Source organism: Vombatus ursinus, unplaced genomic scaffold (assembly GCF_900497805.2).
Source record: "Vombatus ursinus unplaced genomic scaffold, bare-nosed wombat genome assembly UNPS02009062.1, whole genome shotgun sequence".
Classification (NCBI taxonomy): Eukaryota; Metazoa; Chordata; class Mammalia; order Diprotodontia; family Vombatidae; genus Vombatus; species Vombatus ursinus.
In genome coordinates this window covers 14,246,308-14,373,585 of record NW_020948840.1, presented here as the reverse complement: position 1 = coordinate 14,373,585, position 127,278 = coordinate 14,246,308, and the positions used below count along the sequence as shown (strand labels likewise).

At 40.7% G+C, this 127,278-nt stretch overlaps 1 protein-coding gene across 1 annotated transcript; it reads left to right on the top strand.

Moving 5' to 3' along the window:
• The first annotated feature begins 12,325 nt into the window (after positions 1-12,325).
• On the top strand, positions 12,326-66,019 carry EHD3 (EH domain containing 3). The gene is made up of 6 exons (XM_027850401.1): positions 12,326-13,342; positions 30,474-30,650; positions 44,174-44,271; positions 61,487-61,899; positions 62,404-62,568; positions 64,297-66,019. Exons 1-6 carry the CDS (start codon positions 13,116-13,118, stop codon positions 64,822-64,824), a joined length of 1,608 nt encoding a protein of 535 aa, XP_027706202.1. The 5' UTR covers positions 12,326-13,115; the 3' UTR covers positions 64,825-66,019.
• Positions 66,020-127,278: the final 61,259 nt, after the last annotated feature.

The following is a 127,278-nucleotide window of genomic DNA, read 5'->3' as shown; positions in this document are numbered from 1 at the left end:
GAGAGAGAGAGAGAGAGAGAGAGAGAGAGAGAGAGAGAGAGAGAGAGGACCCATATGAACAAAAACATCTATAGCAGCTTTTTTTGTGGTGTCAAACAATTGGAAACTAGGGGAGGGGTGCCTATCAGTCAGGAAATGGTTGGACATCTTATGCTATAGGAATGTAATGGAATAATATTGTTATGTAAGAAACAATGAAGGAGATGGTTTCATAGAAACCTGGGAAGAATTGCATGAACTGATAAAGCATGAAGCAAGAAGATCCAAAAGAAGAATTTATATAATAATAAGAATATTGTAAAGACAAACAACTTTGAAAGACTTAGGAACTCTGATCAAAGCAATTAGAGAGGTCTTAAGTTAAAACATACTGCTAACTTCTGGGTAGAGAGGTGATGGACTCAGAGTACAGGTTGAGCCATATTTTTTGAACACGACCAATGTGGGAATTTGTTTTACTTGATTATATGGGTTTACTTGATTATATGTAACAAAGGTTTTGTTTTTCTCACTTTTTCTGTGGAGAAAAAGGGAGGGAGGTGAGAAAGAAGGAAAATGGACTTTTGTTAATTGATTTAAAAAAATACCTCTGCCTCTTTCAGTGAATAATGTACCCTTGCTATTTCCTTTTCTATATCTTAATCCAGAGAAGTTACCATTTTGAGATCCCCACAAAAACACAATCCCCTCTCAAATGCTATTGAGGACCTGACTCTCTAGTTTGTGAATTTTCCTGGCCGTTTGGTTCTTTTGTTTTCCTAGTGCTTATTAGTATGTCTCCCAGAGGAAGGGGGAGAGGTGGTGGTGATAGAATGAATTTGAGGTTACATATAGAACTATTGATCCAGCTGGGAAATGAACTAAGAATCCCTTGTGAGGAAGAAAAAAAAACCTCTCTCTATACCTCAGTTTCCTCATCTGAAAATTAGATAATAATGCCTTCCCTACCACCCTCACAGTAGAAGACTAAATTCAATCCATTTCATTTCAATTTAACTCATATTTGTTAAGCAATCTACTATGCATGAGACACTGTACTAAGGGCTAGGGTTACAAAGACAAAAACAAAAAAAGTCCCTGTTCTCAAGGAATCTACACACTACTAGGGGGAAATCATATGTATTCAGATAAGAAAATACAAAATATATAAAAGGTGATTTGGAAGTGGGTGAGAAGAGATCAATAACAACTGGTGAGATGGAGAAAGGCCTCAGGTAGGAGGTAGCACAAGTCTTAAAGCAAAGAAAGGATTGTAAGAGGTAGAGATAAAGAAGAGTAATCCAGGGGCAGCTAGGTGGCACAGTGGATAGAAGACCGACCCTGAAGTCAGGAGGACCTGAGTTCAAATCACCTCAGACCAAACACTTGACATGTACTAGCAGTGTGATCCTGAGCAAGTCACTTACCCCCAATTGCCTAAAAAAAAAAGAAGAAGAAGAAGAAGGAGAGTAATCCAGGCTTGGGAGACAACAGTCTTTACAAAGGAATAAATGTCCAAGATGGTATATTGTGTACTCCTGTAGCATGTAGGTCAGCATATTTAACTAGCATATAAAGTAAATGAGGGAGGGAGGAAGGAAGGAAAGAAAGAGGGAAGGAAGGAAGGAAAGAAAGAAGGCATTTATTAAATACTTACTATGTGTCAGACACTGTGATAAGCTCTGGGGATGTAAATACGAGCATAAAGAAAGACAATCCCTGACTTTGAGGAGCTTGTATTCCAATGCAAAGACAATACACATAAATAGAGAGCTGAGAGACTAGATGGGGGGAGGGAAGGGGAATAGGGAAATGAAGGTATTCAATGTGGGGACATGATTTAAGTCTAGAAGCCAGAAAAGCTCCAGAATTAGAATGAAGGTTAACCTGGGCACCTCCCCAAACAGAGGCTTCAGGAGGAACTCACCAGTGGGAGAAGGGAGCAAGCCTTAGAGAAGGATATTCTAGGTTGAGAAGGCCACAGAGAAGATGGATATTCCAAGGTGAGGTGACCCCACTTACTAAGAAAAATTTCAGGATGATACAGGGCATGGTTTTGAAGTCTAGAAGCAAGGAACAGAGCCAGGAAGAAGGGAATAAGGCCAACCTGGGCATATGAGGAATAAAAATATGAAATCATCCTGGAAAAATAGGTTGGAGCCAGATTTAGAGTGGCTTTCAGTGCTACACAGATTCAGTACATTATCCTAGCAGCAATAGGAAGCCACTGGACTCTGGCTGTATGACTAAAAGTTTTTGTTCTGATCCTTATTAAAATTCAGAATTTAATGAACCTGATGGTTTGGGGGGTTGGAACTGGCTACAGTTTCATAGCATCTCAGTTTTATGGCAGCAACATAGACAAAAAACTGGAGAAGCAAGGACAATTCAAAACTGGAAGGTCAGCCCCAGATGAGTCAGCCCACTTATTATGTGACCTTGGGCAGGTCATAATCTCTTTGAGCCTTGGTTTCTTCATCTATGACATGGTGATGATCATACTTACACTACCTACCATAGGCTTATCAGGATGCTCTGATGAGATAATGTGTGGATCACCCCTGTCTGAAGTGTTATATAAGTCATAGGGTTAGCACATTCAAGCTGAAAGGGACCTTAGAGGCCATCTAGTTCAGCCCCTTCACTTTACAAAGGGGAACAGAGGTTAAATGGCTTGCCAAAAATCCTACAAATAGAAAGTGGAGCATTGTAGATTGGAAGGTTAGGCCTCTGACTACAAATACATCAATGGTATGGATAAGCTGTTATAATTCATCACAAAGAATTGTAAAAACCCTGTAGACTAGAGTTTGTTTTGAGATTCTCTTCTAAAGGGACTTGTGTGTAAACAATATGCTTTTGAATTCACTGGTATCAACACCCCTTTAAGTCTCTAACCAAGCCTCTTATTTCAAAAGAACCCTTCCCATCCCCAATCCTGTTGTTATTGTTGTTTGTCTTTCATTCTAAAAGGAAAGTGATGCCATGACTTGCAAGTGAATTGGATTTAAGTGAGAGAGGCCTGTGCAAAGTCATCAGCCTCACTTTCTCCTCTGAAGCCATCTGGGTCCAATAGCAAGATACAGATCAGGATGACTATAGATGGCCCTGGATGCAGTGGGAGACCATGGCCTTTTTAAGCTAAGGTCTTTCCTAGGTCTCAGTTTGACTGAGGCAACACCCATTCATTGATTAAGGCTAAGTAAGAAATGAGGTAAAGAATGGCCTCTTCTTCTCCCAGACCCTAGAGCAAAGGGAAGAACCTCATTAAAGGAAAGTGGTTGGTCTTAGAATCAGATACTTCATTCCAAGCTTTGGAAACCTTTGTCTCAAAGTCTTAATTTTTTCATTTCTTTGATCCCTTAATTGACCTGAGAGATCAAGTTGGTCCCTCTAGGAATATGTATAGATCAAATGGTGAACCAGAATACTAACAGGAAACAGATGTAAAGCCAAAACATTCTCAAAATACTCAGTTCAGATACTTGGATACCTTCATGAAAAAGCTAGTGGTACAATGGATTAGAAGCTGGGCCTGCAGTCATGAAGACCTAAATTCAAATCAGACTTCAGATATATACTAGCCATGTGACCTTGGGTGAGACACTTTACTTCTGTTTGCCTCAGTTTCCTTAAAAATGAGGACATAATAGCACCTATTTTGCAGGGTTGCTGAGAGGATCGAAGAAGATAATATTTGTTTAAAAAAAAAAGCTCTTAGTATAGTGCCTGACACATGACAGGTGCTAAATAAATGCTTATTCCCTACCCTCCCTTCCTCCTATCCATGGTTTCCTCCACAGTATGTTCACTCTACTGGTGTAGCTCCTAAGTCCTCCATGCTTTCTTATCTTATGACATTCTTGCCCATGTCATTACACAGATTCTCCACAAATCCACCCAATGGTCCCAGATGACCGTCTGGTTCCCTTCAATATCTTTGGATAACAATGTAGCCCTTGAACTTTCTACTTGTTTCTCATTCTCCCTATATGACTCACTCACCTCCTTTTCCAGTTTTATGTATTCTTCTTTGTCATTGTTGTTTTAAATTTAATTCTTAGTTTAACAAAGCATCAAATATTATGGTATTCCATGTATATAGTAAAAAAAAAAAGAGTGTACATGTAACTGCAAATCTCTATTATGTATAGCTTGCTTTTCTTTTAAAAATATGTGGCAAATTCAACATGCAATTTTCAAAGCTTCCCTGCTTGTCTGTGATTCTTTCTGACCTCCCTTCTGTTCTCTTATGTGTTTTAAAAAATGTTTCAATGACCCTGTTTTCTTTTTCTTAAATTTTTGTCTACCCTACCTCTAACCCACCTCCTTCCCTTCCATAGCCCTGAAATTAAGAGAAAGAGAGAAGAAAGAAGAAGAGAGGAGAGGAATTGAGGAGGGGAGAAAGGGAAGGGAGGGGAGAAGAAACAAATGTAACAAATTTACATAATCAACAAAACCAATTCCTCCATTGAGCTGTGTCCAAAACGGTATGCCTTATTCTTCATTTTTTTGTCCATCACCTCTCTTTTAGGGGATGAGTAGTATGCTTCATTACTGGTCCTCTGGAACTATGATTAGTCATTGCATTCATTAGAGTTCTCAAGTTTTTCCAAATTGTTTTTCTTTACAATATTGTTGCTATTAAAAAAATATTTTAAAAAATTGTTTTCCTTGTTCTTGATCACTTTATTCTGCATCAATTCATAGGAATCTTCCCAAAGTTCCTATGAAATTGTCCCTTTCATAATTTTCTATGACTCAGTAATCTGCCATGCATATTCTCAATGATTTCTTTTTTGCCTCAGTACTATAGTACTATCAATTCAGAACCAGAAGGCATTCTAGAGGTCATCTAGCTCAGCGCTTCTTAAAGTGTGGGTCGTGACCCTATACGGAGCAGTGAAAAATTTGGCAACAGGAAAAGGTTTCTGAATACACAACAACAAAAATAATTAAAAATCAAATGTGTAATGAATCTGAGGTTTCTAGCAGTGCTTGCTCAGGTTGAATCACACAACTTCACTGCAGCCTTGGTTCTGAACACAAAGCATGTTCACTTTGCACTGTGCAAGCCCTCAGGCCATGCAACACCAAGGAGGAAGGGGTTGTGAGTGGAAAAAGTTTAAGAAGCACTGATCTAGCTCAATGATTATTAAAATGTGATCCACAGACCCTTTCAAGTGGGCTTGCAAAGTCACAACTATTTTCATAATAATACTAAGAAATTATTTGCCTTTTAAAAACACTCATTCTTTCACAGTGTTCAGAAGAGTTTTCCTGGGGCTACATGACCTAAGAATTAAATATTTAACTATAAACAGGAAGATCAAGCTACTAGGTCCTCCGCAAAATTGTCCATTTGCCTTACAAATGGATGAAATCTATGAGCCTCATTGTTTTGCTTGTATTCATTCAGTATCAGAACCAACTAATTATTGAAGAGAGCTTCTTTCATATGAATGCTTGGCAACAAACACAAGTGGTGCTGAAATATTCAAAATGTTGAATAAAATTTTTGAGTCTTGTGGTTTATCCTGGAACTACTGTGTTGACATTTGTCACAATGGTAGCAAAAACAAAAAAAATGGTGGGTAAAACTGCTGGTGCCTTAGCATAAGTCCAGGCAATGGCACCAAACTGTATTAATAGTCATTATATTCTTCACTGCCATGTACTCACAATTTAAAAACAAAAAAAGCTGGTTTCACTTAAGGTCCTTGATGAAACAACCAAAATTATTAATCTGATTAAAGCTCTTGAGCACACATCTTTTTAATATTCTGTGTGGTGAAATAGGAAGAACAAATAAAGCACTTCTGCTGTATACCAAAGTACAATGGTTTTCTCAGGCATTTGTATAATTGTGTTGCAAGCTAAACTAGCCTTTGCTTTTTGTCTGTTTTGTTTTGTTTTTATGGAACATCATTTTTTAACTTGAAAGATTTGTTGATAAACAAACTAATGCAATCCTAGACTATGTCTAGGAGGGGCATAACTTCCAGGAATAGGGAGTTTATAATTCTATTGCACCCCACCCTAATCAGTTAGTCAATTAATCAACACACATTTATTAAGTGCCTACAAGGAAAGATAAAAAGACAGTTCCTGCACTTGAGGAGTTCACAATCTCATGGAGGGGACAAGATGCAAACAGCTATGTACAAATAGGCTATTTATAGGATAAACTGGAAATAAATAAAAGAGAGAAGGAATTAGAACTAAGAGGATTGGGAAAAGCTTCATGTAAAATGTGGGATTTTAGTTGGGACTTAAAGAAAGCCAGGAAGATAGTAAGCAGCCATGAGGAGGGGGAGTATTACAGGCACAGAGGATGGCCAGTGAAAATATCTATCCAGAGCTAAGAGATGGAGTGTCTGGTTCAAGGAACAAGAAGAAGTCACTGTGTTGAGGTCTAGAGGTTTAGGAGTCCTGGGACCCTAATGAATTCAACCTAAGCCTTCTTTTAGCCAAAGACAAAGTTTATTAAAGATCCTCCATTTTGGCTGGACTCTTGAGGAATCTGAACATTTGTGAGCTATTGGCTAGACTCTTAAAGAATCTGAGCACCTTAATGGAGACAAGATGGACCTTATATACAGAAAGACTGTGGGAAGGATCTAGGGAGGATCTTGATGGGAGTGGCCAGTAGGCTGGGGTGAACAGAATGGGGACCTGGACCAGTAGAATGGAGTCTAGATAGGATGGTGGGAATAAGATAGGGAATAGATAGGATAAGGGTGGGAAGTGGCCTGGGGCCATAGGGAGGTAAGACAATTAAGAGCTAGGCTAGGTTAAGGGTAACAGAGAATTGGGAGATTGGGTGTAGGCAATAATGAAAAGCCAATTGATAGGATTAGAGCCTTAAGCAAACGCCAGAGACTTCCTTGATCAAGTGGGACAATTCAAGGAGAGTCTTTAGACGAATGGGACCCAAATTCCTTTTGGGGTGAGGGGCAAAGGTCTGGCCTTGGGCCTGTCTCCTGTCAACTAGATCAAAGGGATGGCAGGGATGGTAAAAAATTGGAGAGGTAGGGAGGGAAGGATAGGTTATGAAGAGCTTTGAATGCCAAACAAGATTTTACATTTAATTCTGGAGGCAATAGGGAGCAACTGGACTTTATAGTGTAGGTGGGTGTCATGGTTGGACCTGCCCTTTAGGAAAATTGCTTTGGCATCTAAATGGGAGATGGATTAAAGTGGGGAGAGACTGGAAGAGGGCAGTCCCACCAGCAGGATATTGCAATATATCCTGATATATTGAGACCTGCACCAGGGTAGTGGCAGCGTCAGAGGAGAGAAGGGGATATATTCGAGATGTTACAAAGGTACAATTGATAGGCCTCTGCAGCAGATTAGATGTAGAGGGTGAGAGCAAGTGAGGAGTAGAGGATGAACAGGTTGAGAGCAGGAGGGACTGGAAGGATGGTGGTGGTCTTAACAGTAATTGGAAAGTTTGAAAGAGGGGAGGGTTTAAGGGGGAAGATAATTACAGATTTGAACACGTTGGGTTTAAGATGTCTATAGGACATCTAGTTGGAGATCTCGAATAGGCAGTAGGAGATCTGAGGCTGGAGATCAGCAGAGAGGTTAGGGTTGGATAAATTTATCTGAGAACCATCAGCATAGAGATGATAATTGAACACATAGGAGCTGATGAGATGACCAAGTGGAGTCGTATAGAAGGAATAGTATAGAAGAAAGAAGAGAGATTGACGGTAAATGAGGGAGTAGGGATTATAGAAGGGGCAATCTGCTGGAAGAGATGGGATGGAATAGGATCACTTCTGCAGATGGAAGGGGTCTGCCATAACAAGAAAAGCTACCTCTTTATGTGAGACGGGGTGAAGGAGGAGATAGTGGCCTGGCTCATCTGAAGTGTCACAATTTACGAAAAATATTAATAAATTCCAAAGTGTCTGGAGGAAGCTAACTAAGGTGGGGAAGAACCCTGAATTTATGTCATAGGGTACAAAGAGGAGTCTTAGGAAGGGAGCATTATTGAAAGGGAGGGCATGAAGAAGTATTTGTTAAGCACCAGCTATGTGCCAAACATTGAGCTAAGAACTTTACAAATATTCTTATTTGATCTTCATAATAGCCCTGTGAGGTAGGTGCTATTATAAACTCAGTTTTTGGAGATGAGGAAACTAAGGGAAATAGAGCTTAAGTGACATGCCTAGGATAAGGTAACTAGTAAATAAACACCTGAGGCCTACTGTGAATTCTGGTCCTCCTGAATACAAGCCCAATGCTCTATTCATTGTATCACCCAGCATCATGTAGGAGAAAATAGATTTGTTTGCCCCAGAAGGCTATCAGCAATGAATGAAAGTAGTGATGAGGTCAATTTATTCTAGATGTCCAAAAATGGAGTATGGGAATGGGGGTGGGGGGGTGGAAGGGCTGTCACTTCCTTAGGGGTATGGAAGACTGCTTGTTGGGGATGTTTTAATAGAGATTCCTTTCATGTATGGGAATAGATGGCCATTCAGTCCCTTCTAACTCTCAGATTCTGTCTGTTTCTAGCTCCAAATTTTTTACATTGAGCCATTTTTCAGCCATGTCCCACTCTTCATGACCCCATTTGAGGTTTTCCTGGCAAAGGTACTAGTACTAGAGTGATTGCCATTTCCTTCTCCATCCCATTTTACAGATGAGGAACTGAAGCAAACAGGATTAAATGACTTGCCCAGGGTCACACAGCCAGTAAGTATCTCAGGCCAGATTTGAACTCACAAAGAGGAGTCTTCCTTGCTCCAGGCCAGGCACTCCATTTACCTCATCACCTAGATGACTCAAATCTTTTTATCTCATGATCCTAATAATCCCCTCCAACTTTAATGATGGCTAGCATTTGTAAAATATTTTAAAGGTTTACAAAGTGCTTTACAAATATTTCATCTTATTCTTACAACCCTAGAAAGTAGGTAGATGCTGTTATTATCCCCATTTTTACAGAAAAAGAAACTGAGGAGGACAGAGATTGAGTGACTTGCCCAGGGTCACACAGTAAGTTGGATTCTGAGGTCAAATCTGAACAGAAGTCTTCCTGACCCCAAGTCCAGTGCTCTTTCCATTCAGTCATAGAATTACTATTTGAGAAATTTTGAGAGAAGTTTCAACTTCATTCAGGAGGCAATGGAGGACCAACGAAGGCTTCTGAATAAAAGAATAACATAATTATAGAGGTATATTAAGAAGATTACTCTAGCAGTGGTGTGGAGAGTGGGGTGGAACGCTAATAGTCTGGAGGCAAGAAGACTTTCATGGCAATGTGGATAAGAAGAGATGAAGATATTGTGGATGGAGAGACAGGGCTAGATTCAAGAGAAAATGTGAAAGGAGAAATGACCCTACTTGAGAACCAATCAGTATGAGACATAAGACTGGAAAGACTCAAAGTATGAGGCTGGGTGTCTTTGAGGATGGTGGTGCCATTGACAGAGCTTAGAGAAGTTAGGGGGATGAGTGGATTTAAGCAAGAAGATGGTGAATGTGTTTGCAGACTGAATGTTTGTGATGCTAGCTGCTAATTCTTTCACCTTTCAGAGGACCTTTCATACTTTTTGTCTACAGAGATACAGAGATAGATGTGGTTAGTTAGGTAGACATAGGTATATAGATGATATCGATGTAGATATTTCTTGTATGTACTTCCTTATTTACATGTCTCTCTCATTGGAATATATGTTCACTGAAGGCAGGAGCTGGTTTTTTATTTGTTTGGTTTTGTCTTTGCCTTTGCAAATTTTTTTTTTTTTTTATCTTAGTACTTAGCACAGAGCCTGACACACATTAAGAGTTCAATAAATGGTTGTTGACTGACTGACTGCTAACAGGCCAGCCAGGTGGCACTATCCAGTAAATAATTGGAAATATGTACCTAGAGCTTTTGGGTTGGAGATTTGAGAGTCATTTACTTAAATGTGTAATTGAAGCCAGAGGATGAGATCACCAAAGGGAAGAGTATAGAGCAAAGAACAGAACAAATGCTCTGTAAAACTTGGAGTCAGTCAAAGGGCCGCACTTGAGGACCTAGAGGGCCACGTGTGGCCTTGAGGTGGTAGGTTCCCCATCCCTGGTATAGAGAAAGAAGAAAAGCAGGCCTAAGAGAAAAGTAGATAAATTGAGCAATATCAGGATAATATTAATAACTTTATTAAATTAAATATGTTAATAAATAAATAAAATATAATGACAGATATTAATTAAAATGTAGGCCTTTGGAGCAACAAGTAGTATGAAATCTTTGAAAAGAACATATGAATTTAAATGCAATCTGTCTCAGTCTCATCTTTCTACTCTACTCTGCCTCCTACTCACTGTCCATCTGCAGTGGGCTACCCAAAGCCAGAGAGTAATGCATTTTTTATCTACTTTGTTTTTCTAAGTCAAATGCTTTTTAGAAATCAATAAATAATAAACACTGCAGAATCTTCACATCTCTCAGTTATGTGACTATAAAGATGTGATCCAGTGTAGTCAATTGGATTCAATTAAAAATGAATTTATTATGAACCTACTATGTTCCAGGCACTATGCTAAAAGCTGGGAAGACAGAGGCAAAAAACAAAAGCGTCGAAAATTATGGGTAAAACTCTATTTCTTTCTCATGTTTTCACCAAAGATACTTTTTAATGGATGCAAAGACCATTTTCATAAAGATTTCCTACATATGAGAAAGCAGATAGGCATGTGGGTCAGTAATGATTGCTGTCATCTTGGTTGCCTTTTTTTTTTAAAGTAATCGTTTCATCTGTGATCTTTCCCATTCTTTTGGAATCTTCCCTCTCTGAAATATATTAGAAATTGTTCCCTGAGTGCATCAGTCATTGCTTTTACCTTTAAAACCATAGATTTCTTCTGTATGGATTTGGTCAGGTCTGGTTGTTCTTCCTGACCTAAGAGAATAGATTGAAGCCTTGAAGGACCTCTTCAGACAAGGAGTGTTTTTTGCCTTTCTTCATATCTCAGGGCTTTGATCCCCACAACAACCCTGAGGGGCAGATGCTATTATTATCCTCATTTTACAATTGAGGAAACTGAGGATGACAGTGGATAAATGATTTGCCTAGGTCACATAGCTAGTAAGTGTTTTCCTGATTCCAGGCCCAATGCTCTCTCCACTTTGTCACCTTGCTGCTACTACATCTACTCTTTGCCAGACTCTGTGCTAGGCACTGAGACATAATTTGTAGCTATAAAGACATAATAAAATAGTCCTTGCCCTCAAGATATTTACATTGTATATTGGGGGAGACAATACCTACATATCTAAGCATAAACACCACAAATTATAAGGTATTTTTTTTTTCTCATAAGGCTGCTCTCATAACAGAAAGCCAAAGTTACAGGTATTTTCCTTCTCTCTTGACAGCAGTAGGGTAATGGAGAATGACTGCATGAGAAAATCAAATTAGGCTTTGGTGACATTAGAGAAAATAAAATTATTTCTATTCAATAGCCTAAACTCCTAGCAACTTGAGATGGAAATTGAGCTGGCCTTGGAGTCAGGGGACATGTTTAAATCCAGGCTATAACACACAGTAACCAGCTGACCCTGGGCAAGTCACTTAACCTCTTAGTTCCTCCAGGACAACTCTCAAAGACTGTAAGTCCCAGATCCGCACAGGTAGAAGTCAGTTTCCTCACTGGGAGTTCTCTACAGAAATGAAATCACAGGCCTGGACCCTTTCCTACCCACCCCACCATTGCCATCTTTTCCCTTCCCGACTAGGTTCTTAAGGTACCCTGGTATTAAAGACAGCTGACAGTAAAGGAAGAAACAGCTCCTTTCACCCTGGGCCGGAGATTGATTTAGTCCAGCTGTAGCTCTAACCCCGGTAAATACCACCCCCTGGAATCTGGGGGTGGGCAGGGAAAGGATCTTCCCAAGTTCACAAGAGACTATTTTCAGAGCAGTTTAAACTCAGCCCTCCATGGTGGGGCCGCTGCAAAGGAGAATTGGTCAGTTCCGGTCATCCGTGCGTCCCTGTCCCCAGGAGGGCGCTGTGCAGCCACACCTGCGCTGCAGCAGCAGCAGCAGCAGCAGCAGCATTCCCAGGCCAGCGCAGCAGATGCTGCTGATGCTGCCGCTGATACTGCTGGACACGCCAGGAGCGCTCCCCACCACCCCGCCTGGCCCTGCCCACAAGCATGGCGGCTGCCCGCGCTGCTTCACCTCGCCCGAGACTGCGCGAGTCGCTTGCCAGTAGTCGGCACTTCCTATGCTCCGCGGTTTCCTGCAGGGCTGGCATTTAAACGGAGCCGCACAGGCTGGGGCGAGCCGCACAGGCTGGGGCATGCCTCCGCGCTTGCTGCTGCCGCCGCCGCCGCCGCCGAACGGTCCGCAGGCGCTGAGCTGAGCTGAGCTGAGCCTGAGCCGGCTGCACCGGGGGCTTCTCCTGTTGCGACCTGGACTGAGCCGTCTCCTGGGCACAGCAGGGCACCCGCCACTCCCCGGGCGTCTGCCAGGCGCGCTGAGAACCACGGCGGGGGTGAATTTTAACTCAGCTCTTCATTGCAGCTTCAGCCCAAGCCCCCTGAACGGGCTGCGGCTGGGGGAGGTGAAAGCGGAAGGAGCTTCTTTGACATTTTAATTGCAGATGTGACTTTTATGGCTAAGACTAAATAGCACTTAGGTCCTTCAGGTCACAGTTTCTCCACCTTCCTCCCCACGCAGTTTCTCTAGCTGAATGAAGAAGGCACTGGCATTGCTCTCAGGAGAAAGGGGAGAGCGTGTTCCCGATTGCCCCTCCTTGCATGGTAAAGGAGCAGATAGGTCAGTTTACTCTCTGTAGCCTGTATCTTCTTCTGCCTGTGCAGGATAATGGTGAGCCACAACGCACAGTGAGATAAAGGGCGTCTGTGTGCGTGTGTGTAGGAACCCAGGGGTGTTCCTGCCTGTGAGGTGGATGTGTGGGTTGTTGTTTTTTTTCTTCTCACCATCATAATTTTAAAATAAATTGGACCAACTTTTGCTAGCAGTCTCCTCTTTTACAAAAAGCAGATCTGAGAGAGTTGGGGGCTGGGCAGGTGCTCTCTTTCTGTCTGTATCTAAGACCAGGAGAGAGAACAGGCACCTGGGAGAGGCCGTAGAATAGCTTTAGACTGCTGGGACGCCCTCAGCCGAGATGTTCAGTTGGCTTGGTCATGACGACCGAAGAAGGAAGGACCCGGAGGTGTTCCAGACTGTGAGCGAGGGGCTCAAGAAACTCTACAAGACCAAGCTGCTGCCTTTGGAAGAGCATTACAGGTTTCACGAGTTTCACTCTCCTGCCCTGGAAGATGCCGACTTCGACAATAAGCCCATGGTCCTCCTCGTGGGGCAGTATTCCACCGGGAAAACCACCTTCATCAGGTGAGAGAGCTCAGGGTCTATTTCCATTACCCTGTAGATAGGTCTGGCTATGTCAAAATCTCGAACCAGTCTATCTTCCAGATCCCCACCTCCACCTCCCTAGAATCACCACACATACTCAAAGCCTGGGAACGTCTTATGATATTTTTAGACAGCTTGGGGCTCAGAAGAAATCAGGATCATAGGTTTAGAGTTGGATGGAACCTTAGAGCTTGTGTAGGCCAACCTCCATCATTTTATGTTCACATAGTTGGGTGATTAATCAATGCTTGCTTATTTTTTTAAGACGAGGAAACTGAGCCCCAGAGAGGTTGTGGCTTGTTTAAGGTCACACAAATAGTGTCAGAGTTGATATTTGAACCCAGGTACTCTGACTGACTCCAATGCTCTTTCTACTGTACTATGGAACTTAAAAGTTCCTCTGTCCATTACCTCATTCCACTTTTCTGTATTTAACAATGGATGTCTATTGAATTAACTACTCTTTTGCATGACCCCTTTGTGAGGGGGTTGGGGGTGGGGGGAGTAGTTGACCATATTACTCTCCTTACAGATGATGGAACTAAAACCCAGAGAATATGACAGATATGAACGAGATGACAGAGGAAAGTTGTGGTTAGGTTTCCATAGCTCTGAAATTTCCAGGATATTTCTGAGTCCACTGAGGCACACATGGCTTTCCTCTTCTCCTTCCTTGTTCTGGGTTAACAGGGTAGAACCCTGGTTTAACTACCATCCCAGGCCGGCCATCAAAGGCTTGATATCCTGTCATTGCCATCTGTGAACTCAGCCGGGGCTCAAGAGAAGCCTTTGGAGAGCTACACTCCTTCATATGTGTGAATTATACAAGTGAAGTTAAGCTTGCTGGGGCCAGGGTAGGTTAGGGAGGGACAGCAGTTGCAAGTGTGGTTTGTGGAAGGGTTATTAGATAGTTGCATTTGGGTTGGGAAAAGAGCCTCTTTTGCCTTTTGGCATTTCTGGGGAAAGCATCTTTATGTATCATTTTAACCCAGAAAGCTTTGGAGATGACTTTCAGGACCATCTCCCATGTAGTTGTGTGGTTATGTGAGTTGTGGGGAGGCTTTGTACCCTGTTGCCTCTGGGTGGGTGGAGATGGTGGGGACTTCCATGTAGGTCCTCTTTTTGGAAGCACTGATGACCTCAAAAATATTCTAGGCACCTTCCCAAGTCAAAAATTCTACTCCCTCCGAAAACAAAATACTGGAGAAAATTGTGTGTACTTTCATTTTTTGGTTTGTAGAGGCCCTAATACCAAAAGTGATCAGAAAGAAGTAGGCAAACATGGATAAATCATCACATGACTTCTTGCAGGGTACAGGGCCTGGTGATTGGGCCTTCAAAACCTAACTAGTGTACTAAGAGGATGATGGCAAAGTATAGTCATAGAGAAAGAACATGGAAGATAAGACAGTTAATTTTGGTGGCCCAGTGGATAGAGCACTGGGCCTGGAGTCAGGAAGACCTAAATTCAAATCCAGTTTCAGACACTTACAAGCTGTGTGATCCTGGGCAAGTCACTTAATATCCATTTGTCTCAGTTTCCTCACCTGTAAAATAGGCATAATAATAACACCTACCCCCAGGGTGGTTGTGAGGATCAAATGAGATAATAATTGTAAAATGCTAAGCACAGTACATAACAAATGCTATATAAGTGTAGGCTATTATTATTATAGAGAGAACTCTAAAGTTTGCAAAGCATGTCACATACATAATCTCATTTGATGCTCCCAATAGTCCTGATACTCCTAACTGTAGATTACTGCACGTGATATTAGTGCCATTTTACCGATGAAGAAACAAAGGCTCAGATGGTCAACTGACTTGCCGGTGATTACCCTGCTAGAAAGTATCAGAGACTGGATTTAAACCCAGTTCTTACTGACTCTTTTGTTCAGCCTTGTACCCTCCCATTTGCCCTTCTGTTGATGCAAAGAAAATTTTAAGTACTGCTTGTCAATCCAGGTTTCTGTGGTCTCCTTTGCATCCCAAAATGTTAGCCTTTGGTCTAACATGGGGGAAATGGCAGATTTTCCTCTCCCTTTCCTTGAACTTGGTTTTTGTTGAATCATAGGTTTATGAGTGCTGAGAGAGACATTAGTCATCATCCCAGTTCCTTTGTTTTATAGATGAGGAAATAAAAATCCTGGGGGAGAAATAACTATCTTAAGGTAACTAAATGGCTGTCTTAAGGACTCTCTAATCTTGGTCAAACCATGATCAGAACTCTGAGCTCCTGATTCTTGGTCTGATGTGGGTGTATTAGGAGATGCTTATCACCTTGAGAAGATTATCCGTTCCTTACAATAATGGAATGCTTGGGCTAGAGGGGACTTCATAGGGTCAACTTATCTATCACCTTGCCTGTAGGGTTGATCCCAGAAGGGTATTTAGGAGATTTTATGAACTACGACCTCCTCCATACCCCATTCCAGTCATAAGATATGGGATAGCAGAAATAGCTGTGGCCTTAGGTGGTGATCTGGCACCCATCAGCTACAGTAACTGAGAGTCTCTGTTACAGTTTGCTCGTCCATAAAATGGTGACAATAATGTTTCTGTCACCTCCCTCATGGGGTCATTGTTATAAAACACCTACCTCACCCTTTTCCCCTCCCAAGAATGTAAGCTGCCATTGAGAGCTTACATTGAGGTTAGGAATTCAATGTAAGTTGAGGGTAGTTATATTCTAAAATCTTTGTGTTCCCAGTAGTAGGCACTTTGTCAATTTTTCTATTGAATTATTTGGTAATCCTTGCATTCAGATTATTTTTTATTTATTGTATCCTAGTGTAAATGGTGATAGTAAAAGGTTTGAGCTTCCTTGCTCTGGCTGCAGGGTTTTAGGTTGGTGCCTTGCCATAGTTCAAGGGATACTATTTCCTGACCCTAGAAATTTCGCATTACTCTGCAGTGGACTGACTAGATCTTGTATAGTGCATTCCAGTGTGGGTGCCACTCTGTAAAGAGGATATCAGTCAACTCAGTTTTGTCAAAGAAGTGGGGAGTACAGGCAGCTACCAGGAAAGTTATAGGCTTGGAGAGATTTAGTCTGAAAAAGGAAATTCCAAGAGATAGCAATAGATATCTCCAAATATTTTAAGAGCTGTGTTATTGGCTCAAAAAGGCTGTTAATATTTATTCTGTATCTATAAGAAGAGTACCTTGCCACTATGTGCAATTCCTGCAGTTAATGTTTTTCTTCTCTAGTATAGCTCTATCATTTTTTTTTGTGAAATGGTTGTCTGTTTATTTATTACAATACTGAATCACATGTAATTTTCAGGAACAGAATCTTTCTTTTAAAAAAAAAAGCTGACTTATGGAAAAAGAAGTTGACTTTTTCTGTATAACTCTATGGGGGTAGAAGTGGGACCAATGAGTAGAACTAACAAGGAGGGAAATTTTGGTTTCATTCATGAAGAATTTTCTAACCAGAGCTGGTAAATATGAGATAGTGAACCTTTCACTGGGGATATCCAGAGAGAGACTGGGCAAACCATCTCTTTAGGGTGGCTATGGAAAAGACCTCAGCTTTGCATTAGAGTCTTATAGATTTTGTGTGTGTATGTGTGTTTTGTGTGTGTGTGTTGTGTGTGTTGCTGTTTGTATGTGACCATGAGAAAGGTACTTAACTTCTGCCTCAGTTTCTTCTACTGTAAAATGGGGGTGATAATAGCACCAATCTCAAAGAATTAGTGTGAGGATCAATTGAGATAATATTTGTAAAGGGTTTAGCACCTACCTTGAAGGATTGTTGTGAGGCTCAAATAAGATTTTTTTTTGTAAAGGGCTTAACACAGTGTTTGGTACATAGTAGGTACCATATAAATGCTTATTCTCTGATTTTTTTTTTTTTTTTTTGTAAAGGGCTTAACACAGTGTTTGGTACATAGTAGGTACCATATAAATGCTTATTCTCTTCCCTCCCTCAAATGGGATAATATTTGGAAAGTGCTTAGAACAGTGCCTGGTACATAGTAGTTGCTCAATAAATAATTGTTCTTGATTCCTTCCCCTCCACTAGTCCAATAATCTCTATGACTGGGTTTCCTAGTTTTAAGCCAAGGAGCTACTGAGTAGCTACATTTATGGGTTAAGGATAGGAACGTTAGCTGGATGTGATACTCTTTGTTCCCCAGTCGTCTCTGAAGATATCATAACTCCTAGCTTTTGGGACAAGTCATGCTCAGAATTAGAGATACCGGATCACGTGGGAATTAAAAAAAAATGCTGGTGATTCTTTGTGATTGCAGCCTATTGGAATTGTGGTAAGCATCAACTTGGAGCTTTCTGATAGCAAATCCAGTATCTGAAGCCCTTAGTCACTATGTGGCCATGGGAAAGTCACTTTCATAGTAACTATAGCTCACATTTCTAAGCATTTTAAGGTTTAAATAACACTGTAGGTGTTGTATCATATGAACCTTTCAAAAGCCATGTGAAGTTGGTGCTATTATTATTATTTCCATTTTACAGGTGAAGAAACTGAGGCCCCACAGCTAGTATATGTCTGAAGCTGGATTCTTATTTTCAAGTCCAGCACTCCATCCACTATACCTTTCTAATCCATTTCATTTCTTTCTGTAAAGTGGGGATAATAATACTTTTAGCACTTATCTCATAGGGTTATTGGCTCCAATGAGATAATGCATATAAAGAGTTCTGTAAATCTTAAAATATTATATAAATGAATTATTATTATTATTATTATTATTATTATTATTATTAATTACTGTTGCCAGTATTAGGCTCACAGGAGTATGACTGGTCTAGAAGAAGTATGGCACAAAGGGTACTTGGGTAATAGGAACAGATCAGCTCTTGCCTTTGGAGGTTTGTGGAATCCAGCATTGGTTTTCCCCAAACAGTATTTCAGAGCAGCCTGAGTCCATGCCCAAGGGGAAGGCACAGGAAGACAGCTGGGTTCCTGGTCCATCCAGTAACTTCGCTCTGACCCTTCCCCCTAAGATCGGGCTTAAACCCTCATTTAAAGTGCCAGTTCATGAGAGATGTCCAGAGGGGTAAGAAGCCAACTTGAGGGCAGCATTTGAGATAGGTTAAGGGAACCAGAGAGAAGTGGTCCGAGTTAAGTGCTTTTGTACTATGAAAAATTTCCACATTAAATAACCCCCTTGCTAGCTGTGTGAGTCATCTCTGGCTATGCCACTGTGTCTGGAGGAGATGGCCATCACAAATTCTTCTTGGTCCAAGGCGAGAGAAGAACAAAATAGAGACCCTCCTCTTCCCCCCTTTCAAAGTTAATCTGAATCCCCTTGTTTTTTAACACTAGTGGGATTAAAAACACTCAATACAGCAGTTATTAGCCTGTGGAGTCTGTGAAGCTGGTTTTGTTTTTTTTTTTTTAATTTAGTAACTATTGCAATATAATTAGTTTTCTTTGTAATCTTATGTATTTTATTTTATACATTTAAAAACATTATTCTGAGAAGAGAGTTCCATAGGCTTCACCCAACCTGCCAGTGGAAATCCTTTTTTCGAAAGTGGTTCAAGATCCCTGCTCTTATACAGGTGCTGGCCTTCCGTGGCAGATTGCTGCGGTGCACATCAGGAGATGCTGCCAGCCCAGTGGTATCTGTGGCCTAGGGAGGCAGTACAAGACTTCACTGAGTCATTGTTCAGAGCTTCTCGCCCCTGCCAAAACTCTTCCTTCTCCTGGGGAAGCTAGTGGCCTAGGAACCCAGCCATCTTCCCCTATCTCAGCCTCTCCTATTACACAGGATTTCTCTCAGTCAGGTCCTTAGCCTGGTAACAGAATGCCTCTTCCCTTATTGCCTTGGCCAGTGGCTTGCTCTCTAAGTGTCTGCCTGTAATTACATGCTCTTTCCACTAGGTCTCTTGCCTGCCTAAGAAAGTACATGCAGATAAGAACATTCTTCTAATAATTAATTAACAATCTATGGTCTCTGCCTGAAATAACTTCCCTGGCCCAAGGCCCAGCCACCCAAGTAATAAAATAAACAACAAATTGGCCCAGGCTCTGTTCTCTGCTAGTGCAGCCTGCCACTAGTATACTAGTTCAGAATCACTCATACACCAAGCAGCCTTTCTTTTCCAGATACCCAGCCTTGAGTCCTTATCTCTCAGGTAATCTGCTTGCCTACAGATTTCCCTGCATTGTTGTCTCCTTGGGGCCTGTTTGCCATAGAGGTGGATTTTGCTGCGGGCTGTTTCTTAGGATATGAGCATATGTTTGCAGTACCCATGTAGACACCCACAGGGAGGCATTGCTGGACTTGAGGGCACTTGAGAGGTTGGGTATGGGGGACCAGATTGGCAAGTGCTTGATGCCACAAGTTAGGCTGCCAGTGCTGCCCAGGTTGAGATCAGTTCCAAATCCCTTATGTCATATGTTCCATCTGTACCCTTATCCTTGCCATTGGGCAATGAGAAGCTGATGGAGTTTATTTATTTTTAAATAATATACCCACATAGCTGGTAGAGAAAAACAGCTATGCAGGCTTCTCTCCATCTTACTGTATTAATTCTTCGTGATATTCTTTATATCATTCTCAGTGATGACTCATCATTGGAGTATGATAAGACAATTTTCTACTACTATGCCCACTTCCTTCCCCCTTTCCCTCCACATTATTTTACCAGAAGAGCTGTTTCTCTGATGAACTGTAGGAATGGAGAAAGATGGACACAATTTGGGTTGGACCCAAGAACATCCTTACAGATCCCTTCTGAGCTGTCATTCTTCCCTTAGGCTTTTGGATCCCATGTACCTCCCTCTGCCTCGGTGTGACTTCTTTTCTAGGTCCCAGGTCTGCCAAAGCTGCAGAGTGGGACCTGGATGCTAGTCATGGACAGTCAGCCTGTAATTCCTCCTCAATCTCTTGGAGGTCCTGAGTAGGATATAAGGAAGCACAAGTCCTTGGAACAGGGGCATTAATAATGATGGCTTCTTCTTGGTTACTGGTTCAGATTCAGCATGAGAATTCTGTCCTGAGGACCAGAGGGCTCTCAGGAAATGGAAGTATGAAAAGCATTAAATCCAATGATGGTAGAGTAAGGTTGAGTTACTTGGTTCTTTGCCACGTAGCTGGACTATTTTGTATTGTTGTGACTCCCCTGGGAAAAGCCCTGCTTCAGGCTTATGTCAATGTGGGAGAATTTATTTCATCCATAATACAGCTGAGAAATAGCATGCTATAGTGGAATAAGCCTTGGACCTACAGTCAGGAAAGACCTGGGTTCTAATCCTGTTTCTACATTTCATTGTCAGTGACTGAAGATAAATTTCATTGTTCCAACCTTCAATTTCTTTGTGTGTGTGTGCTTGTATATTTGTGCGTATATATGCAAACATTCACCTTAAATATTTGTCTATTATGTATATAGCTTAAATATGTGTATATATAGCTTAAATGTATATGTATGTGTATGTATACATACCTTAAATTTCTGAGTATGTGTGTATGTTTTGCAAAGCTTCTATTATTATGGCTATTAATACTTTTCCCCTTACCAAGGCCCTGTCCCCTAAGAATGATAAAGGGAAAATTATGGTTCTGGGAAAATGGTATTGAGTCCTGCAGAATTAGAAGAGGGGAAGCGGATTGAGGACTGTCCTGTATTTGAAAAGCACAGTAGTCACCTGCTTGCCAGACGTGGCCCAGGCCCCTTCAAACACGTCTCATTTCATCGCATTCTACACCTCCAAGGGGGATAGGGTATTATTCCCATTTAATAAATGGGAGAAAATAAGTGATTTTTCCAGGGTCTTGCAAGAAGGGAATGATGGAGCCAGGCCTCTTAGCAAATGTACTGTCTTGATTAGGTCAGCTTCCTACCCACTGAATTTTAGTGGCAGTGTGGTATAATGTGGGAAGATTACTGGTTCTGGAGTCAGGAGACTTGAGTACAAATCCCGCCTTTGATGATTACTATCTGTGGGACCTTGGACAAATGACTTTGCCACCCTAGGCCTCATTTTCCTCATGTCTAAAATGAGGAGGCTGAGCTTGGTGGTGCTTACTTGTAATCTGCTACTGGGGAAGCCAAGGTTTATGGATCTCCTGAGCTTGGGAGTTCTGGGCTGTAGGAGGGCTAAAGTGAATTGGACGTCCATCCTAAGTCTGACACCAGTATGGTGAACTCCTCGTAATGGAGGACCACCAGGTTGCCTAAGGAAGGGTGAACCAATCCAGGTCGGAAACAGGGTTCCAGCCTGGGAGAGATGGGGAGACCCAAAAAACTAAAATAAAAGTCAGGGATTGCATGAGATGGCCTGTGAGCTCCCTTCCAGCCCTGAATCTATTGTCTTCTGACCACTGGTTGCCTGCTCTACTTCCTGGGCCTCGAAGCCCTGGGAATCACACTGACTCCAAGGATTGGCCGGTTGGGAGGATGATTCCCTTTCCTTGCTCCTGCTTTTCCAGTTCTGGGGATAGACGGAGATGGCCGTCTTCTGCTTGGATAGACCTACCCGACTACAAATCCACTCTTTTTTTTGCGTGTCTGTGGGAACGTTTTTGTCTCCCAACAGAGGCGATTTTTATCTTTTCCCATAAAGATGCAGTGTGTGAGGCTTCTCAGTAGATTTTCCTTTTGTGTGTTTGGCCCTAGGCACAGTAGGACCCTTTGTTCTAGGCTTGCAACGTCTACCCAGATGCCCTGTGCCTTTCCCCAGCCTGGCCTTGTCTGCTCTGCTCCAGCGTGGCGCTCCCAAGACCTCTGAACAGGGACTCCATTGGGGTCTTCAATTTCCTGGACTCCTGAGCTCCCAGGGATTTATTTTTCATTTGTGCCCAGCAGGGTGGGCTGACAAAGAATACGAGGTGACCCTTCAGTCTTGTCCTCCAGTGTGCCTGGGTGTTTGGTCTGTCTAGTTAGAAAACTGGGAAAATACATTATTTGCTAATCAGCTGAACACATGATCTATCCAGAGCCGGAATTTGAGAAGTTAGTGTAAAGACAGAAACTTTTTGTTTGTTTGTTTGTTTGTTTTTTGGTGAGGCAATTGGGGTTCAGTGACTTGCCCAGAGTCACACAGCTAGTGAGTGTTATGTGTCTGAGGCTGTATTTGAACTCAGGTCCTCCTGACTCCAGAGCCAGTGCTCTATCCACTGGGCCACCTAGCTGCCCCAAGACAGAATTTTAATCACTAAGGTTTGTCTTTCCTCAATTTGGGGCCAGAGATTCTTGGGCTGGTGCCAAACTATGTTCCTTAGGGTTTGACTTCGTCCTCTCCTCCATCTTTAGCTACTACTGAACTGTTCTTAGACTAAATTGACAGGATCATAGATTTAGAGGAAGGTGCCTTTGAGGTTATCCACTCCAATCCCTTGTCTTGTAGATGAGGAAACTGAGAACCAGACAGGTAATACAATTTATCCAGAATCATAGGACTAGTAAATGTTTGAACCCAGGTCTGAATGTAACTTCAGTTCCCTATCTACCATTCACCAAAGTGTCTTTAGTAGACCCCTCCCCCTAGGTGATACCAGATATTATGGTCCCTATTTTACAGATAAAAAAACTGAGTCTGAGGCTAAATAACTTATTATACAGCACACAGATAGTAAGGTTCGGAGGTAAGATTAGAACTCAGAACATAAACCTTTTTCACATACCCTTATTTAGTTTTTGCTCAGTTCTTATTGCAATGTCTTAATTTCTTTGTGTTTGTTGCATCTGCTTTTCTTTTTGTCCAAAAAGGCCCCCATAGCCTAAAGGGGCATAGAACTTCCTAAAGGCCCCAGTTTACTCAAAGGGGAGGGAGGCGATTGGGGTTAAGTGACATGCCCAGAGTCACACAGCTAGTGTCTGAAGCTGGATTTGAACTCGGGTCCTCCTAACTCCAGGGCTGGTGCTCTATCCACCTGACTGCCCCCGAATTTACTTCTTCTTTTTTTTTTTTTTTTTTTTTTTTGTGAGGCAGTCGGGGTGAAGTGACTTGCCCAGGATCACACAGGTAGTAGGTGTCAAGCGTCTGAGTCTGGATTTGAACTCAGGTCCTCCTGACTCCAAGTCCGGAGCTCTATCCACTGAGCCACCTAGCTGCCTCACCCGCCCCCCCCCCCGCCCCATTTACTTCTAAAATAGAAGGTGGCCAGCCAGAGTTGATAAAGGACTGGTTTTGCACTTTGGTTCCAAGCCCTGTCTCTGGTCCATATTAGCTGTGTGATTGCAGACAAATCACTTCATCTTTCAGTTTTCTAGACAACGAAGACCACAGGTTACGGATGAGTTGGGGCTCTTCATGCACAGAGGGAGTTTTCATACCAGGAATTTCCCCAAACTGATGTTAGAAATGCAAGTGTGCACCACCATAATGTGCCTCAATGGGGATGATTTGTCTTTATGATTCCTGAGCTCCTAGAAACATCCTCTTAGAAGAAGAACCATCCTGGGTCTGGACAAACAAGTCAGTATCTTTCTTTTAGTGTTAGACATCCCATTCCATTGTTGGGAATAGATGTGAAATGATGGGCCTCAGACGCACGGAGATGGCACAGTCTATGTGGCTGTGTTTTCTCCAAGCTATGACCTAGCTCTCTGCAGACCTCCAATCTCTTGACCAGTATCCTTCAGGGATAACGTTCTTCTTTTGGCATTTCTGCCCCCTTTGCATACAGAGTTCAGCCTGGTTCTTGTTTTCACTTGGGCTGCCATGTAGGTCCTACCCCCCACCCACTGTGCCCTTCAGTGACTTCTCCTTCTTCACAGGTGGCTGGAGTTCCTGGCTACAGGAGGGAGAGAGCCTTAGGGGAGAAGGGTGTAACACCTAGGAAGAATGATGCCTGGGTAAATGTGATGCAAACCAGGGTCAACCCCTCCTCCCCATTCCCCCACCCCACCATGTGTGTGTGTGTGTGTGTGTGTGTGTGTGTGTGTGTGTGTGTGTGTATATTTAAACTTTTCTGTTGTTCTTCAGCAAATAGGGCAGCAGAATAAGCGGCAAGGCCTTGAGCCCTGCGTACAGTGTATAGTGACTGGAGTGGGCAGAGAGACTTCTGCCAGGTATGGAAGGCAGGGTAGTTCAGGAGCCGCTTCTGACCCTAACTAGCCATGGAGACTCGAATAAGCCCCTGCCTCAGTTTCCTCGCCTGCAAGAGGAGAACAATGTGGGCTTGTTCTGTCTGATCCTTCATGGTTGTGTTGAGAGTCAACTGAGAAAATGGATGTGATAGCTCCCTTCATATATGTGAGTGGCAATGGAGAAGATAAAGTAGGCTTCTTCTGTATCATTACCTAGGACAGAATTTAGGACCAAGGGGCCAGAGTTTAAGGGGGTAGATTTGCGCTCAATAAAAAAGGAAAATTACTATGCTTTTCTGGTTTTATTTTTTGAAAAGCTTACTGGGCTGTAGGCTCACTAAAAACTGTCTTGTCAGATCTTTTCTAAACCATGTATTTTCCCCCCTGTAGTTTAACAGTTTTCTCTGCACAATAAGTTTAATAAATGTATGCATGATGACTATTGAAAAGTGAAAAGAAACATCCTTGGAAGGTGTTTTTATTTTTGTTTTCAGAGCCATAGTGCTTGCCCTAATAGCAATCCCATTACCAGAGGAAATCCTGGCTCTAAGCAGTGTTTTTTGCTTAGGCTGGGATCCTAGGGAGATGATCAGGGCGGGATTGTCCAAGGCACTGGAGGTACAGCCCAAGAGAGTATGGAGAAGTTCAGGGCTAGCCTGGTTCTCGATTTTTCTTGGGATCAAGATTACCCATTCCTCAGTCTCATTGGTGGAGACCTAGCCTCCCCAGGGACTTCCTTTTCTGTGTTTTTTATCTTTGGGGAAGGCGAGCCATAGCAACCCAACTGAAACTGCCTCCGGGCAACCTTTATGCAAATGAATCGCTTTGTCCTTATAATACTTTAGTCATTATAAACCAGTGGAAATTCCAGAGTTGGTGCCCAGGTGTGAATCATCACTGTTTGCTAGTCTTGTGTGGTTTATTTTACTGGGGAGAGGAGGACACAGAGTGCGTTATTTCACATCATTTGCTCTCCTCATTCAGAAGGTGGGAGCCTTATGGGCTAGTCCAAGGGTAGGGAACCCCCTTAAGGCCACATGTGGCCTTCTAGGTCCTTTACTGTGGCCTTTTGACTGAATCCAGATTTTAAGGATTTGTTCTGTAAAATTTGGATTCAGTCCAAATGCCTCACTTAAGGACCTAGAAGGCCACGGGTTACCCACCCCTGGTCTAGTCTGGAGAGCCCCTGGGATGAGAATCTGGATATTTAGATACTTCCAGCTCTGTTCCTAGCTTTCTGCTCTTTGATATGTGCAAATCACTTCATATCCTGAGACCCCAGTTCTCTCTTTGGCAGAATGAGGGGGTCAAGGCTAGATCGTCTTTAAAAGCCCATGATGCAGCCACCATTCTGTGATTATAAAATCAAGTTCCTTCCTTTTTCTGGCCTCTCCTTTGTGTGTGAGAGACAGACCCTCCAGCTGCAGATGAGATTCATTTCACAGCAGGAGAGGTTGAAATTCTCAGGCCTGACACATTTCCATTTCAAGCTGCTAGAGGGCTAAGTCTTATATGTGTCACATATAACAAGTTTTGTTTTTTTTTTAAATTTCCTGTCCCCATGAGTTGCCTCTTTTTATACATCAGGGGCAGGCCAGGAGACCATTGTAGGTGGGGTTACCAACCAGCCAGAATTTGGCTAGCATTTTATCACAAAAACTGCTTGCTTCTCATTGATGTCAAGATGCTTTTTGTTTGTCTGTGTTTTTTTTGTTGTTGTTTTGTTTTTGTTTTTTTTTAACCCTAATTATAGGTGAAAGCCTTGTGTGAGAGACTCCTGAAACAAAGGGCCCAGGTGTGCTTTGGAGAAGCTTCTCCCTTGATGGAACCCAACTGAGCAGTCACTAGTCCTGAAGATGTATATAAATCCCCAAAGCCATTTAAAGGCTGGGTCCAGATTTTTCCTTTTTCTTTTCTTTTTTCTAAAATTGTGAACCTAATGATCATTAGCAAATACAAACATTTCAATATACAAAGAATAAGAAAAAAAAGTATGAAAAACTGTGAAATTCTGTTACATAAGGTTTGTTTCTTAATAAGTATATAAATAAATGTATATATATTGTGTGTGTATATATATATACATATATACACGTGTATTTAAAAAGATAGTACCAAAGTTGCTCTGTTGTCTGTACTTCTGTTTTGTTGTTTTGTGCGTTATTTTAAAATATAGTTTTATTTATAAACTGTTTTTTTCACCTTCTTGCCAGGCTCCATGACTCCACAGCATCAGTTTCTTAGTGAAGGCTGGCAAATGTCTATTAAGACTTTTTTGCTGCCAACTTCCTGGTGCAAGATGGTAGCAAAAAATCTGCTTGTTTTTTTTTTTTCCCTCTCTCTCTTGCTTGCTTTCAGCTTCTTACTTCTCTCATTCTCCTCCTCCCCTACCCATACTTCTTCTGAGGTCTAGCCAGCACCATGTACATATTTTTGGGGTAAACACCTCATTTCCTCAAGTTACTTAAAATGGAAAGATGAAGAGACAGTTAGCACAGCATTAAGGGCCTTAGATGTGAAGGTCATGATCCTCTCGATTTGGGACTCAGAAAATAGATTTTTAAAAATTATATATGCATATATATGCATACATATACACACATATATACATATATGTATATAATATTTTATATACATATATGTATATGATATTTTATTTTTTCCCAATTACATGTAAAAACAATTTTTAACATCCATTTTTAAAAGTTTTAAGTTCCAAATTTTCTCCCTCCCTTCCTCTCCCCTCCCTGAGATGGTAAACAATTTGATGTGGGTTATACATATGCAATCATGCAAAACATATTTCCATATTAGACCCTGAAAATAGTTGTTAGGGCAACTTATGCCCACATAGGCCCAACTTTCAAATGGCACTGACCACTGATCCATCTGCAAACTTGGCAAAAGCTTTATTTCTGTGAACAGTTGGGGATAAGGGATCTGGGTTAGTAGCACAGTATTGATCAAAAGGAGCTGGAGGGAGAGATGTCATGGAATGAGCAATGCTTGTGTGGGGAGGGATGAGGTAGAGTTTGGGGGAGTAGGGATGAGGAAAAGTGGTGCAGACCTATGATTTCATCAATACAAGAAGTTCCTAGCATGGAAACTCTCCACTGATGCATGCCTGCAACTCATCTGTAATTTATAGTCTAAGAGAGTTGCCTGGGACCCTAAGAGGTTAAGGCTCTTCTCTAGGGTCAGGTATAGGTCCTATGTGTCAGAGTAGGACTTAAACCCAGGTCTTCTTAACTGCAATGCTGGTCCTCTTTCTGCCATGACATACTGCTTCCCAGCGGCCGAAAACCAGTCTTTTTAAAGTTAAAAACAGAGGCATTGAATAAAATGACTTAGTAAGAAGAGAAGCAACCAAACATTTCCCCAGTAAGCCTTCCAAAAATATATAGAACATTAGTGGAAAGAATTGACCCATTAGGGAATCCATGGGGAACAGCAACATGCAAGGAACATGGATGGCCAGGGGACACATAGGGAGAGATAACTTCACAGGAGAACATGTGATTAGCCTTTTAATAAATGCTCAAGAACTGATTTATTCTTCTCTTCACTTACTTCAGATGCTGCAATAAACTATCCCATGCCTTTATTTCACTAATTCAAATAGTACACAAACTATTCTACCATTTTTTTCCCTTTCCCTTCAAGTCCTGGCAAGTATAACTAATGTTATCAGCAAATTTTTCACTTGAAAATAACCTGAGCTAAAGCAGCAAGGTCTATACAGACATCATTTCTGTTTTTAAAGCATAATTATAGTTCATTTGTCATCCTTGTTGAGTAATGCTAGCTTGCATTTATAGACCACTTTAAGGTTTGCTAAGCATTTTGTAAGCATTATCTCATTAGAGGCTTATAACAATCCTGTAAAGTAGATAATATTATGACCCTCATTTTACTGATGAGGAATCTGAGGACTAGAAAAGTTAAGTGACTTGTCCAAGGTCACATAGCTAGTGTCAAAGAAAGATTTTGAACTGAGCTTTTCCTAGCTCAAAGTCCAGCACTCTTAACTACTATAGTATCCTGGCTCAGTAATGATTTCATATGCCTAGATATAACCCCTAGGGAAGTCCAGCATACCATATAGTACTGGGGACCTTCTTAGCCACAATACTGTCCCTCAGATAAGGATTCTTAATCCAGAGTCTATGAACTTTAAAAAAAAAAGTTTCAGTATAATTGGTTTTGTAATCTTACATATTTTATCCATTTAAAAATTATTCTGAGAAGAGGTCCATGGGTTTCACCAGACTGCCAGAGGGGGTTCATGACCCACAAAAAGTTAACCCTTGCTTTAAGATAAGATTCAAACTCTTCACTATGTTATTTAAAGCTCTTCACAGTCTGGCTTCAGCCTTCCTTTCTGGTTTGATTATAAATTACTCTCCCTCACACGTTCTGTGCTGTAGCCAAACTGACCTGCTTGCTAGTCTGTATGAAAGATATTCCATCTTCCCACCTCCATGCCTATGCACAGGCTGCCCCTCATACCTGGAATGCCATTCCTCCTGACATTTGCCTATTAGAATCTCTAGCTTCCTTCAGCTCAAGTGGCACATCCTAACAAGGTATTTCTGTTCCCTCTAGTTGATAGTGTTATCTCCCTCCTCAGATTAGCCTCTCTGTGTTTCTCTATGTGCTGTATTCCTCCTGTATAATTTAGTCTCCTTGGAGGCAGCTACCATTAAGCTTTATCTTTTTAACTCTAGTGCCTGGAACATAGTAGGTGCTTAGTGAATAGCCCCTTATAGGAGCTTTCTTGACATTATAGTATAACAGATAGAACACTAGACTTAGTGGAGAAGATCTGGGTTCAGATTCCCCATTTTACTTGCTAGCTGTGTGACCTTGGGCAAATCACTTAACTCTGAGCTCCAATTTATTTGTCTGTAAAATAGCGATCATGACCTGGATTGCAGGTTGTTTTGATTATTGAACAAGAGAATTTAAGAGAGAACACTTTTTAAATCAGTCAGCAAGCATTTATTAAGTGCCTACTGTGTTCCAAATACTGTGCTAAGCACTAGGGATAGAAAGAAAGGCAAAAAACAGTCCCTGCTTAGAAAGAGCTTAGTCTAATGAGGTGCAAATAACCATAAGCAAATGAGATGTGTGCTTGATTAATTGGAGGTAATCAAGAAAGGGAAGGCACTCGCTTTCATTAGATAGAGATCAGGAAAGATTTCTTATAAGAGATGGTATTTCAGCTGAGACTTGAAGGAAACCAGGGAAGTTAGGAAGCAGAGATGAGGAGGGAGGGCCTGAGTTCCAGGCAATGGTGCACAGCAAGTTAAAACGTCCAGAGTCTTGGGATGGAGTGCCTTGTTCAAGAAACAGCAAGGAGGCCAATAGCACTGGCTCACAGAGTATGTAAAGAGGTAAGGCAATAAGGAGTAAGAAGCCTGTAAAGGCAGGAAGGGACCCCCTTAAATCTATCATTGGACCCCTTAGGTATTCATGGACCACACTGTGGTTAAGAATCCTTGGTATAGAGGCATCATGCTGTAAAACAATATCTAATACATTCATATATAAGGGTAAATATATTTATTAAAGTAACAAGTGAATTTAAAAAAGAAAGGTAGGAAGGGGCTAGGTTATTAAAGCCTTTTGAAAGCCAAATAGAAGATTTTATACTTGATCCTGGAGGTAATAGGGAGCCAGTGGAGAAGATTGATTAGGGTGGTGACACGATCAAATTTACACTTTAAGAACATCAATTTACCAACCACACGAGTGAAGGATGAACTAGAAAAGGAAGAGAATTGAGGCAGGGGGACCAAGCAGCAAACTATTGCAACAACCCAGGTGTGAGGTGATCAAGGCCTGTACCAGGTTGGTGACAGTGTCAGAGGAGAGAATGGAGCATATACAAGAAACGTGACGGTACAAACAATAGAACTTGGCAGCTAATTGGATATGGAACGTAAGAGAGCTGGAAGTCAAGGATGATGCCTACGTTGTGAGCCGGGGTGGCTTGGGAGGATGATGGTACCCTCCACACAGCCCTTTAGAAATGTGGGCCATGATAATTGTTCCTTGTACAGAATACCAAAATCAAACCTCTTTTTCCTTTCGTCAGGTACTTACTGGAACAGGACTTCCCAGGCATGAGAATCGGACCTGAGCCCACTACTGATTCATTCATTGCGGTGATGCACGGAGATGTGGAAGGAATTATTCCAGGAAATGCACTGGTGGTAGACCCGAAGAAACCTTTTAGGAAACTCAATGCTTTTGGAAATGCCTTCTTGAACAGGTTGGTGAGCTGGGCCCTTTCCTGTCTCTTTCTCCTTGGGGGCTACAGCAGAAGAGATAGTAGCAGAGAAGAAAAGATGGAGTCAGTTTTTTCCTTAGACTTCTAGTCTTTATTGTAACCAGAGGACTTTCCCCCCTCCCTCCTCTGCTGTTGGTATCCTGGGTCATGCTGAGCTGAGCCAAGTCACTCTCCATGTGGACAAACATGAATAGGCGCCTCGGAGTGGCAAACACCAGGCCCATTCACTGCCGCCCAGGGCGGGGGCCAGGGCTCTAAGCCAACCCGAATTCTCCTTGCCCTTCTTTCTCCCTACTCCGGATGAGTGTGACCCAAGCTGCCTCATCTGGTACATTTGTTTCCTGGCGGCTAATCTTAGCTTGCCTGGAATTTGGCTCAAAGTCATAGGATTATAGATTTAGAGATGCAAGGGAGCTAGAGGTCATCTGATCCAACCTGTTGGTTTTAAAGATGAAGAAATAGAAGTCCTAGAGATGTGAATGAAGTTACTCCCCCAAGGTCACACAGCTAGTGAAGAGTAAAAGAAGCATTTCAGTCGAGGGCCTCTGACTCAAAATCCAATGTTCTTTCTACTGTACCAGCTCTCACTTGGGAGGGGTGTTAAATCCCAGGAAGCTGGTTAAGTGATTTTCCTGGAATCACCTAGCTTGTAAGAGTCAAAGGCAGGATTCGAATATAAGTTTTCTTGATTCCAAGACTATTGCTCAGTCCACTCTGCCTTGGGTACCTTCATCTATCAGCAAATTAACATTTTTATAATGAAGATACATATGGAGGAAATGCAAGGATAAAATTCTGTGGTCCCATAAAACAAGTCACAAAAAAAAAAAAAATAAATCCAGGTGATTATAGACTGCCAGCTAATAAAAACAGAAAATTAAAGTTGGAAGGAGAAGAAATTCTAAAGATTATCTTATCCACTATGCTCCTCCAGAGAGAGGACTGATGAATTCTGAGTGCAAATTGAAACATTTTTTCACCATGTTAATTTTTCTTACCTTTTTTTTTCAACATGGCTAATATGGAACTATGTTTTTCGTGACTTCACATGTATTATGGGTATCATATTACTTGCCTTCCCAATGGGTAGAGGAGGGGCTGGAGAGAAGGAAAGAATTTGAAACTGAAAATGAAAATTTTTTTTAAAATGTAAAAATGTATTATCTAGTCCAATCCTATCATTTTGTAAAACACAAAGCCCAGAGAAATGAAGGTTACGTGGCTAATTAATGACGGCTGGTATTAGAACCCAAGTTTTAAATTCATGGAGCTTGAGAATCAGTTGAATAAACTAGATGTGCTTAGCCTGGAGCAGAGGGATTTACTAGGGCCGTGGCAGCTGTATTCACATATGTGTGGCACGTGATTATGATCACCAAATTTGGCCCCTAAGAAGAGTTGACAAAACACACCTTCTACCTTCTTTATATCCGTCAAAGAATGTAGCTGTTAAAGGTGGCATGTACTGCCAGATTTGGTTGATGTGTTGATTAGTTACACTGAAAGTTTTTATCCTTTTATATTTTATTTTCTGTTTCAAGAGATGGTTCTTTGGATGGGGAGTCCTAGTGGGCATTCTTTTTATACATTAGTTGTACTTGATGGTCATTGAGGTCCCCTCCAGCTGTCAGATTTTATTATTCTGGTGCCACTGAGCCTGTGGTTCTTCAGAAGCTTCTGAAAAGCTTACAAAGGTCCAGTAACGTGGAATATTGTGCTTCTACCATGTATGCTGCACTGTAGGGGATGTGGAAGACACAGAAAAAACGATGGCTGTCCTCAAAGAGCTTATGGTCCAGTGAGGCAAATAAGTTTAGCCCAAGAATCAAGGTGAACAGTACAAGACAGGATGTAATAAAGTACAAAATTTCATGGTACAGTTTGTAAGTGTTGCAGATATTCAGAACTCAGTGAGAATCATCACAGAGGCAGAGAAACTTGAATGACGAGTTGGATTTGGAGCAGTGGCACCCATTCTTGGTGCACTCCATGGTTGGAGGTGGCATGCAACCTCAGCGGAGGCACAGCAGTAACCTTCTCTCTTCCCCTCTACTTTCCAGCGTTTCCTCTTTTGGGCCCGTTGGGCCCTCTTCACAGTACTTTATTTGGGGAGCAGAGGAGAGGAGCCCAAATGTTTGGGTCCAAACATGGTCCTAGTGGCCCTTCCACAGGCACTGTGTTTGGGAAAGAACTTAAGACAATGAGGGGCATCAGCTTGACTTAACTAGAATAAAGATTGCCTCTAAGAAATAAGGTTGGATACCCAGAGCTGGATCAGTTTACTTAAGGGCACTGATAGCCAGGCAGTGGATTTTGGACTTGATGCAGTAGGAAAGAAAGACCCACTGAAGTTTTTTGAGCCAGTGAGTGATGGAATAAAGGCTTTGTTTTCAGAATATTAGTCTGACAGTGGGGTCCCGGATGGATCGCAACAGGAGAGAGTTCTGGATCACACAATGTCTGGAACAAAGAAAGTGCTTAATAAATGTTTATTTATTGAAGCAGAGATGTGCAGGGAACATTTAACAACCAGCTCTACAAAAATGTACCCATGACATGCACTTTGAAGTTTAATCTGTATTATAAATATTTGTTCCATCATTTCCTTAAAGCTTGACAATCAGCAAAACAGTAAACTAAGCTCTAATTTGTAGCATTTGTTGATTTCTGAGATATGAATATTCTCACTGAAAATTAGCAGTCAGATAGCTGATTTTGAGTTGGCTGCGTCACATCCCTGGCCTAGTGCTAGGAGGGCTGTCTAGGAAGCAGTTAATCATTTAGGTGTGAAAGAGAAGGACCTAAGTGGAACCACAAAATTTCAGAGTTCCAAGAGAGATCTCATAGACCATCTAGCCCAAGCCAGCCCTGAACAAGTCTCCCCTCTGCAGTGTAGTTGAAAAGTGCGGATCTAGCTTTTACTTAGTCTTCCAGTGACAAAGAGCTGACTACTTTCCAAGTCAGTCCATTCAACTTTTGCACATCCCTGTTCATGCAAGTTGGGGCAGGTAGGTGGTACAATGGATAGACCACTGGGCTTGGAGTCAGGAAGACTCATCTTCCTGAGTTCAAATCTGGCCTCAGATACTCACTACCTGTGTGACCCTAGGCAAGTCACCTAATCCTGTTTGCCTCAGTTTCTTCATCTGTAAAAATGAGCTGGAGAAGAAAATGGCAAAACATTCCAATATTTTTGCCAAGAAAACCCCAAATGGGATCATGAAGAGTTGAACACAACTGAAAAACAATAAAAATTCATGCAAGTTAAGCTTGATATAAGTTTTTTCTTACATCAAGCCTAATTTTCCACACAAAGTAGAAGGATAACATTGGAAAAGGAGAGGAAGTAATTGATGTGAAACATTTAAGGAAAAATTCACAAGATTTGGTGAATGATGAGGTGAACTATGGCTACAACCTCAGTGAAGGCACATTGATAACCTTCTCAGTATATGCTTAGAAAAAAAATTTTATGTAATAGAGATCCATGATACAATCCTCTTTTTCTGTTCTTTATTTTATGTAAAAATTCATGTTTGTTAATGCTTAGTTTTGCAATCAAAAGATAAAATAAGTCAAAGACAATAATGGCACAGGGCAATGGTTCTCAAACTTATTGATCTCAGAGCCCCGTTAGACAATTGTCTTTAAAAATATTGAGGATTTCAAAGAGCTTTGTTTATATGGCCCATAAATATCAATGTTTACCATTAGTAGAAATTAAAACTGATTTAAAAATATGTGTTTTGTTAATTTAAAATAACGATAGTAAACATGATAAATAATGTTTTTAAGGATATTTTTTTTCCTAAACCAAAAAAAAAAATGAGAAGAATGGCATTGTTCTACATATTTTTGTGAATGTCTTTAATGTTTGGCTTAATAGAAAACAACTAGATTCTCTCATCTGCTTCTGTATTTGATCTGTTATGCTGTATTGTTTTGGTTGAAGCAAAATCTGGCCTCACACAGATATGTAGTTGGAAAGGGGGGTGGTTATTTTAATAGGTAAATGATATCACTGTATTATTAAGGAAGTAGTATTTACCTCAGTCACCACCAAGGACCATATGGACCACGTGGATCCATGGATCATACTTTGGAATTGTTGGCATAGTAGACAGTTTGCTGGGGTTGGAGTCAGAGGATTTAGTTTGAAATCCTGGTTCTGCCACTAATAACTTGTTTGAACTTGGGCAATTGAAACTCCCTGGCTTTCAGTTTCATCATCTATAAAAGGAGGGGAGTTGTACTAGACAACTTCTAAGGTCCGGGGCGGGGGGGGGGGGGTGTGCTGGCATGTTTAACATAACAACCGACTTCCTGGAAAAAATATATACAACACCCTTTCAAGTTTAATCTGCAATATTAATGTTTTCTTTATCATTTGCTTAAGTTAAGCCCTGATTTGGAGTCTTTGCCAATTTCCGAGGTGTGAATGCTCACATTGACAATTGAACAGTTGGGGAGAGCTGGTACAAGCTGTCTCTAGCACACTGCCTGAGGTCCCTTCCAGTCCTAGTCTTGTGATGTATGATGGTGCCATTGAAGAAAGAGTCATAATGGGAAGCCAGTGATTGGAGGGAGGGGGAGAGAATTAAGGGGGAGATGATAAATTTGATTGTAAGCATGCAAACTGTGAAATGATGGTGAGACATCCAAATGAAAATACATAGTAGGAAGTCTCTTGGGAACTAATAAAGATGGAAAACCTTCTGGCATCAGGGAACCCTGTGGTCAAGAGGGCCCCTCAGCCTCAGCAATGGAAGGAACCTCAAGAAGAAGGTGACGTGCTGAGCATTAGAGTAGTGACCTTTATTCTTCCTCTATCCCTTTCCTCTGAGGAAAGAGTGTTTTGGTTTCTTCTTCCCCCAAGTCCTTATTGCCCCTTGAATGCTGCCTATATATATAGGCCAGGTGAGTGAACCTGGGACCCCCATCGCTAAGGCAATTGTTGTCTCAATCCTCCAGGGCTTGACAGGATGGAGGGAGATGTCCCTGCCATGATCCTTCACCCTCATCAGAATCATTATAGATGAGTCCTGTGTTATAGGATGGGATGCTAGGATCACCAGCCTGTTTAAACAGGAACTCATCTCGATTATCCATTTGTAATCCAAAACTAAAACCCATGCCAGTTTCCTTCCTTCTGCCACCGAAAAACACTGGCTCTGGGGAGAGCAAGTGACTGAAAACAAGTTATAAAATGAGCATAAGGGAAACAATTTAAAAGGTAGAACTGCAGGCAAAATAAATCATAAAGTGTATCTGAAAGCCAACTAGAAGTGATTTTTGCATTTTAAAAATGTCCCGCAATGAATTGGACGTATAACATTAGTGCTGAGGTAAGAGGATGGACCTTGGGGGAAAAAATGGTCTTATCTACATAAAGATAGTAACAGAAGTCACAAGAATGGAAATAGATGAATTGAGAATTCAATGGCTTACCCTAATCTAGAATTGAACCCCCATAGAATTTGTGGAGATGTCTCCTTACTGGCATGTATGTCACAGGATTCCTAGGAATCCAAAGTCAGGGATTTAGATCATTTTTGAAGGGAGTGAAATTGAGGTGGAGAGGAGACAAAGGATTCATCTCATGTCAGTGAGTGACAGAAATACAAAGAGATAAAGGACAAAAGGTGAAGCATGCCTCCTGCCTCTTGACAGAGAGGTGGTTGATTATAGGTGCGTGCACATGAGGCATACATTGTCAGACAGGCCAGTGGGTTCATTGTTTTGCTTAACAGTATGTATTTGTTACAAGAGAAGGTTCTGTCGAGTCTGGGAAGAGTCACTGGGAAATGAGTGATCCAAAAAAAAAGAAAAAATGTCAAAACACTTAACGGGGAAGAAGAGTATGAAAAAGGAGGCAGTGTAATGTCATGGAAAAGAAACCGAGATAGGAGTCAGGGATACAGGATTTTATTTCTGGATCTACCACCGGTGACTATTTGACCATAGGCGAGTCATTTAAGAGATAAAAATTTATTTTTAAATGTTTTCTTTATCGCTTGCTTAAGTTAAGCTCAGACTTGGAGTCTTTGCCAATTTTCGAGGTGTGAGTGCTCACATTGACAATTGAACAGTTGGGGAGAGCTGGTACAAGCTGGCTCTAGCACACTACCGAGGTCCCTTCCAGTCCTAATCTTGTGATGTATGATGGTGCCATTGAAGAAAGAGTCATAATGGGAAGCCATTATGGTTTAATATTATTATCATGATAATAAACCATTATTATTTAGTGTTTAAAGGTTTGCAAACTGCTCTCCATGCAGTGTATTACCTCATTTGATCCTCACAACAACCCTGTTTTGTATGTAAAATTATTATTCTTATTTTTCAGATAAGTAAACTGGGGTTCAGGGAGGTTTAAGTGACTTGCCCACTGTCACACAGTAAGTAGATAACTGAGACAGAATTGGAACTTGGGTCTTGCTAATTCCAAGCACTCTCTTACTATACCACCCAGAGTCAGGAAAACCAGGTTCAAACCAAGGGTATCCTGATAAAGGATTAACAACTGGCTCTCCAGAAAAAGAAAAAATTGTACATGACATACTTTTAAGTTTGATTTTCATCGCTTCCTAAAGTCTAGACAATCAACAAAAATCAAGCCCAAATTATAAATTTGCCAATTTCTTGCAAAATGGATTGCTCTGATTATATTAAATTGAAAAGTTTTTACACAAACAAAGCCAGTGCAACCAAGATTAGAAAGGAAGCAGAAATCTGGGAAATAATTTTTACAGGCAGTGTCTCTGATAAAGTGTCTCATTTCTAAAATATATAGAGAACTGAGTTAAATTTATAAGAATGCAAGTCATTCCCCAATTGATAAATGGTCAAAGGATATGAACAGGCAGTTTTCAGAGGAAGAAATTAAAATTATGGTCATATGAAAAAAATACTCTAAGTCACCATTGATTAGAGAAATGCAAAGAAGTACTATATCACACTTACCAGATTGGCTAAGATGACAAAGCAGGAAAATGATAAGTGTTGGAGAAGATGTGGGAAAATTGGAACATTAATGCATTGTTGGTGGAGTTGTGAACTGATCCTACCATTCTGGAGAGCAATTTGGAATTATGCCCAAAGGGCTACAAGAATGTATATATCCTTTGACCTAGCAATACCACTTCTAGGTTTGTATCCCAAAGAGAACATAAAAATGGGAAAAGGACCCACATACACAAAAATATTTAAAGCAGCTCTTTTTGTGGTGGCAAAGAATTGGAAATTGAGGGGATGCCCATCAATTGGGGAATAGCTGAACAAGTTGTGGTATATGAATGTAATGGAATACTATTGTGCTATAAGAAATGATGAGCAAGCAGACTTCAGAAAAACTTGGAAAGACTTATATGAACCAAGGCTGAGTGAAATGAGCAGAACCAGGAGAACATTGTACACAGTAACAGCCACATTGTGCGCTGACTGAATTTGCTAGACTTAGCTCTTCTCAGCAATGCAAGGATCTAAGACAACTCCAAAAGACTCACAATGGAAAATACTGTCCACATCCAGAGAAAGAACTTTGGAGTCTGAATACAAATGGAAGCATATTATTTGCTCTTCTTGTCTTTTGTTGTTTTGTTTTATTTCTTTTTTCTCTTGGTTCCTCCCATTAGTTCTAATTCTTCCTTACATCATAACTAATGTGAAAATATGCTTAATATGAATGTGTAAGTAGAACCTATATCAGATTGCACACTGTGTCTTGGGGAAGAGGGAGGAAAAAGGCAGGGAGAAAATTTAAAATTCAAAATCTTATGGAAGTTAATGTTGAAAACTAAAAATAAATTAATTAACTTAAAAAAGAAGCTGAAAAAAAATTGCCAATTTCTGAGGTGTAAATACTCACACTAGGGGCAGCTAGGTGGTGCAGTAGATAGAGCACTGGCCCTGGAATCAAGAGGACCTGAGTTCAAATCTGGCCTCAGACACTTGACACTAGCTGTGTGACCCATGGCAAGTCACTTAACCCCATTGCCTAGCCAAAACAAAAAAAAAAATACACTGAAAATATAACCATCAGCTCTGCCCATTTGAGCTGGCTCCAGCTGGGTGACCAAGTCAAATTACTTACCCTCTCAGAATTCCCTCAGCTGTGTGATGAGAATAATAACATCAGAAGCATCAGGGTTGTTGTGAGACTCCAATGAGATAATATTTGTCAGGCCCTTTGCACACATCAAGGGAATGAAGTTCAATTGTCATTCCTAATCTTTCTGTGCTTTCTCTATTTCCTCCTCTGTCTTAACATTATTGCAGCACTACTGGGAAGATGAAATGATTTACCAAGCTGCAAAGCCCAAATAGAAGGAGTATTATTCTAGAGTACTCCATGAATGCTTAATTAATCCGAAGGGTTTTATCACTTTACAGAAGTGAGTCACTGCTTGGCCATCAATCCATTATCGCCAGCGTTGAGTTGGATATGCTAGAGAACCAATACCTTTTTCCCCATTTTTCCCTCAACTGTATCTGACTTTCTTTATTTTTTCTTTTTTGCCTCTTGTGAATGTTCAGAATGTTTGAGCCAGGCGCCTCCCACCTCCCTCTGCCTTGGCCTCCTACGTGCTTTCCGGCTGGACCCGGGCTTCAAGTGGGCAAAAAAGGCCTTGCTCAGGACCTTGGAGCCCCTATTGCTGACAAGCAGGCCTGTATGGGGTGGGACCTGGCAGTCGTAGTGGTTAACAGGACACATTTCCCTCAAAAGCATTGCAGGAATAGCCCAGTTTCTCTGATACGCCTACTTGAAAGATACTGTTGAGATTTTTGCTCTGGCAGAATGTGTGGGTCCGACATTATAAAGACCCACAAATCATTACCAAATTCCAGTTTACAGGAATTTCTCCCCACTCACCCTGCTACCTAACCTTCTTATGTTCTAATAAACTACGTATGACTTCTTTTTTTTTGATAATTTATTTTTAGTTTTCAACATTCACTTCCATAAGATTTTTAGTTTTAAATTTTCTCCCTTTCCCACAGCCTTCCCCCTTGCCAAGATGGTGTGCAATCTGATATAGGCTCTACTTATACATTCATATTTTCCCATTAGTCATGATTACATATCCCTTCAAGAGAAGCTGGACTTGAAAATTGTGCATTTATCTTGAATTAAGATTGGGGGGAGGGAGGAGAAGGGAATAAGCATTTATTAAGTACCTACTATGTGCCAGGCAACGTGCTAAGAGCTTTACAAACATCTCATTTGAGCCTCACTAAAACCCTGGGAAATAGGTACTATTATTATCCCTATTTTACAGTTGAAGATACTGAGGTAGACAAAGGTTAACTGACTTTTCCTGGGTCACACAGCTAGTCAATGTCTGTGGTCAAATTTGAGCTCAGGTCTTCCTGACTCCAGGCTATCCTTATACTACCATGATCTTTTTTGTTGTCATTCAGTCATTTTTCAGTTGTGTCTGACCCTTTGTGACCCCATTTGAGGTTTTCTTGGCAAAGTTACTAGAGTGGTATGCCATTTCCTCCTGCACTAGATACAGTGGATCCATTTGTCAGGCAATCATAAGTTAAAGTGACTTGCCCAGGGTCACACAACCAATAAGTGTCTGAGCCTGGATTTGAACTTGAGTCTTCTTGAATCCAGGCCTAGTACTCTATCCACTGAACCACCCTCATATTGTAATCTTACAGTTCTTCAAAAAGGGGAAAGTTCACAGAATCATAGTTTTAGGGATCTTAGAAGCCATCTAATTTAGCTTCCTCATTGAGGAAGCCGAGGCTTAGAGAGATTGAGACTTACTTGTCCAAGAAGTAGGAGGAGACAGGCCAGATCTGGACCCCTGATTTTCTGACTCCAAAGCTCAGAATTTCTCCTCCATTGTTATTCTGGATATTGTACACGTATCTTGTTCCATTTCTCCAAAGCTCAAGCTGTCTTTTAGCCACCCAGAAGATCTCTGATTAGGCTCATATTCGTCGTCATACAGGATATAAAGTCATACGAGTGCTGGTGAGAAGTTTTTTTATCTGTACTAAAGGCAGTATATCTGAGAAAAAGTCTAAATTACTATAAACGTGAACTTGGATTCTACTTGCTAGAAGAACTGTGAGTCACTGTGATATGTTCCCAGAGGTGAGGTTAGTGGGGGAAGGTGGAGGATTAAATTCTCTTCTAGAGAATTTCATTTTTTAAAAGTCAGGCTGCTGGCTTAGTCATAATGCCCAACTGCATTTCTATGCTGCATTATACTTTGAGCATCTTCTCTCATGCATTATTTCCCCCATTTTGTAAGTAAGGACTCTCAGAATGGCTACACACAGGTTGTGATTTGCCTGGAATCACAGAGCCAGAATATGTCATTGTGCTGGGTGCTGAGGGTGCAAAAATTAAACAAAAATGGTCTTTCCTCCCTTTGAGGATATTACAGTCTACCTCTCTGCCACTGACTTACAGGGTGATCTTGGGTGAATCAGCCTCCCTCTGGGTTCTTTTTGCTCATCTGCAAAATGAAGTTGCTAGATGGTACAGTAGCATGGAAACAGCATGGGTGTCAGGAGATGGGTTTAAGTGTTTTTTTCTACCACTAGTTTGCCATGAGGCCTCAGAGCAGTTGGTTTACTTTTCTGGGCCACGATTCCTTTGTTTGTAGATGAGCGGCTTAGATCAAATGATCTCTAAGAATCTTGGCATATTAGGGCTTCACCTTCTACAAGAAGGCTTTTTTAGATCTGGCTTCTCTGCTTCCTTCCCCCCAGCAATTGATAGGGACTTTTCTCTCTAAACCTCTCCGTATTTATCCAACATACTTGTCAATATACGTGTTGTCTTCTCCGGTAGACTGTAAGCTCCTTGAGGGCAGGCCTTTGTTTTCCCCAGTATCTAATAGACTGGCTGGTATCTAGTGGACATTTAGTAATGCTTGTGGATGGATTTATTAACCTAGCAAACAGCTATCCAGTATAAATATCCTAGGAAGACTAGAAGTGACTGGTAAGGTCAGAGAAGATTTCCTGGAGGAGATAAGTTTTGGGTCCCATTTTAAAGGTCATCGATGGGACCAATAGCTAGGATAGATTGAGAGTGTCTTCAATATGTATATGGACAGGGAAGAAGCCTCACTTGCAAGGGTATGGTGCCTTTAGTTCTCTAATCCGAGATCCAGGCCATGGGACTGCCTTTCACCAGAGTTCCTTGAATGGGGACCAGGTCTTAATGTGACTACCTCTCTCAATCTTTTGGTTAGCACAGTGCTTTACGCATGCTTCACTATTCAGCCAGTTGTTTTTCAGTTGTGTCTACCTCTTTGTGACCCCATTTGGGGTTTTCTTGGCAAAGATACTGGAGTGGTTTGCCATTTCCTTCTCCAGCTCTATTTACAGATGAGGCAACTGAATCAAACAGGGTTAAGTGACTTGCCCAGGGTCACACAGCTAGTCAGTGTCTGAGGCAGATTTGAACTCAAGAAGACTCATCTTCCTGACTCCAGGTCGGGCACTCTTACTGCTGTGCCACCTAACTGCCCTTTTACTCATGCTTAGCTAATGTTTATTGAATGAATGAATGAATTGAATTGAATGAATGAACTTTGAGCTGCAATTTGTGGTCTAGTATAAGAAAAGAAACCAGAAAGAACAGAGGGGTTACACAGCTATATACTAATTGACCTTTGGACTCCCCTAAGCTGCCTCATATCTATTACTCATATTGAGTTCCCCAGATCCAGCAATTGGAGCTACAATGAAGAAAAGAGGCCAGCTGGGACTAGTAGATCCTATTCAAAGTCATACCCTTGACTTGTTTAACTAGAAAGAAATAGCTTTAGGTTTGGAGTCAGATGATCGTGGGGAAATCCCTGCTACTGACTTGTGTGATCTTGGCCAATTGCTTTGACTCTCAAGGCTCCAGTTTCCTGATCTGCCAAATGGGGACTTTGAACTAAATGATATAAGGTTGTGGTCAGCCCTGGCATTTAAGGTCATAAATTAAGAACTGAAAGGGATCTCAGAGACCATCTGATCTACATACAGCCTCATACTTTATTTCGTTTTTTAAAGAATTTTTTTTTAAATTCTGGACATAAACACCAATTTAAATTTAAATTTTTGTCTGTTATATACATAATAGAATGGAAAAAAAGGATTGTACAAAAAGCTGAAAACCTCTGTTATGTACAGTCATATAATGAATTCTCCATTTAACTTTTAAAACCGTCCTGCTGATCTGTAATTTTGTTCTGGCTTTCCTTTTGTTCTGTTCCCTTTTGTGCATTAAAAAAAGTGTTTTAATGACCATCTTTCATTTTTCTTTCTTTTTTGGATGCCTTAAACACACACACACGTACACCCACACACACACACACACAGAGTCCCCCAAATTAAGGGGGAAAAAACACCTTTTAACAAATACACTTATTCAAGCAAAACAAATTCCCACTTAGGAAGTGCCTGTTCCCACTTAGGAAATGCCTAAAAATGTGTGTCTTATTCTGCATCTTAAGTCTATACCATCTCTGTCAGGAGCTATACTCCACCCTTACCCTTAAGCCCCCATTTTACAAATGAGGAAACTGTGGCCCAGGAAGACTGTGATTTTCTCAAGGTGGTAAGTATGAGAGTCAATATTTGAACTTATGTCCTCTCCCTCCAAAGCCTTATTTTTGTATAAGATGACCTCGGATAATAACATTTGGCATTCATGTAGTTCCTTCAGGTTTACAAAGTATTTTTGTATGTTATCTATTTTGAGCTTCACAATAGCCCTGTAACATAGGGTCTCCTATTAGCCCCATTTTACAGATGAGCAAACTGAGATTCAGAGAGGCTAAATTACTTGCCCAGGATCATACCAATGGTCAGTGTCCAACTCAGAGTTTAAATTCAGATCTTCCTGACTTCAGATCTAGCGTGATACCTACTATGCCCCACTGCCTCTCGGTTTCCAGGCTTAACTTGTTAATGAGTGGGCACATAGATTTTTATCACTTTTCCACTAAGGATATAAATCCGGCTCTATATGTCACTATGATATGTATACAAAGGTAACATTTGGATGGACTGTGCCTTGTAGAGGAAAACAGCTATCAAGAGAAATTAGCAGCTTTATTCAGATACATGGGAAAAGAAGTCTAATGTAGTTTCCTGATTAGGGATATCCAAATATTGTATTGGTGGCCTTGGCAGGGATGGGGCAAGGGTAGGAGTAGTGAGTTCACCGTCACTGGAAATACTCAAGCAGATGCTGATTGATTATTTTTCAGGGATGTTGAAGAGATGAAGTCATGTTTTAGGGAGAGGTCAGTCTAGATGACCTCTGAAGTCCCTTTCTATTCTGGGATTCTCTAATTCTTCAAGGAAGTATATATGACTAGGAATTGGGTTTCATTTTTTTTTTTACACCACCCCCTCCATTTTCTCCCATGCACACACTAAAAAGACCCAAGGCTTCCACAAGGAAAACAATGTCCAGATTGGCAAAGTGTGGCCTTTTTCCCAAGGTTTTTTTTTCTTCTTTCTTTTCTCTTTTGTAGATTCGTGTGTGCCCAGTTGCCCAATGCAGTGCTAGAAAGCATCAGTGTCATTGACACACCTGGGATCCTGTCTGGGGAGAAGCAAAGAATTAGCCGAGGTAAGAGAGCCATATTTCTTTACTTGCTGGACAAAATAAAAAGGTGAATTAACCAGGAACGTGGACCAAGAAATCTACTCTAGAGGCTAAGCCCTGAGCCAAGAAGGCTCCCTTCTATCCCATAGGACCGAAATGCTTTGTCATTCCAGTATTTGAGAAGGGTGCTGGAAATTGTCTCTTGTAGATGTGTAAGAATTCACCGGTGTTGGGAAAGGGGTTGGGAGTTGGGGGATAAGGAGAGGGGGAAGGGGACTGAACTGGTTCAGGGTTTTGTGGAAAAGCCCAGGGGCCCCATATCAGGGTTGAGTTCTGTCCCGGTAAACAACTAGCTGGGTGACCTTGGGAACTCACTTTCCCTTTTCTGGGCCTCCCTTCCAAAATGAGGCAGTTAGATTAGCTGACCTCTAAGGTCCTTTCTAGCTCAAATGGTCTAAGAATTCTAGGAACTAAGACAGCTTAAGCTTGTCTGGGGTAGAATCTCTCTTCTTACCTTTACTCTGTCATCCTCTGTATTCATGACTTCAAGTCAGCAGTAGGTAGATCTTCCTGACTCCAGGCCCATTACTCTGAGTTCAAATCTAGCCTCAGACTCTAACCAGCTATGTGACCCTGGGCAAATCAATTAAACCCCTTCAGTTCCTCATCTGTAAAATGGGGACACACTGGAGAAGGAAATGACAACAACTCCAATGTTTGCCAAGAAACCCCTACAATCCATGGAGTCATTTAGAGCCAGACAGGACTGAAGGACAACAATTAATGGCTTCCAAGTAGGGTGGACAAAGAGATGAGTCTTTTGGCATGTTTTGTTTCTTAGAGTGGGAAGTTCTAGAAATTTGACTAGCCAAGGTAAGCTCTGTGCTTTACATGGGTCAGTGCTTACTATAATTACTACTTACATAATTATATATATATATACACACACACATACATATATATTATATAACTAATTATATAATTACTATTATTGTTACTCATAATAGTAATCATGAGAGGCAGCATGGTGTAGGATTGAATTGGTCTCAGAGAGGAAGCCCTGGGTTCCAGTGCTGCTTCTGATACATACTTACTCTGTGACCCTGGGCAAGTAATTGAATTTCTCAGTGCCCCTGGCAACTATCTGAATATATAACTTGCAAAACAGTTGCAAATATTTGTTGATACTTGAGCATTTCCTCAGTGGGAGTCATATACCAGTGAAATCAGAGGGTCTAGTTTAAAAGAAAAAAAGCTAGCATTGGTATAGAGCTTTAAGGTTTACAGAATGACTTACATTCATTAACTCATTTGATCCTCACAACCCCATGAGATAGGTGCTATTATTATTATCCCCATTTTCTGGATGAGGAAACTCAAAATGAGAGGCGTTTAGTGACATGCCCAGAATCATACAGCTGGTGAATATCAGAGGCAGAATTTGAACCTGGGTCCTTCTGATTCCCAAGCCTATCCCTCACCACACTCTATCCCCAGTCCTCCGTAGAGGTTAGATCATTGCTGTGGTGGAAGCAGATGAGACTATTTTTACTTTAGGTCCTTCCTCTCTCCTCTTCCCTGGGAACTTCCAAGGCCATCTCCCATGGCTTCCTTCATCTAGTGCCCCTGCTGAAATCTTGGCACATGGCTATTATTGGACATGCTTGTCTGGCCCACCTTCCTGGGGCTACCAGAAAATTTTAATTTCCACATGCCATCCCAGGGGAGTAGCATCCTCAAGGGCCAGTAGAAATCACCACCTGTTACTCAGGAGGAAGGAGTTTATTTGCAATACCATCCCCAGTCCAGACCAGACTGACATGCAGAGCCCTTGGGGGAATAGGAGGGTCTTCATCGTGAAGCAGAAAAATACTGAGTACAATAGGAAACCCAGGGGTAGGCCCTGTTTCCCTCTTTCTTTCCCACTCACCTCTTCTTTTTATCACAGTCTGGGGCCCTGCACACTCTCCATTAGTAGAGAGTTCCCAGCCCGTCAGAAGCATATGGAGGGAGAAGAGGTAGGAATTTTAAGATAGAGGAGAAGGTGCTTACTTAGAAAATGAATTGTAATCTTATACAGAGTGGGAGCTAGATTGTGCAGTGGTAAGAGCCCTGGGCCTGGAGTCAGGAATTCCTGAGCTCAAATCTGACCTCAAACACTGGCAGCCATGGGTTAAGCCACTTAACCCGTATCTGCCTCAGTTTCCTCAATGTGAAATGGGGATAACAATAACACCTACATCCCAGAGTTGTAAGGATCAATTGAGATCATATTTTGTAAAGTGCTTAGCGCAGTGTCTGGCATCTAGTAAGTGCTTAATTAAAGCTTCTTTTCTTTCTTCTCTTGAATTGCTTCATGCGATTGGGGAGAACATCCTGGCTGGATGCTTTCTCCATTATGGAGCTGGTAAATTAGGCTCCAGGAAAGGGAAGAGGTAGCATAGGGACCCACTATATTGACACATCCCTATTCAGAGCTTTGGCAGTAATTGGAGCCTGGAGCGTAATTCTTGGGCACATAAAAGTTGCAGATAGTGAGCGTGGAGCACTAGAAAGAATTGGGAGTCCTGGGCTCATAGGATATGACACTTAGAGCTGGAAGGGACCTCAGATGCTCTCTACTCCCAAATGAGGAAACTGAGGCTGTGAAAGGCTACAGGACAAGAGTCCTGAACATGAAGTCACAGGGCTTTAGTTTAAATTCCTGCCTCTGATGTTTAATCCCTGTGTGATTTTGGACAGGTCACTTCTATCTTGACCTCATTTTCCTCTTTTGTAAAATGAGGGAGTTGAACTAACAGGCCTGGATCTATAATTCTTTTATGGTGGGAAATTAGGGAAAAAACTTAACATCTGGGGCCTGGGATCTCCAAATTCTCCAGTTTTGTTATGGCTGTATGTGTTCTATAAGGTGTAGCATTTTTTTGGCCGAGCCCTTTCTATTCATGGGCCTATAACTATAGTGATAACTAGGGTAGGGTGACTGGACTTTGACTCAGGGTGCCCAATTTCGAAGGTGCTGACAGCACTTCCTTTTAATTCCTCAATAGCAAAGAAATGACAGAGCTTAAGACCTAGTTGGTAAGAAATTATCCTCAGTTAAATAGAGAGAGCTATCAGATGACCTTCCTCTCCCTGGTATTTGTCTTTTGACTTCGTTTACCTCCTCCTGTGATACTTGCCTCATGCTCATAAATTCCTAGTTGCTACTTTGCCTGCAGGTCTTGGGTTGCCAGAGATTCTTCCTTCCTCCCCTCTATATCCCATTTCCCATTCTTCTCCCTAGTTAGGTGACGCAGTGGATAAATGGGCTTGCATTCAGGAAGACCTTGAGTTCAAATCTTGCCTTAGACACCTAATAGCTCTGTGACCCTCAGTTTCCTTAGCTGTAAAATGGGCAGCAATTAGACTGATCTCTATGATCCAATGCCAAAAGAGTGCTTTAGATAGATTGGGAAAAGCTGTGGAGTTTGGAGGACTACAAAATGCATCTCCCTTTCCCTCTCCTAACCTCCCCATCATTCTTTACTCTTCTTCTTCCCTGCTCGGCTCAGCTGTTGTCCCTGCCCCAATGGAGAAGACTGAGCTCTTGGCCCTTTCTTGTTCTTCTCAAGGCTTGCTGCTACAGGAGAGAGACAAGGGGAAGCCAGTCTCTGCCCCTGATGTTGTGAGCCCAGGGAAGTACAGGACCTTGTCCCTCTCCTGGGTGCCTCGTCTTCATCTCATCATCCTCTCTCTCCTTTCCCGTCCAGATGCAGAGAAGGGCTATAGCTGCCTGTATAGATGCCCATTTGGAGGTATACCCCGATGTTTTCTCTAGCATGTGGCCTCTCTGACCTCTTAGCAGCTTGGGTGGCTATTTTTTTTTGTTTTTGTTTTTTTGTTTTTTTAGCCTCTCCCTTTGGTTTCCTAACCCTTCCTCCTACCTCTCCCAGCCCTTCCTCAAACCAGTAGAATTTGTAACACTTCTGCCAATAGTTATGACTCATCCCTTCCCAAAGTGGTGTGGTCCTAACAGAGAATTAACAGCTTAACAAATGTATAACCCAGTGTCTTTTAAGAAGTGTGAAACAGGCCTAGTGCCTTTCATTTGAATGGCTTGGAAATGGCACATTTTAGTTTGTGGGTCCTCTCTAGAGAACTCCTTTGACAGAGTACCCACAAAGGCTCAAAAGACTAGGTCTCTGAAACTTTAAAGAGCCCTAGATTAGGATTCTGGAGATTTGAATTCAAGTCACAGATTTAATTGGACAAAATAGCAGTATAATCTTAGACAAATCTCTTTACCTCCCTGGGCCTCACAGTCTATTTATCCATAAAGCTAAAGAGTTGGATGAGGTGATCTCTCAGGCCTTTTCCAACTTTAATAGTCCAAGATTAAATTCTCTCTCTGCCAAATCAACAATAAATCATTTTGCTCTGAGAACTGTAATCAAATCAATAATATCATTGCTAATGAAAAGGGCATGACAGGTGACTGTCCTATGGCTCATTTCATCATCCCTGGGATTGCCCAAACCAAAACTATCTTCCCTGGCCCCCATTCCCCTTATGTGTGTTGTGTTCCCCTGTTAGAATGTAAGCTTCTTGAAGGCAAGGACTGTCTCACTTTTGTATTTGTAGCTCCAGGACCATAACACAGTGCTTGGAGCCTAGTAGTTGTTTAATAAATGCTTGTCAGTTGATTGAATAAACATTTATTAAACACTGACCATGGGCCAGACACTAGGTATACAAATACAACCATGAGATAATTCCTCTTTGTGGAGGGAAGAGATTGTAATGATGGAGACCTTAAAGTGGTGAATTTTGGTCCGTAAGATGGAGTTCAGGATAGCCTAAATACCTGGGTTTGCATGGGACAGAAGAAACCCGGGCCTCGGGTATGTTCTTCAGTCTTTGCCTCTTCTAGGAATTCTGGGGATTTGTTTTCATTGGGTGGGCAGGGAGAAGTGGGGGAGGTTGGAGGGTTCTGGACCTGTACGTTATCCTAAGAAGGACTCAGGTATTTAGCACCACGTGGTTACTGGGTGCTAAAGCAATGACTTCTTGTTCCTACAGTCTCATCCTACCATAGATTCTCCCTATGTCCCTCTGACCTATTGCACTTACCACTGATCTCTTCTTCCCCACTTGATGTCTTTCTACATTGAGAAACAGGGAGCAAAGCCTGTAATATACCTTTACTGACGAAGACCAGTTTCCAGTTTCTCTGGATTTGTAAAATTACCGTATTTCTCTCCCTTCTTTAGATACAAAGTGTATCTTCTGCACATTTCCCCATCTTTGTGGAGTTCAAGAAGAAATCCCTTCAGTTTGAATTTCCTTCATAATTTAGTCTCATACCTTCCTTTCCTTCCTTCTTTCTCTTTTTTTCTTCCTTCCTTTCCTTCCTTCTTTCTCTTTTTTCTTCCTTCCTTTCCTTCCTTCTTTCTTTCTCTTCCTTCCTTTCTTTCTTTCTTTCTTTCTTTCTTTCTTCCTTCCTTCCTTCCTTCCTTCCCCACTTCTTTCTTTCTCTTTCTCTTCCTTCTTTTTTTCTCTCTCTCCCTTCCTTCTTTCCTTACCCACTTCTTTCTTTCTTTCTTTCTCTTCCTTCTTTTTTTCCTCTCTCCCTTCCTTCCTTCCCCACTTCTTTCTTTCTTTCTCTTCTTTTTTTCCCCTCTCTCCCTTCCTTCCTTCCTATTCCCTTCCCTTCCCTTCCCTTGAAGTCAAGAAAACTTGGACTTGCCTCAGACATTTATTAACTCTGACCCTGGGCAAGTGACTCAACCCTCCTCAGCTCAATTTACTCATTAGATTGTAAGCTCCTTGAGGACAAGGTACTGTCTTTTGCCTCTTTTTGTATCCCCGGAATTAACACTGTACTTAACACAGAATAGGTGCTTAGTAAATATGTATTGTTTGATCTGTAAAATGGGGATAATAATAGCACCAACTTAACAGGGTTGTTGTGAAGATCAAAGGAGATGATATATGTAAAACACATTGCAAAATACTTTATAAATGTTAGCTATTTTTATTTCTCTTTTTTATCTTCCTGCTTTGCCTATGCCAATGATTCTTTCCCTCCACCCCTCCACCCCCATTCCCTGACCTAACCTGAACCAGCCTTGCCTTGGCCATCACTTAGCCCTAATCTTGGGGTTAAAATGCTTATGTTTCTTGTCTGGCACCCACAAGTCTTATAAAATCTGATTAGACTGAGCAGGGCCCCCTCCCACTGCTTTCTGGAAGAGATAATGGACCCAAGAGTCAGTAATCAGACCAGCATATCCTCTTCCTGGCCTAGGTCCAGACCACAAATGTGGCTATTGGCAAAGGTGGCCCAGATTACAAGTGCATGCTGGGAACCTGGGTGCTGCCACAATAGGCCTGCCTTGGGGATGCTGATGTGAGCACCTCAGTAGATTATTATTATTTTTTAATTACTAGGAGCCATGGTGAGTATGGAAGGAATTTTTTTTTTAAGAACAAGACCATAAAGAAACAAAAGGAATGAACACAACAACAAAAAAAAATATCTTAACGGATTCCAGCGACCTGAATAAAGCCTGACATTGATGGGATCACAAACTGAAAGAGAAGTTTTGTGTTGACATAGTGCCCTTCCCTATCCTTCTCCCCTCCCCAGTTTGCCAAAGAAACCTGCCATTCCATTGAAAAGATAGGAATATATTTCTCAGTTCTCTTGTGCCCCTGGCACTGTTTACTCTGCATTGCTTAGCCCAGTGGCAGAACCAGCCTGGCCAGTTTGGATCAAGCCCCTTATCGGTTCCTCTTGCTCATGCTCCAGCTTGGGGCCCTGTCACTGGAGTGGATCCTACCCTGTGTGGCACTGCGATTCTCCCCAGGAAGCTTCCTGAGTAAATTGTCTGTTATGCTCCAGTGTGACCCTAAGAATGTGACCTGAGAGGCAGAGAGATTTCTGTGAGGTTGGGTAGGTAAGTGTTCAGTTTCATTGACCAAGACTTCTAGTAATGGTTGAAGACAGAGAAGTGCTGAGCGCTTGGTATACATGGACATGTACACCTTGATCTACATAGCCCATGTGGAACACTTAGATCTGTGAGGGGTACTGGCTGGGCCGGGAAAGGGAGAAAGGGAAGGGTGTGGAAGAGGGAGGAGAGACTTTTGCTGCTGGCTGTGAGGTCTCTGCTATCTTGTTACTTCTAGGAACCACCCAGCCCTAGGGATCTTACCAGGAAGGGACAATGATGGAACTTAAGTGGGAAGGATATAAAAGGCTAGACCTTCTTCTGGAGCCAAGGTTATTGAGTATTTCTAATATGGAATTTCTCACAACCCCCACCTCAGGAAAGGAGCCCTTTGAACTCTGGACTGTGGTTCAAGGGATAGTAGGGAATGCCATCTGAAGCCACATATTTCTGTTCTTTAAAATCAATTCTTTTTGAGGTGTAACTACCCTAAAGTTTAAGCACATGTTTTCTTCATGGCCTATAGGATAACCTGCTTTTTTAGTCCTTTTTTAACTGAGTAGAGGTTGGAGTGGAGTGCAGTGAAGATGGACTGAGTCAAGGAGACCAACTCGAAGATCAGATGTGAGGTGTTGAGGGTGTGTACCAGGGTGATAGCCACCTGAGGGTGGCTGAGAGGGGGGCCATATAGAAGAGATATGTTGTTAAAGTAAAGAAAACAAGATGTCAACAGATTGGGGTATTTGGGGTGAGTGAGTGTAAGGACTCCAGGCTGTGGGCCTGGGTGACTGAGAAGATAGTGGAGCTCAGTCACTGGTAAGTTCAGAAGTGGAATTTTGGGGAAAAGATAATGAGTTCTGTTTTGGACATGTTGACCTTTGAGATACATATAGAACATTGACTTTGAAATGTCCAAGAGGCAGTTGATGATACATGATTGAGCTCAGGAGAGAGATTAGGGCTGGATATCTGTAGATGGGGTACTGTGTTCAAGGAACTGCAAGTAGGCCGGGGTAGCTGGACCATAGAGTTTGTGGAAGGAAATCAGTCTGTGAAAGCTGGAAAGGAAGGTCACAAAGCTCTCTGAGGGCCACACTGGGGAGTTATATTTGATCCTGCAGGTAACAGGGAGTTACTGGAGCCTATTGGCATGGTCAGACCAGTACTTTAGAAGAAATCATCTTAGCAACCAAATTGGAGGATGGAATTGTGTGGCGTGAGACTGGAAGCAAGGAGACTAGTAGAGACCTCATTTCACCGAGGCCTCTCCCCGTGAGTCAGGTAGGAAGGCAACTCTTTTACCCCAATTTATGACTAGAGAAACTGAAGAAAGACCATGGAGCACATTGTTATCATAAACCTGAGCCTGAGATCTGCTGACACATTCACCAGTGCAACAGTGCGAGGGCAGAATTCGTGTAAGAAAAGCATAGGTTCTGGTCCTGATCTGTCACTTATTCACTGTGTGACCTGGGGCGAGTCATTTCCCTTCTCTGGGCCTCAGTTTCTTCATCTGTAAAAGGAAGGGATTGGACTAGATGGGTTCTGAGTTGCTGCCCAGCTCTGGATTTAGGATCCCTTTCTCCTCCCAACCTCTCAACAACTTTCTTTAAGGAGGAAACCTACTGGACTTCACCCTGTAAGAAGGCAGAAGAGTTTCAGGTCAGTGCCAGGACAGTATTTGTATAGCTCTTTAACTTAGAAAAGCAGCATGTCATCATGGAAAGAGACAGTTTGCTCAACAAGAATCTATGTGTTTGTTTTTTAGAGACCTTTCATTTTTACATTACCTTCCTTCCCCCTCTAGAAAGTCATCCCATATGACAAAGATGAAGAGACTGGGGGCTAGGGAGGGAAGAGGCATAGAGGTGGGAGAGGTGCAGTTTTTTAAAATACTGCATTTTTTAAAAAATGATCCAATACATCAACCGAGTCTAATGATGTATCCAATGTTCCACACCCTTAGTCTTCCACCTCTGCTGAGCAGGCGGGAAAGTATATTCCCATCTCTCTTCTACTGGGCAAAGACATTGGGTTTTTTTTGTTTGTTTTTGTTTTGTTTTGTTTTTTGTTTTGTTTTGTTTCAGCACTGAAAGAGAGAGAAAAATAGCTAAAGCATAATGCCTGCCCTCAAGGAGCTTTTGTAGGAAGGTTAATCCTTTGGAGGAGCCTTGATTCCATGAATGCAGATCACAATCCGTCTGTGCTTTCTTCTCGTATGGAAGTTTGTTCAAATAGAATTATTATACAAAGAATTATTTTACAGAAATCCTTGCAGACACCTATATGTAGTGGTTTAAGTTTTTCAAACTTAAACCTTACAACAAACCCTGTCAGATAGGTATTACAGGTAGTATCATCTGTAGTTTATGGATGAAGAAATTGGGAGAGATGGCCTCTCTTGTCCAAAGTCACACAACTATTAAGTATCAAAGGTGGGATATGAACTCAGTTCTTTACTGACTCTTGGTCCAGCACTCTTTCCACTGTATCAAGCTGATTTTCTGTATAATAGGATTATTATACAAAGTAAATATTTGCCTAAACCAGATAGAAAGAACTTTGAGTTAAGAGGACTCGGGTCAGTGCCCAGCACATAGTAGGTGTTTAATAAATACTAGAGGAAGGCATCACTTCTAATTTGGAGATGAAGAGAGAAAACAGGGAGCTGAGGGAAGGTATCATGGAGGAGGAAGGAGATTTTTGTGCCTTTATTATTTACTAAGTGCCTACTATGGGCTAGGCCTTTCCTGGCCTTGAGCAAGCCCCTCAATCTCTGTCTGTGACTCTTTATTTCCTTGCCCACCAAAGGGAGTTACTAATACCTATCTCAGAGGGCAGTTGTAAGACCCCAATAAAATAATGTGTATGAAAACTAGAAAGCTGTTTTCAAAATATAATGTGTACCATGCAAATTAAGGTGATGGTTGGTATTTTTTCACACGCCCTCAGACCATCTCTCAGTATGTGGGGAAGAAGTCAGAGGGAAAAGCGATTACTGTAAGACCTCATTCATTTCCTGCAGCTGAGCATTAGACAAGCTTTGTTTCTGGCTCTCTGGGGCCTTTGAAGGCAGAGGATTGGAGCACAGGTCAGCGACGGCTGTGCAGCCTAGGCAAGTTATTTTGTTTTTGGTCCAGTACTTTTAGAGCAGCCCAAATAGGACTTATTCAGTACACCAAATTCTTTCATTCATCCGTCCTTTCATTTATTCAGCATTTATTAAATGCCTCCTAAATGTCAGGCACTGGAGGATACAGAATCATAAAATTTGAGAATCAGAAGGCTACACAGTAGCTATCTGGACACACAAAAGAAATCCCCACCATAACATACCCAACAAGTAGTTATCCGTTTTCTGCGTGAAGATGTACAAGGGAGGCAAATCCACCACCTCCCAAGGTAGCCCGTTTCACTTTGGAAGAACCTTATTCATTATGAAGTTTTTCCTAGTAAATTTTATTCTTTGCAACTGTTACCCATTCCTTTAAATATTGGAAAATAACTATTATCCTTTCTTCCACCCCCCCACCCATCCATTTTACTCTAGGCTAAAATCCCCAGTTCTTCCTACTGATCCTTATAGGCTATGTTCTGGAGACCATTTTCCATTCTGGTTACCCTTCTTAGAACATTCTCTACCTCACCAATGTCCCAGAACCCAGAACTCAACACAGTGCCCCAGACATGTCTGACCAGGGTATGTAGAAAAAAGCCGTGCCTCTCTTAGTGCAGCCCAAGATGGTATTCACTTTTTGGCTGCCATATTACAGATTGTCAGTTCAGGCCTTCCTCACTGCACATCTTATTACTGCAAAAGTCTTCTCCCATTCACCATTCTTTACCTTTTCCAGCTTAAATTGCAGCTACTATCAGATTAGACGTTGTCCGTCCCTCAGCTTGCAGATGAGGAAAAGGAGATCCAGGTCTGGCTCAGTGTCACACAGCTAACTGGTAAATGAACTAGACCAATGTTCTTGTCACTGTTCCATGATGATTCTCAAAAAATCATAGACTCTTAAAGCCCTTTCGGTGTTAGAAACTGTTAGAAACTGGTGTGTACATGGAGCTATTTTTAAATAAGATGCATATTTCCATTTTTGCAATCAGGCAGTGCTGACCTGGTATTTTCTTAAGTTTTTCTTCTTCCCTTTACCTCAGCTGTGGAGATTTGCCAGTCTTTTGTTTTTTTCTTGCCCTTTGTTTTGGTTAGGGGCCATTTGAGACCATCCTGGCAATGAAAAGGTCTGGAGATGTCCACTTGACCTTTGGCAGCTTTAGGCTAAGCAGCCTGAATTCCAGAGCCCTCTTGCTCTTTCCAGTAGGACATCTTCTTTCCAGATTCTCTAGCCCCCTTATCTTCCCAGGCCCAGAGGTGTTCTTCTCTTTCACTTCAGTTTAGGTAACCTCTATTTAACAAGAGGATATTAACGTTAGCTCCATAAGGGTATTTTTTTGTTTTGCTGTCCACAGTCCCTAGCACAGAGCTCAGCAGTTTTGTTTTTTTTTTGAGTCTGATTTCATTAGTGTAAGCATGACCTCCTAAGGAAGAATTTCTCTCCATCAAAACACATCTGCAACTACTATGCAATTTATCTATAAACTAAGAGAGTTGCCTGGGGACATTGAGAGGTTAAATAGATTGCCCAGGGTCACAATCCAATTTGTATCAGGTATGGGTCTTGCATACAGGTGTTCTAGATTCCAAACTGGCTCCTTACCCATGACTCCACCCTGTGTCTGTCTTGTACATAGTCTGTGCTTAACAAATGTTGAATACATTAGTAATTATAAACAATAAATACCTATAACACACGATAATAGGTAGGAGGATAAGTGAATTAGAGGGGGTCTGTGTGAAGTCTAAGAGGAGATGGGGGTGGGGACTGTCGTTCCCCTCCTATGTCCCTCTACTTGTGGCATAGACCAGTGTAGGAACAGCTGAAGCAGAGAAATAATCCTCATCAGCCACCTTAAAGTGCGTACTCAAAGAAAATCCTAACACTGCCAGAGTTTTTGGAGGCTCAGAGCTCACTGTTGTACCCTGAAGATGTCCAGGAAGCATAGGATCTTCCTTAGCCCACCAAGCAAATGACCTATTGCATTCAGTGGGAGAGGCAGCTTGGTGGAAAGCACAGAAGACTAAATTTGGAGTCAGAGCACCTGAATTTAGATTCCATCTTTGTCACTCCCTGTGTCAAATCAAGCAACTTTCTGTACCTCATTTTCCTCATCTGGAAAATAGGTTGAACTAGATGACTTCTGGAGTCACTTTCAGGGCAGCTGGATAGTGCAGTGAATAGAGTACCAAGCCTGGAGTCAGGAAGACTCATCTTCCTGAGTTCAAATCTGGCCTCAGACATTTACTGGCTGTGTGACCCCAAGCAAATCACTTAACCCTCTTTGCCTCAGTTTCCCCATTTGTAAAATGAGCTGGAGAAGGAAATGGCAAACCACTCCAGTATCTCTGCCAAGAAAACCCCAGACAGGATCATGAAGAGTCAGAGAAAACTGTAAAATCACTGAACAACCAAAAGGTCCCTTCCAGCTCTAAATCTGTGATCCAGAAGCTCCCTCTGAGAATTCCAGGTCACCTCAGCACCTTCTGAGGGGCAGCAGTTCTGTTGGACAGCTTCTAGAATCTTGGAGCAGCCCTGGCCCCATGTCTCTGCTGACTGGGAGGTTTAAAAATAGGATGGAGCTGTCCCGTGAGGGTTCAGGGTGGCAGGCTGCCTGCCCCAGCTGGATGGAGCACTACAACTTGAAGCTAGTTGGTATGTTTGGCACTGATCAGCTTAGCTGCAACAGGAGTTAGCTGGGGTGCTATGTCTACCTGGCAGCAGGGAGGGAGGCTTTGTTCTAGAAAAGGAAATGTTATAGAAAGAGAAGGATGCCTTCCCCTCTTGAAGACTCCCTGGTCCTTGGGGTCCCTGATAGAGAAAACCATGTAAAAGTTGGGAGGAAGCAGAAAGAATAGAAGAGGATGGTCCCCACAGAAGCCATCTAGTCCAAACTCTTTATTTTACAGTTGAAGAAACTGAGGCCCACAGAGATTAAGTGACTTAACCTAAAATTACACCACTAAGCATTAATATTTGGTCCTTGGCATTGTGTGCTTGGTGCTCAGGACACACACACACACACACACACACATATATATATTCTCTGCCCTCAAAACCAGTAGGACTACCTAGGTTTTCCTAACCCTTCCCATGGACTCTGTCATATTGAAAATTCCCTCCCTGGTTTCAAGTAGTATCTGGAAGAAAAACAGTTGTAGTTTCCCAGCTTGCACATTAAATTGCTATTAAAATTCTAACTTGCCTACTGCCAGGATCCATTCAGGACTGGTGGGGATGAAAGGATTTGCTAATTTACAGGCCTTCACCAAACCCAAGATTACTCTGCCTTTGCCCAAGGTTATTTTTAGGCATCCTCTGAAATGACTTGTTTCGTTCCAGCTGCAGCTCCAAGGAAGGTAAGTCTAATAGACTTTGTCAGAGAGCTCAATCTATTTTAAATCAGTCTTATAATAATTACCAAACATAGACTTACCTTCTCATATGTTGATATGCACTCAAGTAAATGAAGAAAGTCTCTCATCTGTAAACTGGAGATAATAGCACCTATCTTGCAGGAATGTATGTGTGCACACACACACATACTGTGTACATATGTGTGTATATATGTACATAGACAACTATATCTATGTATATATACATATGTGTGCTTTGCAAACATCTAAGCTTTATTTAAGACATCTCAAAAGTCTCAATGTAATTTAAGCTTTCAAAAAAGTTTAAAAGAACTACACAGACTTTTGGGACACCCTTTAGAAATCTTTAAGGTTTTTGTTTGTTTTTTGCAAACATTAATGTGCTATATAAATGTTACCAGTTGTATTGTTGTTAACCTCAGTTAAGTCAGTTTCTCTATGCCTCAGTTTCCTCATCTCTAAAATGAGAGTATTAGACTCTGGGGCCTCTAAATTCCTTTCTAATGCTAAATTATGATAGTTAAGTCACTTTATTTCCCTGGGCCTCAGTGTGCTCATCTGAAAAATAATATAGTCATAATAATACCTGACAGTTATGTAAGTTCTTTAAAATTTACAAATCATTTTATACATATATTGTCACATTTGGTCCTAACAGCAACCTCCGAAGAAGGTGCTACAGTTGTTATTATCCCTATTTCAAAGATGAGAACGCTGTCTGTAGTAGAATTCCAACCCAAGTCTTTCTGACTCCAAGTCAAATAGCATAGCTACTATGGGTCAAAAAATAAAGGGGCAGAACTGAAACCCAACCAAAGTTCATTGGATTTAGCCCTTCCAGCTCTAAGATTCTATGAAGGCATTCAGGAAATGGGTGTAGGTTAACTGACACATGCCATCACTATCTGAAAGCATTTCATTCAGTCATATAGTTGTAAATGTTTAACAACTGGTTCTTCCCTCAAAAAATTTTACACATGATACACTTTGAAGTTTAATCTGCATTATCAACAATTTTCTTTCACTTTCATAAGTTTGGAAATCAACAAAACAATAAATCAAGCCTCTATTTGTAGCATTTGCTGATTAATGCTCACACTGACAGTTTAACAATCGGCCAGTTCACCTCTAATTTTCATTTCATGTTGATTTTATCCCTCTTGACACAAGCAATCATAGTGGATAGAGAAATCTCCTCAGAAAAAGCCCTTCATTTTATACATATTAACTTTGTGACTCTGGGCAAGTCACTTAACTCTTCAGTACCCCAGGCAATTCTCATGCTATAAATAGAAGAAAGGGTGCCAATTTGCATTATAGAAGGAGCTTTTTCCTCTGGGAGTTCCCTATACCATTGAAATCCTAGGTACCTGGCCTATTTCTTACTTCTTCAGGTAGAATATTTAAAAATACATTTCTTCCCTGTGCTACTTAGAGTTTTCACAGCCTCTCTGAAGGCATTAGTGATCCGGGAGGCTTCAGAAGAGCTAGCATCCCCATTTTTGCCTCTGAAACATCTCTCCTCTAAATGATGATAATATTTTGACTTCCCCTGCCTAAAGTGTATACAGAAAGGCCCCGGGAGTTTTGTATACCCAGAAACAAACCAGCAGGAAAAAAAGTGCTCCTGGCCCCGTTAAGATTCTCTTTCTCCATATTGCCGGCTGGGGAATGACAGCCGGAGACAGACCGGGCCTATGTGGGGCTGTCAGAGATGGTACTGTCTGAACAATAACCATTCTGGATGATCTAGGCTGGATGAGCAAGAAAAGCTTGAGCCTCCGAGGCTGCAAGGCAGCCGTCTGAATTATGCAGTTTGCCTCCTTCAGTCTGTCTGCAGGCAGCAGCAGCTCCTGCTAGACTGTTATTGGCATGATGTTTCAGCCAGTGACAGCAACATGTTTTGATTCTTTGGGGTGTGTCATCTCTGCCCCTGGCTCCACTGACTTTGATTAGACCAGAACTCAAAAGATATTTATTGCCTTTTAGGGAAGTTACAGGAGAGACACAATTCCCACCTTTGTGATAATATCAGGGTAGTGCTATGCAGTGATAGCTGGAAAAATTGAGATTCCTCCTCAGGCCTATACCTTGCCCAAAATAGTGGCCTCGCTGCCTTGTTTCCTCTCTGGTTCTGTCTTTCTTGCTCGCTTGCTGGGGGTCTCTTTAAGTCAAATTCACTATGATCAGAGCACTCGGTAGGAATCCAGAAATGACAGACTAGTATATGACATCTGACGTTAGAACAAAAAGCTCCCAATAACGAAGCTTTGGCATATGTTTCTTTGAGGTGGGCATTAGGGAATGTCCCTGTTTCACTGGGCTTAGTGGGCATAAGTGAAAGTAACGTACCTTCTGTAACAGGGGTTCTTAACCTTTTTGGTATCATGGACCCCTTTGGTAGTCTAGACTCTGGAATGATGTTTTTAAATACATAAAATACATTGGATTATAGAGGAAGCCAATTATTTCAAAATATAGTTATCAAAATATTTTTTTTAAAAAAGTTTGTGGACCCCAGGTTAAGATTCTATATCCTCTAACAATAGCACCTCTATTTTTTCCCCTTGTTGCTATTCAGTTGTTTCAGTCATATCTAACTCTTCATGACCCCATTTGCAGTTTTCTTGCAAAGATACCAGAGTGATACTAGGTTTGTCATTTCTTTCTCCAGCTCATTTTACAAATGAGGAAACTGAGGCAAATAGGGTTAAGTGACTTGCCCAAGGTCACATAACTAGTAAGTGTCTGAGGTCAGATCTGAACTCATGTCTTCCTAACTCCAGGCCCAGCATTCTACCCACTGAGCCACCTAGCTGCCTATCTAGCTGTGACAAGATAAGGAGATGCAATTTTTTAAAAATTCCAGGACTTGGAGACTAAAGACATGAATTTGAGTTCCATTGGAACCAGTTGCTAGCTAAAAGGTCATAGCTAAGTCATTTAAGCCTCAGAGCTTTATTTTCCTCATCTGTAATATGGGAATACTTTTATAAAGAGGCAGCACGGAGTAAGGAATAGAGAGAAACAGCCTCATAATCAGAAAAAGAGGTTCAAGTCTAGCCTCTAACTCATGCTAGCCCCAGATGACCCTGGGCATCTCAGTGCCCCAGGAAACTCTCTAGGCCTTTTAAGATACAGAGGAGAGGCCTCTCTGTGTGGACAGAAGGGAGTTCACTCACCAGTGAAATGCCAGGGTCAGCCTAATAAATATGCTCCCAATACCTCAGGGTCATTGAGAGGAAGGTACTTTGTAACCTGTAAAGTAGAACATAAGCCTAAGCTATCATCATAAATAAATATTTGTTGAATGAACAAATATTTTCCTAGATAATTTCTAGGATTCAGTCTTTAAGTCAGTAAGACTTAGTGTCTTCTCGAGTATTTGGTCTAGTCCAGAGCTTGGAGTAAGGTGGTGTAAGAGAAGGAACACTGCCTAGAGGCAGAGAACCTAGGTTCAAATCACCCGTCTGATGCTTAGTACCTGTATGACCTTGGGTAAGTCACTTCCCTCCATGGGCCTCAGTTTCCTCATCTGCAAAATAAAGGGTTTGGAATAGTTGGTCTCTGAAGTCCTTCTAACTCCAGATCTCTGATCCTATGTTCTTCTCTCAGAAGGATCTCAGATCAGTAAACACATCTAGGACAACCGGGAAGGAATGCTACATAATCGGCCTTCCAGACTCCAGGCCCAACGTGCTAAACCTTTGCTTGAATTGTTCCATTTTCTGACCTGGATCAGTTTGCTCTTCCATGATGCCAGACAAATCTTTCTGTTCCTCTCTCCAACACCATCCCAACCCCACAGGTTATGACTTTGCCGCTGTCTTGGAATGGTTCGCAGAACGTGTGGACCGCATCATCCTGCTCTTCGATGCCCACAAACTGGACATCTCTGATGAGTTCTCCGAAGTCATCAAGGCCCTGAAGAACCACGAAGACAAGATGCGAGTGGTATTGAACAAGGCTGACCAGATTGAGACACAGCAGCTAATGAGAGTATACGGGGCCCTTATGTGGTCCCTGGGAAAGATTGTCAACACCCCTGAAGTAATCCGGGTCTACATTGGCTCCTTTTGGTCCCACCCCCTGCTCATCCCAGACAACCGCAAGCTCTTTGAGGCTGAAGAGCAGGATCTCTTCAGAGACATCCAGAGCCTACCCAGGAATGCAGCCCTTCGGAAACTCAACGACCTCATCAAGAGGGCACGGCTGGCCAAGGCATGTCCCATCCCGTGGGGAGAATGAAACTGGGCATAATGGGAGTAGGAATGAGCAACATGAGAGAATTGAGAAAAAAATGTAGGAGAACAGGTCAAAGAGTTGTAGCTTGGGGAGCCCTCAACACGTAGGTCATTGAATATTGTTGGAACAATGGCCTCCAGATTGTTGCCTTGAAGAGAAATCAGGCAAGCCAAGACCTTGTAATCATCCATGCATTGATCTACTGGCACTATCTCTTTTCCTATTCAGAGTTATAAAAAGATATTAGAAGCCAGGGCAAGCAGAGTGTAAGGGGGTGGGGAAAATAAGAAGGCAATGTTTGGAAATTGATGGGAGTAGGAATGAGCAAAGGTGAAAGGGATGTGTATATATGTAGATAGATATAAATTTGTATAGCTAGATATAGATATATAATTTATATAGAGATAGATCTACATAAGTAGATAAATTTATACCTGTATTGATAGAGAGTCTTCATGCTTAATCTCTCTTGCTTCTTAGGTCCATGCATATATCGTCAGCTCTCTAAAGAAGGAGATGCCATCTGTGTTTGGGAAAGACAGCAAGAAGAAAGAGCTGGTGAACAACCTGGGAGAGATTTATGGGCGAATCGAGCGGGAGCACCAGATCTCACCTGGGGACTTCCCCAACCTGAAGAAGATGCAGGTAAGTGGAGAATATCCTAGAAAGCCCCATGTGAGCAGCCAGTGTGGGGGATCCAGGAGTATTATTGAGATTACATAGTGGAGGTTAAATGTAAAAAAACTAGCAGGGTCTCACAGAAGGGGCCTGAATATAGAATTAGAAAGCCAGATTTATAAATTAATCCTACACAGGGCGCTGGGTCAGAGATGTGGAACACAGTCTTGAAGGGAACAGTATGTATGTGTCATTCTTGAGATTTCTGAGAACTCCAACACTCAAGTAGGTGTGAAACTTCATATTCCCAGACTTTCTTTGGATGGCACTTTGTTTCTCAGTGCCTCAGTGTTGAAATCATAGCTCCTTGTGAAGTGGGTGGAATTACGAAAGCCTCTCAGGCCATTAGGGCACCACTGAGCTTGGGACTTGGGTCTCCAACAGAGTTCTTCTCATCACATTCACTTTTATGAAGGGTTGTTTTGCCCAAGATTGTACACATGGCAAAAAGAATATGGTTCCTTTGAAAATGTCTCATAGAATATGAAGGACTAGATGTCTAGCTGTTGATCTATTGAATGAACTCTTCAGTCCTATAGGGATCCGTTTCCAGGTAGTGGTTGGGATTTAATAGAGATTTTGGTGAAAGCGGCTGCCACAAGTCTCGGTTAGCATGGGAAGAATCACTTATATTGCTGGGGAGCCCTGTTTGTTCACTGAGTAGACAACATGAGGAAGGCAGACTCTTGGAAAGATAAATTTGAATGGAGCAAACACTGGACTGAGTAGGTTGAAGTGCTTGTTAAATTGAATTGAATTACTCCAGCTAGAAAGGTTGCTAGAAACTCTTTAATCCAGCTCCTTCATCTTCAAGATCATTGGTCCAACCCTCTGCCTTTAGGTAAATGAAAACACATCAGCTGCTCCTTCCACTTCCTGTCAGTCAAACCCTGGGAGAGTTAAGTTGGAAATGTCCAAATTAACACCTGCTCTCAAAATGTGGCAGCACTTCTTAAAATTCTCCTGGATTTTCATCACACTGTGACTATTTTCCTGTATAGTGACATCTTCCTAGTGGCCTAAGATGGCATGTGTACATACACATGTATTGGGCTGGCAGCCACAACAGCAGTTGTAAGCCTCCATCTTATCACTGCCTCTCAGCTGAAGCCAGGGAGGACAAAGTCAGGCTCAGAACCTCTTAAGATGACAAGTAAATGTAAAATCTGAACATACCTCTTTAGAGGGAGAGAGGGACAGATCTGAACCTTGAGCTCCTGAGTTCTCTTGATCCTGTTGACTTTTATGGGGATCTTGGGACTAGAGTAGATGCCACAGAACATTAGAGCTTAGAGAGATTTAAGAGATTTCCCTTGCCACATGATCACAAATTTAGCTTTGAAAGAGACTTTAAAAGTCATCTAGTCCACCCTTCCCTCCCCCATTTTACAAATGAGGAAACTGAGACCCAGAGTTATTATGTGACTTACCAAAGGTCACACAAATTTACCATCACCACCATTTACTACATTCTGTGAGTGTCTGTATAAATTGACCTAATTCAGCCTCAGTTTCCTCATCTGTAAGTGGAGACAAAATGGAGGGGATGTTTAACTACTTCAAAGGGATATTATGCAGATTAATGAGATAAGGTATATGTAAGCACTTTGGGGCCTTTGGGAGGCCAGGGGTCTCCTAGTCGGAGGGAATAACACTGTTCACTTTGTCTTCTCTTTCTTGTCTTACCCATCTCAGGACCAACTACAGGCCCAAGACTTTACCAGATTCCAGCCCCTGAAGAACAAGTTGTTGGAGGTGGTGGAGGACATGCTGGCCCATGACATTGCCCAGCTCATGGTGCTGGTACGTCAGGAAGAGACACAGCGGCCGGTCCAGATGGTGAAGGGGGGTGCTTTTGAGGGGACCTTACAGGGCCCCTTCGGACACGGCTATGGGGAAGGAGCTGGTGAGGGCATTGACGATGCTGAATGGGTGGTGGCCAGGGACAAGCCTATGTATGATGAGATCTTCTATACCCTGTCCCCAGTGGATGGCAAAATCACAGGGGCCAGTGCTAAGAAGGAGATGGTGCGTTCCAAGCTGCCCAACACCGTGCTGGGCAAGATCTGGAAGCTGGCAGACATTGACAAGGATGGAATGCTGGATGATGAGGAGTTTGCCCTGGCCAACCACCTCATCAAAGTCAAGTTGGAAGGGCATGAGCTGCCCAATGAGCTGCCCTCCCACCTCCTGCCCCCTTCCAAGCGGAAAATGGCAGAGTGAAGGAGAATTTTCTGAGCAAGCATGAGCTGGAGTGAAAGATAAGAAATGTGATGAGATAAAACACACATATACCCATAAATTTAAAGAATTACACCTATAAGTAAGGGTGACCACTTTTATCAAGGTAGCTAGGATTTGACTAGTTTGGACATGTGAATAGGCTCCCAGCATTGGTTGGGAACTCACCCAGAGCACCCAGATAAGATAATTCAAGGACCTCTAACCCTGTAATTCAAAATAGGTATCCCTACCCCTTTTCTTCCTACTTTGTCCCCAAGTCCCTTCTGCCTCCATAACCCTTAGATTCATACTTCTGTAGAGGTAGTCACGCTAAGGCATTCCAATTCTTGACTGATTTCTATTATTCCCAACCAAGAACCTGAGTAGACAAGAAAGGCTTTTATCATAATAGGCAATTAACTTTTTTTTAAATTAACTTTTTTTCTATGTATTTTTTATTTGACTTCCTAATATGAAATTTGCCAGGCAGAGTAGGACATAAGAAAGGAGGGGAGCAGATGATCTCTTTCAGGCCTCTGTTTTCCGGGATGAAGGAGGAGGCCAATATGTTGACCTCAGATGTATCTCTTCTCCAAGGTAGTTTACTGGAGGACTTGTTCTACTGATTAGGCCATGGACTCATTTAATCAATCATTTGTTTAGAGAGATCTCAAGGCAGGAAAAGGGGCTAGAGGGATGGGAGAGAAAACAAAGCTGCACATCAGAATTTGCCTGCTGATCACCAAAGGCAAGGGAAATTATAGTGAACAGATAGAGTAACAATAAATACACATGTGGTATACACCCATGAAGGCCCTGCAGTTCAGTTATCTAGAATCCAGTTAAGCAAAGAAGACTGGGTGTAGAATTATTACCTTTTCTCCCTGATCTTAAAGCATGGAAGACACCTTGCAAGGAAGGCCTGCTTTACTCACATCCTGCTTCCTGCTAGAGCTTGCTAAGGAGGAGGAGGTGGATAGTCAGTATGCCCATCTGAAAAATGGGATTAGAGAATCTAGCTGCACTTCAAAATCTGGGACTTCTCTAGGAGCCACATTATGGAAACTCAACAGAGCCACTGGCAGAAAATGGGATGGGCAAAGTGGTTATCATTCAATATTCCTTTTGTTTTTTTGGCGAGGTAATTGGGGTTAAGTGACTTGCCCAGGGTCACACAGCTAGTAAGTGTTAAGTGTCTGGTTGGAGACCAGATTTGGACTCAAGTCATCCTGACTCCAAGGCCGGTGCTCTATCCACTGTACCACCTAGCTGCCCCTATCATTCAATATTCTTACATCCTTCACTCCTTGCCTCCAGTAGCTTTCTTAACTGCACCCAAACTATAGCCCTTTTACAGTGTTTCTACCCATTCATTGTCATAAAATCTTTTTACGCTGAGTTCCCACACTGCTGGAATTCTCAGTAACAGCTCTCCGTCTCCTTCATGCATCCACATTGCCCATCTCCCTCCTCCATTTTGCTTTTTGGTCATTGGTATCATCCTTTCACATGCTGTGCTGATACTGTGACCAGAGACCAACCCTAGATGAGTCTAATTTATTTTATATCTCTGTTCATGTTCTATAGAGAAATATTACATGTATCTATAATGCATTTATTCTTGCATTGCATATTGTCAGCTGTCCACATATTAATACAGTGCATTAACCCTTTGGTACCCTTGCTTCCAGAGCGTCATTTAAATGGGAGGGTGTGGGAATGGTGAAGTAGAAAGGCCACGGTTCTTTGAGTCATCCTATTAGAGAAAGCAGCCCACTTGTTGCTGCCCTGAAGTCCACAGAAAAATACACTGAAGCCTGATGGCTTCTGGGATATCTGCTTCAGAACGTCCCAGTGGCTCATCCTCGACCGAGCTACAAAAGCCACATGTGAAATACTGTCTCTCATATGTGCCCACATCTGAAAGGCAAAGTCTTCAAAGCCGGAGGTTTCCTTCTGCATTATACAATTCCTTTTTTTTTTCTTTTCATAAAACAAAGGAGGTGCCCTTTTTCAGAGAATTCATTTCATAAACAAGGAAAGGAGGGTCCAGCAAGGCACAGTACTAGAGTATTCAGTTGCCTGAGGTTGAGTGTCCTGACTCTGCCACATCTGTGTGACATCAGGCAAGTGGCTTAACCTCTCTGAGCCTCAGTTTCCTTGCATAAAATGAAAAGGTTGGACTAGACCAGAAATGTCGAACATATGCATTGTGTCTGGCAACACTCTGTCTTGCTGTGCCCAAATCAGATTAAAATGTAAATGGGAAATAACTAAATAAATAAAAATACAATAGAACATAGATAATGTTAATATGTGATGTTCTAAGTCACTATGCAGCCCGCAGGAATCCTTTAGTGGCCCCTATTTCTAATTGTCTGACACCACCGGATGAAATAACTACAGAGTTGCCTTCCCACTCTCAATCTATGCTTCTGAGAAAACCAGAGTAGGTCACCCACAGTTCCATTGACAGAATGTAGTATCATTAAACAAAAGGCACTGGATCTGAAGACCTGGGGTCCAGTCTTAAATAGCTGGGTGACCTTGGTCAAGTCTCTTCAAATTTCTGGCCTCTAGTTTCATTGTCTGTAAAATAAAGGGAGTGGAGTAGAGGGTCCTTAAGGACTTCCAGTACTAATGATCTAAGATGAAGAGGATATATTCCTGGGAGGACCAGTGTTCTTTAAGGAGGAACGGGAAAGAGAAGGGAGGTGGGGAGGGGAGGGCATCTTTTCAACGAGTAAGGATGTCTTTCAGTAACTTTTGCCCCTACATACTCAGCTATCTGAAACCTTAATGACATCTATCCTCTGCCCCTTTGTGTTTTGTGGTTGTCATTATTTTTCCCTTTCCCCTCTCCTTGCTGGAGGAAAATATGAACTTTTTACTTGGAGGGAAAAAAAATTCAAGACACAGGCATTCATTCTACTCAATTCCCTCGTTTTGTTTGTTTTTTGTTTTGGAATTAAATCAAAATTAAAAATGCCAGTGGCGAAAGAGCAGCTGGGGCCCCTCAGGGTGAGTTAAGAGTCAGATAATTCTCTGGGTGGGAACACTTCCCTTTGGGAGAATGCTACATCATGTGAGTTATTTGTATGCCGAAACTGACTCAGCCTGTAGAAAAGATAAGAGTAGTTGTGTAATGCAGCGTTCTAGAGGAGAGCCCTGGAGGGCCCTGCTAGCCTGTCCAGTTGCTTCCCCAGACTTCGCCATAAGATGGCCAAACACTGACATCCCTTCACTGCTCACACATTAAGAGTCCATCTTGAGCGCAGATTCTAATTCAATAAAATCTGATTAACTAAAGGTTGAAGTGTGTTCTTTCGTAAGTGAATATGACATTATTCGCCCATGTGTTTTTGAGTTGCTTTCCCAGGTATAGTGATGCCTTACTCTGTACCATCTGCACTCCCTACTCCAGCCACGTCCCTCTCCTTCCACCCATCTAGCAGGACACATTCCTCAGACAGTTGTCTGGAGCTAGTATCAATGAGGCAGTTTGTTTGTTTTTTTCCTCCATGTTGAACTTGCCCACATGGGAATCAATCCACAGGCCAGATCTTGGCTTTGTGAGCTCCGTGAGCTGGGTCAGGTGAGCAAATAATGCCTTTTGTAATACTCCTAGGAAGGGTAGATCTTCTATTCCTAGAGAGGGTAGGACTGACCCTCTATCAATCTGGGCAAGAGTCCAGAGGTTCTCTTCATCCTTACCAGAGCAGGCCACATCATCTCAGATTTGGACTGTGTTCCACGTGCTTCCCACGGTAGCTTCAAAGCATAGCATAATGGGTAAGTGCCACTCGAAGTCAAGAAGACGATTTCAAATCCTGCTTGGAACACTAGCCTAGACCCTGAGCAAGTCACTCAGCCTCACTTTTCTCTCCTCTAAAAGGGGGATAATAATAGCAACTACCTCAATTAAATGAGATAACATGTAAAGAGTTTTGCAAACCTCAAAGTGCTAGATGTAAAAAGCTAGCTATTACTCCTATTTAAGGAAGGCTAGAGGACCAGGAACACTTAAACAGTACTAGGTGTTAAGAGGAATTACAAGCACCCTGAATTAAAACCCAGCTTGAGTAAATGAGTAATTGCTCTCTCTCTCTCTCTCTCTCTCTCTCTCTCTCTCTCTCTCTCGCCTGCCTGAGAAGTCCCACTTACAAGCAGCTGTTTTTAGCATCCTGTCTCCTCACATTTATGTAAGTGCCAAGCTATCCAGTAAGCCTTATCATGGGGTGTGCCAAGCTATTTGTAGCAAGGCTATCCCAAGAACCAGGACTGTAAAAATTTCAGTGCCAGTGAGACAGAGTTTAATTTCATCTACACCAACACATCTCTCCACACCGCTCCAATCCTTCCTCCTTCCTTTAGCATCCCTCTCTTTCTTCTCTCCCACATTCCTAGGCAGAGTTACAGCCCATCTACCACAAAGAGAGTATTGTGTTCAATATGCATAAGGCATGGGATCATGAAGCTAAGGCTGGGACTTAAACCTTATCAAATGGTGTGGCCAAGAAATTAGAGACAACTGCTTTCCCAGAGAAGTCGGGGCAGGACTGAATGAAACCAAACTGAATGTGTAAAGGTCTAGCACTGAACCTTAAAAAAATCTAGTCCACACTTTCTGCTTTGTTCCCCTGTCCCTGCCCACGGATTCTAGAGGCTTCTGTAGGACCAGGCTGCTAGAAAGTGTTCATGCCAGTAGGATTTCATTGGTATAGAAAATTCCTGATGAGAAAACTCCTCCAATGCAGACCACTACCTGCTCTGTAGCTTACAATCTTAATAAGTGGCCCAGAGCATTAAAGTTAAGTGTCTTACCCAGGGTCTCACAGCTAGGAGGTGGCAGAGGTCAGACTTGAACCCAGGTCTTCCTGACTTCAGGTCTGACTCAGTTATGTACTCTGTCAGGCTGCCTCTTTGCGCAAAGAATACTACTCTCATTTTATAGATGAGGAAAATGAGGCTCAGAGGCTTTAAAGTTTTGCCTGTGACCACTTACCAAGTCAAATCAATAAGCATTTATTAAGTGCGTACTATATGCCAGGAATTGTGCTAATTGCTAGAGAGAAAAACAAACAAAAACAAGATAAAACAAAATACCCACCATAGTCCCTGCTCTCAAGGAGCTCATTTTCCAATAGGAAAGACAATGTACAAGTAGCTATGTACAAACAAGACTGAGGCTGGGTAAATAGTAGTTAATTTTAGAGATTAGTGAACAGTGCTTGAACTCAGATACTGACTCTACTGCCCCATGCTGACTCTCATGCTCTCTTTATGACCTGGTTAAAGAAGAAATGACATAAGGAAGCAGAGAAGCCTTTACAGAATGCCAGACCTTAGAGATTATCTAGCCCAGTTCCTTCAGGTTACAGATAAGCAAAGGTAAGGCAGCTTGTCACTGGATCAGTTTATGGCTGAGCTGGAATGAGGCCCAGGTCCCCTTGACCCCCAGCCCAGGGCTCTTTTGCCTACTGTACAAGTAACTGATTAATGGACAACTGGCTGAATCAAAGTTTTTACAAAGAGTAGAGTTTAAGGACGATGTCATCAGTTCATAATTATCCACATCAGGGCCAGTTGGCCACATTCAGATTGCTCCCTAAGTCCCATGACTGACCAGGCTTCCCTGTCATGCTTGTCCTGTGCCCTTCCTCACCTTCCTGCTGTAACCTCCCCAGATCTGCGTGCTTTCTCTGCCATGTGTCCGTGGCTACCTGGTGCTGCCCAGCTTTCTCTCCTAAATCTTGCTACAGATAGATATGGAAGGAGGTATTGGGAAGAAGCAAGGGAGAGAGGATAATTGCCTTGCTTCCTTATTAAGCCTTTTCTCATGTTCTTCAGAGGCTTTAAGTCCCAGAATCCTGGCTGTAGAAACAGAGATTGTGAGTGACAATGATATTGGCTTCTATATGTCTGACACGGAGCCTTAGCTCAGTACCAGCCTAGCACGGTACAGTTGCCACTAGGTTGGGCCCAATCAGGACACAGCAGAGAGTAAGCATAGAAGAAGAAAAAGAGGCAGAAGTCACACCCCAGCCCCATTTTATGAATCTATTAATAAAATATTTAGAGTGCCCCTTCTATGTCCAGTCTTTGGAAGGTGCTGTGGGGCACAAAGGAGGTCAAATTAATGGGTTGTTGTTTTTTTTTTTTTTAGGCAAGTGGGGTTAAGTGACTTGCCCAGGGTCACACAGCTAGTAAGTGTCAAGTGTTTGGTCTGAGGCCAGATTTGAACTCAGGTCCTCCTGATTTCAGGGCCTGTGCTCTATCCACTGCGCCACCTAGCTGCCCCAGGGAGGTCAAATTAGAAGCATTTGTGGTATAGAAAAGAAAGACCCGGACTTGAGGAGGGGAAGACCTGGGTTCAGTTCTTACCTATGACACATCCTAGATATGTGACTGTGGACCAGTCCTATAATCTCTCAGTGCCCAAGGCCACTCTCTAAGGCAGGTGAAAGAGAAGGTGCCAACTTGCATTGATAGAGTTGTTTTGTCTCCCCCTGTATCAGTGAAGTCCTAAGTCTAAACACTTAACTCTATAAAGCTAGAGTAATAGCAGCTCATGTTTCTGTAGTGCTCTTAAGTTTTACAAGTGTATTGTTGTTGTATTTAAAATAACCATCTGATATACGTAATACAATACCAAAGCACATTTAAGACCTATATAGATAATAATAATAAAAGTTAGCATTTATACAGTGCTTTAAGGTTTACAAAGCATTTTACAAGTATTATCTCATTTGATCCTCACAATAACCCTGGGTTATATATGCTATTATTATGTCCATTTTACAGATGAGGAAACTGAGGCACAAAGTGGTTAAGTGGTTTGTCCAGGGTCGTACAACTTGTAAGTGTCTGAGGCTGGTTTTGAGCTCAGGTCTTCCTGAATCCAAGTCTAATACTCCATCCAATTAATAATCACTGATTGAAGCTGCTAGGTGGTGAAGTGAATCTGGTACCAGGCCTGGAGTCAAAAGGAACTGAGTTCAAATCTGACTTCAGACACTTATCAGCTATGTGACCCTGGGTGAATTACTTAATATGTAACTGGTTCATTTTCCTTAATTGTAAAGTAGAGACAATAATAGAACCTACCTCATAGAGCTGTTGTGAAAATCAAATGAGATATTTGTAAAGTGCTTAACACAATGCCTAGCACATGGTAAGCACTTAATAAATGCTTGTTCTCTCCCTCTAGTCATTATGCCCTGAAAGAAATAATGACTAAATAATTGGAAGGCTATTCAGTGTGCATGGCTAGACTGTGCCAATATAATAAAATGATAATACTACAAAAATTAATTTATAGATTTAGGACTATACCAATCAAACTACCAAAGGGGTGCTTTGAAGAACAAGGCAAAATAATATCATAACTAATTTGGAAGATCAAAGGGAATCTCAAAGGAAAGAATGGGGAGAAAGGGAAGCATGGATGAAAGAGAATTGTCACTTCCAGGTCTCAAATTAGGAGGGAAGGAGAGAAAGAACAATCAGGAAATAGTTCAGGAAGAGGGAGAGAACAATCAGGAAATAGGACAATCAGGAAAAAGTTCGTGAAGAAAGTATCACTTGAACTTATCCAAGAAAGAAGAGAAATATTCTGAGAGCTAACATGAGGAGGGAATGCAATCTATAGTTGGTAGGGAGGACAGCTTGTGTGATTGCAAGAAGGCAGGTAATGAAGCATGGAGTTTGGAGAAGAGCTAATAGACCAGTTTGTCTGGAACACAAATTATGTAAAGGAGAGTAATGTGAATCAAGGCTAGAAAAGTAGATTGGAGCCAGACTGTGAGGAGTGTTAAATACCAAAGAGAGAAGTATTTTAGCTCAGGAAATGGGGAATCATTTAAAGATTTTTGAGCAGGGAAGTGATATGGTCAGACCTGTGCTTCAAGATAATTTTGGCAGCTGGATGATGGATTAGAGAGGAGAGAGACAGGAAAAGCCTTGTGGAATCTATTGCAATAGGGCCTGTGTAGGGAACTAGCCATGTCAGCAGCTTAAGGATTACTTTATTTTGTCTTTGTATCCTCAGAGCCTATCTCATAGTAGATATTTAATAAATGCTTGTTGATTCCTTGATGCCAGGGAGGTAGACTCAAGACTTGGCAACTGGTTACATATGGAAAACAGAGGAGAGGGAAGAGTTGGGAATGGCTCTAAAATTTGAACCAGGGTGCCTGGGAGGATAGTGTTCCCCTCAACAGAAATAAGGACATTTTTAAGAAGACTAGATTTAAGGAAAAAGATAGTGAGCTCCATCTTGGTCATGTTAAGTTCAGAGTGATGAAAGAATTTCTGGGCGGTCATGTCCAACAGGTACAGATACAAGAATAGAGAAGGAGGGAGGATACAGTGAAGATCCATAGGAGACCCTTATCCTAAGAAAGGAGGAAAGGAAGCAATGAATAAAGGAAACATGCAATTATTAAGCACTTACTGTGCACTTGGCATGTGCTAAGTACAGAGACTATAAATACAGGCAAAAAGATAGCCTCTGCCCTCAAGGAGCTTACATTTTAATGAAAGACAACACACAAAAGGGAATGAAAAAAGGGGTAAAGGGGAATGAAGGTACCTGACCCTAAGGCATGGTGTTGTTGTTCAGTAGTTTCAGTTGTATCTTATTCTTTGTAACCCCATTTGGGGTTTTCTTGGCAAAGATATGGAGTGGTTTGCCATTTTCTTCTCCAGCTCTTTTTACAGATGAGGAAACTGAGGCAAACAAGGTTAAGTGATTTGCCCAGAGTCACACAGGTCATGTGTGTCTGGATTTCAACTCATGAACATGAGTCTTCCTGATCCCTGATTGGCCTTTCAAGTCCAATGCTCTATCCACCGCGCTACCTAGCTGGCTTATACATTGAATAGTAGTGGGAAATAAGAGATAATTATGACAAGATAAAGAAAGTCAAACAAAAGAGTTTCCACTAAGCAGGAAAGGGGAAATTATGGTAGCTTCTTGAGTTGGGAGATGATGTGGTAACAGCAATGTTTTGAAATTAATCTGGCAGCACCATTCAGGGTTGATTGGGGGAGAGAGCGAGATCAGTTGGAAGGCCGATGATAATAATCAAGCTCCCGGAGATGATGACCTTGGCTGTGGTGGTGACAGTGTCTATCAAACAAACTGCAATTACATCCCACCAATGTCATGGTATCAGATTACAAGATGGGCAATTATACAGGAACCCATAAAGTGCAGGCATAGAATAGGCAAGGAGAAAGTGCTGGAATTCTACATCTATGCCCCCAAACTCTTCCTTACAGGTCCCTGCCTTTTATAATTCAATCTCTGTTTTCCAGATTTCCAGTTATGGAAAACCAGGGAGAATTATTTGCTGGGACTCAGAAAGCTTTGTTCTGCTGTATGGCCTGGTCTGATGTCCTGTCTTTCAGTTCAGATACTGGAGAGTGGATTCTACTGGAAAAAAAATCAATTGAATCAGTTAATGCAATGCCCTGATTTTTTAACCTTCTCACTGGTCTATCACCACTGCTTCAGTATTCTTCAGCCAGAACACTGCCGTGGTTTCATCTATAAAAACATACCTACTCCAAAGGACTGTCCCAATTCACACAGAAGGACATTCTCATAACAATGCTAAGATCTAAAACGTTCTACAGTTCAGGATCCCGTAAAGCTTTATTTCTTCTCTTCACAAATTCTTAGGTGGACTGGCAGGAAACCAGATCAGAAGGATCCCTGATGGTCAAAGCCTATAAGAATGGACTTAAGGTATGAGCAGAACTCCTCATTTAAAAGATGGAAAGGGAATAAGAAAACATTCTTTAAACCTAAAATCTGAGAATATGCTTTTTTAAGTGGTTACTTTATTGGATAAGAGGAAGCTGACAATAGATCATAGACCACTAAGATCATAGGGGTATAACATGAACATTAGACTGGATCAGGCAATATACAGAACACATAGAATACAGAGGGCGCATCTAGTTGGCACAATAGATAAAGTGCTGTCTTTGGAGTCAGGAAGTCCTGAGGTCAAATCTGTCTTCAGCTGAGTGGCCCTGGGCAAGTCAGTGAACTGCTCTAAGCTCAGTTTCCTCATCTGTACAGAGGGGATTAAAGTAGCACCTATCTTGCAGGGTTGTTGTGATGATCAAATAAGATAACATAATATTTGTAAAGCTCTTTGCAAATCTTAACGTGTTACATAAATGCTAGCCATAATTATTGGGCAGCTAGGTGATGCAGTGGATAGAGTGCTGGGCCTGGAGTCAGGAAGACTCATCTTCCTGAGTTCAAATCTGGCCTCAGACACTAACTAGTTGTGTGAACTTGAACAAGTCACTTAACTCTGTTTGCCTCAGTTTCCTCATCTAGAAAAGAAAATGGCAAACCACTCTAGCATCTTTGCCAAGAAAAACTCAAATGGGGTCACAAAAAGTGTGACATGATTGAAACAATCAAACAGCAAGCCATAATTTTTATAGAACAGAAGGTATCTTAGTATAACAATTACTTTCACCACTCACTGCTTTGTACACTAGAATACTTGAGAGATTTGCTCGAGTCATTGTAGGCCCATGTTACTGATGAGAAAGGAAGGGAGACCAGTGATCAATCAGGGACGCATAGTTAGAAGGGACCTCAGAAGCCACCTAATCCAACTCACAGCAAATGTTACATGGTAAATACCTAATCAATGTGTGTTGCCGGCCATGCCTGAAAAAAGAATTCCCTACTCTAGTGGTATCAAATTCAAATAGAAATGGAGGATTGTATATAAGGATCCCTACAGATGCATATTGACTTAGAAAATCACACACGTTGATAGATTTCCTTTTTTATTAATACATCAACACATTAAAATCAGATAAAATGCATTTTAATCTGGTTTGGTACAATAAAGAGTGTTGTGGGTCATATGCAGACTGAGAGCCACAAGCTTGATAACTCTGCCCTACAAGAAACCCAACAAGTTGTCATCCAGGCCCTCCTTGGCGACTTATTACCACCTCTTGACATAACCCATCAAATGAATTAACATTTGCAGAGTGATTAACATAGTGCCTGGCACATAGGAAGTGTTTAATAAATTCTTCTTTCTCTCTGCTACCTTACCATTTTGCTTTTGTATGGCTTTAATTATTAGTTTTCCTAACATCAAACCTAAATTTGCTTTTTTGTAACTGCCATTCCTTCTTCATGATTCTGCCCTCTGGGGCCAAATGGAACAAGTTGAGGCCCAGTTCCAAAAAAGACCTTTAAATGCCTGAAAGCAGCTACAATACCCAGCTTGTGCTGACACCTTCATCCTAGCCCTCTCCCCAAACTCTTCTCTCTTTTGGGTTAAACAATCCAAGTTCCTTCAACTGATCCTTGTGTGGTATAATTTTGGATTCCCCTTACTTTGATGATCATTTTCTTTTGGATATACTATGTTTTTATTTTTATTTTATTTATTATTTTATATTTATATTTTAATATATCTTATTATTATTTTATTTATTATTTATTATTTTATTTAGCTTTATTACAGTATCGTTCCATCTGCCTAGCTAGAACTCAAACAACCCCTAAAGCTAAAAACAGGCAGGCATTTCCTTTATTAATTCAATCAATTCACAAGAATTACAAAGATTTATAAGGATTTTGGATTTGAAAGGGACCATCTATTTCATCCTTGTGTAAGGAGCCCCTTGAGAGGACCTCCATGTTCCCTCCTTGCTTTGGGTCCCAGAGAGCCTCTGGCTCCAGCAGGATCCCTGAATTATGTGTCCCAGAAGGCTCTGAACCAACTGCCAAAGAAGTTGTAAATAGGCTTGGACATTCACATATTGTGAAAAAGAAAAGTCATAATCTTGCTAGCAGAAGCTGGTGAAAGTGGAATTATTTTCTCAGGATAGCTAGGGCGGCAGAGAAGGTGAAACTATGGTCAAGTCCTGGTCAAGATCGTTGGTTTATCGAGGTGTTGTGCTGAGAAATAGCACTATAAGAATAGGCCTCAATTTCAGTGTTCACCTGGTTCCCATTCCAAGAAGAAAAAGTATTCTATACCACACTCCCAGGCTATCTGAGAGCCTTCTTAGTTGGGTAGGCTGTGATGAGAGACCAAACCTAGCTCATCCAGAACAGCTGCTGTTGCAGATGCTAATAAACGATCTTGTCATAAGTGACTTCAGGCATGTTACTCCTGTTGTGTTATGGAAATAATAGGATAAGCCCTGAGTAGCCCTGGACTCCCCAGGAGGTGATAGCACTGGAAAGTGGGTGCTAAGCATGCTCGCTGCATGATTTAACCCTTTGTTATTTACCTGGAATTTGATTTTAAATAAATGTCTTTTGACAGTCAGTCATTAAGCGTTTATTGGGTGCTTACTATGTGCCAGGCACCGTGCTAAGTACTGGGAATCAAAGAAAGGCAAAGACAGTCCCTGACCTTGAGGAACTCTCATTCTAATGGGGAAGACAACACGCATTAAAAAAAATTACATACAAAATATATACAGAGTAAATGGAAGGAATGTCAGAGAGAAGTCATAAATTGGGCTGAGGGATGGGGAGGTGGATCTGGAAAGACCTCCTACAGAAGGTGGGATTTGAGCTGACTCCTGAAGGATGCTAAAGTCACAGCTGAGAAGACAGAGCCATTCCAAGCATGGGGGACAGCCAGTGCAAATGCAGAGAGTGTCATTTGTATGAACAGCTAACAGGCCAGTGTACCTTGATTATGGAGAGGTTAGAAGGAATAAAGCAGAAGATGACTGGAAAGGCAGAAAGAGCTCAGATTGTAAAGGACTTCAAATGCCAAGCAGAATATTTTATATTTGATCCTAAAGGTGATCATGAACCACTGGAATTTCTTATTTATTATTTATTAAAATACATAATCAGATCTACATTTTGGGAAAATCCCTTTGACAGCTGAGTGGAGGATGGATTGGATTGGGGAAAGACTTGAGGCAGAAACCAATTAGAAGGCTATTGCAATAGTCCAGGTAAGAGGTGATGAGGGCAGTGATAAGGGTGGTAGGGGCTATGTGACTGGAGAGTGGAAAAAAAAAAAAAAGACAAGATTTGACAACATATTGGATATGGAGGGTAAATGTTATTGAGGAGCTAAGGCTGATACCATGGATGTGGGCCTGGATGACTGGGAGAATGGTAGTGTTCTTTCCAGTAATAGAGCAATAGGAAATGAAGGGGGGAGAGGGAAGATAATGAGTTCCATTTTGGATACATTGGGTTTGAGATGCCTACAGGATATCCAATTGGAGGTATCCAAAAGGCAGTTGGTGATATGAGATTGGAGCTCCAGAGAGAAATTAAGAATATATATATATATATTATATGTGTGTGTGTCTGTGTGTGTGTGTGTGTGTATATATATATATATATATACCTGCTCTTTCTGCTCAAGTGATTCCATTCCATCCCATCTCCACAGATTGCCCCCTCTGTCATCTCCCTTCTTACCCCCCTTTTAAAATTTCTTCCTGTCTGTCGGTTCATTGTCTACTGCCTACAAACATCTTCATATTTCCCCATTCTGAAAAACCCTCACTTGATCAAACTTCCATCCCTGCTATCTTCTATGTCTCATCTGCCTTTTGTAGCTAAACTCAAAAAGGCCATCTACAAAAGGAGCCTCCACTCTCTCTCTTCTCACTCTCTTCTTAACCCCTTACAACCTGTCTTCTAACCTTATGATTCCAAGAAAACATCTCTCTAAAGTTACTAATGATCTCTTAGTTGCCCAATCTAATGGCTTTTTCCCAATCCTCATTCTCCTTGACCTCTCTGAAGCCTTTGACACCATTGATCACTCCTTTCCTCCTTGATACTCTCTCTAGGTTTTCAGGACGCCATTCTCTATAGGTTCTTTTCCTACCTATTTGACCACTTCTTTTCTGTCTCCTTTGCTGGATCCTCTTCCAGATTACACCCATAAATGTCCTTCTGGGTTCTATCCTGGACCCTCTTCTCCCTCTATACTACTCCACTAGGTGATCTCGTTAGCTCCCTTGAATTCAATTAACATCTTTATGCTGACAATTCTCAAATCTACTTATCCTGCCCTAACTTTTCTGTTGACCTGCAATCTTGAATCTCCAGCTTCCTTTCAGACATCACAAACTGGATGCCCAGAAGACATCTAAAACTAAAAATGTCTGGAGCAGAGCTCATCTTTGCCCCTACACCATCCCCATTTCTATCTTCCCTATTACTATAGGGGCAACACTATCCTCTCAGTCATCCAGGCTCATAACTTGAGAGTTATCCTGGACTTTTCACTCTCATCCCCCATATCCAATCTGTTGCCAAAGTCTGTTCATTTCACCTTTTTTAACATCTCTCAAATATGCCCCTTCTCTCCTCTGACACTGCCACCATTCTAGGGCAGGCCTTCATCAGCTCACACCTGGACCATTGCAATAGCCTACTGGTGGGTCTGCCTGCCTCAAATCTCTCTCTACTCCCATCCATTCTCCATTCAACCACCAATGATTTTCCTAAAGCACAGGTCTGATCATGCCACTTCCCTGTTCAATACATTCTAGTGGCTCTCTATTATTACCTCCAAGATCAAATACAATAGCTTCTGTTTATCATTCAAAGCTCTCTAACTGTCCTTCATGCCTTGGAATGTTCTCCCTCCTCAACTTCATTTACTGACCTCCCTGGCTTCATTAAGTCCCAACTAAAATTCCACCTTTTACAAGAAGCCTTTCCTAATCCCTCTTAATTCTAGTGTCTTTCTCCTGTTAATTGTTTCCTATTTATCCTGTGTATAGCTTGTTTGTATATTTTTATTTACGTTTTGTCTCCCCCATTAGATTGTGAGGACCTTTGATGTCAGGGACTATCTTTTCCTCTTTTTTTTTTTTTTGTATCCTCAGCCCAATGTGCCTGGCACATAATAGGGGCTTAATAAATGTTTATTGACTGATTAATTTCTATAAATATTGTTATTGGTGGTGTTCCTTTATACTCAAAGAGAATCAATGACATCATGATGTTGGGGTCAAAGTGTGTTTGACTGTGGTGGAACAGTCTAATACAAGCTGGGAAGGCTCTACCACAGGTCATGAACAAATCCACAAAGTCCCTTTGAATCTTTGGGATGGGGACATCTCTAGATATACATTTCCTTTGTGCTACTTGGATTCTGCTTTGTCATCTCTCGAGCTGAACTGCCAGGCATTCAAACTACTGCAAAGAACACAACTCTGACAGGTTGGCCACGTAGCCTGAATGCCAAACATACGTTTACCTCAAGACTCTTTTACAGAGAACTAGCACAAGGCAAGGGCTCACACAGAAGTCAGAAGAATTGGTAGAACACCCTCAAGGTCTCTCTGAAAAACTTTAATATGTGTAAGACATGGGATATACTGGCACAAAACCACCTAGCATGGCATGTTCACATTGAATAAGGTACTGTGCATGATGAGCAAAAGTATGAGCTATAGATAGAGATCTAGATCTGGGAATCACCTGAAGAGAGATGATGGATGAATCCGTGAGAGCTGAGGAGATCACCAAGTGAGAGAGTAGAAAAGGAAAAGAGGACTGAGCCTTGAGGGACATGACGTTAGTGGGCAAGACCTGGATGAAGGTCCAGTAAAGGACATTGAGGAGTAGTTATATAGGGAGGAGAAGAATCAGGAGGGAGCAGTGTCACAGAAAACTTAGAAGTGACTGAGAAAGATAATCCCACTGTTCATCTTGAGTCCTGTGGACCTGAGAGTATGCAATGCAAACCACTTGAGGGGATCTGAGTGTCACACCCCATATTCCCATGAGTTAGTAGCAGAGGCCAGACTAGCACCCATATCCTTTGAATCCCACTACAAGGTGCTTTACATGACATCAAGTTACATAGAGCTGTGATGTTCAAAAAGGAGAAAACGGATGACCGTGGAAAGAATAAATATCTAGTGTTGCTACTACAACTGAAAATATTAGAACAAATCACCAAGCAAACAGTTTTTGTATACCTGGGGAAAAGCTAGATATACATTCTTAGTGACTCAGGAAAGGAGTTCTCATCCCACAGAATAATCTAACCTCTTCTATGATAGCATGATGGGATTAAAAAGTCCAAGGACAGCAATAGATATTCTGTGCCCCAATTTAGACAAAGCACTTGATTGGGGCTCCTTGAACTAAATGGTGAAATGGGAATATATGGCATCTATCATTCAAAACCTTTATGAAGAGTCTATCTGTGCATGGGGCTATGTTAGAAGTTGCACAATTTTAGTTAATGGGAAACCATTTGTTATATAGCACTTTGTAATTAACAAAAAGCCTTTATGTTTCTCAGTTTATCTTCAAAATTATTCTTTGTGGTAGAGAGGACAGGTATAAGCAAAGATGGACAAGAAGTAGAGAGGCGAATATGTCAAAGCAAAGAGAAACAATGATTCATGGGAAGGGGAAAAGAGACAGGAGACATTGGGGGGCACTGAACTTCAGTGTCAGGATCCCATGACCTATCTCTGCCAGGAGTCCTTTGCCTCTGACATTGACACCCCAGAGAGGACTTTGAGCTTCACCATGGGTTGCATTCTACTGTATGTACTGCCCTCCTTACAATTCATTCTGTGCTTTTGTATTTTAGCATCATCAATCATTCACAAGCATTTATTAAGTAACAGACACCTATGAAATAGGCACTAGCTTAGGGGCTGGGGAGGCAAAGATGAAAATAGAAACAGTCTTTGCCCTCTAGGAGGTAATATTCTATCAGGTGAAACAACATATACATTTCTAAGTGTATACAAAATAAATGATGAAAGAATGAAAAAGGCACCTGAGAGGCAAGATGGCCTGAATTTAAGTTATTTCTGACATATCTTGGCTATATGACCCTGGATATGTATGTATTGTACACATGTATGGTTGTATGAATGTATGTAAGGTTGTGTTATGTTTGTGTGTATGTCATTCCTGTATACACATACACAGGTATATACAGGTATATGGATATGCATTTGTGCATGTATATGTGTATGTGTATATGCCCAGGATCATATTGTTAGAATACGTCAGAAATGACCCAGATGGTCTTTTTCATTACATATATAAATATGTATGAATATGTACATATATGTGTGTATACACGTACATGTATACCGTGCACTAATACACCTGGATCTATACATACATACATATTACATACATGTACACACATGTAAGATATAATGTGACGGATGGATGGATACATACATACGACACGCTCATTTCTTGGATTGAATGGAAAGCCAAATTTTGCAAAGTTTTTAATCTTGATTTGTTTCCCAAGCAAATGCGTTTCAGGTGGGAAAGATGAATTACTTAGGCTGGGCTTGCTTTTCTTCTCTTGCCTCTAGCCTAGTTTGCTTATGCATTCGTCCCCAATTCTCCTCTCATGGAAGCTTACCCAGACCAGAGCTTTCCCCACAAAGCTCTGTCCTCGTCTTAATGAGAGGCTGCCAGTACGAAGGTCCGCCTCCAGGCATGGGCAGGAGGTGGCGCACCAGAGGGACAACAGCATCGTACGGCACGGTGTAAGAGTAAGAAGCCTTGGATTCTAGGTTTGGCCTCTTCAAGAGCAAAAAAACAAAAACAGCAGCAGCAGCAACTTACTAGTCATAGGACCTGAGGCAAGTACACGGCTTTATCTCTCAGGGTCTCAGTTTATTGATAGAAAAATAGATGCAATATCATCTCCTCTGCCTCCCTGATAGGGTTGTGAGCATCAACTGCAACTGCACATGTGGAAGGATTATATGGCGGCATTTGGAGCTGAAAAGGAACTTAGAGATCGTCTTATCTCACTCTTTTTTTCTTTTTTTTTTTTTAAATAGTATTTTAGTTTTCTTTCCCAATGACATGCAGACACAATTTTTAACATTTGGGTTTTTTAAGTTTTGAGTTCCAAATTCTAGCCTTACCCTTCCCGCTCGCTCAGACAGTAATCAATTTGATATAAGTTATGCACGGTCTCACCTTTCTTCAAGTGAAACTGAGGCTCAGCGAGACGAAGAAGATCACCCAAGGTCACACAGGTGGCAGTGGCCATTTGAATTTGACCAGATCATCTGATTCCATATGCATCCTTGGCTCAGTGCATGTTAGAAAATAGAGTCATAGCTTCAGGTCGGAGATCTCTAAGTGCTCTTACTACTCCCTGTTGTTTTTGATTACGTTCGTCTATCATCCAATTACTTACGTTTACAGAGTGCTTTAAGTTCTGCAGATCAACAAACCCTAATGTTAAATAAATTATTTGGAATAATAGGTAAAGAAGGGATCCTACCAAATTCTTTGTATGAAACAAATAGAAAGAGTCAAGTTAGACGTAAAATGGATAATTTTGATTACACTAAATTAAAACGGTTTTGTACAAATAAAACAAATGTAGCCAAAGATTAGAAGGAAAGTAGAAAATTGGGAAAAAATTTATAAAAAGCTTTCAGATAAAGTTCTCGTATCTAAAATAGATGAAGAACTTTGTCAAATCTATAAGAATGGTCAAAGGAAATGAATGGGTAATTTTCTAAAGAAGAAATCGGAATATTTCATAATCGTACAAAAATATTCTCTAAATCATTGTTGATTAGAGAAATGCAAATTAAAGCAACCTTGAAATATCATTTTACACTTAGCAGATTGGCTAAAATGATTGAAGGGGAAAGTAATAAGTGTTAAGGGGGACATGGAAAAATTGGGACATTAATTTATTGTTGGTGGAATTGTGAACTGATCTAACAATTTTGGAGAGCAATCTGGAATTATGTTCAAAGAGTTATTAAACTGCCTATACTCTTTGACTCAGCAATACCACTACTTTGTCTGTTCCCAAAGATGATTAGGTAAAAAGGAAAAGAACCTATAGGTTCTAAAAGATTTATAGCAGCTCTCTTTGTGGTAGCAAAGAACCGGACTTTGCAGGGATGCTAATCAATTGGGATATGGCTGAAGAAATTGCAGTATATAAATGTGATGAAATACTACTGTGCTGTGAGAAATGATGAGCTCAATGATCTTAGAAAAACAGGAAAAGACTTGAACGAGATAATGAAAAGTGAAATGAGCAGAACCAAGAGAACATTGTATACAGTGATAGCAATACTGTTTTAAGAGTAATTTTGAGAGAATAAGTCATTTTGACTATTATAAATACCCAGATTAGCTATACAGGACATGGGAAGAAAGATTCTATCTGCATCCAGAGAAAGAACTGATAAATAGAAGTATGTATAGAACAATTTTACACACACATATGTGTATATGTGTGTATATATAGATATACATACATATGTGTGTGTGTATACACCTATTTATGTCTAATGGTAGTGATCTGGGGTGCGGTGTAAGGGGGAGGGAAGAAAAAAAATGGCCATGGCTTTCATATAGTCTATACATTACTAAATTATTTCTCCTTGATCTGTTTTCTACATCATTTACTTTTTGTATGAGGTGCTTTACACTTCAGACTTTTTTTCAGTCTTTTGACTTTGTTTCAATATTTTTCATTTTCTCATGGAGTCATTAACTTCTTTTTGGTCCATTTTATTTTTTAAGGTCCCTGTTGCTTTGGGTAAGGTTTTGTACCCTTGTACCAATCTATTGATTCTCTTTCATAGATCTCATTTCTTTTCCACTTGTTCCCTCTATCACTCCAGTTTCTTTTCAAATTATTTCAACTAATGCTCTCATTTCATTTATAAAATAATTTTTAGTTATTTAAAAAAAACCTCTCATTTCGTTTTCCCCAAAAATTGTAGCTGAATTTTTGCTCAAGCAGTAATTTTCTTTGAAGTTTTGCCTGTAGATGTTTTGGAGTCATTCTCAACTCCTGAGTTTGTTTCTTGAGCATCCCTATTACTATGATAGCTCTTTATGGTGAGATTCTTTTGTTTTTTATTTACTCATTCTTCTAGTTTTGATTCCTGACTTTGAACTTCAGCCTCTGTGCACTTCTGGAGGGAATGGCTGGCCCGTGCTTGCTCCTGTTTGATATCCTCTTGGGCCCTGCCGCTGCTTTCTTGGAGTATTTTATGTTGTATTATTCCAGGATATCAGCACCACCTAAGGCTAGAGACTCGCAAACTTTTAACGCACCAAAAAAGTGTTTGATTCAGAATAAAGTCTGAATGTCTCCATTTTGGTTTCAGCTCTACAAGTGTGTGACAGATTTGGGTCTCAGCCAACACAACTGCAGGCTTGGCCTGGTTAGAGTTCTAGCAGACTGCTGCTGAATTCAGCTACCATCAGCCTTCAGGTTCAGAGAGACAGAACTGCAAGCTTTCCTTTCATGTAGGCTTCCTACCCTTGTTATTCCCTTTGAGTTTTAGTCTGGGCTAAGAGCTGAATCAGAGACTTTTCTCTGCTTCTAGGGTCAGAGTCACAATGCTGCCGCTTGCTTCTGTGCTTTATTCTTGCTGAGTACATGGCCTAGGACCTATGACTGCTCCTTGTTCTGGATCATTGCCCTCCATCCTCTCATGCACAGGTCCCTTCCTCAGCACATCTGAGGATGTACTGAGATCTGTGTACTACATGAGGATGTACTAGATCTGTGAGCTGTCAGTTGGCAACTGTTTCGGTTCCTTGCACAAGGTCAGTCCTCTCTCCGGGACTTCTTGTCCTAGTGTACTGCCATAGGCACGCCCTCTTTCAATCTTCACTCTGGAAGGTTTCATGACGCTTTACTTGCTCTTAGCTATACCCTATCCACAGACCTCTCTGCCTCCCTATACTGAGGTGGGCAGGAAAAATGATTTTTTTTCTTGGATTTTGTGATCAGGACTCAGTCTGGTCCACTTTCTAGATATCTGTGAAATTGCTTGACTATACTACTACCTAAGTGGCTTGGCTATACTACTCTGTACGGTGGCTTAGCTACACTACTTCTTCCTACTCCACCGTCTTGGCTAATCTCCTGGTCTATTACTCTTTACAGTGCTCCACATTGACTCACTTAAGGACATATAAGAACTTTTGGATTGTCTTTTCTAGCAGCAGGGTTTAGTCTGTGCTAATCCAGTCATAGTATCTTGCTCCATCCTCCTTGTAAGCAATGGCCTGGTTGGGGTTAGAGGCCTACTCCTTGTCGTAGAGCATGGCCTACTTGACCAGCAGGAATGGAGCCCATAATTACCTTTTTCTCTCTGCCAGAGCTAAGTAGCCATATTTACACCATGAGGCCATTTCAGACATGAACAACTAAAGCTCACTGAAAATCTATGTAAATATAGCATGTGGGCATGTGAGGTGGAGGTCACAAACATGGAACACTGGCTTTGGCATAAGTCCATGTCAAAAGCAGTGTCCTTGCCGTTGATGGGTTTTGCATGTGTATAGTTAAAGGAGGGTAGAAGGAGAATGAATCATAGAGGAATTTTTTGTTTGCTTTTTAAAATTTCTCCCTATGATGACAGAAGCTAGATCCAACAGATAAAAGTAGAAATCAGAGTGATGACAGTTCCTATTGCCTGACCACCACAGCTTTTAAATTCTTCTATTAAACTTGTCTAAGATTTTTCAATTTTCTCCTTAAGATTGACTTTCTACTTTTCTTCAGAAAATTACAAGTGTCCTCAGAGACAACAAAAATAGCTCAGCAATGTCCTTTAATCCTTTGAATTAAAAAAAAAAGATAAATAATGAAGGGTTATTGGGAAAGGGCACAATGGGGTATCTTCAAGCATTGACTGGTTATCTTGGAAAAGAGGAAATAACCTATTTTTTCCTTGTAATTCCTTGGAGGTGTCATGTCCTCTGATAATACTCTAGGGACAATAAAATGTAAATGCCTTGAAGGCTGAAACTATTTTATCTTTGTACCTTCTATACTTACCTATAAAGACTGTCCCCAGTACCTAGCATATAGTAGGTGCTTAATAAATGCATATTGGTTGATAAATGTTACTAGGAGGGATTCCTCGTGGGAATGTGTTGGGGATTGGACCAGATAAACTCTAAAGTCCATCTATTTATTGCTTTAAAATTCTATGATTGCAGGACCAGTGGATGGAAGTTTCAGAGAGACAGGTTTTGCCTCAATATTAAAAAAAAAACTTTCCAATATTTTGAGCTCTTAAAAAGAAATGGAATTGGCAGTCCTGTGAAGTAGTCAGTTACCTAGGATTGAGAGTCTTCAAGCAGAGATAGAGCAACTCCCTTTCAAGGCTTCTGTAGAAAAGATTCCAGCATCAGGTAAGGAGTGAAAGTTGATGATCTCTTCAGATCCTTTCCACCTGGAAGAGGCAATTAGTCTTGCCAGTTAAACATTTTTTTAAAGTTTTGAGTTCCAAATTCTATCCCTCCCTCCCTTCCCCTCTCCCTGTAAGCATTCAGATACAGATTGTGCATGTGCAATTATGTAAAACATTTCTGTATTAGTCATTTTGTACAAGAAGGTTCTAATATGTACGCAATTTTTAAATCAATCAACAAGTGTCAATTAAGAACCTATTCTGTATCACACACTGTGAGAGGACATAGGGATTTTAATAATTGGCCTCCCCTCAAAGATGCTTAACTTGAGATCCATGGACCCCCAGGGGTACTAGGATTAAATTTTAAGGAGTCCATGAATTAAAAAAAAAAAAACTTTTGGTAACTTTTTTGACATAATTGGTTTCTTTTGTAATTCTATGTTTTTTTAATGCATTTAAAAACATTATGCAGAGAAGGGGTCCATAGGCTTCATAAGACTGCCAAAGATGTCCTTGATACACAAAAAAAGAATCATGGTTCTAGATGAACATTCTATGATTCTAAGATCAAAATCATGGAACTATACTTATTAGCCCAAACTTGGTGTCTTAAATGAATGTTACTATCAGTCAATAGATAGTCATCCATTAATCCTATAGCCATTTCATAATGAAAAAAGTATTTGTTTAGGCAGAGAATCTTATACCCATGACATCCATGGGCAAAATTATAAAGTCAATGAGATTGGATTCTTTTCCTCTTCTTCTAATCACCCTTACCTTCTCTTTCTTGCTTTCTCAATTCTCTTTCTTCCCATTGGATGTCCAAGACCCCATTTTGATTCTTTATGGAAACCCACCCACCTCAGAACAGTGTTTTATGCTCCAGACTTTTCCTGCTTCATTCCCTCTTTTCAAAATGTATCTATCCTGTGCCTTAAGAGCTGGCTCATTGCTGTAAACATCCATCTTTAAATAGAGATATTGATATTCTCCTAATGATGCCATTTGTCTACAAATCATATCATACCACAGTCTCAGAAGAAGCAAAATTGTAGGTTTCCTGAAGAGTGATAGGAACAGTTCATTGTGGGAGTAAGTGGGCTGACGCATATGGCCCACCATGACATACTGTAAAAAGCATTGTCATGGAGATGGTTGGCTGAAAAGGGAAATGGGCTAGTCATGTAGTAAGAGTCCAGGATGACAGATGGACAACCCTAGTGTTGCACCAAAACTCATAGAATATTTAAAAATAAAATAAATTTAAAACTTAATTGGGGCTTTATCTGAGACTAGAAGGAAGCTGGGGAAGCTAAGAGGTGAAGATAAGGAGGGAAAGAGTTCCAGGCATGAGGGACAGCTAGTAAAAATGCTCAGTGCTAGGAGATAGAATGTCACAAGCATGACTGGGGAACAGTAAGAAAACCAATGTCACTGGATCACAGAGTACTTGGTGGGGTACAAAGATGTAAGAAGATTGAAAAAGTAAGAAGGGGACAGCTTATGAAAGGCTTCATAAGCCAAACGAAGGATTTTATAGTTAATCCTGGAGGCAATAGGGAGCCCCCAGAGTTGATTAAATAGGATATGGTCATATTTATGCTTTAGGAAGATCAATCTGACAGCTGAAAAGGGAACAAATTGGAGTAGGAAGACATTTGAGGCAGGAAAACCAACCAGCAGGCCACTGAAGTAGTCTAGGCATAAGGTGTAATAGGGTAGTGGAGCTATCAGAGGACAGAAGAGGGAATGTATGAGAGATGTAACAAAGGCAAATTCAACAGGCTTTGGCAACAGATTGGATATAGAGGGTGAGAAAGAGTGAGGAGTTGAACATGACACTTAGGTTATGAGCTTGGGTAGCTGGAAGGATGGTGGTACCCTTAACAGTAATGGGGAAGTTAGGAAGAGGTCAGGGTTTAGGGCAGGGGGGACGATAACGAGTTCAGTTTTCTACATGCTGTGTTTAAGATGTCTACTAGAATTCAGTTGAGACACACAATAGACAGTTGGAGATATAAGGCCAGAGGTCTTGTTTCCCTTTGTATCAGTTCTTGTAATACTTGCCATGCTTCTGGGTGTCCATCATTGTCTTCATTTCCTCTTCTGCACAGTAGTATTTCCATTAAATTCAGGTGTCACAATTTGTGTAGCTGTTCCTCAGTCAATGGGCACCCACTTTGTTTCTAATGCTTTGCTACCACAAAAGTGCTGCTATAAATATTTCGGTTTATATGGATACCAATAGAATATTACAAAGACCAAAGGAAGATCTCCAACAGCTTGGGTAGATCTGTAGAGGATTTACAGAAAAACGTAGAAAAAAAGTCATAAAATGAGAAGGTTTGAATTGCTAGCATAACACATTTAGGGATCTCAGAAATCATTTAATTCAATTCCTTCATTTTATAGTTGAGGAAACTGAGACCTAGAGACATAAAATAATTTGCCCAAGTTCATATAGTTAGTAAGTGGTAAAGTCAGGATTTGAACCCAGGCACTCTGATTCTAAACCCAGCACCTCTTACCAGGAAGCTAGCTGAGGCAGTGAATAGAGCACTGAATACAGAGTTAAGAAGATATCAGTTCAAATCAGACTTTGCCAGGGGTGGGCAAACTATAGCCACTCCTGCCAAAGCCTAGTTTTGTGGCCAAGTAAGGGACATTTTTTATATTCTTAAATACGATAAAACTTTATTTTAAAATATTAAAAAATATTCATAGCTTGCAGGCCTTACAAAAAGCAGGGTCATATTTAGCATCCAAGGCCATACTCCTTTTTGCCAACTCCTGCCTTAGACACTTATTAGCTGTGTGTCCCTGAACAAATCACTTAACCTCTCAGTGCCTCAGTTTCTTCATCTTTAAAGTAGGGATAATAACAACATCTACCTCCTGGAGTTGTTGTGAAGTTCAAATGAGATAATATTTGTAAAGAGCTTTGTAAACCTTAAAGTGTTATATAAATTTAGCTATAATTTATTATTATTATTATTATCATTGTTGTTGTTGTTGTTTTCATTGTTGTTACCATGCTTCATGGATGGGGTTGCAACCATAATTAGGGGAAGGAGTACAAACATTGAGGAGATCATGGTTCCATCAGAATATCAAAGCGACCTAATCCCCTCAGCTCTTGCTCTCTCCCCTACGCTAGGCTGTTAAGCTAATGATTCAATCTATACTGATGCTATTTCTCCCAGGTTAATCTGCGTGCATTTCAACAGGATCCCTCAAAACAATCCTTCCATCCAAGAGAAGGAAACCAATGGTAGGAATTTCTGTCCCTGTGGCAGACCAGTAAGAGAGTTCTTTTGGCCGTGTGGGCATTTTGATACGACTTAAACTACATGATGGATAGCTAGGTGACTCAGTGGATAGAGTGCACAGCCTGGAGTCAGAAACATTCATCTTCCTGAGTTCAAATCTGGCCCCAGACACTTACTAGCTGTGTGACCCTGGGCAAATCACTTAACCCAGTTTGCCTCAGTTTCCTCATCCGTAAAATGAGCTGGAGAAGGAAATGGCAAACCACTCCAGTATCTTTGCCAAGAAAACCTCAAATGGGGTCATGAAGAGTTGGACGTGACTGAACAACAATAAAAATCATATCATGTGAATACAACCTATGACCTTTTCTTAATAATATGACCTATTCTTCCAATGTGTAGATCCACCATTCGAGCTGCATGTGCTCTCTGCAAGCATCCACAGTTTCTTTCACAGATGAAGAGAAAACAAAAGCTTTGGCTCTGGACTAAAGCATAGAGTTAAGCCAAATCACTAACCTAACTCTCTGCTCTACAACATCAGAGATTTCACAGCCAGCCTTGTAACCTTGTTAGCTTGTCCATTTGGAGACCACTTCCACTTGGTGCACCAGGGAATTAAATCAAGACACGTTTCATCCTCGCATCAGGGGCTCCTCTTAGTGCACCAGGGCATTAAATCAAGACACTTTTATCCTCACAGCAGGGGCTCCACTTAGCGTACCAGGGAATAAATCAAGATACTTTCATCCTCACATCAGGGGCTCCACTTAGTGCACCAAGGAATAAATCAAGTGACTTTGGTCCTCATATCAGGGTCTGTCCATTGTTTTCCTGGATAAGGTCCATGCAGTTTCACATCACAGCACAGGGCTTCTTCTGAGGGTGAAGCTAATCCTTAGTCTAGTGGCTGTAAGTGCTGGATATGGAGGCAGAAGACCTGGGTTTGAATCTCTCATTTGCAGCTCACTACCTATATGACCTATGGAAAGTCACTTCCCTTCTCTGGGACTCAGGTTTCTCATCTGTAAAATAAAGGTCATCTCTAAAATACCCTCCAGTCCTAAATCCCATAAACTATGAAAATAAGGATAATTGTCTTGTCCTCAAGAATTTCATTTTCTCTTTCTGGACCTACTGTTTGTTGGGTTTTGCCAGTTAAAAATGTCTGGAGTTATTGTATTCTGAACTCAAACATAAATATGACTATTTTTTGGTAAGTTTTAAGTTTAGTAGTCATTGGATATACATATATATACATACATATACATATATATTTATATAATCAAATGATTGTGCAAAATAATTTGTAACCCCAAGTTATTTGAAATTTATTTTTTAACTTTTATATGATTTTTAAATTTTTTTACTTTTTAATTTTGTTTTTAAGTTTCAAACTTTCTCCTTCCCTCCCTCACCCACTGAGAAGTATAATAATACCCTTAATGTATGAAATCATGCAAGATATGTTTTCCCATTAGCCATTTTCTTTTTTAAAAAGCAAGAACAATTAAAAAAGGAAAAAAATATGTTTCCATCCACACTCTGAGTCCATCAGTTCTCTCTCTGCAGGTGGATAGCATTTTTGCTATCCTTTGGAGTTGTGGTGGATCATTGTATTATTAGGAGTTACTAAGTCTTTCACAGCTGGTTATCTTTTCAATATTTCAACATTCTTCTGGTTCTGCTCACTTCACTTTGCTTCAGTTCATATAAGTGTTCTCAGGTTTTTTCTAAAACTCTCTTTCATAATTTCTTATATCACAATAGAATTCCATCATGTTTATATAGTATAACTTGTTTAGCCATTCCTTAGTTGATGGTTATTTTATCACAAGCCTTCTTTGCATCATTTACATTATCATTGGAAATTTGTGATTATTAGAGATATTGATAAGATTTGCTATGGGTTTTGATCGTTTGTTTCATGACCACTCAAAAATGGATCCTTAGTTTAAATATCAATCTAACAAAACAAAAAACAAAAGTCTCCTGCAGTGTGCTTTTCCCATTGAATATCAGATTATATCCATTAGCTAGTGAATTAGCCAGAATTAGTCTTTAGAAAAGGACATTTACTAAGGTGGCATAGTAGAGACAGTTGGTACAAAATATTTCCCTAGACTATGTATACACTCTGCCGCAAGTACACACAGAGTCCAAGGGAAAGTGGGCTCAATCTTAGAGTACATTTGACAAAAACGGTAACTCAGAGCTCCTGGAATGCCTTTTGCTGGAAGTCATTTTCTTCCCTTCATTGGACCTTCATAAACTTCCTTTATCCTAATCCCAACACAACTTCTGCTCAGTATTATTCTATTTCACCCTATGCTTTTCACTCCCTCCAAACTGACAAAGCCTTCTCACATTTAGTCTTAAGTCCTTACTTGAATTGATTCAATAGAGGTGTTTTTACCTGATAAAGTAATGAGGGTATAGCATCTCATTAGTTACTTCAATTGGGATGAGAGCAATCAACTGATTGATGAATTCAATCAACCTCCACCCTTACACATGAAGAATACTTATTGCCCACGCAAATGGATGCATAGTACATTGAATCGGTCTATCAGCATATCTATCTTGCACAGAAACTACAGGCGAACAGTACAAGAGACGCAATTAAATATGAGTAACTAAGCTATGTAATATTTGGTGAAATGTACAGTGCTTTCAATTATCCCAAGCTTCTGACACCAAAACTTGTGTTTTGATTATCATTATTCTTTTGCTAGTGCTTTTTAGCCACAAATTATAGAACATCACAATTTCAGAAGAATCAAAATTCTGGATCACTGAATAGGCATTACAGAGACATATGATGGGTGATCATAGATTACAACATATTCCCAACAATGGCTTGCATACAAAAAGTGGCATGAAATATGTTAGCTGGAAAATGTATAATCAGAAAAGGTTTTTTGGTCAAGTAGTCAAAGTAAGGGATAATAAAGTGTTAAAAGATTCAGAGGAAGGCCTCCAATGTGTTGAATATATAGGCTATGAAAGATTTATGAGAGCCCACAGAAAAGAATCATACAGAAAGAGAATATAGGGATAGGACATGTTCTATCTTACTGGAGGGAGTGTCCGTATCACATGGATCTCAGATCCATTGAAATAGGTTGTTTGTTTTTTTTTTCCCTTCACTTTTGTTGCCCTAGATCAAATACATTTTAGTAGCTTTAATTTTTCTAATTTTTATTTTTTGCTACTCTGACAAATTTGATAAATGCAAAAAAATGACCATTTCCATATACAAAGGGCAACAGAAAAAGAGGATTGTAGATGCAGCCACCAATATTTATCATGAACATCTGGTTTCTGTTAATTATATACTCAATTCAACATGTTAGTTTCTTTTTTGTTTGTTTTTATTTTTAAATGTATTTAGTATTTTTCCCTGTTACATGTAAAAACAATTTTTAAAATTCGTTTCTAAAACTTTGAGTTCCAAATTCTTTTTCCTCCTTCCCCCAACCCACAACCCATCATTGAGATGGCAAGCAATTTGATATAGGTTATACATATGTAGTCATGCAAAACATTTTCATATTAGTCATTTTGTGAAAGAAAACACAGACCAAAAAAAAAAACTCAAAAAATAAAGAAAGTAATAAAAGTATACTTCAATCTGTATTCAGACACCATCAGCTCTTTCTCTGGGGATGGATAGCATTTTTCATTCCAAGTCCTTCAGAGTTGTCTTGGATCATTGTATTGCTGAGAATAGCTAAGTCATTCACAGCTGATCATCTTACAATATTGCTGTTACTTTGTACACAATACATTTCACTTCACATCAGCTCATGTAAATTTTTTCAGGTTTTCCAGAGAGCATCCTCCTCATCATTTCTTATAGCACAGTAGTATTCCATCATAATCACATACCACAATTTGTTTAGTCATTCCCCAATTGATGGACATCCCCTCAATTTCTAATTCTTTGTCACCAGAAAAGAGCTGATATAAATATGTTTGTACATATAGGTCTTTTTCCTTTTTGTTTTTTATTTCTTTTGTGATATGGACCTAGTAGTGGTATTGCTAGGTCAGAGGGTATGCATGGTTTTATAGTCCTTTGGGCATAGTTTCAAATTGCTCTTCAGAATGGTTGAATAGTTCACAACTCCATCAACAATGTATTAATGTCTCATTTTTCCTATATCCCCTCCAACATTTGTCATTTTCCTTTTCTGTCCTATTATCCAACCCAATAGGTATGAGGTAGTACCTCAGAATTGTTTTAATTTGCATTTCTCTAATCAATAGTGTTAGAGCATTTTTTTATATGGTTATAGATAGCTTTGATTACTTCATCTGAAAACTGTTCATATCTTTTGATCATTTATCAGTTGGGGAATGGCTCATTTTTTTTTTATAGATTTGACAGTTCTCTAATTATTTGAGAATTAAGACCTTTATCAGAGAAACCTGCTTCAAATTTTTTTTCATAGTTACTATTGCTAACTGTATTTCTTTCCATCTTATTCCCCACCACCCCATTTATTCTATTCTCTCTCTCCTTTTACCCTATCCTTCCTCAAAAGTGTTTTGCTTCTTACTACCTCCTCCCCCAATCTGCCCTCCCTTCTATCACCACTTCCCCTTCTCTTATCCCCTTCCTCTCTTACTTTCCTGTAGAGTAAGACAGAATTTCTATACCCAATTGAGTGTGCATGTTATTTCTTCTTTGAGTCAATTCTGATGAGAGTAAGGTTCATTCGCTCTCCCTCATTTCCCCCACCTTCCCCTCCACTGTAAAAGCTTTTGCTTGCCTCTTTTATGTGAGACAATTTATCCCATTCTACCCCTCCCTTTCCCTTTTGCCCAGTACATTCCTCTCTCATCTCTTAATTTTATTTTTTTTGATATCATCCCTTCATATTCAACTCACACATGTGCCCTCTGTCTATATATACTCCTTCTAACTGCCCTAATAATGAGAAGCTCATAGGAGTTACAAGTATCCTCTTCCCATGTAGGAATCTAAACAGTTTAACCCAGGGGTGGGGAGCTTGTGGCCTCAAGGCCACATGTGGCCCTCAAAGTCCTCAGGTGTGGCCCTTTGATGGAATCCAAACTTTACAGAACAAATCCTTTTGTTCAGGGAATTTGTTCTGTGAAGTTTGGATTCCATCAAAGGACCACGCCTGATGAGTTAGAGGGCCACATGTGGCCTTGAGGCCACAAGCTCCCCACCCCTGGGTTAAACGGATTAAGTCCCTTATGATTTCCCTTTCCTGTTTACCTTCTTATGCTTCTCTTTAGTCTTGTATTTGAAAGTCAAATTTTTTATTCAACTCTGGTCTTTTAATCAAGAATCCTTCAAAGTCCTCTATTTCATTGAATGTCCATTTTCCCCCTGAAGGATTATACTCAGTTTTTTGGGGAAACTAATTCTTGGTTGTAATCCTACCTCCTTTGCCCTGTTTAATATCACATTCCAAGCCATCTGATTTTTTAAGTTAGAAGCTGCTAAATCTTCTATTGTCCTGAGTGTGGCTCCACAATACTTGAACTGTTTCTTTCTGGCTGCTTGCAACATTTTCTCCTTGACCTAGGTGCTCTGGAATTTGGCTATAATATTTCTGGGAGTTTTCATTTTGGGATCTCTTTTGAGGGAGGTGATCGGTGGATTCTTTCAATTTCTATTTTACCCTCTGGTTCTAGAATATCAGGGCAGTTTTCCTCGATAATTTCTTGAAAGATGATGTCTAGGCTATTTTTTTGATCATAGCTTTCAGGTAGTCCAATAATTTTAAAATGCTGTCTCCTGGATCCATTTTCCAGGTCAGTTGTTTTTCCAATGAGATATTTCACATTGTCTTCTATTTTTTCATTCTTTTGGTTTTGTTTTATTGTTTCTTGATTTTTCATAAAGTCATTAACTTCCATTTGTTCCATTCTAATTTTTAAAAATTTATTTTCTTCAGTGAGCTTTACCTCCTCTTCCATTTGGCCAATTCTACTTTTTAAGGAGGTTTTTTTTTTTCTTTAATGAATTTTTGTGCCTCTTTTTCCATGTGGCCAATTCTGCTTTTTAAGACATTCTTCTCCTCATTGTCTTTTTGTACCTCTTTAACCATTTGGTTTAGTCTGTTTTTTAGGTGTTATTTTCTTAAGTATTTGTGTGTGTGTGTGTGTGTGTGTGTGTGTGTGTGTGTGTGTGTGTCTCCTTTACCAAACTGTTGACTTGTTTTTCATGATTTTCTTGTATCACTGTAAGGTCCAGAATTCCCTTGGCTAAGGAACCCTGTACCTCCCCCATAACCATGGGGTGAGTTTGATACCAAAGGAAGAGGCCAAGAGGCTCCAGACTGATTATAGGAATTTAACCAATCATTATAAATATGTACAAATAGAAGCAATCTGGGCTGGCTGCCAGACAATTCAATGGATCCCCATAAAGATCTCTAAAAATCTCTGTGGTAATTACAGAAATCAGACAAAGGGAGGAGGAGTCATAAGGTACTTCACTGTGGATTAGTGGATATTTTGGATTATTTGCTTATTTAATGTTTTGGCTAATATTTTACTTTATACTTAACATTAAACTCAGTTCCCAGACATCTAGGCATTTACCCAGTGCTGTTGGGTAAATTCCTAGGCACTCAAGATTGGGTACTGGTCATGTACCAGTCACCAGTCACCAGTACCAATAACAGTATCTAAGTTATGACTCAGTATCTAAGTTATAATTTTTTACAGGTCCCCATGTTCAGGCTTCTACCTTTCACAGGATTTAAGTTAATGGCTTTTCATTTCTTATTGTGTATTATGGCTTTTCCCCAATCAGAACCCCACAATCCCCCCCTTAAAAGCTGCCCATACATTCTTTACAAATATCTTCCACAAGGTTCCAGGGGTGGCTCTATATTAGGATATTTAGGGCCATTTTGGATATAAGCAGGATGGTCCTATTTGTAAGCATGAACCACAAAAGCAATCCAAACACAGACAGGAAAACAATATGACCAATAAGAAAATTACCACAATTGTTGCAATTTCTTCTATCCCATCTCTAGGGAGGTGAAGGAAGAAGCAATGGCATTTGGTGATTAGTGGGAGCTCTGAGTTTCTGAACTTAATTCAGTACAGGTCAGCTGAGTTTCTGAACCAGGTTTAGAGACAAATAAACATGGCTTGGGAAGTTTTACAACATATTGGGGCAATAGAGAATAAAATCAGTTTTAACATGGGATTGGAACCATTTGGTTTTCTCAATTTTCCCTTTTTGTCAATGAGAGGTTGGTCATAATTTTCCCTGACAAGTTAATGTAAGGACACAATGAGCTTGACCAAGAAGCCATAGCAAGAATATCCAAAGCCATGGACATATTTTAGAAGAAGTACAATAATAACTATCAACCCAATAACCAATGTGTTGGGTTAGAAAGGAGCAATCACTGAAAAGATAGTCTTGGGTCAGTAAAAATATTTCTGTTTTGTATTTTAATTCCATTATTATTTTTATATTCTGCATGGATATTATGAGCCATTTAGTTTCATCATTGTGTTCTGTGTACCTTAGTTGTACTCAGTTCCTTCTTTATTTTACTTGCAATTTTAAAAACCATTTCCATTTCTTTTGCAAATTTGTTCATTGGATTCATTTTGTGCTCTAAGACAAATCTAATTTTATTTCTGATGCCACTACTAGTGTGGTTTCAGTATTTTTTCCTTCTGGTATTTTAGCCTATGGTCCTTTACTCATATTTTTTTCATCGTGTGTGATCGGGGAAGGGATACATTGCTCCTTCCTTTGAGTTATTTAAAATTTTATTCTTTTGAAGATTTCTGATGATTTTGATTCTTTTGGAAATTTCTTTTCTTTTTTTTTTAATGGTGTTATTTAGGAGGTAGCATCCCTAACCCTACCATTTCCCTAAAACTCTACCTAAAGAGAATTATTTACCCAGATAACTTAGACATGAATTTGACTCCACATATTGAAATATAACAATAGCAAAACTCATCCTGAATTATATCCAGTGTCAAAATTCTATAACTTACTTTACTAGCTTTAAAACTCATCAAATTCGAGTGAAAAAGAGTCCTGAATACACCCTTTTACTTTTGAAAATGAGGTCTAGTTTGGAGAAGTGACTTTCCTAAAGCTGAAATTAAAGCCTACGTCCTTCCCTGATACCTAATCTCCTTTCTACAATATCATGTTGCTCTCAGGAAAATACTAGTTTTTATTAGATTATGTTGAGGTAGTGGGATGTGGAAAGGGCATTGATGAATGCCGTGTAGTGGGATTATTTTGGGGAGGGTACAATTGTTTTTTCAGGGAAGAGCTATGTGAGGTGACGATATTAGATAAATGGTTTGTTTAGTTAAGTATCTGTCATCTCCCGACCATTAATTTTCAGTCTCATTACAGTGCCTTTCAAATGCTTGGATCTTATTTCCCCCATCATGAAGGGGGCCCTTTTACCTGCCATGCTTCTAATCAAGGCTCGTCTTTTGAATCATCACATTCTTCCAGATTCCCTTTGGAGCTGTTCTGAAATTGTCAGTAACTTGAAAAATAAATAAACCAACACAACTCAATTTTTAAAGGAATGGAGATAAGTCACAAGTGTAGGAAAGTGATATTTTTCCTTACAGCTCAAGAAATGCAATTAGTTTTCTAGATAAGTAAAAATGGAAAGCTTTAATTTTTCCTAAGACAGAAAATTAAAATTCCCCTAAGTGCCAAATCCATCAGTCATTAGCAAAAAGTCACAGTGATTTTTTTCCCCAAAATCCCAATAGCTGTCTGTAGATAAGAAGAAAGATGGGTAATGGTTAAAAAAATGGTCATTTTATCTTTTTATCCTTTTATCCTTTCAGCATTAGTTAAACAAGGGTTGAGCTCTACTCATCTTTCTCCATTCTCTGCTAGTCCCTCCCACCACCTAAATATTTATTCTTCACCACATTTACCCTCACACCACTAGATTTAGAGTCCCACAAATGAGCAGTTTTCACAACCGTCTGAAGGAGTTCAGCTCTATATTTCTTCCCCCACTCTTATTTATCTGTTGAAATTATTACTTCTTCAAGACCCACCTCAACTCCCACCTGCACCTCCTCCATAACGCTTTTCATTATTCATCTGGAAGTGATCTCTCACTCTTAAAATTTGTTAGCACTTGGTTTGTATGAGTTCTGTGGGTTTATCATGTTTCCATTTGAATTAAATCTCATACATATCTAATCTCCCCTGTTAGACTGTGAGTTTCTTGAGGATATGCATTATGTCATATTTCATATTTGTAGATACTCTAGCACAGAACTTTTCACATAGAATATACTTAATGAAAGACCATTGAATTGAATTAATAGTTGAATAAATGTCAACTAATGAACAAATCAATCAACAAACATTTATTAGGTGCCTACTATTAATTAATTAATTAATACTCCTACCAGAGTTCTGCCCTCTGCTTGAGACAGGACTCTATTCTCTCTTCATTTCACGACTTCCTCTTCATTTCCTCACCTACCACCCTCAGCGTTAACTACCTCCTCACTTGGGGTCAACAGCATTCAAAAATAGTTTCAAGTGAATAACTGAAGGGTATAGGAAAATTCTTATAACTTTAAAAATCCCCCAGGTCCCAAAACTACAAATCCCCTCCCATACACTCCTCCCTATACCTGGCTGCATTCAAACCATGACTACATGCACAAATTTTCATCCAGCCCTTCACCCCTAACATTCTCATGAAGTAGACAGGAAATTGTACTCTATCATTTATCCCATATAGTCCATCTCAAGTCCTACCTGCTGCATGAAGACTTCACTTACCACTCCAGCCCACATTGGTCTCTCCCTTCTCTGAACTCGATTGCACTTTACAATTGGCCAATACCACCAAATTTGTTACTCAATTACATATTTTCTCTCATCATGCATTAAACATTTTGTTTTAAGAATCTTATGACCCTTAATCTTAACTATATTGTTGAATCTAGTCAAATCAATAAGCATTTATTAAGCTCCTACTATGTGCCAGTCACTGTGACAAACACCGAGGATACAAGAAAAAAAGGCAAAAACAGACTGTCCTCAAGAAGCTTACAATGTAATAGGGTGGAGGAGAAAACACTTAAACAACTCTATACAAACAAAATATATTTAGGATATATTAGAAATAATCTCAGAGGGAAAGCATTAACACTAAGGTGGGCCAGTAAAGGTTTCTCCCAGAACATGGGATTTTACCTGAAACTAAGCTACTGGAAGGTGAGCATTGTTTTGTGCTCCTGTTGTATTGTCCATATAACCCAGAAGAAGACTAGCTCACATTTCTGGAGTGCTTTATCATTTCTAAAGTCCTTTCCTCACAACAGCCTTATGAAGCAGTTGGTGCTGTGTTATTATCTTTGACTTCATAGATACAGGGAGGTCAAAGTACTGAGAAGTTTGTTGCCTCTCAAATTTTCAGGAGAAAGAAAAGAATGGAGTCCAGGAAGGTAGAGTTTTTGCCTAGATTCTTTTGAATGTCAGTCTAGTTTCTTAATCTTTGGGTTTGGGGTTTTTGTTCATTTGGGTTTTTCTTTTTTGTTTGTTTTTGTTTGTTTGTTTGTTTGTTTTTTGTATCATGGATCCCGTTGGTGACTGGAAATTATGGTCAGATAAGATAATGTCAGAGTTTTTCATTATGGAATTGAGTAATGGTGAGATGCAATATGTGTCATCCCTATGTGTACCTGAGGAAGATTGAAGGAAGGATTTAAGGAGGTTGAGGAGCTGGGGGTCAGGTAACTGGTACAGTGGATAGTCTGGAAGTCAGGATAGTGGATAGTGCCTGGAGTCAGGAAGATCTGAGTTCAGATCTGGCCTCAGATACTTACTAGCTATGTGACCCTGGGCAAGTCACTTAACCTTGTTTGCCTCAGTTTTCCCATTTGTAAAATGAGAAGGAAGTAGAAAACCACTCCAGTATCTTTACCAAGAAAACCCCAAATGGGGTTACAAAGAGTCAGATACAACTGAAAAACATGGGCAACTTCATGGCATAGCAGTTAGAATGCCAGGCCTGGAGTCAGGAAGACCTGAGTTTAAATCTAGACTCAGACACTTACTAGCTATGTGACCCTGGGCAAGTCACTTGACCCTGTTTGCCTCAGTTTCCTTATCTATAAAAATGAGCTAGAGAAGGAAATGACAAACCACTCCAGTATCTTTGCCAAGAAAACCCATAATGGGGTCATGAAGAGTCAGACATGACTAAAATGACTGAACAACAACAAGAGGAACTAGGAGGTTAGGGAGTTTGAGGGAGCACCAACATAAGTGTTGAAATCCCTAAAATAAGGGCAGGAGTTAGTGAGCCAATGAGGCCATATATAAGAACTACCGTAATCTAGATTGTGTAGAAAATTTTGATACTGGGAACCTCAAAGGAGGAGAAGTGGTAAGGGGAAGACCTGAAGCGGCAGTAGGGAGCAAGGAGCATTCTCTCTCACCTTCAGCATCAGTGTATCAGGGTTTGAATATAGCCATAGGTAGAAAGGAGGTCATGGATCTAGTAAGAAGTGTCACGTGATGGGGGCTAGGAGATGGAAGGAGTCTAAGAGAAAGAGAGCCAAAGTAAAGAAAAGTATGTTCATTATGGAACAGGAATTCAAGAGGGCACAGTGAAACGGGTTGGTTAGGGTTCAAGGGGAACACAGACAGAGTAGGGTTCAAGAGGATGGAAGTGAGAGAACAGGAAGTGGAATTAGATATTAATGTTGCTCTTGTCATTTTTCTTATATTGGGGGTGATTGATTAATACAAGGAGAGGGAGAGAAATAGATCATGGTAAATTATCAGCCATAGTGGAGGTAGTAAGTAGGTGGTAAATGAAAAATAAGGCTCATAGTGTCTAAGCAGTATTGTTGATGGTCAAGGGCCAGGAGAGTAAGGACTTGATAACTCTCACCAGCTTCTCCTATTGAGGAGTGGGGTTAGGAGAAGGTGAGTGGTATGTTGAGTCTGGGTCAGCTAGCCCTTTCTTTTGTGTATGTCTTATTTCCCCAATTATATCATAAAGTTCCTCAAAGGTAGGGACCTATTTTTTTTTAACTTCCTTTACATCATGAATATACTGCATTGCTAAGCTCAGTAATGCTTATACCTTGAATGGAGCAAGCCTAGAGGAAAAATACCAAAAAAACTTTGAGATCTCAGTTACAAGACCTGAAGGCTCAAGTCTTGGTCCAGGAAAACTCAGAGGAGCTTCACTGCAAGACAGTGTAGTAATGTGAAAAGAACATTAAAACTAACTAGGCATCTGAGAACCTGGGTTTAATCATAACTCGGCATTTATACTAACTGTGTGGGCATGGGCAAACCACTCTATCTCTATGAGCACATGTTTCTGCATCTGTCAAATGGGTATAATAATACTTCCCCTTTTCTGAATCCTGGGTTTACTTTGAGGATTGAATGAAATAATATGTGAAAGTATTTGTTAAATGGTGAAGCAGTTTTAAAATATAAATGATTATGATAATTATGCATTATTGATAAACAGACATTTACATGCATGAATGAGAAAGAATTAAAAGAATTTGGGGTGACTTAAGTGACTTAGGGCCAAACCTAGGAGTCTGAACAAAAGAGTTTTAAGGTTGTGATGTCATGTATCTAAAAATATTTTAAACTGTCAGATAAATTACAAAATACCTGTTAGTCACTCAATCAACTAGCATTTATTACGTACCTACTCTCTACCAGAGATTCAAAGACGAAACCTTGAGGAGATTACATTTGTTAGATAGGCAAGATGAAACAAATATACATGTAAACATACACAAAACAAAACAAACTACTTTTGTATTAATAAGAATTAGAAAGTTTTAGAGAGCTGCTGGAGCTGAGAGCAAGATTTCTCTGAAGGACTTAGATAAGTTGCCCGGTTAGAACTCTTTGCTCCTGACTCCGTAGCAGTGACCTCTCAAGGGCGCTGCAGGGAGTTCTTACTTCCACCACCCACACTAGGTTTGGCTAAAACATGGCATCTATGTTTGTAAAGAAAATGATGCTTACCATCAGCAGTCCTCTTTTCCATATGAGATGTTCAGCAAAACCTTCCTCAACATCCGCATTCCTCTTTGCATTACAACAAAGTACAGTTCCCATAGATGCAGGTCCTATGAAGTATAGCTCAATAATTCATCCATTTCTTTCACGTTACCTGCTTCCATCCTTTCAACCTGCTCTTGGGTTCAAAACAAAAGCTGTTCTAAAGAAGCATTGCATGGACTATGGTTTGTGTGTTGTGCAACAAATCCGAGACACAAGCCAGGACAGTTGAAGTCTCTGATTTCTGAAATGACATCCAAAATACCATCCATCCTTCAGAAAACTTAATTAACTGAAGAAAGCAAAAACTGAAACAAATGAAGCCAGTCAAATGTTAGAAATAATACTATTAAATAACAATTATATCATAAAAAAGAAAGAGAGTTTGAAGAAGTATCAACATGGATGTTGAAATCTCCAGTTATAAGAGCAGTAATTGGGAGGGAGAGGAAAACAGTGAGCCAGTGATGCCATATACAAGAACCACCGTAGTCTAGGTGGGGTAGAAAATTTTGGTACTGGGAACTTCAAAGGAGAGGTTGCTGAGTGATGATTCTACCCCCGACTCCAATACCTACGAGCTGTGGGACCACAAGCAGCTGATACTACCTGTCTGAACCCCTATTTCCTCTGTAAAGTAGGAATAATAATTTTTGCACAACCTGCTATAAATGGTTGTTGTGAGAAACATGGTTTGGATATCTTAACACACCATTGAAAGGTAATTCCTTATTATTGTTGTTTTCTTCCTGGTGCTTCTGTCTGTTTCTAGGTTATTGGGGTAAAGAAATGGGCTGAATAGAGGAGTTTTCATCAGGTTTATTTTTTTTTTTAGCATAGCCACTATGTTGAGTGATTCATATTAAAACTATGTCCTTTTTTATCAACTAAAAGTCATTTAGGGCTCTCAGTTGTTTGGACTCTTGCCAGACCACTTTAGGCTAGATTTACCGATTTTACTCTTAGGGTTCTAGATGATCTTGGTACTAGATGACCATTGAGGTTCCTTCCAAATCTTTAATCTTGTGGTTCTGTGATCTTTTCAGGGCTCTACTACCAATCTATGGTATTTGGATCTTTTGTTATTGTTATTGTTTTGTTTGTATTGTTTCTTCATTTTAAATCCTTCCTCCCCCCTCAATGAACAAAATATTTAATATTCTCTTCCATGTATCCCTCCTCATACTTATAGAACAACAAAAAAAAAGAAAGAAAAAGAAAAAAGGAAAAAAGAAAACCATATATCAAATACACTTAGTTAAGCTAAGTAAATTCATTCATTGGCCATGTCTGAAAAATGTCGATCTTACTCTTCACCCTGAGTCCATCACCATTTGGGTAGAAGGTGGGTATTGTACTTTATCTTCAGTCTTCTGGAATCTTGGTTTGCCTTTGTGGGGATCAGAGGTCTAAACCCCATCCTGCTTGTTACAAAGAACCATCTTGTCTCAGGAATAGGTCTCTAGAGGTTTAGGAAGTATCTGCATGTACTCCTTTGAAGATTTTCCAGTCATCTAAACATTCTAGAAATAGCATTGGAACTGGGAAGAGAACATAGTTTAAGGATCGAAGACATCTGAACAGAATCCAGTCCCATAGAAACCACTGGTATAGATGAAATTGTCAACTCCCACCACCCTAGGGATCCAGAAGTCAAAGGTTAATGGCAGGTAGTATGGGCTAGGGGGTGGAGTCTTTGCTAGGCCTAGGCTCTGGGCTGACAGGTATTCATAGGGTGAACTGAGAACAGAGACAAAATAGAGGTTCAAGCACCAAATCAAGGTCAAATCAGGCATCCTGGAGGAGAGCTTCAGGTCATAGTGACAACCTAGAATGTCTATGTTAGAAGCACCAAAGTCTGTTCAATAAAAAAAAAAAGTGTGGATAGATGGAAGAGAAATAGAGAGGTCTTCAAGAGCCAAAAGTCAGCCAACATAAGCAAGGCAAGAGAGCAGAAAAAGAGTTCAACTACAAAAGGCTGGGATATGCATGTACACATACACATACACATATGAGCACATACATATAGGTGTATATGTACATGTGTATATATATGTTAGTATGTGCATATGCATAAGACATATACCTCATATTGTTGCTTTACAATCATGTCTGACTCTTCATGACCCCATTGGGGATTTTCTTGACAAAGATACCAGAGTGCTTTGCTGTTTTCTTCTCCGGCTCATTTTACAGATGAGGAACTGAGCCAAACAGGGTTAAGTGACTTGCCCAGGGTCGAAGTTAGTAAGTATCTGAGGCCAAATTTGAACGCATGAAGATGAGTCTTCCTGACTCCAAGCCCAGTGCTCTATCCAGTGTGCTACTTAGCTGCCCATACCACACATGCGTATATCTAAATACATGCCAGCAATAGACAGGTGATAGGTAGGTAGAGAGACAGATAGAGATAAAGAAAAACAGAGGGACAGAGACAGAGACAGAGACACAGAGAATTTATTAAGTAATTACTATGTTTTATTATATGCCAGACACTGTGCTGAACTCTGGAAATAAAAATACAAGCAAGATAATCCTTGCCCTCAAGGAACTAGTAATCCAATGGAGGAAGGCTAAAGGAGAACTAAAAGGGGGGAATAGTGTGTGCACCATGTATAGTTTAGAGATGGCTGGGAAATGAGTTGGAAGCTTGGATCTGGGGAAGCTAAGGCAAAAGGTCCTCTATTGGAGCTCAGAGTTGGTCCAGGGGTGGAGCCCAAGTTTCTGGAACAGTATTCCTTCTTGTTCCTGAAGGGAATGGCCTGATCAGAAGCTTGGCTTTAAACAACAGTGACAAACAGGATTGAAGCCACAGACAGGAAAAGGCCAACAGAGCCTGGCTCCTCTCAAGTCTCAGCACAAAGCCTGTTTTCTGAAAGAGAACTTTCCCAGACTCCCTCTATCATGCTTTTATACTGTTGCCTTCCTTCTGAGATCATAAGCCTACGCATATGAGATATAGATATGCATATATGTATATATAAAATGTACACATGCATATGTACATGCACCGTGTATATGTATATGTGCATATATATGCACATTTCTATATTTGCATATATGTATATGTGTACACACATATGAATATATTGTAACTGTAGATATATACATGTACATGTGTAAGTGTGTATATGTATATATACAGGTATATTGAAACACACACACATATATATATGCATAATTGTTTGCAATAGTACATGAGTTGACCAATTTGTGTTATATGACTGTGATGATAAGAAATGATGAGCTAGATCCTGTCGGAAAAACCTGGAAAGACTTACATGAACTGATGTGAAGTAAAATGAGTAGAACCACAAGAACATTGCACACTGTAACAGCAACATTGTGGGATGATCAACTGTGAATGACTTAGCTATTCTCAGCAATAAAATAATCCAAGACAACTCTGAAGGACTTGGAATGAAAAATGCTGTGCATCCCCAGAGAAAGAACTGATGGCGTCTGAATACAGATTGAAGCACACTTTTTTAAAACTTTATTTTTCTTGATTTTTAAAATTTTGGTCTATGTTTTCTTTTACAACATGACTAATATGGAAATATGTTTTGCATGACTACACATGTATAAACTTTATCAAATTGCCTGCCTCTCGATGAAGGAGGTGGGTAGGGAGGGAGAGAATTTGGAGCTTGATTTTTAAAATGAATGTTGAAAATTTTCATGTAATTGTAACATGTAATTGGGGGAAAAATACTAAATTAAAAAAATATCACAAGAAGAGTAAGAAAATGAGTGAATGAGTGAAAGAGTAGGAAAGGTAGAAGGTTAGGAGGTTTTGGTTGGAGAATGGAATTTCAGAGAAACATGTAAGGGAGATAGTGCAATTCCAAGAAATTGTGGGTGTGACTATGTAAATGTGTGACTAAAATGGGGCAGAGAATGAAATTATTGAGTAGACAGAGTAAAGGTTGAAGAGCTGTGTGATCTGGATGTAGAGGGATTATCATTAAAGAATATTTGTCTCCTAGAATGGTAACCAAGAAATGGTATGAAGGAAAAGACTGTAATGAGGTTCACAAGTCATATATTATCTGTGTGTTTGGTGCAAGTCACTCAAACTCTCTGGGTTTCAGTTCCTTCAAGTATTAAAGTCCCTTCCAGGTGCTTTAAATGCTCCATTTACTTTTATTTCCTCAATCTCAAAGAGTTTTTCTGATGTCTCCACCAACTCTTCTTACCACCCTTCTTTGAAACCCCTAAGCTCATTTGCAATTCGGCCTCAGTATCATCAGTTCTCAAGGGAAGCAAGAAGCATATGTTTGTCAGAGACATATTAGCATGTGAAAAATCCTCACTGCATCTAAGCATCCTGTGCCAGTATTGTGCTCTCCCACACAATATTAAAATTCTGGAAATGTTACATTCAGCCTCTACTGCATTCACCCTAGTGTCCTCCACCAATTCACAACCATATGAGGGGAGAACTTAGCATATCATCTTTTCAACAAGCTTTTCTCCAGATTTCCTAGTTAAGTTATTCTCCTCTATCTTGACATGTTGGGTCCTTGGAGAATAAGACACTTTGGGAAAGATCAAAGAGCACTTAGGTAGGCCTTGGAAGGAAAGGAAATAACCAGGAATGAGGGTATATCAGATACCCAAGGAGTGATGGAAATTATCAGTCAATGCTCATTCAGAGCCAGTTTGATCAATTATGAGTCAGGGATGATATAAGTGACAGGTATCAAAGTAAGGCTATGGGTCTGAATCCAGGCAGGTAGTCAAATTAGTAAACAGAAGCCATGAAGACCATTAAACTAAGACAATTCGTTTCTCAGATAAGAAGTCTCTTACAGTTCCCTGCTGAGATAGGAGCTAATCCCTAGGGCATAACCAGTTCAGGGCTGTCAGGTAAGATCAGGGGAACCATAGTAGGCAAGTCACCTGACTAGAGAAGTGTCAGAGTTCAGAAAAATATCCTCACTGTTCTCATAATTATAGCAAAAAAAAGGGAACTAATACTAATACATTGTTACAGCATAGTCCTGATCTAAATGCCTAAGGCTGATAAGTGCTAGAATATGTTTTGTTTTGGGTTTTGGGGGTTGTTGTTTTTTTTTTAGACAATTGGGGTTAAGTGACTTGCCCAGGGTCACACAGCTAGTATGTGTCAAGTCTTTGGTCTAAGGCTGGATTTGAACTCAGGTCCTCCTGACTTCAGGGCTGGTGCTCTATCCATTGCACCACCTAGCTGCCCCGAAAGTGCTAGAATATGTAAAGATCAAGAAGACAACTGAACTAAACATAAAAATCTAGACATTTAGTAGGTAAATGAAAAGACTATTGCTGTTTGTACTTCATTCTTGAAGAGGACCATTATATCAAGAAAATGATGCCATGACTTGCAAGTGAATTGCATTTAAGTGAGAGAGGACTGTGCAAAGTCACCAACCTTACTTTCTCCAGTTGGAAAGACTAGATCATAGAAACAACCTCCAACATTCAAATGAGCTGTGCTTTCCACATTAGGTTTGCTTGAGATACACTGCATGCCCAGTTCGTACAAAAAATATCTCTGTTAGGATTATTTCTAACACATCAGTGGGAATAGGGAACAGTGCAACCTACTCATAATACGTGGTGATAAATATCAGATGATGAACTGTTCACCTCACCTTGAATGTCATTGGCTTGTCTCTTAGGATGATAGGCTGATCATAGAATCTTAGATGGAACACACTTAAGAGATTGTCTAGTCCAAAACTTCCTCCCACCCTTATATTTATTTTCACCTGAGGACACAGAAGTTCTTAGAATCTTCTCAGCATCATCAATTACCTTCTTTCCTCTAAACTTAACACCCCACCCCCAATTTCTCTCCACTCATTGTTACACCTCTTACCTGAGCTATTGCAATAGACTCCTAATTGGTCTCTAATCCACTTTTTTAGGATGATTATATATTACACCCCCTTCACACACCCTACTCTCCAACCAAACTGGCTTACTTGTTTTTCCTTATACAATATCCAATCTCCTGACATTGTGCTTTTAAATAAACTATTCCTCATACCTAGAATGCTTTCCTTTCTTACCTCCACTTCTTAGAATCCCTAGTTACTTTCAAAACTCAGCTCAAAAGCCACCTCCTACACATCTAATCTTCTCCCAATCTCTCCCCTCTTCTAAAATTACATTCTATCATTTTGCATTCATTTTGTATTTAGTTGTCTGAGTGCATGTCAACCTAATAACTGATTATATAGAAGAGATGAGAAAAAGGAATTGCTTGAAGCCTATCATCACAGTAAGAAATAGTGGAATAATAAGGAGGCAAATGTTGTAAAAATGAATGTTAAATGCAACTTGATTCAATTCCATTCAGCAAGCATTTATTAACTGCCTACTATGTACCAGGTACTGTACTAGGCTTGGAAGTTGAAGGTGAGATGGGCAGAGTTATAAGGAGGAGGAGGAGGAGAAGAAGAAAAAAAGAAGAAGAAGAAGAAGAAGAAGAAGAAGAAGAAGAAGAAGGAGGAGGAGGAGGAGAAGAAGAAGAAGAAGAAAAAGAAGAAGGAGGAGGAGGAGGCAACCTTGGACACTTATTATTGGACACAGTGATCCTGCACAAATCACTTAATCTGTCTCAGTTCCTTCATCTGTAACATGGGGATAATAATATCACTTACCTCCCAGAGTTGTTGAGAGAATCAAGTGAGATAATAATTGTAAAATGCTTAGCATAGTACCTGGTGCATGATAGGCACTTAATAAATGCTTGTTTCCTTCCCTCCTTCCCTCAAGGAGTTTGCATTGTCCTAGGGGAAAATATTCCTTTCATTTTGATGCTCCTTGCCTTTGTTTAGTCTTTCCCCTGTGTTTGGAATACTGTCCCTACTTATTTTTTGCTTATTGGATGTATACGCATTCTTTTAAAGCTCACCTCAAATGCTGCTTCCTACACAAAGTCATTCCTGATCACCACGAGTGGTAATTGCCACCACTCCTCTCCGTATCATCAATGGCTTTCTGACTTTTGAATGCATTTTCCATCTAATAGCATGTAGTACAGTTTATTTGCCTTGGTGTCTTGTGTCTTAACCTCCTATTGAGCCAGGACTGTATCTTATCTAAATTGGCTAACTACTCTGACTCATATATGTGCTCTGCAAGCAACAGACACTTGATAAAACATTGATTCGAAGTGACTTGTCCAAAGTTACACAGCTTGTCAGTGGGAAAGCCAGGATCCAAATCCAGATCTTTGACCCTGCAGTCCAAAGGTCTTTCCATTATATTCTTCTGTCTCTAAGAATTATTTAGTTCTATTTGCCTCTCTGTCCCAGAAGATTTCACCTAACTGATATTTGCCGACTAATGTAAAGGCTGCCATGGCGCCTCCTTATTTTCCCTGGATATGTAGAACAAAAGCAGGATCATAATTTATAATAGGACACAATGAATCTGTTATCCTTGGACATGCACATTTCAAGATAAATGCAGATCCTGCTCCCCAGTATCACTCTTATACCCACCCTCCTTACCCTGACACTGTCCTCCCACTGGAAGCTGAGGAAAATTGGCTCCTGTCTTGGACCATAAATTATTTCCAAACAGTTCCTGGAAGGAGCAAAATACTAAAGCAACACCTTCCATGCAGTTAAAGCATTTCCTGCAAAACTGATAAGAATTTCCTGTTTTGCTTTTCATTATCATTATTATTATTTTTTAGAATCATACGCAGAGTCCCCAGGAAGGATACAAGAATCCATCATATTGGTAGTGGATAGTGGCATTTTTTGCATTTTTTCTTTTTGCTTTGTTTTCTTTCGGACCAAACTTATGGTTTCATCAATTTAAGGAGCTCCCAATGAGGAAACTTTTTCTACCAATGCAGATTGGCATCTGCTCAGCAAGTTCTAGTGCTAAGTCTTAGAGAGCTGCCCAGGGCACTGGGAAGTTAAGTGACTTACACCAGAATCACACAGACAATATGTGTCAGAAGCAGAACATTTTGGAATATTATTTACTGAAGTGATAGTGTTTTGTTGAATGTCAAGTAGAGGTCCAGTCAGAAGGCTCACCATGACAGACTGTAGGATTTTGATTTAGGCAGAAGGCCTTTTCATTATTTCTCAGGTCCAGTCTTTTCAGCTTCTTGGGCTCAAGGTAGAACTGATGTGTTATGGAATCACAGAATCGTGGGCTTCCAGAGCTGGAAGGGACCTCAGTCCAACCAATAGCTGAAAAAGAATCCCCACAATAATATCACCATCAAGTGGTCAACCAGCTTTTGCTCAGATACATCTATTGGTGGGAAGTCCATTCCTTGTGGAGGCAATCCATTTCATCTTTGGAAAACTACATGTGAGACATTTGTTTCCTCCATCAAACCTCAATTTGCCTCCTGGCAACGTGCACCCATTGATCCTATTTCATCTCTCTAGAGCTAAAAGGAACCAGGCTAACCCTTGTTTCATGAGTGGGTATTTATTAACATTGAATTGCTTTTGATGGAGCTCTTTAAATTCCTTAGTAGCCCATTGCAGTGTCTCAGAGTCTGGAAATTATCTCTTCAGTTGCATGATCTCTTTTCTCAGGAATATCCATCCCTTGAGCAGGGATGAGGGACTTCTCAGTAAAAAACCATTTATATTGTTCCTTTCAAGCTACCTGGTTTTCCTCTTTGGCAGGAGGAGGATACTGATAACTGATTAAAGTATAGGTTCAAAGCCAGGCTTAGAATAGCTTCCTGCATCTCTACCAGTCTAATTATTCCTCTTGAGCTCTGAAGGGAGCTAAACCTTGCCCTCCTGGTTCTTGAACATGGAAAAGACTTCTTTCTTTTCCATACCCAGAATCTCTAACATAGCTGGAGAATCTCTTGGATGTGGTAAATAGTGCTTTAAGGTCAGGACACAATCAATTAAGGAATTTGTTTTGCTTGTCTAGGCATATTTATTATAAGGATGTTGTTTTTCTTTCTTTTCTAATGGGGTGGGTAACGGGAGAGAAAATATAGATTTGTGTTAATTTTTTAAAATTAACTAAAAAAGATTTGCAAAGTGCTTTGCCTATATTATCTTATTTGATAATTGTAACAGATGTGGGAAGTAGGTACTATAACCATTTTATAGATGGGAAAACTGAGTCTGAGAAAAGCTAAATGACTTGCTTAAGTTTGTGCAGCACACCTCAGACACTTAAACTGCATAACCCTGGGCAAGTCACTTAGCTTTTTCTTACCTGTTTCCTCACCTGTAAAATGAAGGGGCTATTTTCATTTAATTTATTTTGAGTTCTGAATACTTTCTCTCCCATTTCCCCCTCCCCCACCCACTGAGAAAGCAAGAACAGATCTTTATCAGAGAAACTTGTTACAAAGATTTCCCTCTACTTTTCCTGCTTCTCTTCCAATTTTGGCTGCATTGGAATGTTTGTGCAAAAGAAAAAATAATTTTATATAACCAGAGTTGTCCACTTTACCTCCTGTGAACTTCTATATCTTTTATTTGGTCATGAACTCTTCCCCTATTCATAATCTTACAGGTAATTTTTCTGTGCTCCTCTAATTCGTTTAGAATGTCATCTTTTATATCCAAATCATGTACTCATTTGGAACTTGTCTTGGTATATGTTGTGTTGGTCTATATTCAGTTTCTTTCAGACCGCTTTCCTGTTTTCCCAACAGTTTTTGTTGATTTGTGTTCTTGTCCTGACAATTGAGATCTTTGAGTTTCTCAGACACTAGGCTACTGTGCTCTCTTGCTTCTAAATATTGTGTACTTAATCTGTTTCACTGATCAAGGCCTCTATTTCTTAACCAGTACCAAACTGTTTTGACTATTACTGCTTTGTAGTATAGTTTGAGATCTGGTACTACCAGTCCCCCTTCCTTCAAATTTTTTCATTAATTCCTTTGGTATTCCAGAGAAGGGACTAAACTTAATGACCACTAATATTCCTTCCAACCCTAAATTTATGATTCCTCAAAAACTAACATTTATATAGTACCTACCATATGCTAGGCATTGTGCTAAGCATTTCACAATTATTACCTCATTTGATCCTCACAACAACTCTTGGAGATAGGTGCTATTATCCCCATTTTACAGATGAGGAAATTGAGGCAAACAGATTAAGTGACTGGCCCAGACACACACAGTTAGTGGGTCTGAGGCAGGATTTTAACTCAGGTCTTCCTGACTCTAGGCACAGCATTCCAGCCACCTAGCTGGTGCTTCACCTCACCAGAAAGCAGAAATCTGTGAATAGAAAAGTTTTTTTGGTTTGTTTGTTTGTTTTGTCTTTTTTTTTTAAGAAGCAAATCTACCTCAGAGAATATTAAGCAAATTAACTCAGAGACTCCTCTCCCACCCACTCAGCAGTGTGGAGTTACTCAAAGGACTATTTGGGTCTAGACAAAGAGCTGTAGCATCTGTATTTATATCTGTACTTCTTGTCTTCCCCACTAGAAAGGAAACTCATTGAGAGTGTGGATTGTACCATTTTTTGTTTTGGCATCCCCAGCACCTAGCACGGGCATGGCACGTAATAGGTACTTAGTAACAGCTTTCAGATTGATAGACTGACTCCTAGGACTTCCATCCGAAATGGAGCTGCCGTCAATTAATGGCAATATTTTCTTTCAGCCAAGCAAACTTTAAGTTTCCACTGTCTTTGATTCCTCCTTAGCCCTCATACACAAGGCAGTGGAGCATAGTGTAAAGGGTGCTGGATTTGGGGGTCAGAGGTTTTGAGGATGACCTTGGACAGGCACTTAACCCCTTTGGGTTCAGTTTCCTTATCTGCAAAATGAGGGTATTGTACTAGATGATTTCTAAGGTCTTTTTTAATTTTAAATCCTATTTGTCACCCACATCCAATAAATCACTGAACAACGTTAATTCTTTTTCCATAATTTTTCTCTCATCCATTCTTTCCTTTCTTATTGCTGTCTCATAGTAAAGAGCCTTATTGCTGAGATTATTGCAATCATCTCCTAATCAGTCTCCCTGCCTTCAAAATGCCTGATTTAATTTTCCTGAAGTTCCACTTTGGTTGTGCTACTCTCCTAGTGAAAAGTCTTTTGATAGCTATCCATGGCCTCCCAAATAAAACTCTAACTCCCTGGGCTAACATTCAAGGTTCTCTACACTCTGGTCCAAACTTTCTTTCCTGGCTATACCTCCCACTCTGACCCTGTACTAACCCCAAGCTCCAGCCAATCCCAGAATAATCCTGCACCTTCCTGAGGCCCACATCTTTGCTCATGCTCTCTACCTGGAATGCTCTGCCAATTCAAATGCCACCTCCTCCTTGAGGTGCTCCGTGATCATCCTCCTCTCAGACTTCTAAGCCATCGGCCTGTAACGCTCATTCACTCAGCAAATACTGAGTGAGATCCCTTTGCAGAAATCTAGGTGGCACAATGGACAGAGTGTTGGGCCTGGAGTCAAAAAGACCTGAAATCAAAATAGGCATCAGACACTTACTAACTGTGTGACCTTGGGCAAGTCACTTCATCTCTACCTGCTTCAGTTTCCTCAACTGTAAAATAGAGATAATAAAATGGGGTTCTGAGGATCACAGGAGATAATATTTGTAAAGAGCTTAGCACAGTGCCTGGCTCATAGAAGGTGCTTGATGATTGTATGTTCCTTCCCCATCTTTTTCCCTTTGCCTGAAAAGCATTGTACTACAACTATATCTTTTAATCTCTTTATATGCCCCATGCATATAGTAAATACTCAATAAGTATCTGTTGAATTAAATTCAACAATTAAAAAAAAAACACCATTAAACAAGGCCCTTGTGATAAACTCTAGAGAACAAAGACAGAAAGAGTTTACAGTTCAGAAGCTTACATTCAATGGGGGAATACAACTTGAATACAGATAAGTAGATACAAGGAAATTTGAGAAAGGAGAGTTCCCTAACAATTTTAGTAGAACAGAGGTCAGGGAAGGCTCCCAGGTGGAGGTGGCATCTAAGCTGAGCCTTAAAGGAAGATAAAGATTCTGGGCTGTGAAGGTGAGGAAGGAGTGTGTTACAGGCACAAATGACTTTTGCAAATGTTTGGAGACAAGATGAGAGAGATGGTATAACTAATGGACGAGTTTGATTAGAATGTAGAATAAGGAGTAGTATGAAATAAAGTTAGAAGGATAGATTGGAGCTAAATTAGGGAGGTCCTTAAATACTGGACTGGAAAATTTGAATCCTATCCCAAAGGCAGTAGAGGTCCACTGAGTGTTAGAGGATGTGGAAGTGACTCAGTCACTCAGTCATTGTGCATCGGGAATCCAAGTTTGGAAACTGAGGAATATTTGTCCCACTATGCCCAGCTAATCTACTCTATGCCAGGTGACCTGAGCTCAAATCCAGCCTCAGACACATATTAGCTCTGTGGCCCAGGGCAAGTCACTTAACCTCTACTCTCCTTATGGAAAAGGAAATAGCAAACCGCTCCAGCGTCTTTGCCAAGAAAACTCCATGCACAGTATGGTCCACAGGGACACAACTGAACGACTGAACAAGAACAACTTCCTGGCTCCAGACCCAGAACCCAGCAAGATTGCCCCACCACCCCATTCTTAGAGTCCTAGACTGCCAGACCTAGAAGGGACTTCAGTGCTCATCTACTTCAACCCTCTCAGTTTACAGATCAGAAAACAGAGAGGTTTACCTTAACAGAGGTTAAGAGACTTACCTAAGGCCACACAGCTAGTAAGTGACCACCACCCAGAGCAGAGTGGGTAAAAGAGAGAATAAGGCCTGGTCCTGGTCCTAGTGAAATTTACACCCAAAGATGGGGGGGGGGAAGGAGTGCCTCTTCTCTTGACTTACAAATGAAGCACTTGCTTTTTTGTCATTTAATCAATCATCACTGCCATGGCCAGGACTATTTTGGTGGCATCACATTCAGGGCAGTCATTAATATGCAGCAAAACTCCTTTCCAAAGACTTCTCTTGATGCAAAATGCAAACGGCAAAAGGGAGGTATAGAGTATCTTGCCATTGTCTGGCTTTATCCAGCTTAGCAGATCAGGTGCTCTTTAGAATTTCCTCATCCCTGAATCACACTTTTTGCTCTAGGTTCTGGTACTCAGAGAAGTCTGTTTTCTTTTCTTTTCTTCCCCCCCCCCCCCATTTCCACTCTTCTTCAACCTAAAACCAAAGCTAGAACTCTCTAATGTCTAAGCAAAGTTCTTCCTGCTTTAGACTCCTGGTCTCACCCTTGAGTTCAGGCCCAAGAGTACCATAGTTTTCCCATCCTCCAGGTTCTATAAGCCTCCTCTCCAGGAAGACCCCATTAGAATTCTCCTCTTGCCAGTCTTTAGTTCACTGACAATTGTTTCTCACTCTTCCTGTCTCCATGCCCAATTTCTCTTCTTCCTCCCTTCCTTCCAGAAACCCACAGTGCAAGTTTATTGTTTAGCTTCAGCCAGGCAGTCTCCAGGCCCACAGTTCAGTGGTTAAAGTTAACCTTCAAAAACACATTAATTCACATAAAATACCCTGAAGACACCTCCTGCCTTCAGCAAAGTGGAGAGATAAAATGAAGCTAAAATAAGGACATGTTTTTCAAACACACCCAAATACTACATTCAGGCGGCCTTGCCACCAATCTGCTAAGCTGGCCTTTCACCTAATTCTTTAGTTTCATATCTCCATTAGAGAATTCTATTCTTATCTTCTAGCTTCCCCTCTTCTCATGAAATGGGGGAGCCAATTCTCAGGATACAGAGATCCCAAGCAAAGTGCTTTGACAAATGCTTTCTCTGCCCCCTAGAACAGACCCAACCTGGTTTATCTGTGGAAGGAATAGCACCTGGTGCAGTGGAAAATCAAGTCAATAAGCATGTATTAAGCGCTTACTATATCCCAATCACTGTGCAAAGTGCTATGGACACATAGAAAGGCAAAAAGATGAACTCCACTCTTAAGGAACTTGAAATCTAATGGGAGAAACTACATGTGAACAACTAGGTACAAAAAAAGCTATGTAGAGGAAAAATAGGAAATAAACATCCGAGGGAAGATCTAGAAAGAGAGATCTAGAAAGGCTTCTTATAGAAGATGGGATTTAAATTGGCACTTAAAGGAAGCCAGGAAATCCAAGAAGTAGAGTTGAGGAGGGAGAGGATTCCAGGCCTGGAAGACAGCCAGGGAAAATGCCCAGACTTGGGAGATGGAGTGTCTTATTTGAGGAAGGTCAAGGAGGTCGGTGTCACTAGATTACACAGGATGTGGGGACAGGTAAGACATAAGAAGACTGGAAAGGTGGGGGGTGGTGAGGGGCACAGATTAGGAAGAGGTTTAAAAGCCAAACAGAGGATTTTATACTTGACCCTGGAAGTTACAGGCAGCCACTGGAGTTTATTGAATTGAGGGTGAGGGGGCAATGGGGGAAGATGACATGGGCAGACCTGCCCTTTAGTAAGATTAATCTGGCAGCTTAGAAGAAGATGGACTAAAGTGGGGAAAGACTTGAAGCAGGGAGACCAATCAGCAGGCTGTTTAGTAGACCAGGCATAAGGTAATGAGAGTCTGCTCCGGGGTGGTAGTGGTGTGAGAGGAGAGAAGAGGGCACAAGCAAGAGATGCTACAAAGGGAGAGTTGACAAGGCTTGGCATGAGATTGGATATGGAGAGTGACAGAGGGAGACAGTTAAGGATGGCACCTCAGTTGTGAACTTGGGTGCCTGGGAGGATGACGCTGCCCTCAACAGTGAAAGGGAAGCTAGGAAGAGGGAAGAGTTTGGGAGAGAAGATAAGCGAGTTCAATTTTGAACTTGTTTAGTTTAAGATGGCAGCTAGGTGGCACAGTAGTTAAAGCACCTAACCTGGAGTCAGGAAGACTTGAGTTCAGATCCAGTCTCAGACCCCTAGCTGTATGATCCTGGGCAAGTCATATAACCTCTGTTTGTCTCAATTTCTTCAAATGCAAAATGGAGATAATAATAGCTCCTATATCCTGATGTTGTTGTGAGGATCAAGTGAAATAATAATTGTAAAATGCTTAGCCCAATGCCTGATACAGAGTAAGCAGTATATAAATGTTCACTATTATTATTATTATTTATTATTATTATTATGAGATATCCAGTTTAAGATGTCCAATAGGCAGCTGGATATGTTAGTTTGCGGCTTAGTGGAGAAATTAGGGCTGGTTAAGTAGGTCTGAGAATCATCTGAGATTCTCAGAGAATCATCTGATTAATTGAATACATGGGAGCTAATGAGGAAATAAGGAAAAATAGTATAAAGGATGAAGAGTCCTATAGGCTTCTCACTGTTATTGGGCATGAAATAGATGAAGGTCCAACAAAAGAGATTCAGAAGGAGAAGTCAGACAAGGCAGGAAGAAAACCAAAATGGAGTACATGTCACAGAAATCTAGCAAGAAGAGAGTGTCAAAGGCTGTAGAGGGGTTGAGAAGAATGAGGATTGAGAAAAGGCTATTAGTTTTGGCAATTAAGAGATCATTGGTACCTTTTGGAGAGGGCAGTTTTAGTTGAATGATGAAGTTGGAAGCCAGATTGCAGAGGATTAAGAAAAGAGTGATAGAAAAGGAAATTGAGGCATTCATTATAGAAGGTGTTCCTTCTCAAGGAGTTTAATCATAGAAGAAAAAAGAGACGTGAGATAATAGCTAGTCATGATGTATAGATCAAGTAGGGGAGACACAGGCATGTTTGTAAGCAGCAGGGAAGGAGCCAGGACACAGAGAGAGATGGAAGGTAAATTAAAGAGTGGGGATGATCAAGGGAACAATATACTGAAGAAGTCGGGATGGAACAGAATTCCTTGGGCAGGTTAAAGGGTTTACCTTGGCAAAGACAAGGGCCACTTCTTCATGTGACACAGGGATGAAGGCAGAGATAATGGCAGAAGGGGTCTGAGTGATGAGGAAGAAGGGAGAAGAAGGAGCTCTGGGTGACATCTTTTTTTTTTTTTCATTGAAATATGAGGAGAGATTTGTAACTGAAAGGACAGGAAAGAGGGGGAGTCATGGGAGGTTTGAGGAGGGATGAAAAGATTTGGAAAAACTCCCATAGTGAGTGGGATACTGAGTAAATCAGGAAAGTATAAAAAGATTGCCTTGTCGTGAGCCTCGTTGAGATTATGTAACATAAATTGGTAATGGAGCCAGTCAACATGGTCTCATGATTTTCTCCAGCTTCATTAAGCAGCACATGAGTAGGAGGGAAGGTAGTGGATAATGGGAGTTATCCAAGGCTGAGGCTTGGCAGGATAATAGGGTAATGGGGCAAGTGACTCAGGAGAAGAGAACAGTATAGTGTAGAACTGGTTAACCAAGGGATCAAGAAGGGGGAAAAAAAGGGGAGTGTAGCCAGTGCAAGGGTGATGGCTTGGGAAAGTTGACATGACCTCTCATATTTACTATCTGTGTGACCTTGGACAAGTCCCTTTACCTCTCCAGTCCTTGGATTCTTCATTGTAAAATGAAAGGGTTAGACTAGATGAAACCTTTTGGTCTCAGGATCAAAATTCCTGAAGACCCCAAAGAGCTTTTGTTTATGTTTTATTTATTTTTATTTACTATAGTATAAATTTTTATTGTACTATATATGGTATTATGAATGAAAACTGATACATTTTAAAATTTTATTAATTTATTTAAAATAACAATAATCAACCCATTACATGTCAACACAAATAACATTTTATGAATAATAACTATTTCCAAAAATGAAAAAAAAACAGTGAGAAGAATGGCATTATTTTACATATTTTCACAAATCTCTTTAATATTTGGCTTATTGAAAACAGCTGGATTCTCATATCTGTTTCTGTGTTCAAATTGTTGTAGCAAGTTGTTTTGATTGACACATATAAAGAAAATCCAGCCTTACATAAATATGTAGTTGGAAAAAGTAGGAGTATTTTAGTAAGTAAATAAAGTCTTAATAATTTCGTGAAGATAGTTTTAATCTTGAGGACCCCCCTGAAAGGGTCTTGAGGATCCCTAGGGTTGAGGACTATACTTTGAGAAATGCTGGACTACATGGTCTCTAAGATAACTTCCATGTCTAAGTCTGTAACGTACATATAGTTTTCCCAGGTGATGGAGGAGAGGGAGAGTAGGTATCAATGATAGCCAAAGTTCAAAATGACAAGCTAATTAGTCATTGGAATTTATGACTGGAAGGGACTTTAAGACATGACCTCATCTGACCCCCTTATTTAATTGATAAGAAAATGATTAATATTGATAAGTAAAAGACAGAAGTGCCTTACCCAAGGTCATGATCTGTATGGTATGTGTGCACATATACATACATGCATGTATACACATGTATATATGTGTACACATGTATGTGTTGTTAATTATGTATATTATATATAATAAAATTTATACATGCATATAGGATATCGTGTTTTTAATGTAATATTTATAGTTATATGTTAAATTTGTGATATAAATCATATGCATATGTATCATATGCACAGCATATTCGATATAATATATTTATATACATTTATAGATATTTTATGTTTATTTTGTAGTATACCTATTTATATGTGTGTATACATACACATTTTGTATATAAATCCATAAGCTATGATATGTATTAAACATATTATCTATTTTAATATATGTTTGTATATTATATTTAGTTGACTATTTATACATGTGATACATAATGTATGTATATTTTATATACATTTTATATATTTGTGTGTATAAAATGTTAACGTTCATATATGTATATATAATATTCAGATTGTGATCTTGGGCAAGCCACTGACCCTCTCTTAGCTGTAGTTTCCCTTATCAGCCAAATAAGAGGGTCAGATGAGGTAATCTGGTGTGTGTGGGTATGGGTGTGGGTGTGGGTATGTGTGCACATGCTGTGATGGGTTTATTATTGTTAGTTTTAAATGATGATAAATAGGTGAATGACCTGAGCTGGAGAGATTGAGTTAAGGCTAAGTTATCCAAGCTCACATCTGGACTCTCTTCTCCCTTCTGCTACAATTTAACAGTCTACCAGGGTAGGGAACACAAGGGTGGGAGACCACATGTGGACCTTAGGTTGCAGGTTCCCTACCCCTAGTCTAAGCAAAACAAAGTCATATAAGAGATGATTAGATGATAGACAGACAGGTAGGTAGAGGGAAAGAGAGAAAAAAGAGAGGGAAAGAGAGAGACAGAGAGAGAGAAAAGAGAGAGAGAGAGAGGGAGAGAGAGAGAGAGAGAGATTATAGATCTAGAAATTTAAAAGGCATTGGAGGATATCTAATCCAACCACTTCATTTTACAAGGAGGTAACTGAGGCCCAGTCAGGTTAAGTGACTTGCTCGAGCCCACACAGGTGAGCATCAAAGGTGAGACTGAACCCAGCTGTTCTGAGTCAATACCAGGCCAGTGCTCTTTCTGCTTCCCTAGTTAGTGGTAGATCCAGGACTAAGACCCAGGTGTCTTGATTTCCTGACCATTGGTCCATCCATTTTAGACTTTTACCAAGTCAATAAGTAAATCAAGTATGCATTGGCATGAAGCCAAAAAGAGATAGATATTTATTAGGAGCTGGTACAGACAGGCAGTGCTGATGAACCCTAGAAGTTACAGTAGGAATAGATGAGAGGGGCACAAGAGAAATTTGATACTTGTTAAAGAGGTAGCTGTCCCTTCTATCCAACAAATAAATAAATAAACATTTATTAAGGGCTTACCATGTGCCAGTCACTGTGCTAAGTGCTGGGGATACAAAGAAAGGCAAAAAACAGTTTCTGCCCTCAAGGAGTTAACATTCTAATTGGGGGAATAGAACACACAAAAGGAAACAAAGTAGGGGGGTGGTACCCAGAAAGGGCATGATGGAGAAGCCCAGAGCAGTGAAACTGAGTGGCAGATGAAGAGGTGATTGGGTGCCCTCCTTAAATGGAAGTCCTGTGAGGAGCTCTCCACCCTCCAATCAGAGGGAAGGGCCTCAGGGGCAGAGGGTACTGACTGATGAGGTGTGAGTTCCAGGCTAAAGTGACCTTCCAGGATGAGGACTTTCCTGGGGCATGATGGTGAGAGGAATGAATAAAGACGAACACTCTTTGCTGTGGAGAGGTAGCCACCAGTGGAAGGCTGCTTTCTTACATGCTGGCTTTAAGACAATGCTTTAGCTCCCTAGCGAATTGATAATCCAGCTATGTCACTGCCTCGGCAGGACATTGAACAAGTCTGTCCCCAGTTGAAGTGGCTGTTACAAAGGAGAGAGTAAGGATGCAAGAGAGAAGAGCCAATAAATTATACACTACAATGAAGCATCAGAGTAAGACTTTATTGCAACAGCCTAGTGACCTGCGTATCTGTTGTCTGAGGAACAGCCTGGATACATTGAGGGAGACTCATCACCAAATTGGCCACCAAGTTGTGGATTCCACATGTACGATATTTCTCAAAGACTAGTAAGAGAATGAGTGAATGAGAATTTACTCTGTGAGGAGACTCGGGTACTCAGGTCAGGTAGAACAATGTTATTTCTGAAGACAGCCCTGGGAGAGAGGCCTGAAGACCACAAGAGGTTGGGAGGTGAGGGTGTGGGTCAGTCTTGGCTGAGCCCATTGGAGGGCAAATGTCAGGGGTAGCAGATGGCACCCTGCTCCATGTCACCTCCTGGGGCATAATCACAGGCACCACTAGTTCCACACCGGTTTCAGCTTGGCCTATACCTATGATCTTAAGACTTAGGCTTTTCCTTATTGTCTATTCTATTTTGCTGTTCAGTCATTTCAGTCGTGTCTGACTGTTCATGACCCTATTTGAGGTTTTCTTGGCAAAGATACTGGAGTGCTTTGTCATTTCCTTCTACAGCTGCCTTTACAGATTAGGAAACTGAGGCCAAGAGGGTTAAGTGACTTGCCCAGGGTCACGCAGCTAACAAGTGTCTCAGGCCAAATTTGAACTCGGGTCTTCTGACTCCAGGCCTGGAGATCTATCCACTGTACCACCTAGCTGCCCGTTTTTGCATTCTCTTTCTTTAACAGAACAAAGTATCTCTAAGTTCCTATCACATGGCCAGGACTACTTGCTCAGATTCACTATCACACCCAGGGTGTTGAAATGGCAGGAGAAATATTCCTGGATTTGGAGTAAGAATACCTGGTTTGAGATCCAGGTTCTGCCACTTTTTACTAATTAGGTAGCCATGGGCAGGTCCTTAACCTCTGTTTCATTATCTGTGACATTAGGGGATTAGGCCAAGTCCCTTCCAGCTTTAAATCTATGATCCAATGATCTTAGTATTTCTGGAAGCATTTTCTAGTCTGGACCATTATTGAATTACACCATCAGCTTCCTATCATAGGGCAGCAATCTTAAATTAATGATGCCTTTCTCCAGTGAAAGGCAGCCTTCTTTTCTTCCTATGCTCCTGAGTGAGCTCCTAAAGGATGGAGTACAGGGAAATAACAGTATGGGAGTGCATCCTGGGATAAATTTAGCATGTGGTTTGTGTGTATACATATGTGCCTCTCTCCCTTTTGGTATTTTTAATTTGAACATCAAGTAAAAATAGAATTTCCTGTTGAGCTGATAAGAAATTCCTGTTTTTCCCCCAAAGCACAGTGTCTATTGGGGTATACAAGCAGTGGGGTGGGGGAAAGTTACGGATGTGTTCCAAGAAGGGTGGCAATAGAAAGGAGGAGCTGGGGTGGAACTTAGCCCATATTTACTTATTTTTTAAAAAATAAGATAATGCATGCTCAGAAGAATCTCCATAATGTGATTAATAATTTCCTGCACACATTTATGTCCTTGACAAGGTCTGGAAAATCTCTTTGCTACTTGTTTCCCTGGGGCTGGGCTATATTTAGCTGCCTGATACATTTTTTTTTCCAGTCTTTTGGACTTAACTTGATGGGACTCAAATAGTCTGTAGTTATGTAAAATATAGGCTCCACATTGGAACCAGTGGACAGGTTAGCTTTGTTTGGTTCTGGTTCCGGCTCTGCCTGAATCTATATTTCCGTTAGCACAGTGCCTGGCACATAGTAGATGCTTACTAAGAGTTTGTTGACTGACCGAGTGACTTACCAGGAGGTTCTTAGAGAGCTGTTCTTTCCCAGTGATTCCCTTCTCTACTCTTCTCTGGTGCGTATACCTGGTCTACACCCCCAACCCTAGACACTCCATGTCATTGATCGAAAGAAAGTGAAAACACAGAGTATGTACTGTTCAAAGTAATCTACCTCCACTAAAGGAAAAGCAGTTCTAAATTCACCTTCCAGTGACTGTAGGACAGTGGTGTTATTATTCTCCATAGGTCTTGGAGGCAGTAATACAATTAAGTTGGTATTAATCTGAGGTTACTTTTTGAAGATCAAAGCTACTTCTCCCAAGTTTGGGATTATTTTTACTATTCATCAACATCAGAAAGGGAGACCCTGAGCCTCCTACTATCTCTCAGAAAACTTCTTTGTACTGAATTAATGAATGATGATGTCAAAGTAGATGCCAAGAGGAACAGAAAAAGCCTGTGTCAAAAGGTTTTTTTTTCCTACTTGTTCTTCTCTTTTAAATCCCATTGCCATCACTGCATCTAGGGGGTATGGTGGATAGAGTGGTGAATTTAGAGTCAAGAAGATCAGAGTTTAAATCCTGTCTTAGGTACTTACTAGCTGTGTGACCCTGGGCAAGTCACTTAACCCCATTGCCTAGCCAAAAAAAAATGTGGAATAGAACATGGCCAAGGACAAGACTCATAGAGACCTCTCTCTAACTTGACATTAATCCACTAATTAAGAACCACTTTCTATAGTTCTGTGTGTGTGGCCATTCATTCAGTTCCAAATCTACCTAAGAATCTTATCATCCATACCACATCTCTTCACCTTCTCCACAAGGATATCATGAAAGACCATGTCAACTATCTCACCGAAGTCCGGGGGATACTATGTCCACAGCATTCCTCTGACCTCCCAATCTAGTTACCCTTTGAAAACAGGAAATGAGTTTACGCTGAAGTGACTTGTGCTTGATGAAGCCGTGCTGACCGGTACTTCTCATCACTTCTCTTTCTACGTACTCACAAATCACTCCCTCAAAATGCATTTTGGAATTTTGCCAATTATCAAAGCCAATTAAGACCAGCTCTTTATTCATTATGCCATACTGCTTCTTGTCCTTATCTTTCATTAAAGCCAATAACCAATGCCAATTATTGAATTATGTTAATATTAGGAGAGGCAGCATAGTTCAGTGCATAGACTACTGAATGTGGAGTCTTCGCAGGCCTCAGGTTCAAATATTGCTTCAGATATTTATTAGTAATGAGACCCTGAGAAAGTCATTTACCTCTGTCAACTTTTGTTTGCTCATTTCTAAAATGGCTGAAGTCAGGATGTGGAGGAAAACTTTAATGCCGGACTGAAAAGTCTGTATTGAACTTATCCTATCTCTGGGTTCTTTAAAACTCAAACCCTAGAATCTAGCAGGGGTGGGAAATCTGCGGCCTTGAGGCCACACGTGGCCCTCTAGGTCCTCAAGTGTGACTTTTTGACTGAATCCAAACTTCACAGAACAAATTCTTGTTCTGTGAAGTTTGTGAAGTTTGACTTCAGTCAGAGGGCCATACTTGAGGACCTAGAGGGCCACATGTGGCCTCAAGGCCCCAGATTCCCCACCCCTGATAGGGGTACATCAGTCTATGCTTCACTTTCTTCTCTTTTTCTGTGAAAAACATTAAGATGGTGTGATCGCATCATCATTTCTACAGTACTTAGAAACCCATTCTTCCTTATTGATCAGAACAAGGTACGGTAAAGGTCTTCTCATGGGAACCTTTTAAAGAATGAAATTGGTATCTAGGCAATTAAAGGAACAATTGTTTCACTTTTAGCTAAGAGAGAACTCCAACAAATATTTGTATATTCGAAGAATGTCATCACTACCGCATGGTATCTCTGGGCAAAATTTTTGATCTGTTCCTAGAATAAATAAAAAAATTGTTAAGCATTTAGTCAAGTCAGAAAGCTTTTTTATTAAGCACTTACTATATGCCAAGCACTGTGCTAAGCCCTGGGAATATAAATACAAGCAAAAAGACAATTCCTGTCCTCAAGGAACTTACATTCTAATGGGGGAAATGACACATAAAAGAAGAGAGACGAGGTAAAGGTACTGAGTTCCGGAGCATGGTAGAATAAGTCTGGAAAGATAAGAGTGCCACTTAGAGAAGAATAAAGACATGGTTGGCCTGGACATCTTTCTTAAAATGGAAGTTCTGGGAGGAGCCTGACAATCAGAGGGAGAGGTTATAGGAATGATGGATACTTCCAATATGAAAAGTCCAGGGATAAAGAAGCTTCCAGGGCAAAGAGGTTTCTATGGAATGGGAGAGAAAGTTGGACAATCAAATGCAAGGTATTAAGCCTGAGGACACAAATACAAAAGCAGAGATAGTCCCTGCCTTTAAGAAGCTTACTTTCTAATAGGGAAAGAAAACTCACCAGAAGAGTGGTAGTCAGGGAGGGACATTTTGTCTAGAAGGTTACTGGGATAGTAGGTGGGGCCATATGGGAGTTGATTGATACACTCCACCCAGAAATATTAGCAGAGTTGATTTGATCATGGCTCCAGAATTGCTGTTGGGGAAGGAAAAAAGGAGGAAAAGGCATGTATGTGGTGTCAAGGATGTTGGCAAGGCTATGGAGGAAATGACAAGAGAGGGTAGGGAGTGAAGTAAATCATAACTGGGACTTTCCTGAAATAATGGGCCAGGAAAGGCTGTCACTAATCAGGACATCAGAGTTCTAGGGTAGAAATTCTGGAAATGAAAGGGTTAAAACCTCCCTCCAGAACACGGTCTCTGGTGTGGCCAGAGGTGGCTGATGAATGTGTGGAGGAGAAGCCTGGAAATTAGAGTTTCCATTTCCCCCTCCTGTCCTTGTCTATAGTCTACTACCATCACCATCACTTCTATTGATCTAAACC

Bases quoted from the DNA above. Each gene is read 5' to 3' on its own strand.
- EHD3 (XM_027850401.1), top strand. From the start codon at position 13,116: ATGTTCAGTTGGCTTGGTCATGACGACCGAAGAAGGAAGGACCCGGAG. The intron at 30,651-44,173 runs GTTGGTGAGCTG...TCTCTTTTGTAG, and splicing joins GGAAATGCCTTCTTGAACAG to ATTCGTGTGTGCCCAGTTGC. The intron at 61,900-62,403 runs GCATGTCCCATC...CTTGCTTCTTAG, and splicing joins AGAGGGCACGGCTGGCCAAG to GTCCATGCATATATCGTCAG.